The sequence below is a fragment of the Acomys russatus genome, chromosome 29 (assembly GCF_903995435.1).
Source record: "Acomys russatus chromosome 29, mAcoRus1.1, whole genome shotgun sequence".
Lineage (NCBI taxonomy): Eukaryota > Metazoa > Chordata > Mammalia > Rodentia > Muridae > Acomys > Acomys russatus.
Genome location: NC_067165.1, coordinates 31,799,407 through 31,941,637, shown reverse-complemented (window position 1 = coordinate 31,941,637; position 142,231 = coordinate 31,799,407). Strand labels below are relative to the sequence as shown.

General features: G+C 50.0%; 2 protein-coding genes and 1 pseudogene across 4 annotated transcripts; 2 read left to right on the top strand and 1 right to left on the bottom strand.

The window, feature by feature from the left end:
* Positions 1 to 48,695: 48,695 nt before the first annotated feature.
* On the bottom strand, positions 48,696 to 49,148 carry LOC127211551 (60S ribosomal protein L27-like). Its single transcript, XM_051171488.1, has one exon. It carries the CDS (start codon positions 49,146 to 49,148, stop codon positions 48,696 to 48,698), a length of 453 nt encoding a protein of 150 aa, XP_051027445.1.
* Positions 49,149 to 74,001: 24,853 nt separating this feature from the next.
* LOC127211550 (aquaporin-3-like) lies at positions 74,002 to 75,436 on the top strand (annotated as a pseudogene).
* A 6,868-nt stretch (positions 75,437 to 82,304) lies between these two features.
* Positions 82,305 to 135,403, top strand: Alpl (alkaline phosphatase, biomineralization associated). Of its 3 annotated transcripts, none has more exons than XM_051171484.1 (12): positions 82,305 to 82,439; positions 116,977 to 117,130; positions 121,802 to 121,921; positions 122,469 to 122,584; positions 123,610 to 123,784; positions 124,093 to 124,268; positions 127,393 to 127,536; positions 129,423 to 129,492; positions 130,728 to 130,862; positions 133,573 to 133,764; positions 133,876 to 133,995; positions 134,467 to 135,403. In XM_051171484.1, exons 2-12 carry the CDS (start codon positions 117,070 to 117,072, stop codon positions 134,730 to 134,732), a joined length of 1,575 nt encoding a protein of 524 aa, XP_051027441.1. In that variant the 5' UTR covers positions 82,305 to 82,439; positions 116,977 to 117,069; the 3' UTR covers positions 134,733 to 135,403. The 3 variants fall into 3 exon arrangements, with proteins under 3 accessions (XP_051027441.1, XP_051027440.1, XP_051027442.1); XM_051171483.1 differs by lacking the exon at positions 82,305 to 82,439 and adding an exon at positions 92,944 to 93,018 and having other exon boundaries at positions 134,467 to 135,402; XM_051171485.1 differs by lacking the exon at positions 82,305 to 82,439 and adding an exon at positions 107,803 to 107,825.
* Positions 135,404 to 142,231: the final 6,828 nt, after the last annotated feature.

Genomic DNA, 142,231 nt, shown 5'->3' with positions numbered 1-142,231 from the left:
AGCTCCATGGAACAATGCTATATAGGTCATATGCAAATAGTCCCTTGAGCAACTCTTTTTTTTTTTTTAATTTTTTATTAATTTATTCTTGTTACATCTCAATGGTTATCCCATCCCTTGTGTCCTCCCATTCTTCCCTCCCTCCCATTTTCCCATTATTCCCCTCCCCTATGACTGTGCCTGAGGGGGATTTCCTCCCCCTGTATATGCTCACAGGGTATCAAGTCTCTTCTTGGTAACCTGCTGTCCTTCCTCTGAGTGCCACCAGGTCTCCCCCTCCAGGGAACATGGTCAAATATGAGGCACCAGAGTACGTGTGGAAGTCAGACCCCACTCTCCACTCAACTCTTTTTTTTGTTTGTTTGTTTGTTTGTTTTTGTTTTTCGAGACAAGGTTTCTCTGTGTAGCCTGGGCCATCCTGGACTCACTTTGTAGACCAGGCTGGCCTCGAACTCACAGCGATCCGCCTGCCTCTGCCTCCCGAGTGCTGGGATTAAAGGCGTGCGCCACCACGCCCGGCCCACCATCAACTCTTATAAACATTTAACTCACCCTTCCAAGTTCTCCAAGCAGGTTTCTCCCCTCAGGGAACAACTTTTCTGCCTGGGGACAGGATGGCTCCTCAGACCCAGGGTTCTTAATTAGACTGCCTATGTCCAGCACATTCTTGGCACTCAATAAATGGTCACCATTTGTTTGTATATGTTTGTGTGCATGTATGAAGGTCCGAACACACCTTCAGGTCACATGGTCAGTTCTCTCCTTCCACCAGGTGTCTCCTGGGGATAGAACTCACACTGTCAGGTTTGGTGGCAAGTGCCTCTCCACCCCCTACCTCCTTCCACCCCACCCGCACCCCCTGCCCCCCCCTTCCACAGTGGTTAACAGAGTGGAGGCAACACAGTGCTGGAAAGAATGTAGCCTTGGCAGCTCAGGGACACAGGTTCTGATCTCAGCTCAGCCACTGAATTAGGTCCGTTTTCTGATGTCATCAACTGCAACTTGAGGGAGGTTTATAGTTTAAGACAGGGGTGAGATGGCTCGGTGGGTAGTGTACACGCTGCTCTTGTAAAAGATCTGAGCTCTGTCCCAGGACTCATGTCTGGCAGCAGATACAAAGATACAAACCACACACACACACACACACACACACACACACACACACACACACACACACACACACACACACACCAGGGAAGACAGGAGTCAGGGGAAATTGGAAGACTTCTTCACCACCTCGAGTTCTCTTTTGAATTCAGTCTGGGACCTGCAGACCACGGAATGTGCGGTCCACATTCAGGCTACGTCTTCTCACCTCAGGTAATCCGGAGTAGAAACTCTCTAATGGATGTGCCCAGAGCTTCGCCTGCTAGGTAAGTCTACATTTTGTCAAGCTGACAGGCAGTATGAAGTACCACAGCCACTTTAAGCTGGCTTTGGGCACCTTGCCCAAACTCTTGGAGGCACCATTCCCTCCCCCAAGGTGTTCAATGACTTTAGAAATCTCCCTCAGGACTTCCTTCATTGATTTCCCCAGTTGAGTGATATTCTGACGGTGGAAATGGCAAAACTGAAACTGCCATGGATAGTGCTGGCGTGTAACCAGCTGTAATTTCCCAAGTGAGCTCTGACACACACATACACAGACACACACACATGCATACATGCACGCGCTCAAGGTGAGACTCAGGGAGACAGTTGGAAATGCAGGTTTCTGAACCCCACGCAAGGCCTAATGAGTCAGGCTCTCTGGAAAGACAGTAAAGATGCCCTGGTAGCCAGGATCCCTCTTGGTGGTCCTCCCACACACCTGAGAACCTGGAAGGCCATGCACCACGGTCTGCTTCCATGGCCCTAGGATCCCAGGAAGGCCAGGCACAGGCTGACAACACTGTCCCTAGAAAGGGGTAGGGCTCGTCATATTCCAGGTTGTTCCTACCAGCTTAAAAGCATGGCACAGGGGGCTAGAGAGATGGCTCAGTGGTTAAAAGTGCCGCCTGCTCTTCTAGAGGTCCTGAGTTCAATTCCCAGCAACCACATGGTGGCTCACAACCATCTATAATGTAATCTGATACCCTCTTATGCAGATAAAGCACTCATATGCAATAAATAAAATAAATAAATCTTTTTTTTTTTTTTTTTGGTTTTTTTGAGACAGGGTTTCTCTGTGTAGCCTTGGCCATCCTGGACTCACTTTGTAGACCAGGCTGGCCTCGAACTCACAGCGATCTGCCTGCCTCTGCCTCCCAAGTGCTGGGAATAAAGGCGTGCACCACCACGCCCGGCAAAATAAATAAATCTTAAAAAAAAAAAAAAAAAGCATGGCACAAGCCTCAGAGTTGGACCTGTCCAGGCTCCAGTCCTTACACCTGCTTAGCCTGGACTCATCCAATGAGAGCAGCGTTCCCTGTGTCTAACAGCAGCTAACGGCCTCAGAGTTGTTGCTATGAACAGAGAAGGTGCCGGGTGTGGGGCAGAAGGTCCCTGCAAAGCAGATTGGAAATGCTTCGTTGCTGGTCTCCCTGCGCACCTCCTCTGTAGCCACAGGCACTCTAAGGAATGGAATCAGGGTGTCCTAAGGACACCCCAAGTCCTAGGCATCTACAAAGGCAGAGACTCCTGGTGGAGGGACAGATATTATGAAGAACAGAGGCAGAGGGTGAAAGAGAAAACAACTGGTGAGTTGTCATAGGCTCTGTGGAGAGACCAGGACGTAAGTCCCAGCTCCCAGAGCAGATGAGAAGGCAGCAGAGCTGACACCTCACATACGTGAGAGCGCACACTCTGGAGCCAGGCTGTCTGGGTTCAGTCCTGGTTCTGCCACTCCTGGCTCTGCCTGATTGGTAAACTGCAGGAGCCAGCTCAAACATCAACTCCTGGGCCCAATTAGCTGCCCCTTCAAAGGTCCGTGCCCACACACCACACAGTACCATGCTACAACTTCCCCGGCTGGCTTGCCTAGCTCTCCCATGGCCTCAGACTTGCTGGAGAGCACAGACACCCCGAGCCTGGCTCTCATTCAGCAGATGTGAGTCCTGTTAGAGTCCCACCATTTTCTGCCTACCAAGTCCCCTTCCTCCCTCTCTCCCTTCTAAAGGCATCTATCCTAATTCCCGATCCTCGCCCTGGATTTGCTAGGGTTCCAACTTTTGGGTTCTTTTTTTTTTTTTTTTGTCTGAGCGCCTGAATCTGCTCATCCCAGAGCTGTGCTGAAGAAAGACTTCAGAAGACTCACTGCAACTTTCTTCCCACGGCAGGTGAAGCCCAGAGTCCACACAGCTGCCTCGACAGAATGACCGTGGGGAGGAAAGTAAACTAAAGAGCAGCAATAATTAACACGGTGCTTAAGAACTTCCGATCTGGAGACCATGAGGTGGCTGAGCCCGTGAAAGGGCTACCAAGTCAAACAACCCCGCGTCCACATGCTGAAAGGAGAGAACACTGTCTGTTGATCTCCACAGTCAGACAAAGCACCTGGATTCTGTAGCCCAAACACCCAAGTTCAAATCCAGTTCTTGGAACTAGAAAGATTGCTTGGTGACTAATACAATGGTCCCTCTTGCAGAGAACCCAGGTTCAGCTCCCAGAACCCACGTGGCAGCTCATAACTAACTGTCTGCAACTCCAGTTCCAGGAGATCCAACACCCTCTTCTGGCCTCCTTGGACACTGCATATATTTGGTACACATACATGTATATGCTTGCATGCATACATATATACATACATACATCATGCAAAACATTCATACATATAAAATAAAAATAGTTTCAATCTTTCAATCTAGTTTGGCCACTTACTGGCTAAGAGAGACCAGTAGCTCTCTGTGCCTCAGTCTCCTCAACTATAAAATAGGAATGATGGTAAGTGAATCTTAGCCAGGCGTGGTGGCACACGCCTTTAATCCCAGCACTCAGGAGGCAGAGGTAGGCATATCTCTGTGAGTTCGAGGCTAGCCTGGTCTACAAACAGAGTCCAGACCAACCAAGGCTACACAGAGAAACCCTGTCTCGGAAAAACAAAAGAATCTTCTCACGTCCCATCTACCTGTGTCCCTCAGGACTGGAAAGCTGCACGGGAGACAACTGCAGCCACTTCCAGCTCTTCAAAAGACTTAAGCAGGGGCTTGGGAGTAGAGTTTCCCTTGCAAGCAAGAAGATCTGAGTTCTAGATTAGAACCCACAGAAGAAAAGCTGTGGGTTGGGTTGCTAGAGCCATGGCTTACTGCTTTTACAGAGGACTGGGGTTTGGTTTCTGGCATCCACATCAGGTGGCTCACAACCACTTGTAATTCCAGTTCTAGGGTACTCAATGTCCTCTTCTGGCCTCTGTGGACACCTACACCCACATGGTGTACATAAACTCATGTATGCACACATAAGATAGATAGATAGACAGACAGACAGGCAGGCAGGCAGGCAGATAGATAGATGATAGATCTTTAACTTAAAGAAAGAAAAACTTGACATAGTGGAACACACATGTAATCCCAAAACTGGGAAGGCAGAGACAGACAGATCCCTCAGACTGGATGACCAGACAGCCTAGCTGACTTGGCAAGTTCCAGGCGCAAAAAAACAAATGAAAAGGAGGGTAGAGGCCCAGGGGTCCCGCTCAAACTAAGGCACCAGCCAAGGACAATACAGGTGGTAAACTTTAAACCCCTACCCAGATCTAGCCAATGGTCAGAACATTCTCCACAATTGAGTGGAAAGTGGGATATGACTTTCTCACGTACTCTGGTGCCTCACATTTGACCATGTCCCCTGGAGGGGGAGACCTGGTGGCACTCAGAGGAAGGACAGCAGGTTGCCAAGAAGAGACTTGATACCCTATGAGCATATACAGGGGGAGGTAATCCCCCTCAGGAACAGTCATAGGGGAGGGGAATAATGGGAAAATGGGAGGGAGGGAAGAATGGGAGGATACAAGGGATGGGATAAACAATGAGATGTAACAAGAATAAATTAATTAAAAAATAAAAAAAAAAAATAAAGGAATATGAAAAAAAAAGAAAAAAGAAAAGGAGGGTAGGGTAGATATTGCTTGAGGAACAACACTCAAGGCTGTCCTCCAGCCTCAGTGTGTCCACAAGAGTGTGCAAGCACACACACACACACGCACGTCAGAACCATCCCAGAGACTTGCCCTGTGCACAATCTACAGGCCTGAGAACTTGGCGTTTGTCCTCAGCCATGCTTTACGGCGGAAGGTGTTAGCAACCATCCGATGTCAGAGAAAACCAGTGCTCAGAGATGCTCATTCACCAAGGGAACCCCGCTGGGACTCGGTGACACAGGTGAACCCTTGCCTGTTGCCTCCAGAAGCCACATTCTGAACAGAAAGGGCACGGCACAGGATCAGGACCGTGGATCCGGCTCTAAGTCGCTGTACTGAACTTGCTGTGCGGCCTGGGGCAGACTCTTGCCCCTTCTGAGCCCTTTTCTGCTTAAAAATTTTTGGTGTCTGCGAATATGATGTTGATGATGCACATGAGGGTGGGTGCATGTGCATGTATGTGTATGCCAGTACACGCCTCCATGTATGTGTGGAGGCCGGAGGAGGGCCTCAGGTATCCTGCTCTCTCATGATTCAATGTATTCCCTTGAGGCAGGATCCCTCCCTGTACCCTGGAGCCAGGCTGGCAGCCAGCAAGGCCCTGTGACCCTCTTACTTCTGACCCTCACAGCACTGGGGTTATGAGCGTTGGACCACGCCCATCTTTTTTACATCATGTTGAATTTGCACTCAGGTCCTCAGGCTTAAGCAGCACACACCCTTATCTACTGAGCTAGCTCCCCACTCCTCTTTCTACTCTTTGTCTCCCCAAGAGGAAGCAAGTCTACAGGACGCCTACATCCCGTTTCCAGAGACTTCCGTGAACTCTCTTGCTCTCTACATCTCTCCCACCCTGCCCATTGTTCCTGGAAAACACTGACCACTTAGATACTTGAGGAAGAAGTGGTGCCACCCCGGAACCACAAAGCCACAGGACTGCCCAGAGTAGGACTGTAGCCAAGGGCACAAAGCTGGTGTCCCTTGTAGCCATGACCCCTGTCCTCATTTCTCAGTAGGCAGGGTGTGTATCATCAAGCGAAGTAGCTTAGGCACTCTGGGTTCCTGGGAGCTGGGTGGTGAGAACTGGGTCACTTTGGGAGAATGACATGGCTGAGTTCAAGGGTGGGTTTAAGATGGTCTGACTCGAGCTGGTGACAACACACGAAGCCTTCCTACCAGGAATGGTAGTCTAGAAGCATTTTGCATGACCACCCCTCTACCCTTCTCCACCCTAAAGCAGCTAAAACCCGGCCTCTGGAGAGGCCAAGCACAGCCACACCCTTAGGCCGGGGCACATCTCTTACTGGACAGGGCTTCTCTGCCTCCTTCCTGCCCTCTTCAATCTATCTCTCACATAACAGCCAAGGCCTTTCTAAGACAAACAAACCTTCCAGGGACCTGACATCACTCTTAGAATGAAATGCCAGTTCTTCACTTCCCCTCTGGATAAGGCTCCCATGACTAACCCACTTCCCATCCACCTTTTCCTATTTCTGTCCGTCGATGCCACGGCTCAGCCACATCAGCCATCTTCCACCTTAACATGCACAGCCCTTTGGCCCCATCACAGAATCTTTGCACCTTCTGTTCTTCCTGGCCCCCCAAATCCCTCCTCCACATCTTTACCCTGCTGCCCTCCCCCACAGCCTTCCTGTTTTGGCTACCAACTAGAGCCTCCGGATCGCAGCCCCTCTCCAGTGTTGCCCCCACTGTGCCTTCTTCCCTCTCTCTGAAGTGATGTCCCTGGCAGGTGGGTTTTACACAAGGTGTCAGAATTTTTTCCCCCCCACTGGACCTGGGATCCTTGCAGGTTGGGATTTGGATGAGCTGGAATCTCACTTGGTTCTTTCAACCCTGTTAGGTGGAGATGGAGTAAACTGCCTAAGGGCAGAGCCGGGGAGTGGTCGAGCACACACCCAGGTTGGCCTGATGCCAAGGAGTGTCTCTTCTAAATCTGCTAGGGTGGGGGGCAGTCTCAGAAAGAGGGCTACCAGGAAGGAGACTGAGAGCGGAGGGGTTCCATCTTCTCTCCCAGGGCCTTCTGGGGCTGAGGTTACCTTGGCCCAACCCTGGAGGTAGGAATGAGGGAAGACAACCAGAAGCCAGTGATGGAGACCTTCAATCCACGTGATGCTTTGCAGAGGGTGGAAACGAACTCAGGGTGGGGAAGGGCAAGATATGAGCCTAAGCCATACAGCCAATGAGTGGCAGGACATGCTGGAGGGCAAGAAGTCCCTCCCTGGCCAGGACCCCTTTCCTAACCCGAAGGATGCCAAGTACAGAGGAATCTAAATCTGGTAGAATGCAACACTGGGTTTGCCAGGCTCCGGGGGCGGGGACAGGGCTAGCAAGAGGAGCCAGGGTCTGAGACAAGCAGGCCCTAGAAGCATATTATAAGCCAAGCACTGGGCTGGTGACAGGGAGGGAAACGCTATGCTCTGAAATGGAACACTACGTCACAGGATGGTGTGGCAGCTACGTAAGTCAGACACGTACGGACAGGAACAAGAATGTCACATTGGCCCCAAACTGAGAGCAACCCAGATGTCAGTCACAGGTATTTACAAGTTTATCTACCCAACACAACACAAGGCAGCTTTAATGAAGAGAAGATTCCAGAACAGGGGCCAGGAGAGAAGCTCCTCAGAGGCATTCCGAATTGACCAAAGCTGATTGGGGCCAGGCCCTGGGGAGCTTGTGTGGTAAGAGTTGACACTGATAAAAGTTCAAAAAGGACAGAAAGCACGTCTTGGGCAGCCTGCCTGTGGATGGGGGTGGGGTAGGGGGTGGGCACAAACTGATGGGCCCATGGGAGCTGTGAAAGTGGCACCTATCTGGGTCCAGATGTTGTGCAGAGGAACACACTGGCAAAACCAGGCTGGGGAGGATGCGTGTGCCCTGGGAAGTCATCTCATCACATCTGGGCTCTGAGGAACCCTTGGACTCCCCAACACTGTGCTGGGCTCCTGAACCAGGATCTGTTCTAACTCTTGCACAATTACTGTACAAAAAAAATTCCAACAGTTCCACATCAGAGAGGAAACCAAGCTCAGAGAGAAGAAAGCATAGAGCAAAAAGTGACAAAGCAAAAAGAGTTGGAGACATAGCCCAATGGGTAGAGTGCTTGCCTAGCATGCATGAGGTCCAGGGTTCAATCCCCATCACTGCATAAACCTGGTGTGATGGCATCTGTAATCACAGCACTGATGGGTAGTGCAGAAGTAGAGATCCAAGGCTCACACCAACTATATAAGAGTGACCAGGCTCTACAGAATGATCTAGGCCAGCCTGGGCTACATGAGACCATATCTCAATGAACTATTTAAGCAATTTTTTGGTTGTGAGCCTAGCTTTTAATGGCTGATCCATCACTCCAGCCCTATTTAAGCAATTAAAAAAAACAAAAAACTGATGAAACCAGGCCAGGCAAGGGTGGCGCACACCTTTAATCCCAGCACTCGGGAGGCAGAGGCAAGCAGATATCTGAGTTTGAGGCCAGCCTGATCTACAGAGTGAGTTCCAAGACAGCCAGGGCTACATAGAGAAACCCTGTCTTGAAAAGAGAAGAAGGAGGAGGAGGAGGAGGAAGAGGAGGAGGAGGAAGAAGAGAAGAAGAAGAAAAAAATAATCAGATCAGGTCCTAGGCTTGGTCTCTAAGACCCATGCCTGAGATTCTGGTCCCTAGAGCCCTGCTTTGCCCTGCCATGCCCTCACAAGTTGTTCGCCTTCAAGCCTGCCAGTGCCCCCCTGCAGTCTCCTCTACTTTAGGAAGAGGGGATTGGACCACTCATGTGCTCAGTGGAATCAATTCTACAAATTAACTGATTAGGAAATGAGGCCTCCCTCCCTCCCCATGAGTTGCCTCCACCCTCAGCACCCCTCTCCCAGCCACACTTTGCAGAGGTCATTTCAGTCCTGGACCTCAGCCCATTCAGCAGAAGCTCCAGTATCTGACTTGGGGGGGGGGGCGGGCAACGGTTCCTACTCAAGCCCTGGGCTCTCTTAAGCCCAGTGCTGGCCCCAGAGCAATAGGAGGCCTTGAGGTTAGATTCCCCACCCTTGGCTGCAGTTTCCAAGTGACGCAAGCCAGTGTCTGGATTCAGAGAATCATAAAACACTTCGTTGGAATAACAAGGGCTGCCACAGCCATTTCTCCGTCTTTTCCTGCACCAGCTCTGCTGAGCGTGTTCTAGCTGACCATCTGAAATAGGGGCCTCCTACAAAGGGCACAAGGCCAGAGGCCCAAGGATCATATGAAATATGCCCACCATCCCACCAGGCAAATGGGAAGGCGAGGTGCAAACCAGGCCCACACATGGTCAAGGCTGGGCTCAGTATGCTTGCATTACAGGAACTGCCTGAAAATGCCTGTTGACTGTTCCAGACATAGCATTTTGCAAATGGGGAAACTGAGGCCTGGGACGGGAGAGTGTCTTATTGGGAAGTCTCTGCACTTGGCCTTGGCTCTTCTCATCAGGCCTGTCTAGAGCACCTGCAGGGGCAGCACGTGGGAGGGGGAGGCTCTGGCTCCAGGCAGAAGTAAATATTGACACGATGTGTTTACACTGTAACTGGAGTCCTCCTGGCTGCCGCCCACGCCCCGTCCTTGCACCTCAGCCAAGAAGGCAAAAGAGCAGGCCAGGAGGTGGGCTTAGAGGTGGGCTCTTCTGGGCCAGGGGCTGTGCCACCTACACACAGAAGCGTGTGATCAGAAATCCAAGGGCGCCTCCAGTCAGGGGTCTAGGCAGTGCCAGACCGGAAGAGACTGTCCCTGAAGCCAGGGAGTTCCAGTCCTAGCTCAGCCACTCATAGGCAGTGAGACCCAAGAATAGGGAACAAAGGGGTTCCTGTCAAAAGAACTGGATCCCCAGCCTTTCATGGCCAGCACCCTGTCCCAATAGCCCCCAATACCTCTGCCTGTTGCCCAGGGGTCCCATCCCCATCTCCAGGGGCTTCCTTGGGAAAGCTAAATGGGGTGGCAGGTAGAGGCCAAAGCCTTGTGCTACCTAGTCAAGTCCTCAGTTCCCGAAGTGAACTCTGAACTTCTGCTTTCACACGCCAGATCTAAAATGTATCTCCGGGCTTCAAGAGAAGATGAAAGCCTGTCACCCAGAGTGGCTCCCCACAACCCTTAGAAACACGACCTAAATCTCCCTCATGGTCCTTCCTGAGAGCACCTGCTCTGGCCAGCTGACAGACATCTTCCTCCGCACCCCACATGAGCCAGTGTCCGGAGGCCAGCTACCTCATCTTGCACACGCAGCTCCCACTCCCTGAAGCTCCTCCTGGTCCCACTCATACTTCTGTGGTGGCGTCAAGACTGAGTTTTGAAAACAAAAAAACAAACAAACAAAAAAATCTTTAAAAAAAGCCGGGCGTGGTGGCGCATGCCTTTAATCCCAGCACTCGGGAGGCAGAGACAGGTGGATCGCTGTGAGTTCGAGGCCAGCCTGGTCTACAAAGTGAGTCCAGGATGGCCAAGGCTACACAGAGAAACCCTGTCTCAAAAAACAAAAAAACAAACAAACAAGACTGAGTTTTGAGTCTCCGCTATGTACTTCTGGCAATCCTCTTGCCTCTTGTCTCTTCAAGGTGGGAATAACAGGCTTTGGAGCCCAGCTCCGCAGATTCATTCCTCAGGCTGTAGCCAGGTTGCCCATCCCCACCCCACCCCCACGTCTCCATAGCAACAGGAACTGCGTTTGCCATTTCCTGCCCAGCGACTGTGGCAGAGACATGTCAGTCTCAGTCACACTGACCACAGCAGCCCCCGAGTCTCGTGCCATCCCGGGCTGAATCGGTGGCTGAGTGCACTGATGACGATGGCCAGGTGCATGGGGAAGTGGGCGGGACAGAGCAGACACAGGCACCAACTATGTAATCTCCTGATGGTTCCCCTCAGCAGATAAACAGGCACCTCCTATTCTCCAAGCCTTCCACTCCTGGCAAGGCGGATGTCTCCGCAGTTCTTAGAAACTGGGATCGTTTCTTCCTTCTTTAGCAAAACTGGGGCAATGCAAAGAAACATAAGTAACCATCGCTGCTTGGCTACCCAGCCAAGACCAAGTGTAGAAACATGAATAATCCAGTGTAACCCAGTTTCCAGGCCAGGCCTGCTGCTCAGGGCAAGGTGGCAGCTATGGTACTCTCCTATCTTCAAACAATGTCACTGTCACTTGTGTTTTTAATAACAGTCGGCGTGTTTCCATGTCGGTATCCTCAATAGCAGAGCGTGTCTGTGCCTCAGGGTAGGAAGGGAGCACAGGGAGGGAGGATGCCTGACATAAGGTCACACAGCAAACTGACAGGACATCAGGATTTAAAATGTGGGTCTCGTCTTCAATCCAACCTCTGTCCAGTGATGATATCGCTCCACTCAGCAGAGGGCGAAACTCAGTCACCCTCCCCAGCGTGGAACGTGAAGGACCGGTTCATAAAGATACTACCAGAACAGTGTTCTGGGAGTTTGGGGTGTCTCCTTGCCTTCAGCCCCTCTGCCTGGCTAGCCGTTCATCCTAGCATCTGGCAGGCTGATGCTACACACCGCCACACCGCCCAGCTCTGTGCCCCGGGACCACTTCCTTCCCATCTCAGGGCCTGCAGCTGGGTGGTTTAAGGACACCTGGAGGCAGATGATGCGAAAAGCCTCTTGGGAGCCCTCATTCCGCAGCTTGCTCTGAGGGCAGGGGCTGGGGAGTGGGGGGGGGGGAGGGGTTCCAACAGGAGGCCATTAAGATATTGCTGATTTTCTGCCAAGAGGTTAGGGACCTGGGTGGAGAGCTGGGAGTACCATGAAGGTCCAGCACCAACAACAGGAAACAGCCTGTACAGGGCAAAGGAATCCCATTAAGAATCTTGGCGGGGGGGGGGAGGGGAATTGGGGGGGGAGGCAGAGGAAAACCTGGGCTCTCTGCTGATGGGGTGGGAAGCTGGATTTAAGACTCAGAGTGGAAACAGCCTTGAATTCCAGCCCCTCGTGGGAATGATGGCACGGGAACCAGCGCTAAGGGGAACCCAAGGAGGCCTGATGTCAGCCCTCACCTCACCCACTCATGGTGCATCAACAGTGTGTGACAGCGACTACACTGAGCTCCCGCACCCCCTCCCTCTGGGGGCAGTCAAGCCCTCTGCTCTCTTTTCCTGCTATTTCCCATGCCTGCCTTGTCCCCTCTTACCTGCTCCCACATACTTGTGGTAAACCAGCCCTATTCTGTCCCTACACCTCTGGTCCAGTATCACCCAAGTTCCCCTGACTGGAACAAGTTTTCCTATTCACATTACATCTGGCTTAATGACTCTTGCCACATCACCAGCTAGAAGGGAACACCTGCCTGACATGACACAGCCACCTCCCCCGCTCCCCCCCCCCCCCCCCCCGCAAGGACAGGACACCTGGCTCTAGGGCATTCAGGGACAGGTGAAAGCCCCATCCACACACATGGTTTGTGTCACTTTTTCGTGCTTTGTACAAGGTCTGACCCAGAGCAAGCACCCTGTGGGTCTTGGTTAAACAAGAAATAAAACATTCTGTCTGAGTCACTGTCATTTTCTCCTAAAACTGACAAACGAGAATGGCTCCTTCAGACCAGCAAATAGGTCAGATGGTTAGCAGGACTTCCTGAGGTTATAAAAGACAGGAAAGTCTCCACACCAAACACTCACACCTGGGTTTATCTCAACCCCATCCCCACACCATCCTCGGAGACAGGGACCATTACCATCTCTTTATGGGGAGTGGGCACAATGGGGTTACGATGCAATGCGGTGGGATTAGAACCCACATCTGTCCTAGGCCAAAATCTAAGGTCTTTCAGCTGGGCTTAGAAGCTTTTAAAGTCAAGAGATGGCTCAGCCACTTAAGAGCAGTTGTTGCTCTTGCAGAGGAGCCATCATGTGGGTAACCGAGCACCTACACGGTGCCCCGTAACTATGTGTCACTCCAGTTCCAGGAGATCCGACACTCTCTTCTGGCGCCCGCAGGTACCAGGCGCACGTGCGGCACATTTACACAAATGCAAGCCACACACTCATACAACTAAAATCAAATGTTCCCAGGGCAGGGTGGGCTGTTAATTAATTAGTTGCTCTGTTTGAGGTCAGGCTGCCCTCGAACACATGATCTCCCTGCCACAACACAAACCGACCCCCCAACCCCCCCCCCCCCCCCCCCCCCGCTGGCCAAAGACTGGGGTCAGAGGCATGCACCACCACACCAGACCTTCTGGTGCTCTGTGAGGAGGGAAAACATCCTCTTTGTGAGCAGCTCGGGTCAGGGTGGGTACAGAGAAAGGATGCATGACCTCAAAGTCTCTCCTTTTTTTATTGCTCTCTCTCACATCCTCAGGCCTTAAAACAAGCGCCGGTCCACAGGTGACGCAACCCCCAGTCACGAAACTATTCAAGCAACACATTCCTGGGGGATTCTTAATGGGGGAGCTAAGTCTGGTGCAAGATGATCTCTCTGGGCACCTTGGGGGTAGAATTGAGTCATCAGTCTCTAGAGGGGCAAATGATGTCTCATGGGAAGGATGCCAGTGGGTAAGAGAGAAAAAGGTTGATCAGGCAGGGGGTGATCCTGCAGCCCTCACTTGAACCTCTTCAACTCTCTCCACGGCACCCCCTCCATTCCTCAGTGAACCCCCCCTTCAGGCTCGAAAGTGACATCACAGAGGTAGGCAAGTCTCTGGGACCAACAGCAGAGAGCCCAGGCAGATCTCCTCAGGCCAGAGAAAGTGTCTTGCATCCAAGGGCACAGGGCAAAGAGCCCAGCTCTATGGGAGGCAATCAGAGAGAGAAGCAAGTGGCCCTGGCGTGCGATGGAGGGGCAAAATGAGGCCTTGGCTCTCAGCCAAAGCCAACTCCCCGCCCCAAAGCTCTCAAAAGCAACACTGTCTGGATTAGATGTCTCTCCTGAGGCTTGAGTCCCCAAAGAAATCCCACTTCCTCAAGGACCCCTCCTTTACCTTGGAGCTTTTGCCCATAGGAGTCAGCACATCGGCCCTCCTCTGAGGATTGATTACTTGGAGGTGCTGGGAACACCAGATAACTCGCAGAACCTCAGATTGTCCCCTCCCCTCTGAGCTACCCCTTCCCTTCCATACGCCACAGCAGGATCAGCCACAGTAGAAAAGTGACCCCAGTCTCTCACGATGTCCAGAGCGTTCTCGAACCCCAAACCCACTTGAACTATGAGGGGTGTGAGCTCAAGTCCAGCTGTACCCTGACGTATCTGAATCGGCCCGGCCTAGCCTCCCCCAAGGTCTCCACGCCAAGCCAAGCTCAGGGACGTGCACACACCCCAAACCTATCTTATCAACTGTTCCCCAAAACCTAACGCGCCACCCAAAGTCAACCACGCCAGGCCAGGACACCAAGGTCCTCGCGGCCCGGACGGCCACGGGCTCCAAGCCTGCGAACAGCGCGGGACGTGGGCCGCAGCTGCAGGGGACGCCCAGCTAAGCGCGAACTAGCCAGGATGCCATCGCCGCGCCGCTGCCGGGACCGTCGGGGATGCATGCAGCCGCGGCGGGCTGTGGGCGTACTCACCATCGCTCGCGGGCTCCAAAAGGCCCGGCTCCGGCTGCACCTCCCGCTAAGGATCCGGCTCAGGCTACAGCACCGGCTCCGGCAGCGCTGTACGGTGCCCTCCGCTCGGACTGCGCGGCTTGGGGCCGGGGCGGCGCGCGCGGCTCAGGGGGCCAGGCCAGAGGGCGGGGCCCGCCGCCAACCAATACCGAAGCGCGGGGGCTGCGGGCCCAGAAAGCAACAGCCAATCAGACTCGTAGGTCAGACTCCCCCGCCTCTGCGGGCTCTTTAACCCGTGGCGTGCTGGAGCGCTAGATACACTAGCTGCCCCGGGTGCCAGTGGGTCCAGGGGTGCGTGCCCAAAAGCCTCCAGCTTAGCGCACCTAACCAGATCTCGCCGAGACCCGCTCTAGGGACAGATGGAGGCGGCGACAGGCCCATTTGTGCCCAGTTGGGGCTCCGGGTGTCTCGGTGACCTTTGTCTTCTGCCTGGCGCCGGCACTGTAGTATGACCCTGGGCACTGCAGCTGCGGGGTGTGTTTGTATGCAACAAGGAAGGAGAGCAGAGAGGAGGGGACAGAAAAGGGGGAAGGGATGGATTCCCGCATGCCTGTGTGTTTATATGGAAAGACAGCGGACTATATTTGAGGATTGTTACTGTGTGTGTGTGTGTGTGTGTGTGTGTGTGTGTGTGTGTGTGTGTGTGTACATACGCGCACACTTGCGCTTGTGAGAGGGGCAACAGAACGATGGACGAGAAGAGGATCGAAGGCCCTGGTAGGCGTGGGCACTTACACCTCCAGTAGAGAAACTTTCTTCTCATGCCTGCTGCGCAGGTGCAGAGGAGGAAAGAACAGGAAACTGTGTGCTGTGTGAGCTGCGCATTTGTGACCTGTTGAGCATGCATGGAGGTGTGGTAGAAAGGGGCTTTGTGCCTGCTGTGAAAGAGTCAATCCTGCTTGGTGCACGTGTAGGCCGGAACACGCGGTTGAGAAACGGGCAGAGATTTACCACAACTTTGTAGATGCCTCAGTTTGTGAGACAGAGGTTAGTGCATCCTGTGTGGTAAACATGAGCGTTTTGTTTGTGTGACTTTGCGACGTGGTTTTTTTTTTTTCCTAAAGACAGCTCTCAGAGCTGGAGAGACGGCCCAGTGGTTAAGACCATGTGCAGCTCTTGCTCGGGCAGGGGCGAGGGTTCCCAGCACCAGTGTCATGTGGTTCACAACAAGTAATCCAAAGCTCTATTCCGGGCAACTTCAGACACCTGTACTCACACGGGCATAATACGCCCCACAGACAAACATTATAAACATAACTAAAAATCAAACTAACTGCCAGGCAGTGGTGGTGGCGCTTGCCTTTAATCCCACCACTCAGGGAGCAAAAGTGGGTGCATCTCTGAGTTTGAGGCTAGCCTGGTCTACAGAGCAAGTTCTAAGGCAGCCAGGACCACACAGAGAAACCCTGTCTCAAAAAACAAAAACAAAATTAGAAACCAACCCCCTCTAAACAAAAACCCCAAACAAGGAAAAAAAATGAGCAACAAAACAAACCAGAGATGGGTCTAAGTACCTAGCCCAGGCTAGCTCAGATATCCCAATCCAGCCTCTACCTCTGCTTCCGGAGTGCTTGGGGTTACAGTTGTACACACCATGCCATATTTACTTGACTTTTGTCATCTACATTTGTATGGTGCCAAGAAAAGAAACTAATGCAAAAAAGGCTGTGTTGAGAGACAAAGCTGTCCTGGGGGAACTGAGATGGGGTTCTGAAAAATGACTAAGCATTGGTGAAGTAGGAAGGGAAGACCTACCTGAGTGGGACATCTTGCCTACCTACCATCCACAAAGAGGGAAGGAGGAGGAGGAGAGGGCTGGATGGCTGGAGACAGTCATTGATTTGGGAAGAGAAAGAACCAAATACTAAAGGGACGATGAGTAGAAAAAGCTGCCTGAAACCCTCTTCCGGAACACCCTCAAGGGCCCCTTAACACACCAGGGAAAGAAAAGTCAGGCACAGGCTTTGGATGCGAAGAGGGCTGTCTGTTCCTCTGCTGTGTGTCAGTGGGAGCTTGGAGGGGTGGGTGACGGGAGTGGATGCAGTGCTCCACAGCCCCCTTCACTTGGCAGCACTCTGAATTTCCCACTGTGGGGGGGTACATGTGTGGCGAGGAGGTCAGAGTTAGGACGTGCACAGCAGCAGGTAGGATGCATAGGCAAGAATGCGAGCTCTGCTAGGCCCCATGTGCGTGGGCCTCAAAGATGGCCAGGCCTGAGGTGTCAGAGGCCTCCTTCTGTGGGTCACCCCCTCACCTATTTCTCTCTCTCTCTCTCTCTCTCTCTCTCTCTCTCTCTCTCTCTCTCTCTCTCTCCAGGTCTCTTGTAACTCGGCTACACTCCTTGTGTGGAAGGTGTCCCAGAACTGATCCTCTCGCCCTCCACCCCCAAGTACAGAGAGTACATGTGGACACCACCATGGCCTGCTTACGTGGTGTTGACGTCATGCATGCTGGGAGCACTCTACCAACTATGCTATGGTCCCAGGTTGGCTTCAGCCTTTTTGGCTCCTCCTCAAGTGACCTCACAGGAGTCTCAGTGTGCCACCTGGGGAGATCTTGTTACCTCAGCTCTGCGCCTGCTAGTGCATGGCTGTAAAGATTCGCTCCTCTCCAAGCCTTGGTTTCTCCTCTGTAAAATGGGGTTTGCCATTCCTGCCTGTCCCATTCTACCGCTATGGAAGCTCTAGGAATTCACATACACCGTAGGTGCTTTGCAGACTGCTACAAAACCGGAAGCCCACTTGCTCTACTTACGAAAAAGTTCAGCGGCTGTTTGTGGTGACACACACCTTTAATCCCAGCGCTTGGAACAGAATTCAGAAAGAAGCAAAATGAATCTGTAGTATCAGAGTCAGCCTTAACTCCGCCTTAAAGAGGGAACGACTGCCAAGTGGCACAGAAGCTTCTGGTCTGCTTTGTGATGTCAGGGCTTGGGGGACACAGTGAGTGTGTTCAGTTAGTAAAAGGTCCTTTAGCAGTCCTGTAGCATCTGTGTGCCCTTTGTTCTTCTTTCCAGTCCAACAATAAATGACATAAAGGGTGTGGTGGCTGCAATCCCGCCACACAGGAGGTAGAGCACGAAGTACAGCAGCTTAGGCTGTAAGGCCAGCTCAGGCTAAGTCCAGGCCAGCCTGGGCTACATGAGACCCTATTTTAAAACCAAAATTTTTCCCCCCAAAGGTCAAGTCTCATGACCACATTTTGTTCGCATACACCATAGACATTCTGGAATGTTCTATCAGTGGAGCAAGACCTGAGTCAGCAAGAACAAGGTGTGGTCCTAGCTCTGTGTAGGGGGGATGGTGACAAAATGGCCCAGTGGGTAACGGTGCTTGTCACCAAGCCTAATGACTTGAGTTTATTCTTGAGAACTCACTGGTGAAAAGAGAAGACTGATCTCACAAATCATCCTCCAACCTCTCCATGTGCACTAGGATACAATGTACATACACATAGTACATACACACATGTACATACAAGTACACATACACGTACACACAAGCGCACAGTGTGCACATGTGTACACACACAGGCACACACATGTACACATACACAGAAAACACATAGGTACATAAGAAAGCAAAGAAGAGAGACTGTATGTCTCCTCGCTTCTTCAGGGCCACATGGATGGGGCAGGACCTACAGCCTGACAAAGCTACTGATTGGTCCAGCACTAAAACCAGGAGTAGAGTGAGGCATCCTGATGCCATGACCACGGCCTATCTGCGCTCCTCTAGGAGAGGCCACTCTGGGCCATATGGAGCTCAAGGAGGAGGAGGTGTCAATTTGAAGAGCCGTTGGCACCTCTAGCCCTACCCAGTGATCTAGAGTCACCTCCTCCAGAAGACTTTTTGAGAACCCAGGAATGCCAGACACACACCTGGTGGCTGGTGCTTTGTGGTGTTGGCTTGACAGTTGTGACAGTTCTGAAGTGGAGCGGCCACTAGTCAACCTGTTTCCACGTTGCCGGTGAGAGAATTAAAGAGCGTCCAGTGTGGCTCCACACCAGCTCATGCCTGCAGTCCAGCACTTGGGAAATGGAGGCGAGAGGAGCAGAAGGTCAAGCTTGGGGCTGAAGAGATGGCTCAGTGGGTGAGAACACCAGCTGCTCTTGTAAAGGACCAAAGTTCAATTCCTAGCACAACCGGCTCTAACTCCAGTTCAGGAGGTTCTGGCGCCCTCTTCTGGCCTTCCCTGGAACCAGGCCTGCTCGTGGTATTCAGACACTCCATCAAGGCAAAACACCAATAAACATAAAATAATAAAATTAAGCCGGGCGGTGGTGGCCCACACCTTTAATCCCAGCACTTGGGAGGCAGAGGCAAACTGATCTCTGTAAATTTGAGGCTAGCCTGGTCTACAAAGTGAGTTCCAGGACAGCCAAGGCTACACAGAGGAAACCCTGTTTTCAAAACAAAATAAAACAAAACAAATAAACAAAACAAAAAATAAAGTAAAAATTAAATTAAATCCGGGGGCGGGGAAAGAAGTTGAGGGCCATGTCCTGCTCCAAATTCAAGGACAGCCTGGACTATGTAAGATCCCACTGAGAAAGGGCGGGATAGACAACAGCAGAAAGGTGTCCACATTGCGTTCCTCAGCAGGACCTTCTGTAGCCAGAACACCTGGGGACCTCTCTGGGGGAGCCCCAGCAGGCAGCTGCAGTGGAATATCAGAGTTCACCAGGCCTGTGAGAGGAAGACCGTAAAGCCAGCTCCCTCCCTTCCTTTCTAGGAAGGAAACTGGGCAGCTGCCCTGGGCTTTACCCTGGGTAGAGCGGAAGGAAAGGAGAGAGATGAGCTGCAGAGAAAGGGTGGAGGCTGCACTCTGACCAGAGGGGCAAAGGGGCCAGGACATGGACTCAGGGCATTGGGGGGGCAAAGGGGGGGAGCAAGGGGGAGGAGGGGGAACGGACTGCTGTGTGAGGTGTTGAGAGAGTGCAGGCAGAAGGGAAGAAGGAAGGAGACAGGAAATATCAGGGGGCCTGCCCAGGCATGGAGGTTGAGGTGGGTGGGGGGCAGGGCGGGGTGTCACAATTTTGAGGCCAGCCTGGACTATAGAAACAGAGACAAAGCCAGGGGGTGGTGGCACACATCTTTAATCTCAGCACTTGGGAGGCAGAGGCAGGTGGATCGCTATGAGTTCGAGGCCAACCTGGTCTACAAAGCGAGTCCAGGGCAGCTAAGGCTACACAGAGAGACTCTGCCTTGAAAAACCATAAGAAAGAAAGAAAGACAAAAGAGAGAGCAAGGCAGGGAAATAAATTTGGAAACTTATTGGGGTGATGGGTGAAATTTGATCTCATAGACACAAGAAACTGAATAGATATGAAATAAGAACAGTAAATAAAAATACTATTTCTCAGGTGGCTTCGTGGTAAAGTAAAGGCTCTTGCCAAAAGAACTGACTGCTTGAGCTCCAGCCCCAGAGCCCACAGCTGGAGCGAGAGGATTGACATCCGCCATCCACCCTTGTCCTCTGACCTCCACACACTCATGGTGGCATGTGCATGCCCCCGTCCACACAGATCATGCACACACATAAATAATAATAAGTACTTTTTTCAAAAATGTAATTCTTCTTCAGCAGAGGGACTAATAACTCTAACACAATAAGGAATAAGACTGGCCTCAATGTGGCTCACCTTCAACAGACTTTTTTGTTGTTGTTGTTGTTGTTTTGTTTTTGTTGTTGTTGTTGTTTTTGTTTTTCGAGACAGAGTTTCTCTGTGTGGCCTTGGCTGTCCTGGACTCACTTTGTAGACCAGGCTGGCCTCGAACTCACATCGATCCACCTGCCTCTGCCTCCTGAGTGCTGGGATTAAAGGCATGCGTCACCACGCTCGACTGATTTTTTTTTTTTTTTTTTAAACAAAATCACCCTCTTCTGAAGCCTCCTTCTGACTTCCGCAAGCCCCAGGCACACATGTGGCACACAGACATACAGGAAGACAAAACTCTCATGCATGGAGTAAAAATCATAATTTAAAATTGTTGGAGCCAGCCGGGCAGTGGTGATGCATGCCTTTAATTCCAGCACTGGGGAGGCAGAGGAAAGTGGAGGCAGATCTCTGAGTTTGAGGCCAGCCTGGTCTACAGAGCAAGTTCCAGGATAGCCAGGGCTATCCAGAGAAACTCTGCCTTGAAAAGGGAAAAAAAAAAAAATTGGAGCCCAGTGTGGTAGCACACTCCTTCAATCCCCAGCACCCGGGAGGCAGAGGCCTTCCTTGTCTACGTAGCAAGTTCCTAGAGATCAGGGACTGTGTAATAGAGAGACCTTGTCTCACAAAAAAAAAAAAAATTTCCTTTAAGTAAACAAAGGGATTCCATCATGCTACCTGCTGAAATGCATGGCCTCTGTTCTGTGCACCAGGCATTGGACCAGGCATTCTTCCGTATGATTCCGTTTACACCTACAGTAGCTCAATGGAGATGGCATCCCCATTTCACAGATGAGGAAATCGAGGCTGGGAAGGAAAAACCACATGTCCAAGATCACACATGGGAGAACTAGCACAAAACAGCTTGTCTATTATTTAAATCTGATAAATGGATTTTCCTTTTTTTTTTTTTTTTTTTTTTTCAAGACAGGGTTTCTCTGTGTAGTTTTGGCTTTCCTGGACTTGCTTTGTAGACTAGGCTGGCCTTGAACTCACAGTGATCCGCCTGTCTCTGCCTCCCAAGTGCTAGGATTAAAGGCGTGTGTTACCATGCCTGGCTCCCCTTTTAATTTTTAATTGTTTTGATTTTATTATTTTGGAGGGGGTAGTTTGAGATAGGCACTTACTATACAGCCCAGGCTGGCACAGAGCTCATGATGTACACCAGGCTAGCCTTGAACTCAGTGAAATCTTCCTGCTCATGCCTCCCAAGTGCTGAGACTCAGAGGAACACTGCTACACCTGTGCTCAGTTTCATTGGGGGTTTGTAGGGGTAAGGTATTACTGTATAGCCCTGGATAACCTGGAACTCACTATGTAGACCAGGCTGGCCTGGAACTCAGAGTTTCTGTCTGCCTCTGCCTCCAGAACGCTGTGACTAACAGTGTGTGCCATCAAGCCCAGCTTGAACTTCATTTGTGTGTGTGTGTGTGTGTGTGTGTGTGTGTGTGTGTGTGTGTGTGTGAGAGAGAGAGAGAGAGAGAGAGAGAGAGAGAGAGAGAGAGAGAGATGGGGTCATGATTCCAGGTTGACCTTGAACTTCTGATCCTCCTGCATGCTAGAATCACAAGCATGTGCCAACACACTGAGTTTGTTCACTCAGTGCTGAATTCCTAGGGCTCTGTATAAACTAAGCAAACACTCGACTATGTCACTACATAGCAAGTTCAAGGCCCACCTGGGCTACAATGAAGATATTTATGGGCCATTCGGAGGGGAGCAGTGGGGGAGCTGAAAAAGAGTGAGAAAGACAGAGTTGGCTATGTCAAGAGAGCCTCACAGAGTCCAATAGGTAGTGGGGTCTCACCTGTCCAAAGCCCCAGTCATGGGAGGAAGTGCCAGGCCCTTGAAGCTAGGGCAAAGTGGGCAGCAGTTGAGCTGCAAAGAGGGATGGAGAAGTTCACCCTGGGCCATCAGGGACTGTTGTGGTTAGAGCTTTCGTGGAAGACTTGTCTCAGAGGCAAAGCAAAGCCCAGCAGTCCTGAGGCCAGGTGGGGGCTCCATGGGGTGGTCATCAGCTACTGCAGTTACGGCTGGCTGCAGCCTTTGGGCTGAGGTGAGGGTTGGAGAGAGACCCTGAGCAGGTGTCCTTGAGCCAGAACCAGCTTGCTCTGATTGTTGAGGCTAAGGCACAGGAAAGGTCAGGGGCCACCCTGCCAGTTCCAAGCCCAGGACTCAAGGCTTTCAGCAAGGCTGTTGGCTTTGTCGGGGTTCCTAGAGCTTGAGGCAGACAGGTTTGGCTTGTTTGTCTTTGAGCTTCCTATATCGAGGCCTCTGACTCTTGCTGCCTCTGTCTCCATTTTTTTTTCCTTCATCTCTGTCTACTGAGGCCTTGTCCTAAGCTGTTGGGCTCCAGGTCCCTCTCTTAATTTCTCCACCGCCCGCCTCCCGCCAGTTTTTTTCTTCTTTTCTTTTCGACAGGGTCTCACTTTGTAGCCTGGAATACTCTCGATCCTCTTGCCTCAGCCTCCTGGGTGCTAGGATTAGAGGTGTGCACCACTACACCCCAGTTACGTCAGACTCCTTGATTCCTTTTTGGCATTGCCAAGCTAACCCAGCTTTACTCTTTTTGGACTTGGTCTCTTAAGTTGAGAGTGGCACCTGTACTCTGAAGAGGTCTTTGGAAGATTAGGTTGAGCTTAAAAATGGAAACGTATGAAATAGTCAGTCAGGGTTCATCCCTCGTACCTCAGGTCCAGGGAAAGAGACCCCTGGATACAGCCGTTCCTCTGTGCTAGCTTAAGTCTGCAGCTCACACTGCAGAAGCAGTAGGGACCTGGCCAGATGTTCTTCAAGTTTGTGTCTAGCCTCAGAGCCTTTGCCGAAGCTGTCCCCTCCCCCTGCCCCCACCCCCTGAGTGTTCTTCTTGGGTCCAGATCATGAACCTTTCCTGACCTTAGATCTAACAGGAGGCAGGTAGGGCCCTTCCCCATTTCAGCTCAGCCCCGCCCTGCCCAGCCCCACCCTGCCCAATTGGCTTGCTCTGGTGGTCTCCTCACCCTGACCCCAATTCTGCAGCCCATTTACAGGCCCAGCACACAGTGCTCTACAACTGTCAATCAAACTCCTACAAGGACTATTGCTCCAGGCTTCCTAGGACACCCCCCCCACCCCATTTAACAGAAGAAACCCCGAGGGTCAGAGGAGTGAAGTGACTTGCCCTATGGTATGCAGCCTGCCTGTGGCAATGTGGGATTTAAAGATTGATTTATTGATTATGTACACAGTCTTCTGCCTGCATGTACACCTGCACACCAGAAGAGGGAAACAGATCTCACTATAGATGGTTGTGAGCCACCATGTGGTTGCTAGGAATTGAACTCAGGACCTTTGGAAGAGTAGCCAGGGCTCTTAACCTCTAAGCCAGCTCTCCAGCCCCAGTTTTATGACTCTTGCCCACCACCATGACTTACGCATCATCCTACAGCCTGATCCCGGGGAGGGGAGAGTGTAGATTCCCTCAGCCGCTGCATATGCTGTGGCCCTTCAGTATGGAGGAAGCTATGTAGCATCTCTAGGCCTCAGTCTCCTTGGATATAAAACGGAAGGTTGGATCTTCAGTTTTGTGACCCCACTGGTCCCTTTGCACCATCTGGGGGAGCTGTGAGAAGTGGATGATGGCTGATCCTTCCTGGTCAGTTGACTCCTAATCCCTAGGGAAGAGTGCCCAAAGCACCTAAGACATCAGGGGTTTTTGTGCTTATGGATAGAGAACACACAGCGAACGCTAGGCAGGAAGCCATTCTTCCCAGCAGGATGCAAAGAGCGGAACACGAGGCTGTGTAGAGGTGAATTCTGGTTCCAACTTACCTTCTCTTTCCTTAAGCCTGGCATGGACAACCTTATTCAGTGCAGTTGTAGGTCACACAGCTGGGAAATGGCCTTGTGGGATTTCATTCAGTTCTGTTGCTAAGAGTTGCAAGCCCTTGAGAGAAGCCCCTGGGTGGGTACAGGAGGAGAGTGGGCAGACTGGTCCCCTCCCAGCCTGTAGTTCTAACATCCAGATTGGCTGATGCCCTTGTGACCTGTCAGGTGTGCTGAGATCTCACACTCTCTAACTGCGTGACTCACACTGTTTAGGCTGCTGCTGTCTGTGGAGACACCATGAAGTCATTGTGCCTCCTAGCCAAACACGTGCCCAGGCACCTCCACTACCTACTGAGGCCCAAGCTCCACAAAAGACATGTAGTCAGCGAGTGTGAGATCGTAGGCTGAGGTGGGGTGGGGTAAAAAAAAACCCAACCCTGTTGGAGACCAACACTTTACTAATGTTGACACCAGACACGGATAGACCCATGTCCAGTACTTGCCTTCACTTGGGTGTGGTCTAGGACCAACCCTCAGCTTTCTGTGAGCCCTACAGATGGTGTGTGTGGAAGAGGGCTCACAGCCAAGTGTGTGTGGCTCATGCCTACATTTTAGAACCTAAAAGACAGAAGTGACGGGATCAGGAGTTTGGGGCTAGCCTAGGCTACCAAGTGAGTTCCAGTACAGCTTGAGCTACATAATGAAAGCCTGTAGGAGTTTTCACTATGGACAAAAAGTAGAACTCACAGCTCCAGAAATACTGGGCTCCCACCAGGCAGATAAGCATAGCCAGATCAGCCCTTACCCGACTTGCCTCACTTCTTATCCTGTTAGGTCTCAGTCCACAGGTTGTCACTTCCAAAACAAAGCCATTACATCATGGTTTCACTGCACTTGCACTTACAGAATTTACACTATGGTGGGTTTTTTTTTTTTGTTTGTTTGTTTTTTGTTTCTTTGTGTTTGGTTTTTCTTTTTGTTTTGTTTTTTGAGACAAGGTCTTACACAGTCCAGGCTGGTCTCAAACTTGCTATGTAACCTAGAATGACCTAGTGCTCCTGCCCCATCTCTCAAGTGCTGACATTATAGGTGTGTACCACTGTGTTTCCCCCACCCCAACCCCCAACCCCCACCTTAGACATAATCTCTCTATGTTGAGATTCTAGCCTCAGCTCATCATTCTCCGACCTCAGCTGCCACCCTAGAGCAATATATAGGCTGCCTTAGTCATGCATTTTAAGCATACAACTCAATGACTTTGAGTAAATTCCCAGAACTGTGTTGCTGTCTGAACAATCTGTTTGGGGAATGCTTACACCACCACCCCAAATATCTCCTGTTTATTTTCTGTTGTCCCAGGCTGTCACCAGAGTCTGGGACATGGACACACACACACACACACACACACACATGCACCAATCTGCTTTCTGTCTCCATGGTTTTCCCTTTTCTAGAAGCTTCTCAGAAATGGACTCTGACAGTATGCAGCCATCTGTACCCACGTTCCTCCTGAGGTGTGTAGGTTTCCTCTCCAGGCTATCCTGGGGGCCAACGGTCTCCCTGTGCAGACCACAGAGGTGGTCCTTTGCATTGACGGCCATTTTCTGTTCCTCCCTTGTACTGTGGATGTCAGCTGATTCCATTTATTTTTGTTTTTACATTGTTTTAGGCCAGGCGTGGTGGCGCATGCCTTTAATCCCAGCACTTGGGAGGCAGAGGCAGGCGGATTGCTGTGAGTTCGAGGCCAGCCTGGTCTACAAAGCTAGCCCAAGACAGCCAAGGCTAACACAGAGAGATTCTGTCTTGAGAAACAAAAACAAAACGAAACAAAACAAAAAAAACATTGTTTTGGCCACAGAGCATATGTGGGGGTCAGAGGACATCTTGCAGGAGATGGTCCTTTTCTTCTATCATGTGGGTCCTGAAAACTGAACTCAGATCATCACGCTTTGTAGCAAGTCCCTTCACCCTCTGAGTGTCTCCCTGGCTCCTGGCTTTTGCCTGCGGAGGAGTGCTATGTCACAGTTAAATTTGGTCCTCACAGGGACAGACATTTTCATTTTACTGGATACTAGGAGTGGAACTACTGGGTGGCACTCGATATGTGTATTGACATCTCAGGAAACTAAGCTAGCTGTCTTCCAAAGTGGCTGCGTCGCTGCAGTTCTTCCGAGCAGCATATGACGTAACACCTCATCTGTAATCTACCAAACGTTTCCAACCTTCCCAGGATTCAGCCTGTGGGGTGCTGACTGCAGCAGTGCGTAAAAAACTCCGCATTACACATGGGTACCCCTGTCCCCTGGGGCTGTGGCATTAACTTGCTTTTTTTCCAAGGCTCCGGTGCTAGACACTTCACCCCCAAGCTCTCCTTCTTTGGTGCTCTTGGTTAACAGCATAGGGTTTTCTCTGTGTAGCCTTAGCTGTCCTGGACTTGCTTTGTAGACTACGCTGGCCTTGAACTCCCAGAGATCTGCCTCCCTCTGCCTTCCTCAGTGTTGGGGTTAAAGATGTGTGTCACCACGCCCAGTGACACTTTTTATTTTAAAAGGAAAGAGGTGCCAAGGTGTGGCAGCACATATTTGTAACCTTAGTATTCGGTAAGGGCAGGAGGATCAGGAGTTCAAGGTCAGCTTTGGATACATTTGGGGGCAGCCTGGGATCTGAGACTCAAAAAGCTAGATTTTTAGGGGGAAAAAGGAGTTGAAGGAAATCTGCTAAAATGTGAGGCTGTACACGTGTACACTAATACTCTCTACGGGTCTTGTTTACATTTTGCCGATATAAATATATGTATGGAAGAATATATAACAGCAGCTAATAACTACTATACAATAGCTAATAACTAACTAATAAGGAACAATAACTAATCAGTTGATTATGATTGTTTCTGAATGACAAGATCACTTGTTACTTTATCTTTTAAAAATTAATATGCAGCCGGGTGGTGGCAGCACATGCCTTTAATCCCAGCACTCGGGAAGCAGAGGCAGGTGGATCGCTGTGAGTTCAAGGCCAGCCTGGTCTACAATGCAAGTTCAGGACAGCCAAGGCTACACAGAGAAACCCTGTCTCAAAAAACCAAAAAAATAAAAAATAAAAATAAAAACATTAGTATGTGTTACTTACATGTAACAGGTTCCATTGTGCCATCTGCATAAGCATATACTATGCATTTCCATGCTTTTCGGCTCCCTCCTGTGACTCTCTTTCATCCCACGCCCACTCCTGCTGATTCCCCTCTGTCTTGTGAAGAGACACAGTGACCAAGATGACTTCTGAAAGGAAGCCCTTAATAGGTGGATTGCTTAAAGTTGCAGAAGGTGACTTCGTGCCATTATGGCAGGGAGAACGGCGGCGGCCAGGCAGGCATGACGCTGGAGCAGCAGCTGAGGGCTCACCACCTGATCTGAAAGTTGCAGGTGGGGTGGGGGCTGGCATAGGCTTTTGAACCCTCAAAACCCACTCCCAGTGGCATATCTCCTTCAACATAGCCACATCTATTTTTCCCCCAAAACAGTTCCACCAACTGGAGACCAAGCATTCAAAGATATGAGCCTGTGGGAGCCGTTCTTTTATTTTCTTTTATTTTTTTAAGGATTTGTTTATTATGTATACACTGCACCTCAGATCACATTATAGATGGTTATGAGCCACCGTGTGGTTGCTGGGAATTGAACTCAGGACCCCTGGAAGGGCAGTCAGTGCTCTTAACCTCTGAGCCATCCCTCTAGCCGCAAGGGCCGTTCTTATTTAAACCACCACACCTACCTTTCCCCAAACAGCCTCCCTTCTACTTTCGTGCCAGTATTATAACCTAGTGCATTTCACTCGTTGCTTATCTCGCATGGTTGAGGGCTTGCTGATCCAAGCAAGGATAGATACCTTAACAGTGACTATAACACTAAGGAAAATGTCTCTCCCTCCTCTGAGATTACTCCTCTGGTCTGTCTATCTGTCTGTCTGTCTTAATTTTTCTTTTAATCACTTTGGTGTTTTGCCTGCATTTATGTCTGTGTGAAGATGCTGGATTCCAGGGTGACAGACAGTTGCGAGCTGCCATGTGGATGCTGGGAATTGAACCTGGGTCCTCTGGAAGAGCAGGCAGTGCTCTTAACCACAGAGCCATCTCTCCAGCCCCTCCTCTGTTCTTTCATTCACCATATAATCTTGTTTTCTTGTAGTGAACGTGTGTAACCTGTGCAATCTTTTAAGACATAAATATATCTGAAAAGAAAGAGAGGGTGGGAAGAAGGAAGGAGAGAGAGACAGACAGACAGACAGAGTGAGAGAGAGAGAGGGTAGTAGGCATACCCTGGGCAGACACACCAATAGTGGCAAAGGCCCGGCCATGTAGAAGCTGCCAGAATGTTGGTACAAGACGGGGAAGCAAGGGAAGAAAACCTACCACAAACAGAGCAACACTGGACTGTCAGGCCGTGATACCAGGCCAGAGAGCTGTCCTTGGCCTTGTGGCCACAGAGCCTCACACTAGTTCAGGTCTCTGGGGAGCCTCATGCATGTTCCTAGGAAGAGGCTTCCGCTGGGATTTTTGGAATGCAGGCCTTCCCTTTTACTTAGAACTAGCTCGAAGGCGCCCCAATGGCCCAGCCCACCGCCCAGAGCTGCCTGGCCTGAGCCAGTACCTCGGTCGGTCGGGTCAGTCTGTTTGATGGGGGGGAGGGGGACCTGGGGGGGGGCTTGGGAGGGTGAGGGGGCTGGGGGTTGGGGGGTGGGGGGCTGAGCTCAGCTCTGGGGCCTGGGAGAAGTCCATGTGCCTGGAGGGTGCTTCCAACTTGAACTAAGAATTTTAATGTCACTAAAGCAACCACAGACACCAAATAGTACACTCCCAGCCTGTGACCGGAGATCATTTCAATTGCAAATTATAAAAATAGATGATTCCTTCTTTCTTTCTTTTTCTTTCTTTCTTTCTTTCTTTCTTTCTTTCTTTCTTTCTTTCTCTCTTTTTTAAATATTTATTTAGTTTTTAATCTATGTGCATTGGTGTGAAAGTGTCAGATCTTGGAGTTGCTCTTCCAAAGGACCCAGGTTCAATTCCCAGCACCCACATGGCAGCTCACAACTGTCTGTAACTCTTTCTTTCTTTCTTTCAAGACAGGGTTTCTCTGTGTAGCCTTGGCTGTCCTGGACTCGCATTGTAGACCATGCTGGCCTCGAACTCACAGGGATCCACCTGCCTCTGCTTCCTGATTACTGGGATTAAAGGCGTGCGCCACCATGCCTGGCGAGATAGATGATTCTATAAAGCAAACCTCCCTCATTTTTGATACGAGGAGTGCATATGTTTGAACACATTCCTTTTTTTTTTTTTTTTTTTTTTTGAGACAGGGTCTCTCTGTGTTAGCCTTGGCTGTCCTGGACTTACTTTGTAGACCAGGCAGAGGCAGGCGTGTGAGTTTAAGGCCAGCCTGCTTTTTTTTTCTGTGACAGTGTTTCTCTATGGAGCTCTGGCTGCCCTGGAGTCACTTTGTAGACCAGGCTGGCCTCAAACTCAGGAAGATCTGCCTGCTTCTGCCTCCAGAGCGCTGGGATTAAAGGCGTGCGCCACCACACCCAGGCAGTCTGTTTTATATCGCAAGCTTCAGGTCAGGTCAGGCTACACGGTGAGGTCTTGTCTCAAAAAGCAAACTAACAAACAAATGTGATACCCAAGTTGGGGAGCCAGGGTCACTCTTTGGTCTCTTCTTGACTGCTTGCTATTCCTCTTCTCCCCTCCCCAGGTCTGAGAGGCCAGGCAGAAACCCACAGACTGGCAGGAGCCGAGGACAGGCTGCTGGCATGGAGCATGGCTGCCCTCTGGTGGTGACCTGAAGTGAGCAACAAGAGGGGAGGGGTGTGGCAAGGGCTAAAGAGCTAAGGAGTGAGTGGAAGAAACTTCTAGGTATCTGATGGAGAGTGACAGAGCCAGAAATAGAACATCAGACATATTCTTCTGGCCTCTCCACCTGAACACAGATACAACATGTGAGCATGTGAGTGCACACACACACACACACACACACACACACACACACACACACACACACACACTTTTATTCTGGTTGGCTTGGAACAAAGCTGGCCTCAAATTCACAGAGCTCTGCCTACCTCTGCCTCCCAAGCGCTAGGATTAAAACCATAGGCTACCACTGCAGTCCCCAAATGGTGGTGGTGGTTGTTGTTTGTTTCTTTGTTTGCTTGGTTTGGTTTTATCGAGACAGGGTTTCTCTGTGTAGCCTTGGCTGTCTTGGACTCACTTTGTAGACCAGGCTGGCCTCAAACCCACAGAGACCAGCTTGCCTCTGCCTCCTGAATGCTGGGATTAAAGGCACGCACTACCACGCCTGGCTTTGTGTTTTGTTTTGTTTTTTAAATATAGAAATAAGATTAAGCCGGGGGCATGGTGGCACACGCCTTTAATCTTAGCACGTGGGATGCAGAGGCAGGTGGAGCCCTGTGAGATTGAGGTAGCCTGGTCTACAAAGTGAGTTCAGGACAGTCAAAGCTACACAGAGAAACTCTGTCTCGAAAAAACAAACAAACAAACAAACAAAAACAACAACAACAACAACAAAAAACCAAGAGCCACTTCTGTGGCTCTCCTCTGTGACCAGCGTGATACACTTCTCAAAATCTCCATGAGAGTTAAAGCAGTAGTGGGCCCTACAACCCGCCCAACTCTTCCTAGCGAGGATGTCCTGCCCAGTGGACATCCAGCCCATTTGGTAGAGTGCCTGCCCAGTGTGCACAGAGCCCTGGGGTCCATGCCCCATCGTGTAAACCTGAAAGGTGGAGGCAGGAGGATCAGGATCAAGAAGATCAGAAGTTCCCACCTGTTTTCAGGTACATAGTGAGTTTGAGGCCACCCTGTACTACACACACACACACACACACACACACACACACACACACACAGTGGGGGGGTGCAGGAGAGAGAGAGAGACTGGAAAAATCATCTTTGGAGCTGGGGAGATATGTCAGTAAAGTACTTGCATTGTAAGCGTGAGGGACTGAATTTGATCCCAAAGGCCCACATAAAAATTAACAAAACAAAACAAATCAACAATGGAAAGATAGAGGTGCCTGCTCTCAAAAATTAAGGAAGGAAGGAAGAAAAAGCAGGGCATGGAGATCCGTTCTTGTAATCCTGACGAAGACCAGCTCCGCGAACGTCTTAAGAAACAGGTGGACTACTGCTCTGATGGCAAGTAGCCTTAAGAAATGGGCGGACTACTGCTCTGGTGGCAAATAGCAACGGTTTATTTTTTAAGCACAGCTTTTATACTATTCTAAAGTGGCATATTTCTGGCTTGGTGCATAACATTAGTTATTCATTAATATTACCAATAACTAACTTGGTTCCCATACCTATTAGACTAAACACATTTTGGGAATCAGTCAAGGGAGAAAATTTCACAAACAAGAAAGAAGATAATGCCGGGCGTGGTGGCGCACGCCTTTAATCCCAGCACTCGGGAGGCAGAGGCAGGCGGATCGCTGTGAGTTCGAGGCCAGCCTGGTCTACAAAGTGAGTCCAGGATGGCCAAGGCTACACAGAGAAACCCTGTCTCGAAAAACCAAAAAAAAAAAAAAAGAAAGAAGATAACTATAAGCCTTCCCTCTCCTTGAACCAATAACTGTTTAACTTTATCAAGAAGTTTTCAAGGAATTACTGCCAAGACTTTTGGGAGCAGAGCCAGAGCCGCCCAACCCTTCCAGGAGGGGCAGCCCTTGAGCTCTTCCCCAAAATCCTTAGTTAACCCTTTTAGGCCGATACTAAGTAGCAGTTCTCCTCATAATCCGAGTGCTGGGAGGCAGCAAGTGGCAGGTCCCTGGTGCTTTCTGGCCAGCCAGCCTAGCCTACTCGGGAGGCAGAGGCAGCCGGATTGCTGTGAGTTCAAGGCCAGCCTGGCCTACGAAGCGAGTCCAGGATAGCCAAGGCTACACAGAGAAACCCTGTCTCAGAAAAAAACAAAAACAAAAACAAAAAAAGGTATACTGTCCCTGAGAGGGTGTTCTTTGGCTTCATATGCATGCTCGTGTGCACACACACATACACATCTACGCACCTGCCTGCCATGGATACCACATACATATGCACACACAGAAAACAGCTGGGTATAAACAGCATGCTGTCATGCCTGAACTACAGAATCGTAGATGCTGACATGTGTGGGGTCCTGTACCCATGTACAGGGTACAAAGCAGTTTGGAAAACAGTGTGCACATAGGACCATATGTTCCTTCTCAAGCTTGTGTTGTCTTGTTTTTGTTTTGTTTTGTTTGTTTTGCTTTCTACGACAATCACCTATTGCTTCTATAATAAGAGACGAACGGTAGCTGGGCCTGTGGCTCAGGCCTGTAATCCTCACTAATTGGGAGGTCGAGGCATAAATTCAAGATCAGTCAGGGCTACAGAGTAAGAGAAGAGTTGCAATCCTGTGCAACTTAGTGAGACTCTGTTTCAAAATAAAAATTGAAGATGGAGGAGGGATGGGGAGGAGGAAGAGAGGAAGAGGAGAGGTGGCGAGGAGGAAGAAGAGGAGGCAGGCTGCAGAATGCTCTAGGTTCAGTCCTCGGTACTGGAAAAACGGAAAAGAAAAGTGAGCATGGTGGCATACACTTTTGGTGCCAGCTCTTAGAAGGCAGCCAGGCAGGCAGGCAGACCTCTGAGTTCTAGGCTAGCCTGGTCTACATAGAGAACTCCATGCCAATCAGAGCTACAGGTGTCTGTTACAGCAGACAGGATGAGACCCTGTCTCAAAAAAGAAAGAAAGGAAGAAAGCAGGAAGGAAGGAAAGAAGGAAGGAAGGCAGACAGACAAAGTTTTCTTCTAGGAAAAAAATGGATGACTTAGGTACTACATGTATGTGTGTGCATGTTTCTCTCTCTCTCTCTCTCTCTGTGTGTGTGTGTGTGTGTGTGTGCGCGCGCGCATGTATGCTTGCATGTGGATGCCAGAGGACCAAGAAGGACGTCAGGTGCCCTGCTCTGTCATTCTACCCCGTATTTCCTTAAGACAGTGTTTCTCACTGGACCTGGTGCTAGGCTGGTGGCCAGCAAGTCCCAGCCATCTTATTTTTGCACCCATCAAAGTATTGGAATTACAGGTACATGTGTGCCTGTGCCCAGTTCTTACATGGGTCCCAGGGGACTCGAACTCAGGTCGTGATGCTTGGGCAGCAGATCTCACACACTATCATTTCCCAGGTAGTGTCCATCTTCCTTTTGAGGCAAGGGCTCTCACTGGCTTGGGAGTCATCAAGTAGGCGGGGCTGTTTGGTCAGTGAGCCCCAGGGATCTGCCAGTGTCTGCCTGCACAGCACTGGGATTCCGAGCTTATGCCACCATGTCCAGATCTGTCTATTCGTGTTACTCAGGTCCCTGAGCTTGTGGGACAAGCGTGTCACAGAGACAGCCATCCTTTCGGCCCCTCGATACTATTTTTTTTTTTTTTTTGGATACTATTTATTTTTAACATTTATTTATTTGTGTGTGTGTGTGTGAGTTTGCGAGTTGTGTGACCTCATGCACATGTAGAGGTTAGGGACTAACCTGTGAGAGTTACTGGTTCTCTCCAACCATGTGGGTCCCTGGGATCCAGGTCTTTTGGCTGAGCCGTTCCACTGGACTGACATCACCTTAAAAAAAAAAAAAGATTTACTTTTATTTTATGCATATACTTATTTTGCCTGCGTGTATGTGCTAGAGGCTAGAATAGGTATTGGATTATGTGGAACTGGAGTTACGGTTGTAAGCCACCATGTGGGTGCTGGGACTCAAACCTGGGTCATCTGGAAGAGCCAACCAGGCCACTACTACTTACTGAAGTTACTCTCTGTGTGGTCAGGTGTAAAGTTGGGGTTCATGCACACACTCCATCCTTTTGCCATGTAGCTACCTGCATCTCCCCCCCCCCCAGGTCCTAAGAGTTTCTGAGCACAGATTTATGGGGACACGTTAGTCATCTGGATGAGTGAGGGGATTGCAAGGTGGGTTGTGTTGGAAGAAAGGACACAGCTCCTTGAGAAGGGTTGTCACACACTTGGCCTGTCCTCAAGATCATCATGCAGAGCCTCCCTGAGAAGAGACTCCTTGAGGTGATCTCTGACAGACAGGTGAAGGGGGCAGGAGGGCGGGGGGGAGGTCCAGGAGACGTGTATCAGCAGAAGTTCTGAGGTAGTAGGGATGCTGTGGATCTGGCCATGGTGCTGGAGTGCCGAGGAGGCGAGGAGTGCCCAGCAGGGGCCAGAGCAGGTGACCTTGTAGGCTGCACTAAGGATTTAGACCTTGTCTCTCTCCCCCAAATGGCCACCGGCTGTGTTTCAGATAGAATGACGTCACAATCCAATGCATCAGTCTGCTGCTGTGTGGTGAGCATACTGAATGGGGGACTGCTGGACCCAATGCCAGGAAGCCTGGAGCTGCTAGGGCGACTGTACAGTGGAGGTTTGGGAGAAATGCTGAGATGGGTGGGCAGGCCATGGTATGGATAGATAAGGGAAGGGGGGGTGGGCGGCTTTCCTGGAGAGTACTGGGTTTATGGGTGGAGTGTGCTAGAGGGTCAGACTGGGGAGATCGGAGTTGACAAGCTGAGAGTGAGATGTGTTTAAGGTGCCGACGTGGAGACAAGCGCAGGCAGCTGGATGCCCCACTTGGGATCAGACAAAAGGCTAAGCCAGAGTCAGGCCTCAACATCCCTGCAAGATTGACAGATGAGCTTGCCAATCACCTTGAGGACTGCGGTACTTGCTATAAGCTAATAGCACACCTATATGGTCACCCTAGGAGAGAACGGGATGAAAGGGAGGGTCTGAGACAGGGTGGGGGAGCACCAGCGATCATCAAAGGGGACGGAGAAGTAGAGATGGGAGGGAGCAAAGCCAAGCGAAGTCATGACCTATACAGGATGCATCCCAAGGTGTCAAGTGCTGCCAAGAAAGAGGTCAGATGTGCTGAGGCTGGACATCTGGTTAGGGACATCTGCCTCCATCAGCCTGACTTGGGGAACATGGGACAAAATCCAGAACAGCCCTCTCAGAAGGAGAAGGAAACAAATGGGTAACTTCTTTTATTTTCTGAGAACGGAGACTTGCTCAGTAGCCCCAAGCTGGCCTTGAACTCTTGTTTTATTTTGTTTGTTTTTGGTCTTTGGTTTTCCCAGACAGGATTTCTCTATTGTAGCCTTGGCTGTCCTGGATTCATTTTCTAGACCAGGCTGGCTTTGAACTCACAGAGATATGCCAGCTTCTGTCTCCCTAAGTATGGCCTTGAACACTTGATCCCTCCTTCCTCAGCTTACCAGTATTTGGGGTTACAGAAGCAGGGATTTTGCGGGGGGGTTGTCATTTGTTTGTTTTTGTGGCATCCAGCACCAAACTCAGGGTCAGCACTCTGCCATGGAGCTATATTCCTGGGCCCCCCTTCCTCCCCGCACCTAGTATAAGGCAGAGTTTCATGCACTCCAGGCTGACACTGAATTCCATATGTAGCTGAGGATGATCTTGAACTCTTGATCTTCCTGCCCCTGTTTCTGGAGTGCTGAGACCACAGTGTGCAGTGCATGGCCAGGTTATATAGCTCTGGGATTTGTGCACGCCAGGAAAGTGTGTACCAGCAAACCTGGTGCATGCACCTCCATTCTCTGGCCTGTTTCTCTTAAGGATTTTCTTTCTGAGAAAACAGGTGAACAGTTGGAGTTTGGGTCAGAGAAAGGGAGGTTCTTCTGCTTTGTTTTTTCCTTTCAAGATGAGACAGTTGGGAAGGCTTGGGGTGGGTGTGGGGTAGAGCATGTGCAGGGGAGGTTATGGGGGACGGATGGTTGGAGGGATGGGCTGTGGAGGCTGACCTTCAATTTGCTATGTAGTTAAAGACGACCTTAACTTCTGATCCTCCTGCCTCTACCTCCCAAGTGCTGGGATCATAGGTGGGTTGCCACCACACCTGTCTCATGAAGGGAAGTTGCGTCTTGTACGCTGTGTAGACAGTCTGAGGGCGCACCACTGAGAGTAGAAAAAGAACAGGCAAGCTGTGCTTGGGAACAGAGCTCGGGAGAATGAGAAACTTCAGTTTTTAAGGAGCTGGGGCTGTTCTGAAGCCTGAGCAAAGCTGGGTTAACTGTCTGTCTGTCTGTCTGTCTGTCTGTCTGTCTGTCTATAATCTATCATCTATCTACCTGCATATTTATATATCATTTATTTGCCTATTTTTTTTTTTTCCAGAGCTGAGGACCGAACCTGGGGCCTGCACTTGCTAGGCAAGCGCTCTACCACTGAACTAAGTCCCCACCCCTATTTACCTATTTCTATCATTGTCTGTCTGTCTGTCTATCTGTCTGTCTGTCTCCTTGTCATATTGCCAGATTGGTCTCTAACTCCTAGATCAAGTGATCTTTCTGCCTTGGATTCCTGAGTAGTTAGGTTTACAGGCTCTGGCCCTAAACGCTCTGGTTTTATTTTGTTTTGCCTATCTTTATCCCTTGGTGAAGTGACTTTATCTTAGTATCTTAGTTTCCAACTTACAAAAGCACTGGCCTTGGTGGCACACGCCTATAATTCCAGCATTTGGGGAGGCAGAGGCAGGTGGATTGCTGTGAGCTCAAGGCCAGCCTGGTTGACAAAGCAAGTACTGGGCAGCCAAGGCTACACAGAGCAACCCTGTCTTGAAAAACAAACACAAAGACAATCAACAACAGCAACAACAAACAGTTGCTGATTCCTGGATCTGGTTTGGTCTGGCTGTCAAGGTCTTCCCGGGCTGATTTTGTTTTTTGTTTTTTGTTTTTTGTTTGTTTGTTTGTTTGTTTTTCAAGACAGGGTTTCTCTGTGTAGCCTTGGCTGTCCTAGACTTGCTTTGTAAACCAGGCTGGCCTTAAACTCACAGCGATCCTCTTGCCTCTGCCTCTCAGAGTGCTGGGATTAAAGGCATGTGCCACCATGTCCGCCACCCCCAGACCCCCTGCCCCCCATGTTGATTGTTGGGAAGGGTGGCTTAGTGACCAGCTATGAACAGGAAAACTGTAGGTGGTTGGTTGGTTGGTTTTTTAACAAACTGACCAGCAGGGGGCAGCAGATAAACACCCAGGGAGGACCAAAGCTGCTTTGGGATGTGGTACCCAAGAGAGCAATGTCCAGGACACTTCTGAAGCCCCAGTTCATGGAACAGAGTAGGAATGGAGCCAAGCCAGATTGGATGGAGAGCAACCAGGTCCAGCTCAGCTACCGCACATGAGCCGGGAGGGGGACAAGCGTCAGACCTGGTGAGGGTTCAGGGGCTCTCTATAGTGGACGGGATGAAGAACACAGCTGTACTTAATAACTGCGTGGATGAGTGGGGCAGCAGGATAGGGGAGCAGACCTGTCCAGTGACTGAGAGGACTGAGTCCAGGCTGAGACAGGGGAGGGGCTAGGGAATGAATGGAACAGGCTGGCAGGACCACCTGGGCTGTGGGTTAGAGTTGGCATCAGGGAGAAGGGGTGTGGAAAGGAGGGAGCTCCAGGAGCAGTCAGGATCCAGCAAGGTCAGGCCTGCTGCCAGAGACCCAGAGACCCACCTGTAGTGGAGGGCCTGTGGAGGGCTGGGGAGACCCAGGTGTGGGGACAGTGGCCCATTACTCTTGACTCCCTTGGCCATGCATAGCCTCTTCTTCCCTTCCCTTTTCCCTTCTTGTCCCTTGCGGTCCCTCTCTGTCATCTCAGAAGACTTAGGCCCAGAGCCTTCTCTCTCAGAGATGCAAATCCATACCAGGCCACAAGTACCATCTCCCCGAGCTTACAGACCCACAGCAACGGTCATATGCAAGGTGGCCCGGAAGCATCCGGGACCCTCAACTGTCAGGGATGGATGAGCTCCCCGCATTGTCAGGCCCAGTGGCTTCCATTATGGAGGAGGAAACCAAGACACAAACTCCCTTGCAGCCTGGTGAGGCCTTACTGTGGATGCAGCTGTCCCTTCCTGGATTGCAGCATCAGGCACAGTTAGCTATGCTGCGGCCACAGCTCCCTCAGCCTGGCAAATCCAGACTTCTAACACCTCCAAGGGAGGTATTCTCAGGACAGAAAATGCTGCCACACCTCCTTGGGAACTTATAAAAAAACCCCACATCTCAGTTCTAAAGCAAGGGGTTCAGAATAAAGAGGGTACAGTTAACTGTTTTAATTCGACAGGATAATCTTGCTTTCAAAACTGAGAACAAACTGAAAGAATGCAATCATAGGCTCTTCTCACCTTGAACACAAAGGTGAGAAAATCTGGCAAAATATCAGTTAGCTCAATCCTATGTTTATTTTATTTTTTTAAAGTACCATCAAGTGGGGTTTATCCCAGATAAGAAAGGAGAATTAACCTTCAGAAAATGCAGCCATTAAGTTCTCCAGGTTAATTAAAGGACTAAAGGAGAAAAGCTGCAAGATTGTCTAGTTGAAGGCACGTGCCCCCCCCCAAAAAAAAAAGCTTTTCAGAAAGTCACGATCATTTGCATTCTCAAAAATCTTTAGTAAACCAAGAATAGAAAAAAAAGTAATAATATGTAGCCGGGTGGTGGCGCACGCCTTTAATCCCAGCACTTGGGAGGCAGAAGCAGGTGGATTGCTGTGAGTTCGAGGCCAGCTTGGTCTACAAAGCAAGTCCAGGACAGCCAAGGCTACACAGAGAAACCCTGTCTCTAAAAACCAAAAGAAAAAAAAAACTTACCAAAAGTTAGAAAGGGACTGGACACATGACTAGTACCCACATGGTGGCTCACAGTTATCTGTAAATCCAGTCCCAGAAGACCTCATGCCCTCTTCCAGTCATGAACATAGTACACAGAAATACGTGAAGTCATAAAATAATAAAATAAATACATCTAAAAAACTTTCTTTTAGGCCTGGGTGGTGGTGGCACACGCCTGTAATCCCATCATTCAGAGAGGCAGAGGCAGGCAGATCTCTGTGAGTTTGAGGTCAGCCTAGTCTACAGTGAAAGTTCAAGGACAGCTAGAGCTGTTACACAGAGAAACCCTGTCTCAAAAAACAAAAACAAACCCCCCTCCCAAAAAACAAAACCAAATCCAAAAAAGTAGAGTCAAACATACATATTTCTAAATTGTATTTCTTTTATATATATGTATATGAGTGTTTTGCCTCATGTAAGTATGTGAACCGTGTGTGTGTGTGTGTGTGTGTGTGTGTGTGTGTGTGTGTGTGCGCGCGCGCACGTGCGTGTGCATGCAGTAACCCAGGCAATCAGAAAGGGTGTTGGATGGCCTAGAAATGAAGATGCAGGTGATTGTGAGCTGACATGTGGTGCTGGGAATTGAACCCATGTCTTTTGCAAGAGCAGCCAGTGCTCTTAACTGCTGAGCCATCTTTCCAGCTTGTTAAAAGTACATATTTAGGGCTGGAGAGATGGCTCAGTGGTTAAGAGCACTGGCTATTCTTCCAAAGGTCCTGAGTTCAATTCCCAGCAGCCACATGGTGGTTCACAACCATCTATACTGCAATCTGGTGCCCTCTTCTGGCCTGTAAGTGTACATGCAGGCAGAACACTGTATACATAATAATAAGTAAATCTTTTTCTTTTTTTTTTAAGTACATAGTTATAGCCGGGTGTGGTGGCACAAGCCTTTAATCCCAGCACTCAGGAGGCAGAGGCAGGCGGATCGCTGTGAGTTCGAGGCCAGCCTGGTCTACAAAGTGAGTCCAAGACAGCCAAGACTACACAGAGAAACCCTGTCTCGAAAAACAAACAAACAAAAAAGTACATATTTATGAAGTATCTGTTATCAAATCCAGGGCTTTGTGCATGCTAGGGGGTACCTGGCTTTACTCACAGCCTAGTATCTTCTTTTGTTTGTTTGTTTTCTCTTTTGAGGGTCTCACTATGTAGCTCAGGTTGGCTTTGAATTTCTGTTTTGGTCTCCCAAATACCTTGTATTACAGACGTATAGCTTGTGAAACCCAAAAATATTATTGTTATGGTCGATATTATTAGTGTTATTATTACAGATAAGGTCTCACCATGAAGCCCTCGCTGCCCTAAAATTTTCTATGTAGACCAGGCTGTCCTTGAACTTTGCGATCCTCTTTCCTCTGTCTTCTCAAGGCTGGGACTGCAGGCATGAATTACCATGCCCAGCTCCCAAAATATATCTTTTTTTTTTTTTTTTTTGCTTGTTTTTTCAAGACAGGGTCTCTCTGTGTGGTCCTGGCTGTCCTGGAACTCATTCTGTAGATGAGGTTGTCCTCAAACTCACGAGATCCACTGCCTCTGTCTCCCAAGTGCTAGGACTAAAGGTATGTGTTACCATTGCCCAGCCAAAATATATATATATTTTTTTTAAGATTTATTTATTTATTATTATGTATACAGTGCTCTACCTGCATGTACACCTGCAGGCCAGAAGAGGGCATCAGATCACGTCATAGATGGCTGTGAGCCACCATGTGGTTGCTGGGAATTGAACTCAGGACCTCTGGAAGAGCAGACAGTGCTCTTAACCTCTGAGCCATCTCTCCAGCCCCATATATTCTTAAAGGAATCCAGGAACAGATGGAGTATCCCTGATGCTGTAGTTAATAGTTCATTTTATTCTCAGGTTCTTGTTGGCTATCGGGGGCTGGAGAGATGGCTCAGCGGTTAAGAGCGCAGACTGTTCTTCCAGAGGTCCTGAGTTCAATTCCCAGCAACCACACGGTGGCTCACAACCACCTGTAATGAGACCTGATGCCCTCTTGTGGCCTTCAGGGGTACAAACAGGCAGAACAATGTATGCATAATAAATAAATAAATCTAAAAAAAAAAAAAGAGGCAAAATAGCCATTACCTACAAATTATATAGTTACCCACACAGAAAAACCGATACAATAATTACCAGGTCAAAGACCCACCTTTGAAAACTGATAGCACATTTCAATGTCAGCACAATCAACACTAAGAAACAAAGGGAAATAAAAAAACCTGGAGTGCCCAGAGATTAGCTAGATAGCTTCTTCTTTCTCCTTTTTTCTTCCTTTCTAGAAAAATCTCGTTCTGAAGTTGTTAGGTGGGCATTTGTGAAGAGGGTTGGTGCTCCAGTACAGGAGTCTGGAAGCCTGGAGTAAAATGCTGGTGCCCAGGCAGGATGGGAGTGGAGACAGGGCTCCCTAGTTCCTGCCACTGACAAGGGCTGATGTTAAGCTTGTCTCCATGCCATGAGACATTGAGGAATTTTATACCAATTTTCTTTTTCTGTTTTTCTTTTTTCTTTCTTTCTTTCTTCTTTTTTTTTTTTTTTTTTTTTTTTTTTTTTTTTTTTTTTTTTTGAGACAGGGTTTCTCTGTGTATCCTTGGCTGTTCTGGACTCATTTTGTAGACCAGGCTGGCCTCGAACACACAGCGATCCGCCTGCCTCTGCCTCCTGAGTGCTGGGAGATTAAAGGCGTGCGCCACCACACCCGGCGTATACCAATTTCCTAACTGAGGAAACTGAGCCTTGAGCTTGGGCCTGTGACCCTTGGACAACCAGAAGAGACGACCATTTTAACAGATGGGAAAAGGAAGGCTCAGAGAGGCAAAGTGACTTACTTGACTTGGGTCACACAGCAAGTAAGTAGTGGGGTAAGATTGTGAGCCATCCTGCAGGCTCTCTTTGAAAGAGATGGTCCAGGAGCTGGTGAGACAGCTCTGTGTATAAAAAGGTACCTGCTGCCAAATCTGAGGACCTGAGTTCGAGTCTCAGGACCCACATAGTAGAAGGAAAGAATTGACTCCCGACAGTTGTCATTTTATCACCACTGTACAAGGTATATGAACACACACACACACACACACACACACACACACACACAGACCACATGTACAACAGAGGAACAAAGACACAATTAAAAAAAAAAACTTTAAAATAGAGCATAGCATGGTGGTTCATGCCTTTAATCCCAGTACTCAGGGAAGGAGGATCTCTGTGGGTTCAAGGCCAGCCTCATCTACAGAGTCCAGGGCAGCTACGGCTACATAAAGAAACCAGCCACCACGCCTGGCCCAAACGAAAAACTTTTTAAAAGGTAAGGTCCAGCCCAGCCCAGTGTCTCCTTTTCTAGTCTGAATCTGGGTCAGGAGAGGAGGCCAGTGAAGGTAGAAAAATGTCACATTGCTCCACAAATGAGCAGATAACACAGAGTCCCTGACCGGAGCCCTTCCACGGGCACAGGTCACACCTGTGCTGATGCTACAAACACAGATGCATGCCCTGAGGTCTCACCCTCTGGGTCCCGGCTGTGCGCTCAGCATGCTCGCTCTGGCCTTTCTGGTGGCTTTGGAGTTACTGCTGCCTGAGCTTAGGGTTTTATAAACCTTACAAGTCTGGGGAAAGGCACAGGGACTGATGTAGAACTGTCACTTGAGGCCTGAAGAGCCACTACTCCAATGGCTCCAAAGAGCATCCTAATGCCAGTGCAGGGGAGACGCCTGACTGTATTAAACAGTCACAGCATGGAGGCTGAGAGGACAAGGGCGCTCTGTAGGTGAAGCACTTACCGAGGTTGGCTGCCAGGACTAGCGTGAATACAGCGTGGGTGGGGTAGCTGCCTGTCATCCCAGCCCTCAGGATCCATGATGTAAGCTGGATTATACAGCCCCGGGTTCTAGTGAGAGACTCCACCTCCGTATATGAAGTGGACAGAAAAAGAAGACAGCTACAATCAACCCCTGCCCTCGCCATGAAACATCACATATGTATACATGTACCTGCACACACATGAACATGCACACACACACACACATACATAGTCATGACCTTTTTTTGTTGTTGTTGTGGTTGCTGACAAAGCAAGCCCTAGACTAGCCGCATGGTCATGGGGTCCCCAGCAGACGGATGACCTGTAGTTTAGCCGGGAGGTCTCCTCAAGGCAAGAAGCGAGAATAGCTCTCTCTACAGAACGTCCAGTCCATCTACCCACACCCTGGAGCTCCCTCACGCTCCGCCTCCTGTTATGAACACCTACTTGGTGGAGCCAGTGAGATGGCTCAGCACAGAACAGGACTCACCCACCCACACTGACAACCGGGATTCCATGCCTGGAATCCACATGGTGGAGGAAGAGAAAGGACACCCACAAGCTGTCCTCTGACTTCCACACATGCACGGGGGCCCCCACAAACAAACAAACAAACAAACAAACAAACAAACAAATGTAAAAAATAAGAGTCATTTGCTTTGTGCTTGGACCAGAGCTAAGAGCCTTCTTGAACCCCAGAGGAAAGATCTTCTCTTTTCAGCCGTTTTGATTTTTTTTAAACAGGTGCTCAGCTAAGGAAGTTTAAGTCACTAAACACAAAGTCACATTTTAACTGCACAATCCCTACCCAGTCATGTCTCTTCAGGGGCACAAAGAGCACCCCATATTCTACACATAACTCACCCAAGAGAGAAGGTACCAGGAACGGGATGGGTGAACAAGCACAAGCACTGTTGGACAGTGTTCTGGAACTTTCCAAAGCGCTTGGACAGTCGGGGCACATAGAGGAACTTCCTAAAGACCTGTCATTCACCACTTTCTTCACCACATTTGCTCTCCTTGTCTGCATGCCTCAGCACTGGCTGCTAGAACTTTCTGTATGAGAGAGGGCCCTACACTTACATGGCTCAGGACTTTGCCCACTGGCCCCAGGTGGCTACTGGGCACTTAAAATGTGGCTACTAATGGGGAAATGGGCTCTTTAGTGGCATTCATTTTTAATTAATGTAAATTTATACATAAATCACTACCTGTGGGTAGTGGCTGTGGTGTTGGACAGTACAGCTGTGTGACTTTTTTAAACCACATGAGAAGACGCTGCAGACAGATGTCCGACTCATCACCCCCAAATGCCTGGGCTTCTGTAGTTGGCACAGGGATGCTTAGTGTGCTACTGCCACCACACTTAAAAATGTTATCCCTAGGGGGCTGGAGAGATGGCTCAGAGGTCAAGAGTGCTGCCTGCTCTTCCAAAGGTCCTGAGTTCAATTCCCGGAAACCACATGGTGGCTCACAACCATCTGCAATGTGATCTGATGCCCTCTTCTGGCCTTCAGGTGTACATGCAGGCAGAACACTGTATATATAATAATAAATAAATCTTTTTAAAAAATGTGGGCTGGAGAGATGACTCAGTGGTTAAGGGTACTGACTGCTCTTCCAGAGGTCCTGAGTTCAATTCCCAGCACCCACATGACAACTCAAAATTGTAACTCCAAGATCTGACCCTTTTACATAGACAGGCAAAACACCAATGCACATAAAATAAAGGTTAAAAAAAGTTCTTAAAAAAAATGTTATCCCTAGCCGGGTGGTGGTGGCACATGCCTTTAATTGCAGCACTCAGGAGGCAGAGGTAGGTGGATCTCTGTGAGTTCAAGGCCAGCCTGGTCTACAAAGTAAGTTTAGGACAGCCAAGGCTACACAGAGAAACCTTGTCTCAAAAAACCAAAAAAAGAAAAAAAAAATTGTTACCCCTAAAGATCTTTGCAAAGCTTTTTAGAACACTGATATGTTTATTTGTTTTTGTTGCATAAATGTTTTGCCTTCATGTATGTCTGTTTGCCACATGTGTGACTGGTTCCTGTGGAGGTCAGAAGAAGGCATCAGATCCTCTGGATCAGGAGTTATGGGAGCTGGGAGCCACCATGTGGTTGCTGGGAATTGAACTCAGGACCTGTGGAGGGGCAGCCAGTGCTCTTAACCCCTGAGCCATCTCTCCAGCCCCTGATATCTGTGTAGTTTATGTTTACAATGTTGGGAGTAGTATGTTAATAAAGCCTTTCTTATGAAATGTCTATTAAGATAAGTTACAGCTCATGGAACCCTCCCATTTAAAAATATATATTATATTGGTTATGATATATGACACATATATAGGACATAAGGATATAGGATCAGTAATAATAATAAATAATAAGGAAACAAAAGAATATATATTTGATTCCCAGCACCTATGTTGGGTGGCTCACAACTGCCAGGAACTGTGCTTCCAGGGGATATGGTGCCCTCTTCTGGTTTCTTCAGGTAGTGTGAGCTACTACCCACACACAGATACACACACATACACATAATTAAAGATAACATAAATCTTTAAAAAAGAGCAGGGGCTGGGCGGTGTGGCGCACGCCTTTAATCCCAGCACTCGGGAGGCAGAGGCAGGCAGATCTCTGTGAGTTGGAGGCCAGCCTGGTCTATAAAGTGAGTCCAGGACAGTCAAGGCTACACAGAGAAACCCTGTCTTAAAAAAACCAATAAATAATAAATAAATAAATAAATAAATAAATAAAGTCTGTGCATTTTGTAGGATACAACAACAGTTAAAAAAAAAAAAAAAAGCAAACCTGGAGGTCATTAAGGGTCTCAGACGGCGGCTCCGTTGGTAGAGTACTTGCCTAGTGTGACAAAGGCCCGGGTTTCATCACCAGCACGGTACAAACCTGGAATTGTGGCACAGGAGATGGAGGATCAAAAATTTCAGGTCAGCGGAGCTGGGTGCCTGCCTTAGTTAGGATTTCTGTTGCTGCAGCAAAACACCATGACCAAAAAGCAAGCTGGGGAGGAAAGGGTTTATTCATTCGGCTTACACTTCCGGAAGACTGTTCATCACTGAAGGCAGGAACCTGAGGCAGGAGCTGATGCAGAGGCTGTGGAAGGGGATGCTGCTTACTGGTTTGCTCCCCATGCCTTGCTCAGCCTGCTTTCTTCTAGAACCCAGGACCACCAGCCCAGGAATGGTGCCACCCACAGTGGGCTGGTCCCTCCCCCATCAATCAGTAATTAAGAAAAAAGCCTTACAGCTGGATATTATGGAGGCATTTTCCTCAATTAAGGTTCTCTCGGTTCATGTTAACTCTGGTATGAGTGTGACGTTGACTAAGACCAGCCATCACAGTGCCACATACCAGCACTTGAGGCTGAGACAGGCAGATCTCCATATCCTCCTCCAGGCCAGCCAGGGCTGCACAGTGAGGAAAAGGTGACAGCCTGGGTCACCCTTGGCTACAAAGGAGTTGGTGCTCGTGGGAATGTGGCTCACTTGACATCGGTGAATTGCATCATGTTTGAGCTCTCTGGAAGCTGCGTGGCTCCTGCTCCCTTTCAGGCCTAAGCATGTTTGTCTCAGGGTTCCCCAAGCCCCTTTGTTTGGGACTGGGATCCCCAATTCTGTGATAGGGAAGGCAGAGCCGACCAACTGAGAGTGGAAAACACTGGGTGCTGAGAACAGCTGGAGGGTGAAGCTTTTCCAGCAGAGATGACTATTGATTACCCCTGGCATAAGAGTTCCAGCAGAGGGGCTGGAGAGATGGCTCAGCGGTAAGAGCACCGTCTGCTCTTCCAGAGGTCCTGAGTTCAATTCCCAGCAACCACATGGTGGCCCTCTTCCGGCATGCAGGTGTACATGCAGGCAGAGCATTATATATGTAATAAATAAATAAGTCTTTAAAAAAAAAAACTAATAAAAAAAAGAGTTCCAGCTGAGGGAAAGAGAATGCTGAATCTTCACCATGGACAGAAAACCCACTCAGGGGCTTCAGTTATCTGCCTCAATTTCCCTGTTAGTTTCTGTTGGACGCTTTGAGTTCCCAATTAGATCATCTTTTTTAAAAAATTGTTTATTTTATTTGCGTTGGTGTTTTCCTTGAATGTATGTCTGTGAGAGCATATCAGATCCTCTGGAACTGGAGTCACAGACAGTTGTGAGCTGCCATGTGGTTGCTGAGAATTGAACTCAGGACCTCTGAAAGAGCAGACCGTGTTCTTGACTGCTGAGCCATCTCTCCAGCCCCCTAGCTCATCTGTTGTTCTCTCTCTCCCTACCTCATTTCTTGTTTGCTATTTATTCTTTTACTTTGGTTCTTTGGCTTGTTGTATACTTAAAAACTCACTCATTCAAAGCTGAAAATATGGGGTTCATAGGTCATTATCCAGGCTGTTCAGAACACTGGGCTACATGAGATCCTGTCTAAAAAAAAAAAAAAACAACAGGAAAAAAAATCCATTCGGGGGTAAAATTTATCTAACAAAAGATTTGCCTTTTAAACTACTTTACAGTGTACATACAGTGCCTCCATGGCATTTACATTGGTGGGCAACTGTCCTAGGCAACCCCTGCTGCTATAACAAAATACCTTAGACCAGGTAATTTATAAACCAATGAAACTCTTGGACCAGACACAAAAATCACTTTTGGTGTCTGGCATGGGCTTGTTTCTTTTTTTCTTTGTTTATTTGTTTGTTTCTTTTTCTTTCTTTCTTTCTTTTTTTCAAGACTGGGTTTCTATATGTAGCCTTAGCTAGCCTGGACTCTATGTAGACCAGGCTGGCCTTGAACTCATAGAGATCACGTCCACCACACGCAGTAAGGGCTTGTTTTTTTCTTTTCTTTTCTTTTCTTTTCTTTTTTTTTTTTTTTAGGACTTGTTTCTTGCTGAAGATATTTTCTCTTAGTCTGAAATGGCAGAGGGGAGCCAATGCGTCCTTCAGGTAGAACTGTTCTTTTTTTTTCTAAAGATTTATTTATTTATACAGTATTCTGCCCACATGTGTGCCTGTCCACCACAAGAAGACACCAGCTCTCATTACAGGTGGTTGTGAGCCACCGTGTGGGTGCTGGGAATTGAACTCAGGACCTTCGGAAGAGCAGACGGTGCTCTTAACCTCTGAGCCATCTCTCCAGCCCAGGTAGAACTGTTCTAACGGTACTAATGCTTCTGTCCCAGAATGCCTTTGTCTCCCCATTCCTCCTCCCTGCTCCCCCTGCTCTGTGCTACCGCGAGCAGACTTTCTCTCTTTGGGCCTAACGTCCTTTCTCACATCACAAGCAAATAAGCATAGTGTGCCTTTTTTTTAATGCTTGGCTTCCTTCTTTCAGCACAGTTTTCAAGAACTTTCCAGCCAGAAGCTCTGGCGTACATCTGCAATCCCAACGTCTGGGAGGTAGAGGCAGGAAGACCAGAAGTTCAAGGCTCTCCTCAGGTACAGAGGAAGTCTGAGACCCTGACTCAGAACACACAAAAAGATCTCTCCCTGTTGTAGCACATGCTATGCTGCATTCTGAATATCACACTGTAGTTAGTGTGTGTGTGTGTGTGTGTGTGTGTGTGTGTGTGTGTGTGTATGTGAACCAGCGTTCACTATTTCACGAGTTGATGGACATTGAGGTGTTTTTACCACAGTGAGCAGCACTGCTCTGAACGCCAGAGCAAAACCTTTTAGTTTCTGCTTTTGTCTTGTGTTGTTGTTGTTGTTTTTTATGGTTTTTCGAGGTAGGGTTTCTCTGTGTAGTCCTGGCTGTCCTGGACTTGCTTTGTAGACCAGGCTGGCCTTGACTTCACAGTAATCCACCTGCCCCTGCCTCCCAAGTGCTGGGATTAAAGGCATGTGCCACCACCGCCCAGCTTGTGTTTATATTTTTGAGACAATCTCACTCAGGTAGCCCAGGTTGTCCTTGAACTTGTGATCTTCCTGCCTCAACCTCCAGAAGTTCTGGGAGCACAAGTATGCACTACCACCATGCCTGGTACTGTGACATTACTCTTTAAACCAATGGGTCCCTTTTTTTTTTTTTTTTTTTTTTTTTTTTTTTTTAATGATGGAAATGAAAATATACCTAAAAGCAAAGCTTCTGGAAAAACCATTTGTTCTTCCTTGTCTTGTATTGGTCCTCAAACTTGACCTTGGCCTCCTGCCTGACCTTATGTTTCAGGGCTGGGTTTCTAAAGACATCCTTGTTGATAACAGTTTTGTCCAAGGGGATTTCCACAGAGTGCTTGGTGGGCATGAGGTGACTGTTAGTAGAAACTTTCACAAAGGGCTTGATCTTTGACTTCTTGGTGATTTTCTTCTTGCCCGTGGCAGCTGTCACTTTTTGGGGATAGCGGTCAATTCCAGCCAGCAGGATATGGCGGTCAGGGCAGTCTGAGGTGCCATCAGCCACCAAGGCATGGCTGTCAGGGCGGTCTGAAGTGCCATCATCAATATTCTTCACAATGGCAGCTTTGCGTTCTGAGTAGCACCCAGCCAGGACCAGCACCACTTTCCCAGGTTTCATGAACTTGTCCATTTTGACAGCAAGCAGCCGGCACCCAGCAGAAAGGAAAAAAGGACCAAACCAACGGTTCTTAACCTTCCTAATGCTGCAACCCTTTAATACAGTTCCTCAAGCTGTAGTGACCCCCAACCATAAAATCATCCATGGCTACTTCATGACTGTAATTGTGCTACTGTTATGGGTGATAATGTGACTATCTTTTATGCAGGATATCTGATATGCGATCCCCAAAGGGGTTTCGACTCACAGGTTGAGAACTGCTGGTTTAAATGCTTGTGTGAACTCTTGATTGTCCATCAGGGGTTGTTGTGAAAGTTTTGGTTTCTTTAAAAACTCAGTTATGTTATGTAAACACATGTTTGTTTTAATCCTGGGAGTGGGATATGAGGGCTGCTCCAGTTTGTCCGCAGCTAGTTATAGCCTCGTGAGAAGGCACGTGATCTTTGTCAGCAGGAGACTACCTCATGTGGAGGCCTGGTCTTTGCCAGTTGGAAAACATCTTGGGTGGACTCTGAGAAAGTATAAATATGAGATCCCAGAAAAAGAGAGAGAGAGAAAGAGAAAGAGAGGCTAGAAAAATGGTTGGAGGAGGAAGAGAAGGCTGCTGCTGCATTTGCTGTTGCTGGCTGAATATCCTGACAATGGAGATTGGTGTTGCCCCAAAGAAACTGACAACCCTAAACAACAGTGTTGTTTTAATTGGAAATCCCTGATTGTTTATTTATTTATTTATTATGTATATGGTCCTTTGTCTGCATGTACACCTGCAGCACAGATGAGGGCATCAGATCATATTATAGATGGTTGTGAGCCACCATGTGATTGCTGGGAATTGAACTCATGACCTCTAAGAAGACCAATCAGTGCTCTTAACCACTGAGCCATCTCTCCAGGCCCCCTGATGGTTGTACTTTACCAATAAAGACTCAGGAACCAGATGCTGTGGTGAAAAACCTGCTAGCTCAGAGAAACAGGTAGAGCACCCAGCTGAACTTCTGGCTCAGCTCACGTCCCAATGGAGAAGGCCAAAAAGACTCACTAGCTCAGCTGGCAGCCCAGGAGAAAAAGGCCAAAAAACCCAAGGCCAAAGGCTTGCTAGCTCAAAGCCTGAAAAGCCAAAGGCCAAGAAGCTGAGGAGTTCAAGGGCTAGAGAGCTAAGAGCCGAGCTAAAATCTCAACCTAAAGAGGCTAAAGCATCCAAAACCAAAGACTCCATCTACTTCTACAGCTGTCTTAAATAAACCCCCGACCCAAAGTCCCTCTGTTGGACCCTAGAGTCCAATTCAGGAAGGGGGTCGCCGCGAGAGACCACTCAAGTCACACAGGCTGGATATATAGGTAAAATTTATTACTGACACATCAGAAGTCCCAATTGTTGATATGTCAGGGTCCCTCAGCACTCGGGAGGTGAAGGACCCCGAGTAGCTGTTACAGGCTAGTTTTTAAAGGCTAAAATCACAAAGCGGGGGGGGGGGGGGAGTTGCTTATCAAGTTAGACCATATGGACATTGGCGTTGGGAGACCTCTTGTGGGGACTTGGGTGTGGGTCCCTAGGGCGGTTACTGGAAACCGCCCTAGTTGATAGTTGGGAGCTCGCATGTAGCTATTCTGGGAACTAGGGTGGAACTCCTGAGGCTAGTAGTAACGAGAAATGGGAGAAGCCTCAGGTCTTACATTTTATAATTTTACAATTTTACAGTTTCTCACCTCCAGCTCTTTAATCCCTGTCAGCTGCTTTCTTGCCCTGCCTCTTGACCTAGGGTTAACTTTATTAAATGCTGTGTACAGATAGCTCTAGGATTAAAGGTGTGTGGAAGGCTGGCTGAGCCACACCTTAATCACCTGTTTACAATAAACAGAAAGTCCTTGGATTAAAGGTCTGTTAGGGCTCAACCACAAGAAATGGGGATTTACAGTTCAATCTCAGGGATCACAGTGGTACCAAATACAGATTTTTCTAGTTCACAATCTCAGGGATCACATTGGGACCAAAGACAAGTTTTTACCATTCACAATCTCAGGGATCCTAATGGAATCAAAGATCCTATAACACAGCCGGAAGTAGCCAAAGAGAGCTCCGCCCCGTCTCCCCACTAACCTTGTCTCCTACCTGGTGTTGGGATGTTGGAAGGGATTGGGGTGGAGAAAGGAGAAAGAGATATAAGAAACCAAGATAAAAATATATTTTATGGGCTGGAGAGATGGCTCAGAGGGTAAGAGCACTGACTGCTCTTCCAAAGGTCATGAGTTCAATTCCCAGCAACCACATGTTGGCTCACAACCATCTATAACGAAATCTGTACACATAATAAATAAATAAATCTTTAAAAAAATATATATATATATTTTATTTGGAGTGGCATCACTCAAAAGGAGTGACCACACTATAAAGGAGTGGCATCACTGGGTCACATGGCAATCAGATCTTTCATATTCTGAGGAACTACAGCCCAGCTGTCCCAGCTCTGAGTTACTCACCCACAAGCAGCAGGTGGCCTCCCATCACCTGTGACTTCAGTTATTGCTCTTCCACAGTAGGATATACTTTGTCCCACCTTGGTCTTTATTTGTATTTCCCAGGGGCGAATGGTATTGGTGTTTATCAGCCACTTGTGTGTCTTTGGAGCACTGTTGATTTAGTCATTTCTTTCTCCACTATTGTCATTATAATGTTGTTGTGTTGAGGCCTAGAGTCATGTAGCTCAGGTTGGCAGCAAACTTGACCCTCTGGCCCTTCTGCTTCTACTCCCCAAGCAGTAGGATTATAGGAAGTGTTACCTCACCCATCCTGGGATTTCTCCACACACTTTGGATGCTAGACTCTTATGAATGTCATATTTTTCACTTTTATCTTTCATGCTGCTGGGCCACATCCCCAGCCTTTAGACAGCATCAGACCTATGTTCTTCAATCTCTTACTCTGTGGGCATTTTTAATTTTTCGTGTCCTTTGATGGACGAGAATTTTTAACTCGTCTATTTCCTCTTTTGTAGTCTGTGCATCTGGAGTCATACTTAAGAACCCATTTCTAAACCAAAGTTCACAAACAGTGGGGCCGTTTGTTTCCTTCCTAGAACTGTATAGGCCTCTGATCTAATTCCGGTTCATTTTTGCATATTGTATTAGTTAGACTTTTGTTGTTGTTGTCACTGAGACAAATTTCTGAGTAAAATAATGTAAGGGAAGGATTTAGGTCAGTTTTTGAGGTTTCCTGCCACGGCCAGCTGGAGTCATGCTTTCAGTACGTGGCAAGGTAGGACTCCAGGGTGGAGGCTGGGGGCACAAAGAAGAGCTGCTCAGTTGATGGCTGCCAGGAAGCTGAAAGAGACAGAGACACCTGGGATAGGATTTAACTTCTAGGCCTGGCACATGCCTTTGATCCCAGCACTAGGGAGGCAGACGAAGATGGATCTCTGAGTTCAAGGCCAGCATGGTCTATAGAGTGAGTTCCAGGACAGCCAGGGCTACATAGAGAAACCCTGTCTCAAAAAACTAAAAAGAAGAAAGAAAGAAGATATTACTTTTTTTTTTTTTTTTTTTTTTTGAGACAGGGTTTCTCTGTGTAGCCCTGGCTGTCCTGGACTCGCTTTGTAGACCAGGCTGGCCTTCAACTCACAGTGATCCGCCTGCCTCTGCCTCCTGAGTGCTGGGATTAAAGCCATGCGCCACCATGCCCGGCAAAGATAACACTTCTAAGAACAGGCTCCTAATGACTTATTTCTTCCAACCAGGCCCCACCTCCAAAAAGTGCCCATTTCCTACACAGCCCTGGATGTTTTAGAATTCACTAGTAAACCAAGAAGAGACTTGATACCCTATGAGCATATAAAGGGGGAGGAAGTCCCCCTCAGGCACAGTCATAGGGGAGGGGAGTAAGGGGAAAATGGGAGGGAGGGAAAAATGGGAGGATACAAGGGATGGGATAACCATTGAGATGTAACAAAAATAAATTAATAAAAAAAAAAAAGAGAGAGAACAAAACAAAAACAAAAACAAAAGAAAAAAAAATCACTAGTAAACCAGGCTGGCCTTGACCTCATAAAGATCCACCCTTTTCTGTCTCCTGAGTGCTGTGATTAAAGGTTTGAGTCACCATGCCTAGCAAAGATTTATTTTATTTTATTATGTATATGGGTGTCTTGCCTGCATGCATGTTTGTGCACCGCGTGCTTGCCTGGTGCCCGTGAAGGCCAGAAGAGGGAGGCAGATCCCCTGGAACTAGAATGACAGACAGTTGTGAGTTTCCATATAGATGCTAGGAATTGAGTCCGGGGACCTTCTGCCATTCCTCTTAACTGCTGAGCCACTTCTCCAGCCCCAGATTCTGGTCCAAACACCTCCCAGTGACAAGATTCCCCAGCTGTGGATTAAGCTTTAACACAGCAGCCTCCGGTGTGTATGTGTGTTGAGGATGCGGGGAGAGTCATGTCTAAACAATAGCCCAAGACAAGGTACTTCATTCCTTCCCTGCTGAGCACCAGAAGGAAATCTTAACTGGACTTCATTATCTAACTAGGACAAAGGTTTGCCAGAATCAGTTGTTGCAAAGCCCTTCTCCAGGGAAGTCTCCAGGTAGGCACTGACCCTAGACACCGGGGCAACCCAGAAATAAAACTGCTACACCTTGCCTTTCATCTAGGGAAGCCTTCAAATGACCCTTCCCACACACCCTTGTCCATGGCAGCATGGGAGTTCAGTAGCATCTATGCAGTGGGTTATCACTGAGTGGCAACCCGGACACACGCAAACGAACTCGCTTTGCTCCCGTGAATTTGCCTGGGGGCAGTTAATTTGCAGACCCTGACTGCTGGATTCGAGTCAGCAGAACCATTTACGTCCATAAATACTTGTCCTCCCTTTGCTCCTCCCCCTGCTCCTCCCCCTGCTCCTCCTCCTCTTCCTTCCAGTCCTTCCTCAGGTCCTCCTGATTCTCCTGCCTCCACTTCCTGAGTGCTAAGATTATAGATCACGCAGCAGGGATGGAGCCCAGGGCTTTGTGAACAATGGGTAAGCACTTTACCATCTCTGCTACATCCGCAGGCCCTTCCAAACAAAACAAAACAAAAAAACCAAAATGTAAAAAAAAAAACAACAAAAAACCGTTTTTAGGGGTTGGAGATGTAGCATAGTGGCCGAGCCCTGGCCTGGTATGTGACAGTCTGGGATTCATCTCAGGGATTCAGGCTTCTAAGAACCAGACCCCATGCGTTGTCCTCCAACTCTGTGTGTGCCTGCATATGCACATGCATGCCCCAAATAAATAAAATGTAACAAAACAAACTAAAAAAAAAAATTTTTTTTTTTTTTAGAGTAGGTTTAGGCTCCCGGCAAGGATGACTGGATGAGACAATTTTCCCATACCCTTCCCACTCCACACACAGGACGCCTCCTCTTTTATTCCCACCATAGTCATATGTCACTTCCAAAGAACAAATCGCCTCCCAGTGTCCAAAATATGCAGAAGGGCTCACTCTTGCTGTGGGAGACACTATGGGTCTGGACTGGCCCCTGTCACTGTGGTGGTAGGTGAAGCAGTTTCTCTGCCCTAAAGCCCTCCATGCTTTGCTCCCTCTGCCTGTCCACCATCTCCACTTCTGCCCTGCCAACCACTGATCTTTCTTACCGTCTTCATAGCTTTGCTTTTCTTCTAAAACATCACAGTTGGAAATCACTAGAAGGTGACATTGACTCGTTGGCATCTTTCCTGGTACCATTCAGTAGAGGCTCTTTCTGTGGCCTAATGGCCAATTGCCTTTCCCCCACTGAATAATATCCCATTGTCTGTAGACGGTATGGCATGTCGACTCATTGCCTGCTGAAGGACAACGCTGCTCACAATTCAGACAGCCATGAACAAAGCTGCTATAGACACGTAGGCACAAGTTTTTGTGTGTGTGTGGACTTCTTTTCAGCTCCTTTGAGTCACTTGCCAAGAAGGAATCCTGCTGGGTCAGACTTCAAAGTACGTTTAGTTTTGTAGGAAATGCCAAGTTGCCTTTACTACACATTCTTGTCAGAATTTGGGTGTGTACTCATGTGTTTGTATGTGTATGTACATACTGACATGTATACACATGTGTGGAGGCCAGAGGTTGACTTCAGGTCTCTTCACTGCTATCTAGCCTAATTTTTGAGACAGGGTCTCATTGCTGGCCTGAGGCTCTCTGATTGACTAGAACGGCTGGCTAGCAAGCCCAGGGATCCTCCTAACTCCGGTTTACAAAGGGAGGTCTAGGGCTGGACGTGGTGGCTCACGCCTTTAATCTCAACACTCTGGAGGTAGAGGCAGGCGGATCGCTGTGAGTTTGAGGCCAGCCTGGTCTACAAAGCAAGTCCAGGACAGCCAAGGCTAACACAGAGAGACTCTGTCTCGAAAAAACCAAAAACCAAAACCAAAAGCAAAAAAATAAAGGGAGGTCTAGGCCAGCTAGGGTTGTTACTCAGAGAAACCCTATCTAAAACACCAAACCAAAAAAAAGATAAAATAGCCAAGGCCCCTGCCTGCAAGTTATAGTCAAGAGGCAAAGATGGGAGATAAGAGCCATTAGTGGTGGCGCACGCCTTTAATCCCAGCACTCGGCAGGCAGAGTGAAGAAGATCTCTGTGAGTTCGAGGCCAGCCTGGCCTACAAAGTGAGTGCAGGACAGCCAAGGCTGTTACACAGAGAAACCTTGTCTTGGAAAAAAAAAAGGTGAGAGATAAGTATCAGTTGGAGAACCACAGCAGAGTGAAGATTAGACGTCTCTGGTTCTGGGATGGAGAGATGCCTTAGTCATCCTTGACCTGAAATCACATCTTCAGCATAGGAGCAAATAGAAGCCAAAGACAGCCACATTAGTTGTGTCTCTGGTCCTGTGACAAAACACCTAAGGTCATCAACTTATACAAAAAAAGAAGGTTCTCCTTGGCTTGTTATTTAGGAGCTGTGTTAGTCAGGATCCTCTAGAGGAACAGAACTAATCGAATGAATCTATATATCTCTATATATATAGCTTACAGGCTGTGGTCCAACTTTTCCCAAAATGGCTGTCTCCCTATGGAAAGTCCAAGAATTCAGTAGTTTCTCAGCCCGCCTGCGAGGCTGGATGCCTCAGTGGGTCTTCAGTAGATGCTGGAATCCTGAAGAAGTGGGCTCTAATGCCAGTGAAATGAACTAGCCAGAGAGAGAGAGAGAGAGAGAGAGAGAGAGCGCAAACAGGCTAAGGACATAAGGACAAGTGTTTCCAGTTTTGTCCTTTATATAGGCTGCCACCAGGAAGGTGTGGCCCACATTCAAGTTGGACCGTCTCACCTCAAAACATCTGGATTTAGGCTGGTTCTTCCCACTTCAGATCATACAAAAAAAACAAAAACAAAAACAAAAACAAAAAACAAAACAAAAAAACACCTCACAGGGCATACCTAGCCACTGGGGTTCTAGTTAATTCCAACCAAGAACAACCACCACAAACCCACCCCTTGACAGCTTGACTCACGATCCTATCTCCTTAGGCCATGCTTAATTTCCAAATGAAAACAATACTAGGTCATAATTACGCATAACATGATATAACTATCGCACATACAACCACAAACACATCATGTATTTCACAATAGGTGGCCTTGTCCCTTGAGGGACATTCTTTTGGCCTCTCAAAATTTAAATATGATAACCACTGATACTCTCTCAACTGATGGTGCATTAGATGACAGACACTGACCAAAGAAGACACAAATATTTGCCCAAACACATTCTTGAGAAAATACGACAGAAGCATTCGCGTCAATGATAATCCTCGATTCTGCAGCTGGTCACATGACTTTAGCTGCTATTTATAACCACCCTCCTCTACTGCACATTCTCCGTTCTTCCACCCTCAGCGAGCACTGCACCTGGCCTTGGCTCTTTATGTGGAGGGGTGACCCATCCCTTTACTCCTGATGGGTCTGTGCCCTTTGTCACCCTGCCTGGATTAGGCTGTGGTAGTTTTCCATTGCCTTTAATCACAGGACATGGTAGCACCAGGAGACGCCCTAAAGGATCTCGTGCATCCAGACATGATTCTTCTTACCTCCTTTGTGGAGAAGCAACCCCAACTCCCCTTGGTCATCTGGGTCAATCTCCCTCCTAACACTGTTAATTCCTTTCTGGCCCTGTTGGCTTAAGGGCATCAGAAGCCCAAAGTGACAAGAGGGACGTGTGAGCTTCCGGTTCAATGGGTGTTTGTTGTGGCTGCTGGCAGGAGCACTCACTCCTCCCTCTGGTACCAGCAGAACTTAAGGTCAGAGAAACAGGAAGCAAAAAATTTCCTTGTGGGTCACCATGGGTGACAGTGAGTGGAACTGTTCCTTTTCCACCCCTTCTGGAATACCTTACCCCAGCCCTCCAGGCTGCTGCCATCTAATTGGATCTGTAACTGTGTCATCAAAAGACCATTCCACCACTCTCTCTGGGCAGGAGCTTCAGGATGGTGAGGACATGGTAAGGCCATCAGATTCCATGATCGTGGGTCCACTGTAGCTCTTCTCTGGCTGTGAAGTGAGCTTCTTGATCAGAAGCAATACTGTGTGGAATAAATATCATGTCATGGATAAGGCATTCTGTAGGTCCATGGGTGGTGGCTTTTAGCAGAAGCATTACACACAGGAAAGGCAAATCCATAACCAGAATAAGTATCTACTCCAGTAAGGACAAAGCATTGTCCTTTCTATGGAGGAAGTGGCCCAATGTAGTCAGCTTCTGGTCACCCCAGAGAATGATGTCACACTGGAAGTGTTGGTCTCTACTGTTGGCAGAACTGCTGCTCGGTAGCAGCTGTCGCCAGGTCAGCTATGGTGAGTGGAAGTCTGTGCTGTCAAGCCCACGCATAACCTCCATCTCTGTTATCCTGGTCATTTTGTTCATGGGCCTATTTGTTGTAGCACCCTGGGTTTGGTTGTAACACCCTGGGTGGCCCTTCAGCCATAAAAATAAAGACACCAAGACGTTATAAAATTTCAAAGCTTAGGCCTTTAGCTGGGCAGACTCTCAACTAGTCATCTAATAACCTGACTGCCTAGCCCCATCAAGCCACGTGGCCTATGGTCACATGCATCTCCTCTCGTGTCTCCTGGTGAAAGGACTTTCCTCTCTTCTTCCCAGAGTTCCTTTCTCCCAGGAAGTCCTGCTTTCCCTTCTCGCTCTGACCAACTATAGGCTGTCAGGAACTTTTATTATCCAATCAGGGGTAATTTGGGAGGCAAGGCTTACCCAATATTACTTTGGATACAGTGTTACCTTGGATACAAGAGACTTTGCTCATAGGACAATAAGGATCTTGGTGGGGGGCAAGCAATTAACATTGAATACATAGTAGCCCCTGATCAACTCCAACATTTCCCCCTTTTTGCCTAATAAAGGGTTATTTTTCTGTTAATAATAACTAGTACAACAGTAAATATGAAACAATTATGAAAACTATAAGGTATATTATACATTCCCAATGTCCAGTCTATGTGTATTTGGCAACTTAGGGAAAATATTCTATTATTTATCTTATTTTGATGAGTTTAAGGTTCTGTACCTAACTCAATTTCTATCCTAATTTGTATTACCAACTTAGTATCTTCTTTAACTTAAAACATCTTTTAAAGCCGGGCGTGGTGGCGCACGCCTATAATCCCAGCACTCGGGAGGCAGAGGCAGGTGGATGGCTGTGAGTTCGAGGCCAGCCTGGTCTACAAAGTGGGTCCAGGACAGCCAAAGCTACACAGAGAGACCCTGTCTGGAAAAACCAAAAAACCAAAAAAACAAAAAAAACTTTTAAAAAACCTAAGCAATTTAAGTCTAACTGTGAGACTGTAACTATTGTCTTCAACCCCATCGGATACTTGAGAAGGAGTAAAATTATTAGCTGAGTAAACAGGAAGTGCAGGCAGGCAGCTTCCAAAGCTATACATGACAGAGGCAGTTTGATGTCTGGTCAGTCACCCAGTATTTTCCTGTAACACTGGAGCACCATGTTCAGCCTTCTGGACCAGTATGCCTGACAGCTATTTTTGTGAGGCAGGAAATATGAAGGACATCTTACCTTGTCTTGGCAGAGCTGGCCAGTCAACTTTGCCTGCATCTAAGTCTTGTCCATTTTGGACAGAATTGCATCTAAGTCTTGTCCATTTCGGACAGAATTCTGTCTGCAGAGGAAATAGGACATTTTCTTTGCTCAGTAGAAACCATCTCCTAATGGAGATTTTTTTGATGCTCACCATCTTTTTCCAAGTTGAATGGGGTACTGCTAGGAGCTGAAATGTCTCAAGTCAAAAAAGCATTAAATTAATTAAAAAAAAAAAACCTTTCACTGTCATATTCCATAGGTCTTTGAGATTTTTAAAGACCGTCTGTCTATTTATCTGTCTATCTATAGCACATCTGAATAGGCAAACATTGTTTGTTTCTAACTATTTACTATCTGTCTAAACTAGGATGTATATTTTTGTGACAATCTAGTATCTGACATGACAATGAGTTTGATTGACTATTATCTTGAATTACTTAATTATCTAAATAGATTATCGTAGCAGCTATTTAAAGGACTAGAAGTAAGCATTGCATTTTTAAATGAGTTGCATAGGTATAATATCTCATACAGGAGTTGAAATATACATTATGGAGCAGGGCATGGTGGCACACACTTTTAATCCCAGCACTTGGGAGGCAGAGGCAGGTGATCTCTGAGTTTGGGGCCAGCCTGGTCTACTAAGCGAATTCAGGAGACAGCCAAGGCTACACAGAGGAACCCTGTTTCAAAAAAACAAAACAAAAAAAAGCGTGTATATATAATATATATATGCATTATGTTGTAGCAACCTTAATTTTTGTATCAATATACAAAGATGTAAACCAATGAAAACCTTAGACCTGTAGTAATATACAATAATCTACATTAATGTAAGCAAAATTAATCTTATTTGATAATGACAGCAGCTTTAAGTTGAAGAGTAGATTCAATAATATATCATTATCTTTTTATCCTATGTGATTCCTATATGGTACTCCTATACCCCCCTTTTCTTCTCAACCCCTTTCCCTTTCCCAAGAGAGAAAGTAGAAAGAAGGATAGAGAAAAGGAAAGACAGAAATCTAAGTTCCTAAACCTTGTTTTGTTTTGTTTCTGATCACGACTGTTTAATAACCTGTAACTAACTCTGTTAAGTGGTGACAGACACATCCATTGCCCAACAGAATAACCAAAACCAACCTACCTCAACCTAAGGGACTGGGATGTCATTCTTCTTAAGATTGCTCCCTGCGAGCTGGGCGTGGTGGCGCACGCCTTTAATCCCAGCACTCGGGAGGCAGAGGCAGGCGGATCGCTGTGAGTTCGAGGCCAGCCTGGTCTACAAAGTGAGTCCAGGATAGCCAAGGCTACACAGAGAAACCCTGTCTCGGAAAAAAAAAAAAAAAAAAAAGATTGTTCCCTGCGAGCTGGATGTGGTGGCGCACGCCTTTAATCCCAGCACTCGGGAGGCAGAGGCAGATGGATCACTGTGAGTTCAAGGCCAGCCTGGTCTACAAAGTGAGTCTAGGACAGCTAAGGCTACACAGAGAAACCCTGTCTCGAACCCCCTCCCCAAAAAGATTGCTCCCTGCTGATTTGGGACATAGGATACCTTTTGGGGGGCCCAAATAAAATAGGGAAAATGGTTAAGTAACTAGCAGTGGCATTTGTTATTCAGTCTCTAAGGGTTGGGAAAATGCAGGTTTAAATGAAGTCCTGTTTGGAACAGTCTGTGATGCTGGACGATTTGAGCTAGCTGCTTTGAAGCTGTTCTGGAAGCAAGTTTTCATGAGTCAGCAATGGAAGCAGTCTGATGCTGGACTGCACAGGATGCTGAAATGACGTACTTTAGTGTTTCAGCATCCTGGTTGATGAGTCTCGTCAAAGTCTCTCGTACTGCATTGATGTTCAGTCCTTTTGTTCTGTAAACATATAAACTCTCATGAGTAATATATAATTCTATAATGACATAAGTATGGAATGCAAAGCACACACAGATCAATTAAAGATGACTCTGTTCTTTGTTTGAGTGGGAGAAAGACATCTGTCTCTCTCTGTAAGCTAGTTTGGTCAGGGACCAAACTGTAATATAAATTTTTACTTATCTCATATAAAGGAATGCCATAATAAGTCTTGAGGATTTGGTGGCTGACAAGAATTATTGGATATGTACAGACATTTATGGGTTTTCTTTTTTGTTTTGTTTTGTTTTTTTGAGACAGGGTTTCTCTGTGTAGCCCTGGCTGTCCTGGACTAACTTTGTACACCCACCGGGCTGGTCTCGAACTCACATCGATCTGCCTGCCTCTGCCCTCCTGAGTGCTGGGATTAAAGGCGTGTGCCACCACTCCTGGCTAGACATTTATGTATTTAGCATTTTAAAGAGCTATTGTCAATAGAGGGACCAGCATATACATCACCTGTTTTGGTATTGATTTGTTTCTTCTTGTGTGTGTCCAAGATCTTCAGGGGGTCGGCATCTGTCAATATCTGATTTTTATCAGTTTGAATGGAAGACATAGCTTTTCCTTTCCTGTTGGAACAAATGTAAAATCTCCCCAAAGCAGTATATCTCCTTTCTTCCATTCTGAGGTTAATGTATGCGTGCGCATAATCAGTATCTATATCTATCTGTCTATAATTGTTTGACCTGTAGGATTAAGTTGTATCTGGGACACTTTCTACACTATAATGTTCAATATTGTATTCCTCTATCCCTATTGAGACAGGATTACTCTGTGTAGCCTGGCAGCCTTGAATTTACTCTGTAGGGCAGGCTGGCCTCGAACTCACAAGGAACCTATGTGTCTCTGTCTTTGTCTCCCAAGTATTGGGATCAAAGGCATGTTTTAATTATTGGATATATTTATCCGTCCATTTTTCTCTTTTATTTTAATATCCTTCCCTGTATTCCTATTTAAACTCCTTTCCATCCTAATGCCCAAACACATTTTTAAGTACCTGTTTAGAAGTTTGGGTCTCAGGCCGGGTGTGGTAGTGCATGCCTGTAATCCCAGTACTTGGGAGGCAGTGGCAGGCGGATCTTTGTGAGTTCGAGGCCAGCCTGGTCTACAAAGCTAGTCTAAGACAGCCAAGGCTACACAGAGAAACCCTGTCTTGAAAAACCAAAAACCAAAACAAAACAAAAACCCAAAAAACCAAAAACCCCAAAACCTTTAAAAAATCTCCTATGGGTCTAGGGAAACAGCTCTGTGGTTAAGAGCATCAGCAGCTCTTCCAGAGGAGCCAGGTTCAATTCCCAGGACCCACATGGCAGCTAACAACTGTCTGTAACTCAAATTCCAGTGGATCTGACTCCCTCACACAGACACATATGTAGGCCAAACACCAAATGTACATACAAATAAATACATTTTTAAAAATCTCCTATGTTGGGCTGGAGAGATGGCTCAGAGATTAAGAGCACTGGCTGTTTTTCCAAAGGTCATGAGTTCAGTTCCCAGCAACCACATGGTGGCTCACAACCATCTATAATGAGATCTGGTGCCCTCCTCTGGCCTGATGGCTCACATGCAGGCAGAATACTGTGTAAATAATAATAAATAAATAAATCTTAAAAAAAAACACTCTTATGTTTTAGTAATGTCAAACAATAAAAGATTCTTTCCTCACTATTAGGGAAAAACAAACAAACAAAATCAAACTAAAAACAAGCAAAGAAACAAGAAAATGTTCAGTTTGGGGCCTAGTTGTTTTAGCCCATGCTGTAGCAGAAAAGCCCTGCCTATTAGTCCTCGGAATTTAGGTGTTGCTGCACTGCGTTGGTAGTACCCTGTGGTAGCAATTCCAATCATGGGGTGACAGAGACAGGCAGGTTCCTGGAGCTCATTGGTCAATGCGCCTAGCCTGGGAAGAGTTCCAGGTCAATGAAAGACACTGTCTTAAAAAAAAAAAAATAAATAAAATAAAAAATAAATTTAAAAAAAGGAAGTGGCACCTGAAGACACCTTAGGTTGTTTTCTGGCATCTGCTTGCATGTGCACACATATGCTCGCTTGCGTGCACACACATTTTGCTTAAGGACACACCCCTGACTCCAATGTGAGGCTCCACCTGAGCCTGACCCCAGCGCTCCAATTCCTTGGGGGGTAAGACAGGAAGTAGAAACCCAGAGAAGGAAGTGGAACCTGAAGCTCCCCAGGGGTTGGGGGAGGGGGAGAGATTCCAGAGAGGGTCTCGTCAAAGCTGCATTTCAGTGCCCTAAGCGGTGTCCCACCCCACACCCCTGGGGGTAAAACTCCCCAGCTAGTGAGACAGCTGCACCCTCCTGCCTCCGCTTGGCAGCCTGCTGGGTAATTGGTCCTGAGTGTCCCAGAAGTCCAAAGAAAGCCTAGGGAGAAGTGGCCTGCCAAGAAATGTTATTTAGAATTGTCAGTATCAATGCTGTGGGGATCGCAGTGGAGCTTTGCTCGGCTAGAGTAGAGATGGATCACCCCTCCCCGCGCCCCCCAGGGCTCAGAGTCAGGGTCGGGTGAGGTAAGGAGACCCTTCCCCCCACATCCCTGATTATGAGACCCTAAAAGCCAGCAGCAGGTGCTGCCCCCAGCACACAAGACCACAGAATATACCCCCATTCCATTAGAGGTTACTTGGTCTCAAAGCTGGTCTGTCACAACCCTCATAGCTTGCTCTCATGTTCACGCCCAGCCCGACCCCACCCCACCCGGCCTAGCACTCTGAATTCAAAGGGTTCTGGGAGACATTTTGCAGCGCGTTCACAGCCTCGCTGCCCAGCACAAGACCTAGATACGCTCTTAATGACCCCAATTCACAGGCTGAGGAGGCTTTTTCAGTTTTCAATTTTCTCTCCTTCTTCCTTCCTGAGTCAATACACCGCCAGCACTCCCTGCAATTTGCTAAAAGCCTGAGGCAGGCAACAGATTGGAGCTAGAATTTACTGATGCATTTTGTATTCATGGAAACCAAGGTTCACGATTGCCTTCTATTTATAGCAAGCAAGATTGGCTTTCCAGTTCTTATTTAATTCTATTTTTTTTTTCTTATTTAATTCTTAAAAAAAAAAAAATCTACCGGTGTTTAAAAACAAAACAAAACAAAACAAAACAAAAAAGCTACCAGAAGCAATATAGCAAGCCAGCCTCACTTCAGGCGGCGCAGCGAAGGCACGCCACCCAAAGGGCCAGGGAGTAACAGCTGTCTGGAATTTGAGAGAATTTTCTAGAAGAAGCACATTGCCTCCTGCTCAGTGTCGGCGTGAAATTCATCTTGCTTCTTTTCCAAAATACCCCAAAGACCAGAGAACTTTCCTGTTGGCCCAGGATCAACTGGCAGAGACCCGCTGGGATAAGGGAGCAATTAACAACGTGGGCATTGTTTTCAGGATCATTTCCTGCCTGCCGCTTCAATCCCAGGGAAGAAAAGACAAAACACATAAACAAAATCACCAGGACCCAGTCAGCGCTGGTGGGTGGAACAGTTTCCACAGTTCAGGTCTCAAGATGCTTCAAGGAACAGTGATAAAGCGGGCAAGGTCTGGAGGAAGGGGGTGGGCGTGGGCGTGGGCACGATAGAACACCAAGCTAGGAGCAGCCATGTTAGGGACCAGACTCCTGGCTCCAAGCCCCGTTCTGGACCTTGGGTGGCCTCATGTCAGCCATGCCTCTGGCCAACTCTTCCTAGGTAACTCAAAATGTAAATAGCATGAAGCCACAACACATACCTAAGGAGTACACCAAGACTAAGTGCCTTTTATGCCTCAGGTAAGTTTACTGATTGCAAAATACTAGATAAGAGCTGTGCAAGTTGGGGCTGGAGAGATGGCCCAATAATTGGGGACACTGACTGTTCTTCCAGAGGACCTGGGCTCAAATCCCAGCACCCACACGACAGCTCACAACTGTGTGTAACTCCAAGATATGACACTCTCACATAGACATATATGCAGGCAAAAACAACCAACAAACCAAACAAACCCCAAAACAAAACAAGAGAATCCAAAACCACCAGTTCATATAAAATAAAGGTGAATTTTAAAAAAAGACTGTGCGAGTCAACTTTTGCTTTCACCAATTGTGTTTGGTCTTTTTTGGACCTTAGTCCTTTTCCTAGCACAACTGAAGACTTTAAAACTTCAAAATTGTAGGCGGGCGTGGTGGCGCACGCCTTTAATCCCAGCACTCAGGAGGCAGAGGCAGGCGGATCGCTGTGAGTTCGAGGCCAGCCTGGTCTACAAAGTGAGTCCAGGACGGCAAAAGCTACACAGAGAAACCCTGTCTCGAAAAACCAAAAAAAAAAAAAAAACAACAACAACAAAAAAAAAACCCCAAAAAACTTCAAAATTGTATGTGTGTATGTGTGAGTGTGTGTGCAAGTATTCATGTATATGCGTATATTTGTGTATATTTGTGTATGTTTGTGTATATGTAATACATGCTTGTGTGTGTGTTTTGTATGAATGCATGCATGTGCATGCATGCATGTGTGTACACACATGTGTGTATCTGTGTGTGTATTATGTGTATGTTCATGTATGTATATGTATGTGTGTTTGTTTGTATGCATGCGTGTATGTGCATATATTTATGTGTGTATGCCTCAGTGTGAGTGCGGCGGTCAGAGGACAACTTGTGGGAATCTGTTTCTCCTTCCATCATGTGGGTTCTGAGGATTGAATGCAAGTCCTCAAGTTCGGCAGCAAATGCTACTTGCGCCATCTTGCTCACTCTGGACGCATTTTGTTTTTGAGAGTGACCACTAGTAGCTAGCTAAGGGTGCGTAAGGTGAAGGCAGGATAAGGCGTGGGTTCGCCCAGTCCAAGGGCTGCTCTTGTGCCTAAGCAAGATCAGCATTCAGAAATGTCTGTCACCTGTCAGGGTCTCTGTGCTGTCAGACTTCTGGCAAGTGAGTCAGAGACCTCTCCTGCTCCCACCTCCAGCTGGAGTGTCAGGTTAGCAATTCAAGTTTACTCCCCAGAATCCCCTGCAGTACTTACTGTCTGGAGGTATGGGGAGATCCGGGTACAGAATATGTTCCTTCCCAGGTGGAGAAAATGGCTAAAGAATAAAGAATATTATGAGGGAGCTGGAGAGATGGCTGGGCAGTTAGGAGCACTTGCTGTCCTTGCAGAGGACCTGGGTTCTATTCCCAGTTCCCACATAGCAGCGCACAAATGACTGTAACAGAACATCTGCTGCCCCCTTCTGACCACATCAGGCATTGCACCTACATGTTGCACTTAACCTGAGGGCAAAGCATTCATAGACTTACATTTAAGACAAATAAAATATTTGTAAATGAATAATGAACAAGGCTAAGGGAGGTATCTTGGCTGGTATCCAAGTGTAGCTTGGTTAGCTAGCATGTAGAAAACCTTGGCCTCCATCTCCAGACGGAGTGGTGCATGCCTGGAATCCCAGCACTCAAGAGGCAGAAACAGGAGGATCAGAAGTTCAAATCCATCCTTGGCTACATAGTGAGTTTGAGAACACACTGGGATACCTAAGACCTTATTAAAAGGGTCTGGGGACCAGGGTGATCAGTCATTCAGTGTCTTAACACACATGCCTGGCAGTGGGAAACGCTTTAGACCAGCAGCAGGCAGGGCAAGGCCCCATACCTGTTCAACCTTGTATTGAGAAATCAGGAAATACAAGTTTACTGTTACCTGTGTCTCCTTTAAAGGACTGAGCAAATGTGTGATTTAATTATGAACTTGACCTCATACACAGCAGGTGACCAAGAAAATTGTCATCGATTCAGAAGGAATCTTTGTTGACTGTAAAAGGAGAGGTAGCAAGGTCTTAGGGGACCTGCCTGGGCACAGCAGGGCACACAGCAAAAATGGTAAAAGGGACGAGAGACTCAGGTTTTCAGGTGCATAATCCTTAAGGCCTGTCATGCACCCAGTTCCTCTCCTTCCTTGTTAACACTGAATGGACTGAGTCTATCACTCGTCCCCTGCCCATATCACAAAGAAAGAGCCACCAGGTATAGGAAAATGCTAGTTGGCCTCTGGGGACAAGTGGCCATCCACCTGGACCTTATATGGGAAATCCTCTCAAGCCACGAGAAGAAAGATTCTAAACAAAAGAGAACTGTATCAAATGTCTAATGGCTTTCCTGTACATGGCAGCCCACATCTCCCATCCATGTCGTCGCCATTTATTTATTTATTTATTTATTTCTCCTTCTCCTTCTCCTTCTCCTTCTCCTTCTCCTTCTCCTTCTCCTCCTCCTCCTCCTCCTCTTCCTCCTCCTCCTCCTTCTTCTTCAAGACAGGGTTTCTCTGTATTATCTTGGTTGTACTGGACTTGCTTTGTGGATCATGCTGGCTGTGAACTCACAGTGATCCACCTGCCTCTGCATCCCAAGTGCTGGGATTAAAGGTATGAGTCACCACACCTAGCTAGCTCACTTTCTCTCTCTCTCTCTCTCTCTCTCTCTCTCTCTCTCTCTCTCTCTCTCTCTCTCTCTGATTTTCCAGACAGGATTTCTCTGTGGAGCCCTGGCTGTCCTGGACTTGCTTTGTAAACCAGGCTGGCCTTGAACTCACAGCGATCTGCCTGCCTCTGCTTCCCAAGTGCTGGGATTAAAGGTGTGTTGCCACCATGCCTGGCTGCCATTTTCTTTCCAGATAAAACTTCAGCTTTTATAAAGAGCTTTCAGGATTAAAAAAAAAAAATTATTATTATGTATACAGTGCTCCGCCTGTATGTACACCTGCGGGCACCAGATCTCATTATAGATGGTTGTGAGCCACCATGTGGTTGCTGGGAATTGAACTCAGGACCTCTGGAAGTCAATGCTCTTAACCTCTGAGCCATCTCTCCAGGTACCAAGTGTCAGCTCTTTTCTCCTCTTCACCTTCTCCAGTGAGTCAGATGGTTCTGTAATTCAAGTAGGCCTGGAATTTACTATGTACTTGAGAATGACCAGGCTGACCTTGAACTCCTGACATTCCCGCCTCCTCTTCCTCCCAAAGACTGAGGTGGCAGGCGTGCAGCGTCACACCTGGGCCCAATCTTTACAATTGTCACTTAGACAAGTTCTAGTCTGGTATCAGCGATATGAGAAGGCAGAAGCGCTGGGCAGGGGTCATTTTAGCGGAGGCTGACCCGCTGTCTCAGTGAAGGAATGACTGCCTGGCCAGCAAGCAGCTTTCTGTATCCAACCACATGTTGGTGTTTGGGGATAGTGTTTTTCAGAAAGCCCCACTCAGGCTCTACTTTGACATGTTTTGACCAGCCCGGCTCTGAGGCCTGAACAATCCTCCCTCCGCCCTTGGAATACAGTGTCCACGCTCTGATGTTGGCGGCCACACTATCGTTTTCACTAATCTTTTAGGGCAGGTTACCATCTGCCTGCTCTCTCCTGGCAGAGGTCAGGCAGTGCTGAGACAAGGATAGTATTATGGTATGGAGCAGCAACCAGAGTGTCCTTAAATGGCTTTGAGCAGGGCCTCAGGCCCAGGTACATGTTTGTGTTTGTGTTTTGTTGGTTTTTTCCTGAGACAGGGTTTCTCTGTGTAGCCTTGGCTATCCTGGACTTGCTTTGTAGACCAGGCTGGCCTCGAACTCAAAGCGATCTACCTGCCTCTGCCTCCCGAGTGCTGGGATTAAAGGCGTGTGCCACCACACTGGCTCCAGGTACATGTTAAGGCTATTTTTTTTTTTTTTAAATTTGGGTTTTTCTCTAACATCAATGAGACTTCTTGTTTCTTTCTTTTTTTTTTTTTTAATTTCTTTATTTATTAATTATACAGTGTTTTGCCTGCCTGTCAGAAGAGGGCACCAGATCTCATTGTAGATGGTTGTGAGCCACCATGTGGTTGCCGGGAACTGAACTCAGGACCTTTGGAAGAGCAGGCAGTAATCTTAACCACTGAGCCATCTCTCCAGTCCCAAGGCTATTTTAAAAAAAGATTTATTTGTTTATTTTTATGTATATGAGTGCTCTATCTGGATGTATGCCAAAAGAGGGCATCAGATCCAATTTTACAGATGGTTGTGAACCACCATGTGGTTGCTCCAGCCCTGTTCTCTCCCCTGCTCATCGAATGGCTGTAAGCTGCTTTATTGACACAAAGGGGACAATTGGGGAGCAGAGTTTACACAACATTTAGACAGGAAATTCTCAGAACAAAGCTTGCTGTGTACAGAAACCAGCATTTAAACTACACAATAACCTTATGCCTACAGGTACCAACTCCTGAATCTGTGTCCATGGGGTCTCCCTCCGAAGAAGCACAGGGGTAAGTGGGATGAGGCTGCTCCTCCAGCCTCCAAAAAGAAAGAAACTGGATTGCTTGTGGGTCATTTTAAGAAGAAACAAGATAATGACTTTTAAAATTAGCACACAAAGTAACTGGTTTTCTTTTGGTGTTTTCACACCTGCTTAGTTTTGGCTCCCATCTCTCCCTATTCCTGACTACCCCAAGTAGTCTCCCTTATACTCCCATATGACATATGTTTTATTACCCTCCCCACCCCTCTCTCTGAAAGCTGATTTTCCCCCTATGGACTCTTTTCTAACTACACATACTCACTCACACATAAATGCACACACACACACACACACACACACACACACATAAAATTAGCGGCTGGCAGCCAAGTGTGGTGGCACATGCCTTTAATCTCAGCAATCAGGAGACCGAGGCAGGAGGATCTCTGTTAGTTTGAGACCAGTCTGGTTTATATAGTGAGTTCCAGGACATCTAGACCTATCCGGAGAGCCCTTGTCTGAAACAAACAGACAAACAAACAAACCCCAAAACAGCAACAAAATCAGCTGCTGAGCTCCACCTATGAGAACAGGCAGCATTTGTCTTTTTAAACCTGAGTGACGCATCGCACTGAATTTCAAGTCCCATCCATTTTCCTGAAAATGTCATAACTTCATTTTCTTTTGTACAGCGGAATAAGATCCCACTGTGCATCTGTACCATATTTCCATTATTTGTTCCTTCACTGCTGACTCCATCTCCTAGTTATTGTGAACAGAGCAACTATGAACATGGATGTGCAAGTGTCTCTGGGGAAGGATGTAGTTCTTTGAACATATTCTCAGGAGTGAAACAGATGGGTCATAGGACAGTTTTATATGTACTTCTTTTCTTTTCTTTCTTTTTCTCTTTTAAATACAGAAAATTCCACTTTAAGCCATATGTGGTGGCACATGCCTTTAATCTCAGCACTCAGTAGGTAGAGGCACGCAGATCTCTGTGAGTTCCAGCTTAACCTGGTCCACAAAGCAAGTTCCAGGACAGCCAGGGCTACACAAAGAAACCCTGTCTCAAAAAGAAAAGAAAAGAAATAAAGCCGGGCGTGGTGGCGCACGCCTTTAATCCCAGCACTCGGGAGGCAGAGGCAGGTGGATCCCTGTGAGTTCGAGGCCAGCCTGGTCTACAAAGCGAGTCCAGCACAGCGAAGGCTACACAGTGACACCCTGTCTCAAAAAAAACCAAAACAAAACAAAAAGAAAAGAAAAGAAATGAAAAGAGAAAAGAGAAAGAAGAAAGAAGAAAGAAAAGAAAACTCCACTCTGGTTCCCATAATGTCTATAGTAGTTTACACGTTGGCAGCAGTGAATAAAGATTCCTCTTTCTCATGTCCACGTCAACATTTGTTATCATTTGTTTTTCTGGTGACAGCTATTATGTCTGGGGAGAGCCCCAACCTAGTCTTTTGTTTTGCATTTAAGCTTCCTTGCCTGGACAGAGATGATTCACAAATTGTCTTAGTTGGAATTTCTATTGCTGTGGTAGAGAAAACGCCACGAGCAAAAGCAGCTTGAGGAAGGAAGGGTTTATTTCAGACCATGTCTCAGTCTCAGGCTGTCATGAAGGGAAGTCGGGGCAGGAACTCAATGCAGGAACCAGGAAGTAGGAACTGAAGGAGAGGCCGTGGAGGGGTGCTGCTTACTAGCTTGCTCATCATGACTTGTTCACCCTGCTTTGTCATGGCCCTCGGGATCACCTGCCCAGGGCTGGCACTACTCACAATGAGCTGGGCCCTCCCCCATCAAGGACCAATCAAGAAAATGCTCCCACAGGCTTGCTGGCAGGCCAATCTTTTTGTTTGTTTGTTTTGTTTTGTTTTTTTTTCGAGACAGGGTTTCTCTATGTTATTTTGGTCATCCTGGACACTTGTTTTGTAGACAAGGCTGGCCTTGAATTCACAGCGATTCGCCTGCCTCTGCTTCCCGAGTGCTGGGATTAAAGGCGTGCGCCACCACGCCGGCTGAAAGGCCAATCTTATAGAGGCATTTTCTCAATTAAGATACCAGCTTCACGGGTATGTCTCTACCTTGTGTCAAATTAAAAGCCAGGAAGCACATATGTTTTAAAAAATGTTGAGGCTGGGTGGTGGTGACACGCCTTCATTCCTGCACCTGGGAGGGAGAGGCTGGCGGATCTCTGAGTTCAAGTTCAGCCTGGTCTACAGAGTGAGTTCTAGCACAGCCAGAGCTACACAGAGAAACCTTGTCTCGAAAAACAAACATACAAAACAAAACAAAAACATTGAGATTTACACATATAAAATATGGCTATTATTACTTTGGGTATGTTAAGGCAGGGTCTCATGTATCTCGGTGTACCCTCGAACTCACTATGCAGCAGAGGATAGCTTTTAACTCTGTATTCTCCTGCCTCTAGCCCAAGTACTGGGATTATAGGTGTGCACTGCCACAGCTGGTTTATGCGGTGCTGGGGTTTGAACCCAGGGCTTTGTGTAAGCTGAGTAAGCTCTCTACCAACTGAGCCACATGCCAGCTCTCTGTTTTGGATTTGTTTTATTTACTTTTGATACAAGATCTCACACTGTGGCCTGGAAGTCACTGTGTACAGCAGTCTTGCTTTGGAATTTGTGGCAACCCTTCTGCATCAGCCTCTTGAGTGCTGGGATTATGGGCCTGAGCCACCACACACGGTTTTAATATTATTTACCTTAAGGTAATTTGCCTTGGCAAATATAGAACCTCATAGAAACAAGAGAGTGGAGGGCTCTCTAAATGCTAAAGCCGCTGTGTGTGGGCGTCGGTGAGCTGCCTCCCCAGCACCCACTTTTCTCTTCCCTTTTTGGGGAAGATGTGTGGTAGGATCCACCCGTCTCCATGGGTGGGCCTGCACTGGCTGACATCAGTCGCTGTGGTGACTGGTTTAGGAAGCCATGATGGAGGTCAGCCCACAAGACTCCCTGAGTCCAAACTTGTAATTTTTTTTATGGCAATAGGTTTCCTTTCTTTTCTCCTTCCATCCTTCCTTCCTGTCTGTCTTAAATTCATTTATTTATTTTTATTGTGTATGGATGATATGCATGCTTACAAGGGCGTAGCTTGCCATGGCACTCTGGAATGGTCAGAGGACAATATCATGAAGTCGCTTTTCTCCTTTTATTTTTTTATAGGCTGCAGTAGAATTAGCATCAGGCTTGCTCTTGTGCTGCAAATGCTTTGCCTGGTGAACCTCATTCCATTCCTCCTTTCCTCTCCTCTCCCCTCCCCTTCCCCTCCCCTCCCCTCTCCTTCCCTCCCCTCCCCTTCCCTCCCCTCCCCTCCCCTTCCCTTCCCCTCCCCTTGTTTTCCCTTCCCTTCCCCTCCCTTCTTTCTTCCTTTCTCTTATTTATTTATTTATTTATTTATTTATTCCTTTCTCTTATTTAATTACTTATTTTTGAGACAGGCTTTTTTAGTGTAGCCCTGGCTGTCTTGGAACTCTATCTGTAGACCAGGCTGGCCTTGAACTCACAGAGATCTGCCTGCTTCTTCCTCCCAGGTAGTGAAATTAAAGGCATAAGCCACTTGCCTGCCTCTTTCTCCTCATCATCCTCCTCTTCCTCCTCCTCCTCCCTCTTCTCCTCTTCCTTCTCCTCCTCCTCCCCACTCCGGCTCCCCTTCCTCCTCCTCCTTTGAATGTGTGGTGTTCAAGTCTATATGTATGCATGGCTATTTTGTGAGTGGGCACACATGTGTACAGGTATGTGAGTATGTGTTATGTGTGAGTGCATGGGGGAGGCCAGAGGTTGACTTTGGGTGACTTCTCCCTCCACTCTGCACTTTGTTTACTGCAGCTGAAGTTAGCCCCCACTGCTTTATCCCCTGAGCCATCACCCCAGCCTCACCCCTCTTTTTGATATATTGAGGGTTGACTTCCATATATCCTGGGGGCCTCATCTGCTTGGAAACAGAGGGAGAAATAGGAAAAGAGAAAAACTGGGTCTTGCTACCATCAAGTGACTCCATTTACTGAGCAGAGAAATTCTTCAGTTGTTTTTGTTGTTGTTGTTTTTTTCTAGACAGGGTTTCTCTGTGTAGCCTTGGCTGTCCTGGACCCGCTTTGTAGACCAGACTGGCCTCAAACTCACAGCGATCCACCTGCCTCTGCCTCCCTCCCGAGTGCTGGGATTATAGGCGTGCGCCACCACGCCCGGCTGAGATTCTTCAGTTTTTAAACCAGCTTGAGGAGTTGGATCTTTGTTACTTAGGACAACTCCCTGCTACAGAAACTGGGAACAGAAACAGGGTGCTGCACACCGCAGGCTCTGCCATGTGGACCTTTTAGAGCTGGGGGGGGGGGTGCGAGAAGGTGAGCCAGAGTTGGGAAGTCAGCGTTCCCACCCAGCTGGCAGTGAATGCATTGGCTACCCCTACAGCCTGGTGACTGTGGGAGTCAAAGTTGCACCTACAAAGATGCCCTCCCCACCCCCCACCCCACCCCACCCCCGCAGGCTTGTGACAACTTCAGAATTTTAGAGTGGTCAGCCACGCCCCCCCCCTCACTGGTAACTGCCTGCAAAAAAAAAAAAAAAAAAAAGAGAGAGAGAGAGAGAGAGAGAGAGACATGCTGTCTTTGATCTGGGCCTGTGTGGATGGGAAGGGAAGTGGGCTTTGCTAAGGAGGAAGGCGAGGGCAGCAGGCCAGCCCCAAAGCTGAATTCACTACCTCATACTATATTTAGAAGCAAAAGCTGGGAGGTAGGAGACTTAGCACATCAAACTGCAAATCTAGATTCCTCCCAACCACATCCAGTTAAGCCTTTGTCTAACTGGGTGTGGAGAACCAAGTGCTTCTCTTGTTCCCACTGAGATGTGGACCATGGGCCAGAGGCCAATTAGCGGTACCCTGCCATGGCTTTGACCTGCCGTGCTAGAGGCCGCTGGTGATCATCTACTAATGAGCCTAAGTCATTTCCTTTGCAAATAATTTCTTTTTTTTTTAATTTTTTATTATTAATTTATTCTTGTTACATCTCAGTGGTTATCCCATCCTTTGTATCCTCCCATTCTTCCTTCCCTCCCCTTTTCCCCTTATTCCCCTCCCCTATGACTGTTCCTGAGGGGGATTACCTCCCCCTGTATATGCTCATAGGGTATCAAGTCTCTTCTCGGTAATGGAAATAATTTCTTAAAGATTTATTCTCTATGGCGCTCTCCACTAGCCACTTCACGCATGTGTGCCAGACGGTGCCAGAAGGAGTCAATGAACCATCGCGGGAAGATGCTCTGTATCCGCTACCGGCTGCTTCACTAGGCTCTGGTGGAGTGCCTGGGGACCCTCATCCTTGTGATGTTTGGCTGTGGCTCTGTGGCTCAAGTGGTGCTCAGCCAGGGCACCCATGGTGGCTTCTTCAGCATCAACTTGGCTTTTGGCTTCGCTGTCGCCCTTGCTGTCTTGGTGGCTGGCCAAGTGTCTGGAGCCCACTTGACCCCTGATGTGACCTTTGTCATCTGTTTCCTGGCACGTAAGCCCAGGATCATGCTGCCCATCTACACACTGGTGCAAACACTGGGGTCCTTCTTGGGTGCTGGGATTGTTTTGGGGCTGTACTCTGGTACAACCCGGGGCTTTGCCAACAATGAGCTTGTCGTCTCCTGTCCCAATGGCACAGCTGGCATCTTTGCCACTTTCCCCCTCTGGACACTTGGACATAGTCAATGGCTTCTTTGATCAGTTGATAGGTGCAGCCTCCCTCATTGTGTGTGTGTCCCCATGGCCTGGAGGCCTTCACCATGGGCCTTGTGAGCCTGGTCATTGGAACCTCCATGGACTTCAGCTCTGGCTATGCTGTCAACCCTGGCCGACTTTAGCCCTTGCCTTTTCACTGCCCTGGCTGGCTAGGGCTCAGAAGTCTTCATGACTGGCCATCACTGGTGATGGGTACCCATCTTCTCTTCACCTCTGGACTCCATCGCTGGCGTCTCCGTATGGCAGCTCATGATTGGCTGCCACCTGGAGCAGGCCCCGCCCTCCACTGAGGCAGAGAGTGTGAAGATAGCCCCCACAAAGCACAAGGAGCAGATCTGAGTGGGTAGCAGCCATCCCCCACTGATTGTGAGGGGGCCACGCTCTAAAAGTCCCCTTGTGATGCCTCTCACAGGGAAGCTAAGAAGCTCCCTGTATCCTCCCCTGCTGCATGGCGCCTCCAGAATTTCTACTGACCTCTGCCCAATAGGGCATTAGGTTCCCACCCTTAAGCCAAGGTATGATAGCAAGTAGGACCTACCATCCTTTTGTCTCTCAAAAGGAAGAGAATGTGCAGAGAGAGGGAGCAAGAATGTATGCATGTGTGTGTGTGTGTGTGTGTGTGTGTGCGCACGTGCGTGCATGTGTGCATGTGTGCATGTGGTGCTGTTTCCCAGGCATTCAGGGCAAGGAACCAAGTTTTCAAAACAGACGGAAGCAGTTCAAGGGAGCTCAGGGGAAGGGAGGTGAGTGAGGAAAGTGCCAGAATGTGTTTGCGTCAGGGATTCCACATGGAGGTGGACCCCGAAGCACGTTTCTGAGCATGTGTATGTCTGTTCTTATTAGAAGTGGATTTCTAGGCCTGGGGAGGGAGAGGGATAAGAGGGGTGTAGCTCACATCTGGAGCTATGATCCTTGAGCAGGGCTGTCTAGTATGTTTCTGTTATAAGATAGACACCAGGAGGGGGGAAGAAGTCCAGGTCATAAGTTTCATATTTAAAAATAATACACACATATGTTACAGTCTTAGGAATAGGGAAACCTTTTAAAAAATTTTTTGATGTTTCGAGACAGGGTTTCTCTGTGTAGCCTTGGCTATCCTGGACTCACTATGTAGACCAGGCTGATCTTGAACTCACACGGATCCACCTGCCTCTGCCTCCCGAGTGCTGAGATTAAAGGCGTGCGCCACCACCACCTGGTTTGGGAAACCCCGCTTCTGAAAAGTGGTTTCCTTTCTTTAATCCTCCAATAAACAATCTGCTGTTGCCTTTTATATATAAAAGAGTAAAATGTATGCATAAAACAAAAAGTAAATACTTATTCTCTCTCTCTCTCTCTCTCTCTCTCTGTGTGTGTGTGTGTGTGTATCTGTGTGTGTGTGCATGCGAGCCTAGTGGAATGAGTGTGCACATAGGTGCAGATGCCTGCAGAGGACAGAAGAGGGTGTCAGATCCCCTGGAGCTGGAGTTACAGGTCACTGTAGGCTACCTTAGGTCCTCTGCAAGACCAGTGCATACGCTCTTGAACACCTTTTTTAAAATCTGGCACAAAGATCTGGCAGGGTCCTCAGGTTGTGTTACTAGTTTATGTGGCCAAATGGAAGCAAAATAGGCAAGAAACTGGACACCTTAGGAAACCTTTAAAACTCTCACTGCTAGTGCCAGAGAGGTGGCATGGCAGGTGAAAGCACAAAAGACCAGATGCAGTGGTGTACATGTGCAATCCCAGCACTCCTGTGGCAAAATAGGAAGAGAAATGGCAGAATTACCTGGAAACTTATGGGCTGGAAAGCTTGGAGTGCATAGTGCTGTGGACAGTAAGTGCACTTCTACCTCAACAAGATAAAAGGAGAGCCCTGACTCCCAAAAGTTGTCCTCTAACCTCCACAGGTGTGTCATGGCGTACATGCACGCACACACACACGCACACACTCTCCACACATCATTTTAAAAATACATATTGGGCCTGGAGAGATGGCTCAGAGGTTAAGAGCACTAGTTGCTCTTCTAGAGGTCCTGAGTTCAATTCCCAGCAACCACATGGTGGCTCACAACCATCTATAATGAGATCTGGTGCCCTCTTCTGGCGGGCAGGTGTACATGCAGACAGAGCACTGTATACATAATAAATAGATCTTTAAAAATAAAAAATAAAAATACATATTGCTGCCTCTGGAACCTGGTTCTGTGCTCATGCTCAGCACGTGAGGCCCCGCCCAATTCCTAGCACCAGCTCTATGGATGTAAATCTACCCACAATCTGGACAATATCAAGCTGTCATACCTAGCAGGACGTGGGATCTTATAGTGATGCCGTACTCGACAGAGTCTCTGTGAGGCTCCATGGAAGACAGAGCCGGACCAGCAGACAGACAGGAGGATGGATGGTATCTAGGGAGACGACAAAAATCCCTGTGGGGCAGAGATCTTTCTCCTGCTCTCTTGCACGTGGCCAAGTTCTCCCATTACTGATAGGAGAGGAATCTTTCCTGACCCCATTGTGGCAAAGGCTGGTGGGGCCGGGGCGGGGGGGGGGGTGGCACGGGGAGGGGCAGTGCCTGCCTGAGCCTGCCTTGGCTTCTGGACTCCAGCTCCTGGAAGGCTGCTTGACCGTTGCTCTTGGCCTGAGAGTAGGAAGTAGCATATTCCCTCTCCCAGCCTGGACCCCCCCCCCATACACACACAAGTCCCTTGAGAAATCAGGACAAAATAGGGATACTGTTTGGTGGACAATGAGGTTTTTCTTACAGGGCAGACTCCTCTGGGCCTTTGTCAGAAGGACTTCCTTGCAGGGCAGTTGGGGCTGGAGGACACCCTGTGGGCCAGGGGCTGGGAGGAGGGCTGACATGCTGGGGCCACGGGCTGGGGAGTAGAGGTATGTGTGAGAAAGGACCCCGGTGTTGGTAGAGAAACAGGAGGTGAGCAAGGGCATCTGGGGCAGGATCAAGTTAAGTTGAGGATGGGGTGAAGTTTGGGGTTGGCCCCAGGAGGGTATGTTATACCACACAACGCACAGGAGCCTAGACAGTTGACACAGGGTCCCTGGGTTTGAATTCTCTTTATCTGAGTGGCCACGGACAGCCTTCTCTTCTCTCTCTTGGACAACTGCTACTGTCTGCCCCTCTTCAGCACACCTGGATCTGCTCCGGCTTTGTAGCCTCATCATCTTCATCACTGTGTAATCTATTTGTTTATAATATGTATTGTCTTCTGTAAGCAGGCTCCCAATGATGTCTGTCACCCTTGCGATGTTCACTTGTGTCTGCACTTCCTGGAGTGGTGTTGACCACATACTAGGCATCCAATAAGCCTTTGTGGGATGCATAAAGTTGCTAGTCTCCTGCCCTACTGGAGCTGAGTGCTTCCTTGTTAGAGATAAGAATGGAGCTAGGTGTGTAGCTCAGGAGAGTGTACATCAAACAAGCACAAAGCCCTGAGTTCTACACCGAGCGCTTCCTAAACTGAGCAAGATGGTCCATGCCTGTAATCCCAGCACTCGGGTGATAGAGGCTGTAGGTTCAGGAGTTTAAGGTCATCCTCAGAGGGGCTGGGGATATGAGGATACAGCTCACATAGCATGTATGAAGCCCTGGGTTCAATCACCACATACACCAGATGTGGCACACATCTGCAATCCCAGCATGCAGGAAGTAGAGGCAGAAGGATCATCCTTAACTACATATCAGTTTGAGGCCATCTTGGATAACATGAGACTCTCTGTCTCTGTTTCTGCCTCCCATCCCAATCTGTTTCTCATTTTTTTTTGTGTGTCTCTGTAGACAAGGCTGGCCTCAAACTCAGATAATTGCCTGCCTCTGCCTTCTAAGTGCTGGTATCAAAGGTCTGTGTCACCACCACACAGTGAGACCTCCTTTTTTGGGGGGTGGTTTTGAGATAGGGCTTCTCTGTGTAGCCTTGGCTGTTCTGGACTTGCATTGTAGACCAGCCCGGCCTCGAACTCACAGGGATCTACCTGCCTCTGCCTCCTGAGTGCTGGGAGACCTCCTCTTAAAGAGAGGGTTGGGGGAGAAAGGCAATAGAAAGGTTGCCTCCATGCTTACGAAGTGAGTCTTTCCAGGAAGAGAGCTTTGCATCTGGTTCACAGGCATAAAGGAAGTGTCCCTCAACGGACAGTTCACAATGGACTTTGCTTTCCCTTCTTCCCTTCTGTGAATTCCCCATTCTGTTAGGGCTGCTCTGGGGAACCAGTGAATCACGTCACTATGTGGAGTCAGGAACCCAGAAAGCAAGTTCTTCATTTTAAATCTCCAAGTTCATTTTCATACTAAGTTGGAGGCAGGGCCAGAGGGGACCCTGGGAGTCAAAAAGCTGGAGCTTAAGTTAGGCCTGGGCCTGAAGCGAAACAATTGCACCTTTAAATATTTATTTATTATGTATACAGTGCTCTGCCTGCATGTACCCCTGCAGGCCTGAAGAGGGCATCAGATCACATTACAGACGGTTGTAAGCCACTGTATGGTTGCTGGGAATTGAACTCAGGACCTCTGGAAGAGCAGACAGTGCTCTTAACCTCTGAGCCATCTCTCCAGCCCAACAATCACACCTTTAGACGTTTACCAGATTTTGGACAATCTTTTCTACCCGCAGGAGCCACACTGCCACCTCTACCTTTGTCCCTGTCCACTGAGGTCCCTCATCTATTCTTCTGGACTCCCGGCCCTCACGTGATTTTTTTTGTTTTTGTTTTTATTTTTCAAGACAGGTTCTCTCTGTGGACTCACTTTGTAGACCAGGCTGGCTTCCAACTCACAGCGATCCAGATTTTTTTTTTAAAGACATGGTCTCGTTCTCTCTCTCTCTCTCTCTCTCTCTCTCTCTCTCTCTCTCTCTGTAGCTGTTTGACACTGGACTTGTGATCCTCCTGTCTCAGTCTTCTGAGTACAAGGATTACAGATGTGTAGGTCAAACCCAGCTGTGGCTCTGTGAACCTTGGGCCTTCTTTCAGGCAGGGAGCTCATGGCCCGGAGATAATAAGGACAGGGTGAGTGACTAGCTTTCAGGCAAGGGAGCCTGGAGGTCAAGTGGCACAGTCTGCACATTTCCTTCAGGTAGAAATTGTACCCTGGAGACCACGTATGCAAAGATGGCGAGGGATCTCTGTAAGGAGCTGCTTGTACCAGCTGAGCAGACAGACCTGGCATCCCGGAATCTGGGCTGCATTTACAAATTTTCTGGACCAAACAGCTAGAGAGAATTTGAATCCTAATAGAGATACCTTCTCAGCCCACTAGCCAGCCAGGGCAGAGCCACGGGCTCAGGCTCCTGCTGTGAAAGCCCAGCCTGCTCCTGGTTTTCAAACAGCATCAAAAGTGGTACCCAGAAAGCAGGGGGAGCAAGGGATGCTGGGAGAAACATCTCAGTTGATTGCTTTGTTCTGTGTTGAATCTGGGACTCAGGGTCTCATGCTTATAGGCAACTGCGACACCACTGATCTCTATTCTTCAACTGAATTCTTGAGAGACAGAGACCAGCGTGGAGGAAGGTGGCAGGCGTGGACAAGCACCCACTCCAATCCCTTGGAGAATGTTTGAGATTCTCCAACAAGAAGACATAATGGTCTCGGGCTAGCCATGAGCCAAATCAGAAGTGCTCACTCCCCTTGGGCGGTGCTGGGGGCCCATGGTAGTGAGACAGAACACCTCCAGCTCCCACGGCAGCTCTGCCTTTGTTGGGAAGGAAGACCTTCTGTGCCTGGGATGTCCCTTGGCACACAGACGCTGATACTATCTCTAGCCTTTTGGAACCTTGAGCATTCTTTGGCATTAGTGAACAATTGCCAAGCAGTGTGCTCTGGTCTCAGCGCCGGCTTAACTCTTGGCTTCTTACAGATGAAGATGTTAACTGTCCAAAGCTTCATTTATTCATCGCCCCCCCCCCCATGGCTTTTGCCATCACGACCTCCTCACTACGAAATACATAAATAAGGAATATTTACCCAATACTCTTAAAAACATAAACTTATTTCTTAACGGAAATTTCATAGCAGTGCTGTAAATAAACAGCAGTAATAATTAAAAGACGAGAAGAAATGAAAACAAATCCAGACATTCTTGGATTTTGGCATCAGGCTCCAGTTCTGACCCTGAGCTTACCGATGAGTCACATGCTTTCTCTAGAGGGCCTTGGTTTTCCTCCTGTACAATGGACCCAATGGCAGCGCTCATATAGTCGGTGCCTGGAACTTCAAGCAAGACTTGGTTAGTGCTGGGGTGTAGGTGCTGAGGAAGGTGGGGTGCAGGAAAACTTGTGGTCCTTGCTTTCAGATCTCTGGATGTTGGGGATTGGAGGTACAAATTGTTTCTGGCAGCCTCCGCAGCCGGAAAGAAGACGCCCCTCTTAGGAGGAAGTGGGGAGGCATTCATACTGACCTCAAGGAGCTCTCAGCAGGAAACGGATCAGAGACTTCCAACTCAGTCTGGCTCTCACGGGGAAGGGAGGTGGTGGTCCCCTGGGGAACCGGGTGAGGCCTGTGAGCACCCAGCGGCTGCCTTTCCTCTCCCATTGATCTAGAATTTGTTTCCTGTGCATTTTCCAAACACACACAGGAGGCAAGGGAAGCCAAGGGAGAGTGCCTACCTATTATAGGGCACTGTCCCCTAGGGTCACCAGAGTAGGCTTATGGGCCTGGACAGTCTGGCTCCACTGCCTGGGAAGTGATCTGCCCCAGGCAGGGCCTAGGGCCTCTGGCTGGGACTGAGCCCCTGAGTCAGAAGACAATAGGGAGGGAGGGCCTTGCCTGAGGGGGGGGGGGGGTTCTCCTTTTGCTTTCTTTTGCTTTAGGTTAAGGGCAAAAAAGAAACGGGGTAAGAAAGGGGTAGGAGTGTGAGGCTCATAATGCGAGGTTACACACAAGGATATATAGGCAGAGTGACACACAGAGATTTAAGTAAAGCCAAGAGGGCACAAAGACTCCTAGACAGACGCGCAGGGACTGGCACAGGAAGACAAGTCACCGGGAGACAAAGACTCCCACAGAGAAATCAAAGATAAAGAAGGCAGCGAGCTGCACCCAGAGGCCAGGATCTGCCGCAGGGAAAGAGAATCAAGGCCGGCCACCCTGCTTGCCTGCTGCAACCCCGCGAGCAGGGTCGAACGCCGCGCTCCCGGTAGGGGGCGCCCTGGCAACGCAGAGGCACCGGCGTGGGGCTCGGGGCGCGGGCCGGGGGCGGGGCGGGCGGGGGCGGGGAGGCCGGCGGGTGCTCGGACCGGGCCGCCTTCATAAGCTGGCGGGGGAGGTGGCATCCAGAGTACGCTCCCGCCACTGCGCTCCCTAGGGCAGCCGCTCTCGCGTCGGGAAAGACCCTCCCCACGGGTGCCTGCAGGTAAGGAAAGCATGTTGCGCTCGCGGCTGGCCAAACTCCCACGCTCGCGCTTCGCCAGCTTCTCAGTGACTGCCCTAGCCACGATGGGGGACACGTGGAAGGTCAGGCGCCCTGGGGCCCCCGCGGCCACTCTTCCTGCTCCGGCCCTAGTCGCGCATCTCTCGGGGCCTGCCTGGATGCTGGACGTAGCGCCCGCAGAGCGGCTACCCAGGACCTCACCCTCGAGCTAAGCACCTGCTCCCGGTGCCCACGCGGCTCATAGCCCATAGCTGCGTCCTTCGTGGTTCCAAGCCACGCTGTCCCTTTGGTGTCTAAAGTAGTTGGGGAGCAGCCAGGAGGCACGTGCTGGGATCCTTGGCGGGAGAAATCGGAAACCAAGAGCTTAGAATATGTCTGGGAGCGGGGAAGCCCAAAAAACGGAAGGAGCCTGCGACCGACTCGGGGCTGCATGCGGGTGAGAGTGGGGCTGCTGCCTTGTCCAGCCTGGGTAAGAAAGGGTTAAAGACACAGTCACAGCGGCAGGACCCTAGGCGAGGCAAGGCGGAGGAAAACCCTGTCCAGGGTAATGGGCCTGGGGGGAGGGGGCCTTGCAAAGGATTTGGGTATGCCTGTGAATCTTTGCTTAAAAGAGAAGCTTGGCGTGCTGGTGCTGGTAATCTGGAGGCTGTGAGTTCGAGGCCACTCTGGCTACCTAGAGAAATTGTGTCTCAAAATGGTATATACATACATACATATATGTCCGTGACGGTACCATCTATATGTTAGGACTACAATGAACCAAAAGACCCAACCAGCCAGAAAGGTGGGTGTCTTCAATCCACATATACTTACCAGGCGTCGGCTTTGTGGTAAACTGTTCTAGGTGCGGAGAATGGTACAGTAAATAATTGAAGTCCCCAGACTGGGCGTGGTGGCGCACGCCTTTAATCCCAGCACTCCGGAGGCAGAGGCAGGCGGATCGCTGTGAGTTCGAGGCCAGCCTGGTCTACAAAGGGAGTCCAGGACAGCTAAGGCTCCTCAGAGAGAAACCCTGTCTCGAAAAACCAAAGAAAACAACAAAACAAAACAAAAAAGCCCCCTGTTGAGGCGAACGTTGACATAACACTTTGCCCCCAGCCTTTGAAAATTCGAGTGTCACATGGTAGAATCAAAATGAAATAATTCCCAAAGAAAGGAGTAAAGATGTGTCACCCTGTGTGTCACAACGAGCAGCCAGCATGGAGCGCGAATGAAGACAGGGCATCTAGCTGTGTGATCAGGGCGCAGCTCTGGTCTCTCACTGTGGCTCGAAATCTCTGTGAGGTTGTACAGGAGCTGGAGGTCATAGGTCCATAGAACCTACTGGAAGCGAGGGGGATGGGCAACCCTCTGAGTACAGCTTGCAAAGGGGTTAGCAGGTTCCTGTGCTTTAGGAAGCAGGGGCTGTGCCCAGCTGCAGCCTCAGCAGACGTTGCTTCCGAGCCCGTGTGCGGAGTTATGCCATTGCTCCTGAACCCTGCCATCCTGTCAACCACCTTTGCCCAGGCTCTGTCCAGGCTGTGCTGTGAGGGAGTGCACTGCACTCCTAAATTGTTACTCAGATGCTGCCTCCTCCCTGCTGGACACATCCGGGGAAAGGAGACTGGAGCTTCAGGCTGGGACCAACCCAGGGATCCCCTGCCATCCACCTCCACCTCACTACCCAGCACCGGGTCCTATCCTGTTCTATCCTGCAAAGACAGGAGATGCCATCCTTTCCTGCGTGTGAAGGAACTCCTTGAAAGGACAGTAACTTGCCCTGGGACATTTAGAAGCCACTTGAGCACCCAGGGCTGAGTTCAAAGACCTACAAGTTCAGGTCTTGTGCTCTCTTTCTCTGCTGTACCATCTGTGGGCTTCAGGCTTCTGGGGAAGGGAAGATAGGAACGGGGTGGGCAGAATCCAGGAGTGGGGTTTGAAACTCTCAGAGTGAAGTCTATCTGAGTGGGCTTATTAACACAAAACCCTGGAGCTTGAGGAGAGCCTTGTGGGAGGCGGAGCTAGCGGGGCTGAGAACTGGTGCTCAGAGTTTTCTGCACGTGGCCACAGGAATGCTGACTGAGCTCCCTAGCACAACAGTCTCCTCATCATTGGCACACCAGAGCTGGGTTGTGTGGTATCTTTGCTATTTTGGCTTTCTCTCTCCCCTTCTTTTTCTGGAGCTGTGGGAGGCAGTAGAGTGAAAATGCCTTATCGGCACTGCTGCGTGACCCTGGACAAGCTTCTATCCTCTCAGACCCTCTGTCTCCTCGTCTGTGATGTGAGGTAATCATGGGCATCAGTTACTGAGGGCTAGCAGTCTACCAACTTTTAGGCTTCACCTATATGGATTGTAAAAAGAATCGGTACTTTAAGCCAGGCTGTGGTGGCGCACACCTTTAATCTCAGCACTGGGGAGGCAGAGGCAGGTGGATCTCTGAGTTCCAAGCCAGCCTAGTCTACAAAGTGAGTTCCAGGGCAGACAAGGTTATACAGAGAAACCCTGTCTCAAAAACAAAACAAAACAAAACAACAACAACAAAAAACCACACACAACAACAACAACAACAAAGTCTGTACCTTGGTTCCAGACTTCAGCTGTGACATGGGTGAGTGTCAGCTTATGGTGGCCCCAGCATCACTATTGATGCTCCATGTCCAAAGAACACTCCAAAGTGCACTCTATATTTATCTGCCGTCTCATGCCGCCCCCAACCTCAACACTTTGTAATTGCTCCCAGAAAAAAAAAAAAAAAGGCCCATGCTTAAAGTTTTCCATGCTTAAAAAAAAAAAAAAAAAAAAAAAAAATCCCAGCCTCGTTGTGGCACGAAATCAATTGTTTGTATTTGATTTAACTTCTCAAATGAAGGGGTAAAATTTGAGACGAGGGTAGGGGCTGTGGTGGGGGGTGGTGGGAGGGGGAGTGAGATGAAGTTAAAGCAGATGTGTTTTTGTTTAACTGTAGGATGGTGGTTAAACTGCCCCCCCCCCATGTCATTACCATCGTCCTTTTTGAATTCCAGTAACCAGGAGTCGGGTTTCTCTGAAAACTGTGGTGTTCTTTCCTGGCTGGTGTGGACTTGCCCTCCCAGTATTATTATTATTACCACTTTATAGTCATTGGAGGCCACAAAGTACTGGCTGTAGAGAAGGCCTCAGAGATGCCTAGAATTGTAGGCTGGCCAGGCCTTTAGACACTGGCTGTATCCATTGGCATTTCTGAGGCCCCGAGAGGGAAGGAGGCTTGTCCAGGGGCACATAGCTGCTTAGGCTCAGCCTTATGACTCTGGATTTTTCCAAATTGACCATCGCCCCCTCCTCCAATACCATGCCGCCTCTCTTGGGCTTGGTGTGCCACTCCCACGGTATGTCCTTAATTTACTTTTTTCATTTATTTGAAGCAGGGTCTCCTGTAGCCCAGGCTGGCTTTAAAACTTGCTATGTGGGCTGGAGAGATGGCTCAGTGGTTAAGAGCACTGTTTGCTCTTCCAGGGGCCCTGAGTTCAGTTCCCAACAACCACATTGTGGCTCACAACCGTCTATAATGTGATCTAATGGCCTCTTGTGGTAGGCAGGCAGAACACTGCATACATAATAAATAAATAAATCTTAAAAAACAACAACAACAAAACTTGCTATGTAGCAGAGGATGGCCTTGAATTTTTCTGATCCTCCTGCCTCCACCTCCTGAGTTCTGAGATTACAGGTGTGTAACTCGAGGCGTGGTTCCTATACTGGAACTGGAACCAAGGGCTTCAGGCATGCTGGACAAGCGCTCTACCAATGGAGCCACCTCCTCAGCCCTGGTTTACCTGTTTGAAAAGCTGTAACCACTCAAGTGAGGATGAAGATGGTGTGTATGATGGGAGAGATCTGTGTTGATAAACCACCTGTGTGACCTTGGGCTAAGTCACCTCCCTTCTCTAGCCTCAGTTTCCCCCATCTGTAAATCAAGAGGTCTGAAGAGGAGGGAGGGTGAGATTTCCTTAAACTTGAAATGGGTCTAACTGAGGTCCCTCACAACTGGCCTACTGTGTGTGGAAAGCCCAAATTCTTGGGGGTTAGAGAGTTGGGGCACAGGAGCTGGAGTCTTGGCTTCTACATTGAGCTAAAAGCTTCAATTTAGTTGTTGCTGCAGTTAAACCCGGGTGGTTTCATTTTACATAAAAATACTGGTTTCTGGCTTCTCTTGGAAGATCAGAAGCTGTAGACTCTACAGGGCCACGCCCCAGCCTGGCCACAGTGAGCTGAGCGGCAGCTGTACCATCCATTTAACTGCAGTTCCTGGGGCACTCCAATCCTTTGCACAGCCCACTGACCTCACCAACACAGCCAGCTTGCCTCTGAGTTTGTAGTTTAGGGGCACAGTTAGAGAGGCATATATCTGAATGGCTGTGGTGCCTGGGGCCAGCCTGCAAGGGAGCTAGGGTGGGGGCCATAGGTACATTGAGATTGGTCTGTTTCTATGGCCTAGAAGCATTTCTGAGAGACACTGGCTAGATTGGGAGCCTTTGCCTGCTTCAGTGGAACCTAGGGGCTCCACAGTTTGTGGGATGGGACCTCATTGCTTACTTGTAGACATTTTGCCAGCTGGGCCTGCCCAAGGCAGATCTACACTCTTGGGCATAAAACAACAAAGGAAGAAGGGACTCTTGTGGTATTTGTCACTCCACCTCATCTCATGACCTTGGCCACAGCTCTTTTTATCCCTTTGCTATCACCAAAAAGTCCTTGATGACAGGTGGGTGGGGAAGTGGCCTCAGTTGGAGTCTCAGAAGGAGCTGGAGGGCAGCATGTAGGCTGTGTGGGGAGGGGCCCAGTGGATAAATATGGGGTTCTTGGCTTATAGCCAGGCCTGAGATTCAAGGTGTACACGAATAAGCTGGTTGGGGGGGGGGGGGGTCACACAAAGTGAACCGGGAGGACTTCAGTTCCTAAGAGTGATGTCAGCTCCTTGCTCCTTGTGCTTGGAGAGGTTGACACACGCTGTGTGTGTAATGTCATCCTTCACGCTTCCAGCCACCCAGAGCTCACACTTAGGTACAGCCGCCCTATCCTCCACTCTTGCTGCTGAACAGCCTCAGGTGTTCTGAGCTCTGGGTAGAGGCCCTTCCAGGTGTGGAAGGGTATGGAAAGTAGTTTCTGTGTATTAAGACCCTGCCATGGGACCCCAGCCACACACACCCCCACACCCCGACACACAATCCCAGGCTTTTGCTATTTTTCTGGTTTGGTTTTTTGACACAGGGTCTCACTATATTGCTCAGGCTGGCCACACTTGCCAGCTTGCCAAATAACTGTAATTATATCAGCCTCACCTGGGCTTATGTCTGAATCTTGGCCTGATCCTCTGGGATATTTGGGTGGAGGTTCTGTCCTTCACCTAGTGGTCAGTAGAATACTGGGCAGACCACTGCCAGCGTTTTCATGTACCTTTGGAAGTCTTCAAGTGCCAGAGAGAGTTGCTTTCATTTGGAAAATCCTAAGTGTGACCTTTATAAAGATCTATCCAGTAGATTTATCATCATCATCATCGTCGCAAGACAGGGAATAGGACCCAGAACCTCATTTTTGCTAGGTCAGTCCCCAGCTGCTGAGTTCCACCCTAGCAGCCTTTGTCAGTGACACAGCAGGTGTCCTAGGCGAGACTCTTTCCCCTGGAATCTCCTTATCCAGCTGGCTGCATAGGCCAAGCCCATCTCCTCCTGCCCTACCCCAGAGGGACTTACGTGACTTCTGCCTGAGATTGAACCACACCTTTGGTGCTAAGTCAAGGCTCTCTTGAGTCCAGCTCCCTCTCCCCAACTCCTTCCTTCTAGGTATGCCCATTGGGGCATTGCCTGTTTCCTCCACTCACTAAGCCTCCATCAGGCTGGGGGTATGTTTCAGGTGATAGAATGCTTGACTACAATGCTTGAAGGCCATCCCCAATTCTACGTAATCACGGCAGGGCAGCAGGGCGAGCCCAGCGCACAGAAGTTCAGAGCCATCCTTAGTTATGGATTAAGTTTGAGGCCAACCTGTAGTACATGAATCTGTTAGAAAGAAAAAAAAAAAAAAAAGAATAGAAAAGAAAAGAAAGGAGGCCTGACGCAGTCCTATTTTTAACTTAGGAGCTGAGGCAGGGGGATAAGTTCAAGACTTGCCCAGGCGATAGGTGAGTACCTGTCTCAAAGTGCTGGAACTTAGCATAGTGATAGAGGCTTCCTTAGCATATGTGAGTCCCTGGGTTCAGTCTCCAGTGACCCACACTCCCTCTTTTCCCAAGTCTCTAACTGCTAATGAGTCATTCATTTGGTCCTATGACAGCCCTGGATAGTGAGACACAAATTTCCCCTCACTGGGAAATGGAAACTAGACATCTCTCCTTGTCATTGCTTCCTTTCGTGACCCACAAGTGGCACGAGCCACCTTGCTTGAAGAGTCTGTCCCTATTTTATGCTGAAATAATAAAGTTTAGTAACTCAGTTTCTGGTGAGCATGGCTATCACGTGCTCCGTTTTGCAGCTTGTTCAAGCCCTTATCTTCCAGACTGCATCTTTTGGAGATAATATCATCTTGTGCTTTGATCCATCCTTAAGCCTAATTGTAAGGGCTTATTCTGGGCCAGAAGCTGGGCTAGTTACTTGAATGTCTTTATTGTATTTAATTTACTATTTGGTCTCAGAGTTAGTACCTTTCTAAAAGTCACACAGTTACAGCCAAGGCTACAAAGAGAAACCTTGTCTCACAAAACAAAAACAAAAAACAAAAAAACCTCACAAAGTTTCTGTACCACCCCCGGTTAGTTCTGCGGGACACTTGTCTGTTCACACTATTTTCAGTTGAACCATCTGTCTCTGTGGTTTGTAACACAGGCTTGGGGTCCCCAAAGGGAGGAGACCCAGCCCCACCTGGACTTAGTTTTGCAGCAGCATCTGCTCTCCCAGACAAAAGAATTTCAGTCTGGCTACACCCCTTTCTGGTCCAGAAGGCCAATGTAGTCCTAAGAGGAGTCATCCTTAGCATCAGAGGGCACGGATTTGAATCCCGCTGAGTCGCTGTGTTTTTGTCCGCTTGTTTCCAGTTTCTAGTATGTTTCCTGAAAGCCATCATTCATGCAAATGAGACAGGGCCGTAGGGCTTTCCTAGTCCCTTGGTGACACGAAGCTGGCATGCATGCTGCCACTGCCCTATCCTGCACCTGTGCCAGACATCATTAATCAACCATGATCTTTTTCCTGCTGAAGTTCTTTCTTTTACAGCAAGGTACTCCAGACAGCCATGAGTCACTAATGAGAACTGGTACACAGGTGGAAAAGACAGCCCAGAACCAGATTAATTTAGCAATGCCGTGGACCAGGAGTGGGAAGCAGGGCAGGTCCAGGTGGCATGAGTTCAGTGTCATGGTGTTCTTCTGTCAGAGCACCGGAAGGATTCCCAGGTAGACTGCCCGAATTGGCTTCTGGTGTTATATAAGACCTTTCATGGGGGCCACAGCAGGTCCTCACCTTTAGCCTGAAGAGGAATTCCGGTTTGTGGGCCTAGCAACTGCCCTGGCTTAAGTCAGAGGGGTAACGAAGGGGCTGTTTCGAGCCTTCCTGGAAAGAGCTGACGGCTCCCCTCCCTTCCCAGATAGCAGGAACAGAAGTAACAATAATAGTGACAGAGGAACACCCAGTCAGTGCGTGTCTCATCCACCCGCTGCTCTGCTAGCCTTTTTCTATTTTATTTTTTTGGTTTTTCGAGACAGGGTTTCTCTGTGTAGTCTTAGCTGTCCTGCACGCGCTTTGTAGACCAGGCTGGCCTCGAACTCACAGAGATCCACCTGCCTCTGCCTCCCGAGTGCTGGGATTAAAGGCGTGCGCCACCACTGCCCGGCTTCTGCTAGCCTTATTTATATACATCCATGCGATTGATTATTAGAGTAGCCTAGAACCCTAGCCCAAACTGACTCAAGGCAAGTGTGTAGCTTGAGTCTCTTGCTTGTTTCCCAGTCAGTCCTGGGACAGCCAGGCTCCATGTTAGAGCTTCCTGGGTCACCAATGTCACTAAGGAAGTGACATTCTTTGGCAAGGGGGAGTGGAGAGCGTGCTACCATTGGCAGAGCTGGCAGTGGAACCCAAGGGCTCACATGTTCTAAGCATGTGCTCCGTCGCAAAGGTACAGTACAGTCCAGGCCCCTCCCTGGACCCACAAGGGGACCCCTGCAAATGGGAAATTGAGGCTTAAGAGAGGGAGTGTGAGCTGGGCGCGGTGGCACACACATGCAATTCCAGGACAGCCAGGGCTACACAGAGACACCCTGCCTCAAAAAAAAAAAAAAAAAGAAAAAGAAAAAAAAAGATAAAGATAAAGAAAAAAAAAGAGGGAGTATGGGGGACCAGAGGTCACAGAGGGAGTGTTCTGATTGTTCTTCAAACCTGGAGTTGGGTAGGGTTCAGGAGTATTGATTTAAGAGGAGTGGGGTCAGGCCTGCCCTGTTGCCTGTATAGACGAATCCCAGGTTTATTTCAATCCACCACATGACATGGATTTGTCATTCAAACCTTAGCCTCAGTTTCCAGGCTCTTCAAGTGTTAAAAAACACACACACTCTCTCTCTCTCTCTCTCTCTCTCTCTCTCTCTCTCTCTCTCCAGGGTCTCACTATGTATCTCTGGCTGACCTGGAACTCTCTATGTAGACCAGGCTAGCCTTGAACTCACAGATCTGCCCGCCTCTGCCTCCTGAGTACTGGCATTAAAGGAGTGCCACTATGCTGGGCATTAAAGCCATTTCTTATTTATGAGCTCAGACAACCTTACAGGCATGTCCAATCTGCAAGAAGCTCACAAACTTCTTGGGGCATATGGCTTAGGACAGCTAAGAAAGTGGCCCAAAATTATAGATTTTTTTTTTTCAATTAAAAAAAAAATGGCAGCACTTGGGAGGCAGAGGCAGGAGGATTGCTGTGCATTTGAGGCTAGCCTGGTCTACATAGTTAATCCAGGACAGACAAAAGTACACAGAGAAACCCTGTCTCAAAAAAAAAAAAGAAAGAAAGAAAGAAAAAGAAAAAAGAAAAAAAGAAAAAAGTGGCACAGGCCTGTAATCCCAGTAGTTGGAGAGGCAGAGGTAGGTGGATCTCTGTGACTTTGAGGCCAGCCTGGTCTACAAAGCGAGTCTAGGACAGCCAAGGCTACACAGAGAAACCCTATCTCAAAAAAAAAAAAAAAAAAACAAAACTAATAATTTTCAAAATTGTGTGGCTTTTGAGTGTGAACTTTTTAGATAGCAATGTCTTGTCACACTGTCAAAAGGTTGGTCACGCCTGAAAGTAATGTCTTTATTTAGCAAGAGGGGGAAACTGAGGCTCAGAGAGGTAACGCAGCTTGCTGGGGATTGGATGGATGACAAAAGCCACCCTCAATTTTAAGTCAGGAGCCCAGCTAAAAGCCTTATCAAGTGAGTCCCCAGCTCTTTCAGCTCTGTCCTTTCCTGCCCAGCCTCCCTGCTGGGTGCTCTCCAGGCCTGTGGTCCCTTTACTATAGGCTTGGTCAGAGATTTTGAGCCTGATGACTAAGATCTGATCTCACACAGGTGCCTGGCTGAGCACGTGAACCCCAGGAAGGGCAGGGCCTCACAGAAAACACTGAGATCCAGGCCACCCCCACCCCCACCCCGCACTTCCAGGCAGCACACCTGCCAGGCTTCCCATAGCCCGCCAGGTCTGTGGCCTGAGGACCACCTGAGCCACTCCTGGCCACTTTTCCCCCTCACTCCGCTGTGGTCTCCCTTGCTCCATCCATGACATAGGCTCTCCACAGCCTCCACCTGTTCACTGCAATGTAGAGCCAGGAAGATGGAGGAGAGTTCAGACAGGCCTGGGAGATGGAGCAAGACCCTGGTTTGTCAAACTGAAAATAAATAAAAATAAATAGTAGTTGCTGAATTCACGTGTACCTGCTCCCTGTGCCTGGCAGGGATGTCATACGTACTTGTTAGATGAATAAATATTTGAAGAATGAAACTCCACAGAGATTAATTTTTTTTTTTTAAAGTGACCTTGCATGACATCTGGCCTCGGCTTCTATATCGATTAACTCCACCGTAGGTCTGGAGAGGAGTAATTGATGCATACGTCCGTGTAAGTTCATTTAAAATAGGGTATTATCTCCAGCCCAGCTTTGTTCTAAGCCCGTCGTGGATTCATTTACTTCTTGCGACCCAGGCTCAGAGAGGTTGAGCACATATTCTCCAGGTCACACTGGTGCTGTGGAGGAGAACAAAGGTTACTCTCCCTAAGGCTAAGCCCCTCCCCCATGCAGTCCCCCCGCCCCCCAGTCCCCACTCCAGATTCAAGAGTTCGAGCATAAGAGCATGAAGGTGCAAGGTGAGCACTCTTGCTGCCCCGGACTGTGAAACTTTTCCAAGAAAACACTCACCCAGCCCGGGGCAGGGCACATGGTGGATCTTGTGACCATCGCCCAGGAACAGGCAGCACGGGTGCCCTGGGTAGAAGCTGGCAGACGGGAGGGGGGGGGGGGGGGGGGACGGGCTGCAAACTGGGAACGCTTTCAGAAGAGGACTGTCCTGACTCACTGTCCCGCTGTGGCGTGTGGTAGGTGCAGTAACTTAGTGCTGGGCTGGGGGGGTGGGGGCGGGGGTGGTTCCTGCTGCTGTCACTATTTCTGCTCACACATGGGGACTTGGCCAGTAGATGGTGAGTGACTGGTAGTAGGTCTGAGTGTGCCCTCCAGCTGTTAGGCTGTGGCAGCTGTCTGGAGGATTCTGGAAGCTTCCAGCTGGCTTCCTGGCACCTCACTGGGCTGGCCCGGGGCAGGCAGGACCATGTAAGAGCATAAGCAGGGCTCTGTGTAATGCATGGGGGGGAAAAACAGTATCTTTGCTTCCTTGAGGCTTCTTGTCTATTTTCCTGGAGGCTGGGTCCAGAGACATTGTTAGGGAAGGCAATTGACCTGTCACCTCAGCCCATCTGAGGCCGACTCAATGCTTCAGTTCCTGAGTTCCCTGACACCACCCAGTTCTGACACCGCCCAGAACTGACAGTGCACAGACTGCCATCTCTCTTAATCTGGAGAAGGAAGGTCTCACAGTTTCAAGATGGGAGGGAAGCCATGCTGTGTGTGTCACACAGAAACAGGAACCCTGACACCAGGGTTACAGAGCTGCCCGATGATGGTGTGGGATTCGAACCCAGAGCCTGGATTCTTTCTGCTTGTTTCCTGGGTTAGTTTGTATCAGTCTGGGCTTGACATTGGGGAAGAGACGCTATGTTTCCCTTGAGGAATATTTGGTGCTGAGCTCTCAACCTGGCTATCCTTAATCTGCTTATTAGGGTGACTGCCGAGAGCTGTCATTCACACAGCCCCACACGGGCTGCTAAGAGGGCTTGTTACTTATCCTTTCTCTATTAGCTTCAAAAGTCTCCAAGAGGTAGCTTCTGGAACCCCATTCCTCAAAGGTGACGGTGCACAGAGGAAGGGGAGGGATACATGCAAGGTCAGGCCGCTCCTGAAACGTTAATCCAAAGTTGACCAGCAGCCTGGCTCCGGATTCTGGGCTGGCCTCTCTTAGAGCCATTGGAGAAATCTCTGTGGGCTGAGTGCCTGAACCTATTGGTTGGACCTATTGCTTCTTCTGGAGCCAGACTTGGGCGATGGCGGGGGTGGGGTGGGGTGGGGGAGAGGGCTGGGGGGGGGGGACGACGAGGGGACAGGAGTTGAGCAAGCAGAAAGATAAGACTACATAACACCACAGGGAGTCGTGTAGCCACCTCCTGCCCCAGAGCTGACTTGCTGAGTTTATCTGTCCCCTGTGGATCCTGGTAAAAAGGGTGGAGACCCATAGAGCAACCCTGGTGTCTCCAGGTCAGGGGGAGTCCGCAGCAAGCTCAGGAGTCTGGGTGGCAGTACTGGCCAAGCCTCCAGCCTGGGCTCTGGCTTTGGGCCGGATTCTGCAGAGTTTCTGTCTCTCCCTTCTAGAGTCTTCTTGGGCTGAGGGAATCTCCCTGCAGTGACTTATGCAAGAGTTTTGCTCTCCAATTTCCTCCTCCCAGGCTGTGCCGGGCTGGCTGCCCTGTTTCCCTGTGGTGGGGGAAGTGCGCCCTTTCCCTACATGGGCAGCTACCCCATCTGAATAACCAAGTGCTTCCCCGCGGCGGCTCTAGGCCAAGCAGGGCTCACAGTGCAGACCTCTGCCAGCCTCTGCTGTCCTGTAGCAGATTCCAGCTACCCGGGGTAGACTCCAGGGAAAATGCCAGTTCCAGTGGCTGTAGCAGCTTAGGGCCAGATGCTGCCTGGGACAGAGGCAGTCCTGCTAGGTAGGGCTTTGCCCCACTCTGCTTGGAGTGGCTCCGGGTGGAGGAAGCAAGGCACCCTTGTCCCAAGAGATTCCTGCTGGAGTGGCATTTCAACGGCCCCTCAGTGGGTGCCAATATTCTGGTACCCTTGAATGCAGAGAAGGGAGAGAGAGTCAGGAGGCAGGGAAGATAGAAGGATGCTACAGGACCTTCACTTAGCAGCCATTCAACAAGCATTTTTATATAGTATTTTACTTCTCTTTAAATCCTATTGTATTATTTTTTTACATATGGGTGTTTTGCCTGCATCTGTGTCTGTGTACCGCTTGTATGTCTGGTACCCGCAGAGGCCAGAATAGGATGCTGGATTCTCCTGGAACTGGAATTACAGATGGTTGTGGGCAACCATGTGGTCCTGGGAATTGAACCTGGGCCCTTTGGAAGAGCAGACAGAGCTCTTAACCACTGAGCCATCTCTCCAGCTCCCCTAGTGTTGTTGTTGTTGTTTTTGAGTTTGTTTGTTTGTTTGTTTGTTTGTGACAGGATCTCTGACATAGACTGGCCTCAAACTCATGATACAGCTGACTGGAATTCCTGATCCTTCTGCCTCCTCTTCATCATCACGCCTGGCTTATGCAGATGGGCCTTGTGTGCTCTAGGTAAGCACTCTGCCAGGCGAGCAGATTTTCCTTTAGCTCGCTGCCAGCAAGGCCTTGGGGCAGTATATTTGTTCCCAGCAAATGTGGCCGTTCCCATGTTGGAGAGGTTGACCAGGCTCCACAACCCACACAAAACCAGTGCTTCTGGTGGAGGAAGCACAAGGCAGGCCAGGTTACCAGTCTGTGGCAGGATGAACAGAAAGGGCCCCAGGGAAGGTGCCTCTTAGCCTATAGCCAGGACCGGTTCAGGAGCCAGAGTAGTGTCTGGCTCTGCCTGAGCTCCATTGCCTGGGGAAAGACAGCAGAAGTTTTGTTTTGTTTCCAAGACAGGGTTTCTCTGTGTAGCCTTGGCTGGCCTGGACTCGCTTTGTAGACCAGGCTGGCCTCGAACTCACAGAGATCCGCCTGCCTCTGCCTCCTGAGTGCTGGGATTAAAGGCGTGTGCCACCACTGCCCAACTAAGAGAGCAGAAGTTAATAGTTTCTTTCCAGTAGGAGCGGGGAAGACAAGGAACAGGCTTATGAAGGATTCAAGGACTCCCTGGGCAAGGGGACTGGGACTCTGGAGGTGGTAGTCTCTGAGCTGGAGGGCGAGAGAGAAGAAGCTACACAAAGGTGAGTACAAAGAAGGGCAAACCCTAAACCATAAGAAGAGAACAAACCAAGCATAGTGACACAGGCCCGGAATCCCAGCATTGGAAGGTGGAGGCCAGAAGGTCCGATGTTCAAGGGCATCCTCAGCTGTGTTGTACGTGCCAGGCCAATTTAGGTTATATGCGACCCTATCTCGAAAACAACTCAGAAATAAAACGAAGCAAAAGGAAGGGGGATGAAAAATAAAACTGAAGAGAAATTGGCACCGAGGTCAGAGGGTTGTTGGAGCTTAGGAGTGCTGTCAGAAAGTGGGGTAGGTAGGACCTGGGACATCCGGCCTTTGGTCCAGATGAATGTCGAATGGACAGGACCTGCCAGGCCACTGCAGAAGTGAGTGGCCTCCTCTTAAAACAGAACAGCTTTGGTGGCTCAGTGCTCCTGCTCCCTTCAGGTACAGATGGGACAGCAAAGCCCAGGGAGAGAAATGGTCCTCGAGCAAGGAGAGACAGGACTAAATCTAAGCCTCTTCCCACCTAACAGTCTTTTCCCACACTGCCTTTCCGGCTGAAACAGGAAGTATTTTTTTTTTAAGATTCATTTATTAAAAAAAAAAAAAAAAGATTCATTTATCATGTATACAGTGCTCTGCCTGCTTGTACCCCTGCCAGGCCAAAAGAGGGCATCAGATCACATTATAGATGGCTGTGAGCCACCATGTTGTTGCTGGGAATTGAACTCAGGACCTCTGCAAGAGCAGTCAGTGCTCTTAACCACTGACCCATCTCTCCAGCCCCGAAACGGGCGGGGCGGGGGGGGGGGTGCTGTCTTATAGCCTTGCCTTGTTCGATAGGTGGAGCATGCGCCTATAGGCATAGGGAATGTAGTGATCTAGCCTGGGATCTGCGTGGTGGCTCCACTGAGCCCCAGAAACAGTGAGAACAACATGGTTCGTAATTCCTAAGATTGCTTAGGCCTCTCTGAGCCAGGGTGAGCAGCATTTTTTATGTGCGCCTGGTATGGTGCAGATGTTTGCTGAGGGTCTTGTCACTGTTTTTTTATGGACTAGGATCTACCTGTGGGTGAGTGGCCAACCTGTCTCCGAGCACTCTTATCATTGCTCCGTAACTGAGTTGCCTATGTAGATAAATCCATGCCTTAATTAAGGTAGCTAGTGCTGTGATAAAACACCGGGACCAAGGCAGCCCCGGGAGGACAGGGTTTATTCGGCTTGCACTTCGTATCACTGTTCATCATCGAAGGAAGTCAGAGCAGGAATGCAAACAGGGCAGGAACCTGGAGGCAGGAGTTGATGCAGAAGCCATGGAGGGATGCTGCTTACCGGCTTGCTCCTAAGGCTTGCGCAGCCTTTCTTTCTTTTTTCTCTTTCCTTTTCTTTCTTTCCTTCCATCCTCCCTCCCTCCCTTCCTTTCTTTTTGATTTTTTTTTTTTCAAGACAGGGTTTCTCTGTAACCTTGGCTGTCCTGGAACCCACTTTGTAGACTGGGCTGGCCTCGAACTCACAGAGATCTGCCTGCCTCTGCCTCTCACATGCTGGGGTTAAAATTGTGTGCTACCTTTTCCTGGCCTACTTTCTTATAGAACCCAAGACCATCAGCCCAGGGTTGGCATCACCCACAATGGGCTGGGCCCTCCTCCGTCAATCACTAATTAAGAAAATGGCCTGTCAGGGAGGCAGAGGCAGGCAGATCTCTGTGAGTTCGAGGCCAGCCTGGTCTACAGAGAAACCCTGTCTGGGAAAACCAAAAAAGAAAAAAAACAAGAAAGCTCTAATACCCTATAGGTTTGCCCATAGAGGCATTTTCTCAACTGAGACTCCTCCCTTTTTGATGACTCTAGCTTATGTCAAGTTGACATAAAACTTGTCAGGACAACTGATTTCTTGTCAACTTGACACATAGACACATGATTGTTAAGCCACAGCCTTTCCTTTCTTCTTCATCCCAAAGATTACAAATCAATAAAGACATCACAGTATAAAACTTTTTTTTTTTTTTTTTTTTGGTTTTTCGAGACAGGGTCTCTCTGTGTTAGCCTTGGCTGTTCTGGACTCCCTTTGTAGACCAGGCTGGCCTCGAACTCACAGCAATTCACCTGCCTCTGCCTCCCGAGTGAAGTCTCACAGTCTTACAAATTCAAACACTTTAAAATCCCATCCCCCTCCCCCAACAGGGTTTCTCTAGACTTCACTGTCCTGGACATGCTTTGTGGACCAAGTTGGTCTTGAACTCATAGAGATCCACCTGCCTCTGTCTCCTGAGAGCTGGGATTAAAGGTGTATACCACTGCTAGAAGTTACCTCTTTAAAAATATCCAGTCTCTTTAAAAATCCAAATTCTCTATTGACTCCAAACTCCTTTGGGAAAAAAGAAGTCTCTCACCTGTGGGCTGCTGAACCAGCCCTAGGTTTTGAGACAGTGTCTCATAGCCCAGGTTAGCCTCAAACTCACTATGTAGCTGAGGCTAACCTTGATGTCCTGATCCTCCTGGCTCTACCTTTTCCAGTGCTGGGACTGTAGGTGTGTGCTGTGGCATTTATTTAGACAGTCTCAATGTCTTCACACACTGGGATTAAAGGCATGCACCACCACGGCGGACCACTGATCTTTGTTGTTATTAGTATCAATATTATACATTTATAGGCAGACACTATGCATATGGCTTCTTATTCCTCACACATCTGTCTGTCTGTCTGCATGCATGTATGTGTACTTAGTGTGGGTGTATGCATATATGTGGGCATGCACACCTGTGTGTGCACACATGTGGAGGTCAGCCTCCACATGTATAATACCTCCTGTGGATGACTATTTCACAATATTTAATGATATTTAATGAATGTTTTTTAATCTAGTGCTAGGGATGGAATCCAAAGTCTCAAGCTAGCAAGCACTCCTCCCTGGAGCTGTGCTCCCAGCCCCTATTCACGCTTGTTGCCTTTGGTTCTCAGACTTCTGCTGATGCGGAAAGAAAGCGTGATGAGCACGGGGCTGGGGAGACATTGTCGGGTGGTAAAGTGCTCGCTGCTCAAGTGTACGGTCCTGACTTCAACCCCAGGGCCTGGACAGAAAGAGGGGCTTGGTGATAGAGTCGTGTAATCCCAGTGTTGCGAAGCTAGGGCCAGGGTGATTCTGGAGCTTGCCGGCCAGCCTAACCAGTGTGATCCCAGGCTCCAGCGAGAGACCCTGTCTCGAAAGAGAAAGGTTGAGGAGTGTGAGAAGGCTCACTAGGTCAAGGCGTTTGGCCTCAAGCCTGAATGAAGACACGTGCTCAGTCCTTGGGACCCACATGGTGGAAGGCGGGGATCAACTCCTGAGAATTGTCCTCTGACCTTCACATACTCATTATGGGATGCCTGTGCCTCTCCACACTCACATGTGCATGGGCACACGCACGTCCACACACATGTGCGGGCACACGTACACAAATGTGTACATAGAGTGGTTGTACTAGGTGTCTTGAACTGCATAGGTGACCTTGAAGCTCTGGTTTTCCTGCCCTCCCCTTCCTGTCCTCCCATCCCACGTGCGGGGACCACAGTGAGCACCTGTCTGATGTGTTGGCATGGAACCCAGGGCCCTGTACTAGCAACTGAGTTACACCCCCAGCCCCTACTGGGAGCTTTTAAAAAGAATCTTAATTTGTGTTTGGAGTGCATTAAATGCTTTTACAATTATTTTGAGATGCTTGAGATAATTATATGGCTTTTCCTGTTTAATCTGTTAATGTCATTCATCATATAAAAGACTTTCCCATGAAAAGCCTCTGAGCTTGTGCTCCTAGGACCTCCCTGGCTGCGGACCCGGCTGGATTGCTGAGTGTGTATTCTTTGCACAGGTGACCATGGCCATCATACTAGCTGGTGCTGTTTTACTCTCTCTCTCTGCCAAAGTTCGAATTAAGTCATGACATTTGGTGGCATTTACTGAGGGGGTCATTTTCGTTTTCTTTGTGGAAAGTTTTTTTCACTGTGGTTTCCGTTTCTTTATTTAGGTTCTTTATGTCTGCTTATGTGAGCGTTGGTAGGTTCTAGGTTTAGCAATGTGGGCATTTAATCTACATTTAACATTTATTTACATAAAGGTTTAACATTTCCTGTTGTTGTGATTCTCTTGTCTGTGGTAGGAATCTCTCTCCCTCCCTCCCTCCCTCCCTCCCCTCTGCCTTGTACAGGCTAAGTGTGAACTCTCCCACCCTTTTATGTTCCTGAGCTGCATTCCCACCTGCTGGGTCAGAAGCCTCTTTATCTACTGTGAGTTTGGTCCAGGTGGTAATAACCCATCATTGTGAACGCATTCGTTTGCTATCAGGTGTTTCAACCTTCCAGCTGGGCTGTTACAAATAAGCCTCCTTGGAACGCTCTTGTAGGAATCTTTATGCAGAAAGACTTTCATTGCTTCCAGGAAGTACTTCGGGTGGAATTGCTGGCCATGTGAGACGCGTATGTCAGCCTCATAAGGAAGTGCAAACCTCCCCGGAACCCATGTAGAGCTGGAGGCAGTAGATTTCATCTGTGACTCCAGCACTCCTACAGGGACATAAGAGGCCGGAACAGGAGAGTCCTTGGAAGGCTCACACGCCAGCTCGCCTTTTGTACACGGTGGCAATGAGACCCTGTCCCAGACACCCAAAGCTATCACTGGCCTCACCTACTTTAGGAGTACTGTGTTTTGGGGTGAAGGAGTAGGCTTCTCTCCTGTCTTCAGCACCAAGAAGAGGACAGACCGCAATAGTGACCTGGACCACGGTTTCCTCTCCAGGCTTGATAGCCGAGGCCTGAGCCTCATTCTCTCATTCCAGGGAGGAGCCTGGAGGCAGGAAGATATCCACCCAGGTCACAATCCTCCCTTGTTCCATAGGGCACATGTGGGGTGACTGTGTGGGTCCCCCTCCCTCCCTCCTGTGACCTCTTGTATCTTTGATGTTGTCTAGGCTGCCTATTCCCAGCTAAGGGCATCCATTGTGATGGTCCAGGGACAATGGGTACATGTCTGGGTGTATGGGCATCTTGGTGCAAAAGGAGAGGCAAGAATTCAGTCTGGCTTTCACGTGGCCTTCCCCCCCGACTCTCACACACACGAAGGCCCAGCTCCACGTGGTGCAAGCTTCTGTTTCCTCTCAGTTGCCTGCTCCACAGTTATCTGGGCTTCAGAGTCGGGGAGCCCTCTGCCAACCGAGCCACATCCTCCGTGCCCTTCCGTTCACTGTTGATCAAAGTGTGCAGGTCCTGGCCTGCCCAGCTACACCCAGAGCACAGTGTAGGCTTGACCTCCAAAACAGAGTCACAAGCTGGTCACAGACACCCTGGAGCCCACCAGCCCTCGACTCTGTCGGTCTAGAAGAGACGGACCTGCACCTTTATTTATTTAATTGGTTTTTGTAGTGCCCGGGATGGAACCCGGGGCCAGCGCTCCACCACTGAGCTGTGCCTCGAATTTGAAACATTAGAAACATTACAAACAAAGCAACAGCCGGGTGTGGTGGCACACACCTTTAATCCCAGCACTCGGGAGGCAGAGGCAGGTGGATCGCTGTGAGTTCGAGGCCAGCCTGGTCTACAAAGTGAGTCCAAGATGGCCAAGGCTACACAGAGAAACCCTGTCTCGAAAAACAAAACAAAACAAAACAAAAAAACAAAGCAACAACAGCAGAAAAGAACAGGAGCAAATGAAGGCAGAACTGAGGACACATCTGTCATCCCAGCACTGAGAGGCCAAGGCAGGAGAGCTAGGAGTTCAAGACAACAGTGGCAATCTCTGTGAGTTTAAGGCCAGCCTTTTTGCATAGTGAGTTCCAGGATAGCCAGGGCTATATAGGGCAAGTATAAGAAGAATAAGAATAAGAGGAGGGGGCTGGAGAGGTGGCTCAGAGGTTAAGAGCACTGGCTGTTCTTCCAGAGGTCCTGAGTTCAATTCCCAGCAACCACATGGTGGCTCACAACCATCTACAATGAGTCCTGGTGTCCTCTTCTGGAATGCAGGCACACATGAATCATTGTATACATAATAAATAATAAAATACATAATAAATACATCTTTAAAAAAAAAGAGTAAGAGGAGGAGAGGGAAAAAGGAGTTCAAGGTCAGCTCATCTCAGAAAAACAAAACCAAACATACAACCCTCAAATCCCAGATAGATCCAAACACACACACACACACACACACAAAATCAGCTTCCTTACTCATTCCTCCCCAGCCGCGACTCACCCTGGATCACTCACAATTTCTTCATAGCCCCTGGCTGGGCCTTTTCAGGGTCTGCCTCCTGTTCACTCAGTCTTTCCTTAGGACTCCTTCATCCCCGCCCCGCCCCCCACCCCAGATACTTGTCCTCATTCTTCAACGTGTTGGCTGTGTGACTTTGTGAGGGTCACATAACCTCTTTGGACTTTAGACTCCTTCTGGAGAAAAACCTGAAAACCTCGGGCTGTCCGTTAGTTGGCCCTTGTTGAGTGACCCTTGAAGCCTCAGCTGGTTCACACCAACGTAAGAGCAAACTGCTTGGCCTTGGACTTGACCAGTGTAGACCTAGCTCCGCTGCTCCTATGCTGTGTGACCTTAGATAGGTCTCTTCACGTCTCTGTGTACCCTAAAGTGAGGATGACCATACGAGGACCTACCTCAAAGCACACGTGGTATAGCTCAGTGATAAGAGTGTTTACCTGTCACCGGCTAGGCCCTCAGCTTCATTCCAACACTGCAAAAGTAAGTAAATAATAACACCGGGCAAGCACTTTCCACATATATCCTAGGACTGAGCCGTAGAGTGGGCACGCCCTGTGGCAGGATGGGGTGGGTATAGCATGGCGCCCCAGGTCAACCGCCTCCAGGACCAAGATCCCCCTTCACCCACACCCAGTGCTGGGAAGACTACCAGACGAGCCAAGATGGAGAAGCTTATTGGAAGCCCCTCACCCCACCCCACATGTGGGCTCCAGCTGTGCGCCCTGCGCGTGTGCTCACGCTTTAGTAGGCTTCATGTAAATGTGATTTCAGTGATGGGCCAGAAGTTAATGGAAGAGACAGGGCAAGAGTGAGCTGGCAGTTTAGGGCTCACGTTTTTCTGGGATAGAGCCCAAGGGGCTTTGAGGTCTTGGAGTGAGACAGAAGGAGGCCCCAGCCTGGCCTGGAAAGATGGGCCTGGCCCAGAGGCAGTTCCGTACTCTGCAATGCCCAGGCTTGCGCCTTTGCCTCTTAGCAGAAGGTGTGAGTGCAGGCAGCCCTAGTGAGTGTCGTGGTGTGTGCTGTACAGCCCTGGGAGATGGATTCTGGTCAACTCTTCTTTGACCTACCCTCCCTCCCTCCCTTCCTTCCTTCTTCCTTTCTTCCTTCCCTCCTTTCCTTCCTCCTTCTCTCTCTTCTGTCTCTCTGTGTATCACCTTGACCCGGCTTCCCCTTAGCAAGGTTCCCTTCCTTGCCAGTTGCCTTACTACTGACAGAGGATTTGAACCCATTCTGTCGGCCCCTGGTGGGCAGTAGGTGCCTGATAAACAGCAGCCCAGGGCCCGTTGTCTGATGCCACAGAGGAGGCCCTGAGACACGGGGGTATGAAGTCCACATGAGCTGGGTCTCAGGAGTGCAGGGCCGACTTCATCTGAGGTAATAGAGCTCCCAGGCAGTCATTTGAGGCTCAGGTGCCAGGGCTGCTGGGCAACAAAACCGTGAGCTGTCTATGGGAGAGTATTGCTAATGTCCCTGGGCACTGGAGCAAACAAGGATCTCAGGACACTGCGCGTGTCTGTTCCTTTTAACCTTTTTAGCTGCTTTGAAGGCTGTCAGGTGGAACAAACAGCCTCGGACGGAGGGACGATGGCCTAGCCCCACCCCTGCTACCCAGTGACCAGGGGCAAAGGGCACATCTGGGATGTGGCTCTTCCCACCTCTTTTCAGCTCAGAGACCTTCGACAAGTCATGTCACCCCTCCGTGTCTCTGTTTTCTCCTCTAAGATGGGCGTTATATGGCTCTGTGGACCCAGCTGACGGTGCACAGAGCCTGGTGTACAGTGGTAAATGGAGCTCATGAGAGTCTGTGGGAAGGTGTGTGTTTCTAGCTATGCTGGGCATTGCTGGCTAGAAATCCCCCTTTTTTGGGCTGAGGCTTGGAGACATTGTAGCATTGGCTGTCCTGGACGCTGTTTCTTTGGTTTTGGTTTTAGTTTTTCAAGACAGGGTTTCTCTGTGTAGCCTTGGCTGTCCTGGACTCGCTTTGTAAACCAGGCTGGCCTCGAACTCACAGAGATCCACCTGCCTCTGCCTCCTGAGTGCTGGGATTACTGGACTCACTTTGTAAACCAGGCTGGCCTCGAATTCACAGCAGTCCACCTACCTCTTCCTCCCTGAGTGCTGGGATTAAAGGTGTGTGCCACCACTCCCTGCTTCCCTCTAATTCTTTTTTCCCCTTCCCTCCTTCCTTTCCTCCCTCTCTTCCTTCCTCTCTCTTTCCCTCATCCTCCTCATCCCCCTCCCTCCCTCCTTGCCTCCTTCCCATCCCCCCTCTCATGACAGGGTCTCACCCTAGCTGGCCCGGAACTTGCTTTGTAGCCCAGACTAACCTTGAACCTGAGCAATCCTCCTGCCTCTGCCTCCAGAGTACTGGGATTACAGCCATGCACCACCACGCAGGGCCATGGATTCACATGTGTAGGTCCCACTCCTATCTACCCACTGTTAGCTTGCTTGTACCGTTTCTTCCCCTTGGTGGAAACAAGCAGCTGAGCGTGAATGACCCAATGTGATTGTTTACAGTGTGAGGGGCTGAGGGAAGCCCTCTGGACTGGAGTTCTGAGGGCAGCGTCTGGGCTCCAAGCAACAGAAAAGCCAAAGTCAACAATAGGAGAATGAACTGGCTCCCGTTCAGAGGTGAGCTTCAGGCATGCTGTGTCTGGGTCTAGACACCATCATCCGACTCACGTGCTTTTTTGTAGGTGATTTCTAGTTCACTGTACAGGCTGTTGTTACCCATTTGATGCTCACGGTGCCTTGGCATCCAGATGGAGAAGGTTTCCAGCATCTGCTAGTCACCCCACCTGCAGCAGCTGAACAGAGGGAGGCTTCTTCCCCTGTAGGGAAGGTGTATGGACTCAGAGTAGCCAGATGCAACAGCAGGTGTCACCGCATCGCCACGTGGTCCTGATGTTGGAAGCTTTATAGAGCAGCAATCACCCCATGTGTTAGGGGTGGGAGGCATGCCTGAGGTAGCCTATGGCTTCCTCTTTCTGCAGAATAGTAAGCACAGCGGAGCAGACTAGGGAGGGAGGCATGGTTGGGGGTACTACCTCCCCCTTGACAGGTCACATTCAAGGCAGTAGGAGCTGAGTAAGTGGCCTGAGATGCGCGTGTCTTTCTGCCAGACGCCCAGTCCAGGCTGAACTTGGGGAACTCTGTTGTCATAGGGATCCCATGTCACAATCCCAGTCCATGTGGAGTGGCCCTGTTATCTAGGACCCTCCCTCCGCTAGGGTGGCATTTCATGAGCGCTCCACCAAGCTTGGCAGTTCCCATCTCACCCTCAGCTTGCTGTGTGAGCCATGAGCTTCCTCTACACTTGGTCCTGAGGGTTTTGCCCACACTAGGTCCTAGGGTGATGGCAGAGAAAGCTTTAAGAACATAGTAAGTGCCCTGTGGAGACTTTCTCTTCATTGTATTAATTGCTGTGTGACCTTGGTGAGCTTACTTCACTTCTCTGTGCCCTGGGAGCAAAGACAGCCTCCACCAATCAGAACTGTGCTGGCTGACTTGCTGTCACTTATCCCAACGGGTGGCTTTCCCTCGCCATCCCTTGTCCTGTTGAATTCCAATTCCTACAGCAACGGCAAGAGCAGTCAGTGTCCCACCACACCACCGTGGGTCAGGGGCTCATGTAGTCCAGGATGGCTCTGAACTGACTATATAGCAAGACCTGGTTTTCCTGCTTCCAGCGCCCAAGTGTTAGGACACAGGCCTGAGAGACCACGCCTGGCTTGATTAGCTGCCACAAGCCTATCTTCCTGCCCCCCCTTCCCCCCCAACACACACACTGCTAAGAGCTTTAAACACCCTAGTTGCTGGGAGCCTGACAGCTGGTCACAGGCTCAACAGGAATGTGGAAAGAGGATGCTATGGGTCCAGGCTGCCAACCACCAGTGGCTTCGTGCTCCCTGCGTGTGCCACCAGCAACTGTGCTTATGTCAGGCCCGCCCAACGTGGCTTCCGCAGGCAGCGCCTCCTCAGCCTGGCCGGCCTCCCTGCAAGGTTGTCTTGTGGGACTAACCAGGTCCTCCCAGGGGGAACACAGCCAGAACAAGGCTGGGGGTGGGGAGGCTGCCTGAGAGCTCTAGGGGGATGGACTGACTGACGCCGGGGATTGTGGGAGAGGTAGAGTGTATCCAGGGTCAACATCCTGCCCAAGTCCCAGGGGATTTCTACAGCCCAGCTGGTCACAGGTGCTGGGTCAGGGACCACTAGGAGCCCAAGACAAGCATGGCAAATGAGATTCGGGAAGAGTGAGTCACCTGGTGTCATCCAGTCCCTATTGCATATGTATTGCGCAGAGCAAATGGAGGATCATTTCCAGTCAGGCAGGGTGCCCCTTTAGGAGTTGACCCTTGGATCCCAAGAGGACTCCCCAAAATAGAAAAACACCCACATAGAAGGCTGGGGTCTGATGTGCTTACTCGCTGTTTGACTCTGGGCAAGCCACTTAAACGCTCTGTGCGCTCTTGTTTTCCCATCTGTAGAATGGGGGAACTTTACTGTTTGTCTTGCAGGTTACTGTAGGATTAAATGAGTTAGTAGAAGTAAAAGTAAGCCTGGCCAGCCTGAGACTTGTTATGTAGATCAGGATAGCCTCTGCCTCCAAGTTCCTACATGAAAGACATGCACCATCACGCTCTGTCTACACAGCGCTCTCGGGGCTAGCCAGGGCAGGGCGCGGAAGCTGTGTTTGATGTGTTCGCCTCAGTTGATGTGCTTAATGATTAATGTGCCATTTCAAAACATTGGCATCTACGTCGAGCCTGGCAGACCGCCCTCACCTCTAATCATCACCTCCAGTGGGAAGAAGACCCACCAATGTGCCGTGTGACTCTGGAAGGTCATGGACCGCCTTCTGTGCCTTTCGGCTTTTGATGTTAAGATGGGACTGCCATGTCTGCCACTTGGGGTGGGTGCTCTGGGTATGGTACGGGAAGAAGCAGGGGCCCGAGGCACACCTCAGGAATGCATGGCTGGTGTGTCACCTTCAATCTGTTCCCCTCTCAGTTTCCAGGCCCACAGGGCAGGATGTGTATCCATAAAGTGGTGCCCTGGGCCTTCCATCTCCCTCGTGGTCTGCCTGTCCCTCCTCACACTGTGACCCTTTGCCTTAGGCTGCAGCCCATGGGTTGTCCCGGTTATCTGGTGTCCTGGTGAGTGAGCCCTGCACCTTCTGATTCCAGCTCTAGGCAGCCCACCCCTCACTTATGAAATAGGGCTGGTGACAATGGTGAGTGAAGGCACAGCCAGGTCCTGCTTTGACTCCTTTGGGGCCACTCCAGACCTCTTTGTCATCAGACACCTGCTGTCGGCTTGGCCACTGTCCCTGACTGAAATTCTGCGCATCCTGCCTCTTAGCTTCTGAACTTCCTGGCTGCTTCCCTGGCCTAGCTACACTTGCCAGGCTTCCCGGTGACCTTCCCTCTGAGGTTACCCATAATAGTCTGTCCTCTTAGACGGGAAAGCGCCTCATGCTGCCTGGAAGTTGTGTCTTCCCAGTGTGAATGAGACAGACAGGCCAGGGGACAGGGCCTGTGACTTTCTCGATCTAGATGCTGAATTTTGCTTTGAGCATTGTGCAGGAGGAAAGGCCATTTCAACCTCAGGTGAGCAGGCAAGTGGGCAGGCTGTGTGTGTGTGTGTGTGTGTGTGTGTGTGTGTGTGTGTGTGTGACACGTGTGTGCGACACGTGTGTGCGAGGTATATTTGAGCATGTGTCACCCAGCTCTTCTCTGTCTATCCATTCTCTCTGCCCAATGCCCTGCATTAGCTGCTACTGCCCCACAACCCTTCACAACTGCCTGTTCCAAGTTCAAGTTGAGCCTTTGCCGCTGGTTAAATGGACAAAATCTTTATAGGGCAGCTCCAAGTCTCTCTTAACTCCACAAGGGAGTTGCAGGGCACAGGAGGGGTGAGATTTCTCACCCAAGGTTATCCAACTTGAGGCGCAGAGACAAGGTTCACCCCTGCAGCCTCGCCCAGTGTTGCCCTTGGGCTGCCAGGCTGCCTCTTCCAACACCCACAGTTGGCCTGGCAGGCCTTCTCGGCCTCCTGGCTGCTGCACTGACTTCTCCAGCCGCAGACTGCCCAAGGGCAGAGAAACTCGTGCCATGTTAGGAGGTGATGCCTGGCTGGGCCTGGGATGAGGGGGTGCTGGCAGGCAGAGCTGAGGGGAAAGTGGAAAGGGGACAAATAGAGTCCTTGGGTGGACTTCAGAGAACTTTCCAGAACAGGGAAGGCAGTGTACAGCTGTGCTAAGGATGAGGTGTCCCAGATGGCTAGTGTTCCCTACGAGGCCTACAGACTCAATATTGTCCCTCGACTTTGTCCTCCTGTGTCTGTTTCCTGCTGAGAAGGGATGTCAGCAGCTAAAGACCCGGAGCTTGCTCTGTCCCTCCAGTGTCTGGCTGTCACCCCCACCACCCACCCAACCCCCGCTGTGGAAGTTCCTTTTGGATCTACCCACAGCCCACTCTTACTAGTGCGTGTCCCTTCCTAAACTCCTTTAAGGCGGCCCTAAATTACTCCCATCTGTGAATGAATAATGCCCTGGCCAGAAGGGACTATCAGAGACATCGGGCTTGGGAGAGAGACAGGTCCCAGGTCTCCGCCTAGGCGCTGCAGCTAAAGCTGGCCTTCAGCAGGGCCTCATGGCACAGTGGCTGCTGTGAGCCCCTGTCCCTGCCACACCTTCCCCAGCCTCATCAGGGAGAGCTGACAGGGACCTGACTCCAGCTGCATCTCTATTCTTCCTGGAAGGTGGCTAGCTGGGGGGTGGGGAGGAGGACATCGAGTCACTAGCCTTCCGAATGATGGGGCTACAGATGTGTGTCACCGTATCTATCCTTTTTCAACTTGGGCACAGCATCCCTCCAGAAACCCCATCTTCCCCAGTGTCTCTTCAACTCTGTCCATTGAATGCTCAGAATCCCCAACAGTACAGGCAGGCAGTTGCGGCCTGAGGGCCACTGTGAGTCTTCTCAATTTTCATCCCATTTTAATTTGTGCATTTTGTGTGCGCGCGCGTGCACCCGTGCATGTGGGGACCGAGAGACTCAGAGCCTCCATTTCTCAGTCTGTGAAGTGGGACCATCAGCGCCATGTTGCTAGTAAGGATGCAGGAGAGGCTAGGTGGGGGATAGGCAGTCAGTCCCTCCAGTAAACATTAGCTCCTACCTCCTCCAGCCTTCGTGGATTCTCAGGTGACTGCCAGCCTGTTGCTGATCAAGTTCTGAGGCTGGTGGCTTTGGGTTCAAACCCCATCCCTACCACTGACCCTGTTTCCTCATCTGCAAATGGAGATGCCGGTATTTGGTTCTCGTGGTGTTGGGCACACAGTAGGTACTTTATTCTGGACTTGTAGACATCTCTCTGGCTTGTGAACGGGGGAAACGTGGGCAATGGCTGCTGTCAGGCCCCCATCAGGGCTGCCTTTCTTTCTGAGCTTTATTGATTATTAATTTTCTAATTTTTGGTTTTCTGAGACAGGGTCTTATGTAGCCCAGGCTGCTTCACTGTGTAGCTGACTTAGCTTCTTTTGCCATTGCTTCAATAAAATATCCTGACAAAAGCAATTTAATAAAGGAAGTGTTGCCCAGTGGTGGGGATGAGGGGCGGCGGCCGGGGCAGCGGCTGTGGTGCACGCCTTTAATCCTAGCACTCTGGAGGCAGAGACAGGCAGATCTCTGGGTTTGAGGCCAGCCAGGGCTACACAGAGAAACACAGTTCCAGGCACACAGCCTGTCGTGTTGGGAAAGTGATGGCACCAGGAGCCTGAAGCAGCCAGCTGCATCGAACCTACAGGCAGGAGACACCGAGAAGAATGCACACCGCTGCTCCATTCTTTTGCCATCTTACCCAGTCCAGAATCCTAGCCTGGGAATGGTGTCCCCAGATCCTTCAAGTTCAGTTTAATCATGATAATCCCCCATGGGTGCATTCAAAAGGCACTGCAGTCTCCTAGGTGACTCTAGAGTCTCTTGACAATTAACAGTAGCCAAAGATGACTTTGAACTCCTGACCTTTCTGCCGACACCCCAAGTACTGGAACGACAATCAAACTTTTTCCTTTTCCTTTTGTTTTGTTTGTTTTGAGACAGAGTTTCTCTGTGTAGCCTTGGCTGTCCTGGACTCACTTTTTAGACCAGGCTGACCTCGAACTTACAGAGATCTGCCTGCCTCTGCCTCCCTGAGTCCTGGGCTTAAAGGTGTGTGCCACCAGGCCTGGCTGACATTGGAACCCTATCATGCCTGTGATGTGGATGGGGATTTCTGCATTCTAGATAGGCACTCCACCGAGTGAGCCACACCCCTGGCCCTTCTTAGCTTTTATCTCACAAAGTGCCTGCCGCATGGTAGGTGCGTTGTCAAGACTGGCTGGTCCGTAATTTCTGTAGAACCTATAAGAGAGTTAGGTATACAGCAGGTGCTCAGCAAGTGTTCTGGGGTGAGGAGTGAATGGCCGAAACTGAATAAACAGCGGCAGGTAGCCCTCCCCACAACGTCTCCTAGGACTGGAGTGGGGGAGGGGAACTTTGTGGGTTTCATTTCATCCTGCCTAATCCCAGGGGATTAAACTCAGGGGTATGGCCAGGGCACAGCCGCTGACCCCAGGCTTTAGAGCCAGCAAGTGTGTGTGACAGCCGCATCTAAAGGCTCTCTGCGCTCCCAACATGGCTCTCTTGTCGCCCACTCTGGACATGGTGGTCACGGCAGTTGGTAGCCTCCTCCTGTTCATGCTGACCCTCGGCCTGCTGTGTTTCTTCACCTGTCGTCTGGCCAGGCCGCTCAGGTAGGAGACCCCAACCCCTGCTAAATGCCCTATCCCAAATGACTGTTCATGTGGGACAGAAAAAGGATGGGCACTACTCTCTCTCCTCTCCCTGGTGGGGAAACTGAGGCCAGGAGAGACTGATCCCCTCTCTGGAGAAGGAGATGAATGAGTCAGCCTGGGTGTGTGTATGTGGTTGCCAGCTAGCTGGACCCCCCAGCTCAGCTCTCTGAACTGTGATGTGAGGGCAGGAGTAACTGTGGCTGGGAGGCCGTGCGAGTTCACAGGTGGGCATGGCAGAGTACCTGGTAATGGGGCGTCTTCAGCCCCCCCTGTCTTTCAGACTGTCCTGGCTCTATTGACACCAGAGAGACTGGCGTTCTGTCAGACTCGATCCACTGCCTCAGAATGCCCTTGTCAGGGTCCGGGCCCAGCCTCTCAGCCTCTCCTCCATTCTGCCAAGTAGCTCCTCACTCACTCAGAGCCAGAGCGGCCAGAAAACCATTGCGTTCTTGTCCTAAATAATCAGATCACGTAGCTGGAAGCCTGGCAAAGGAGCTAGGCTAGGCTGTGGGAGGGGACTATGGGCCAGTATCCTCTCCAACTAATGGGTGGTAGGAAGCCAGGGCTCCCCCAGACTGGGCCCAGCAGATTGCCTCACCCTGAACTGCCTAAAGCCTCTGGGGTGAGAAAAGGGAGGAGTCTGAGCGGAGGCAGGAGGCTGAAGGATTTCCCGGGTCCCCACTACCACCACCACCACCTCCTAGTGCCACACAGATCTGTTTCCCAGCCAGGTAATAAGCCCGTGTTAGGGAACTCACCGTGTTTCTCCCTAATGGTGTCGGTAAGGTTTTGGCATAAGGCTTTCATCATTTTACCAAGTGAAAGAAATTCTTTGGGGGGCCACTTAGAGTGCATTTTAGGGACCAGAGCAGTTGCCTAGCCCCATGTGAGGCCTTGGGGTTCTATGTAGAAGCAAGGAAGAAAGGAAGGAGGGAGGGAAAGAGTGAAGGAGGACAGGAAGAAAAAAATGAAGGAAGGAAGGAGAGAGGGAGGGAAGAAAAAAGGAAGGAGAAAAGAAAGAAAACCCCCAGTTCTCCTCAGCCTGCGGGATGTCATCACGACGCTTCTGCGTCCCATTCCCTCTCCTAGATGATCTCATCAAGGTTGTAAGAGTCGCTAACACCCCTTTGATCCCCAAATTTATGCCTCTAGCCAAGGCCTGCCAGTCTCACATCTGACTGTCTGTTCATCCCAATGACACTTCAAACCCACCATGTCAAATCCAAATCCCTGACTTGTCCCCACAAAATCTACTCCACCTCACACTTGCAAATGCCACCTTGGTGTTGAAAGATGAATTCCCTAAGGTGACTTGAAAGGTGAAAACCCTAAGATCAGAAACAGAGAAGAAACCTTTAATTTTCTTCCTTCTGTTCCACCTCACACTACAACTACCGACCAGTGTGATAAAGCAAAGGTGGGGGGGAGGCAGTGGAAGAAGTCACATGACTAGAAAGGGAAAAGTAAAACTTTTTTACTTTAAAAAATACATTTCTCCCTCTCTCCCTCTCTCTCTCTCTCTCTCTCTCTCTCTCTCTCTCTCTCTCTCTCTCTCTCTGTCTCTCTCTCTGTGTGTCTGTCTATCTGTATGTGTGTGTATCTGTCTGTGTGTGTGTGTCTGTCTGTCTGTATGTGTGTGTGTGTGTCTGTCTGTCTCTGTGTGTGTGTGTCAGAGGAACCTTTCAGGTATCAGTTCTCTCCTTCCATCCTATGGTTCCCCTGGATCAAACTCAGGTTGTCAGGCTTGGTGGCAAGTACCCTTACCCACAGAACCAGCTTGCTAGCCTTTAAGCTCTTGGTAAATTACATGCCTGTCTACATAGAAAATGCCAAGGAATCCCCACACGTACACACAAAATTCTTAAAATGTGAGTTCAGCATATAAGGTCAAAACATTAAAAACAAACAAACAAACAAACAAACAAACCCCCCAGGTATTTTATAATAGCATTAAAGAAACAGAGGCACGTACAGTAACTCCCCTGCCATGAGAGGTGTTCGTGTCACAAAACCTAAATTCTATCTGCGGAGCAGTCAAAGCACTGGAAGAACGGAGAGAGGCCCTGAGTTCCTGATGGGGACTGCACTGTGAGGATGGCTACTCTCCCCACACTGATCAATGGCTGGCTGGCTGTTTTTATTTCCTTCCTCCTTTCTTTCTTTCTTTTTCCTTTTTGTTTTTTCAAGACAGGGTTTCTCTATGTAGCCCTGGCTGTCCTGGAACTTATTCTGTAGACCAGGCTGGCCTCAAACTCAGAGATCCGCCTGCCTCTGCCTTCCAAGTGCCGGGATTAAAGGCGTGTGCCACAACTGCCCTGTTAGTTTTCTTGATAAATATTGAGCTCTTATTTTATGTGTAAGAGTGCTTTGTCTGATGTATGTCTGTGCGTCACACGTGTGTCTGGTTCCCTCAGAGCCCAGAAGAGGGCATCAACGCCCCTGGAGCTAGAGTCACAGATGGCTGTGTGCTGCCATGTGGGTGCTGGGAATGGAACCTCAGGTCCTCTGCAACAGCAGCCAGTGCTCCTGGCCGGTGAGCCATATCTCCAGACCCTATACTAACTTAAACCTATTTATATTGACTTTGTGTGCAGGACAGCGTGTCGTACGCATGTGCCACAGTGCCTATGTGAGGTCGGAGGACAGCTTGCAGGAGTCCCTCTCCCAGCATGTGGGTTCCAGGTCTCTAACTCAGGTCATCAGGTGTGGCTGCAAGTGTCTCCATCTGCTCAGCCACCTCACCAGCTGAATCAATTGGTTTCATACAGTGCTGGCCACGTGGTGCTAGGGGACAGATCAGGGACAACCGGGCTTAGCGGTGCGGACTGCCTGATTACAAAGAGGCCATGCAAGCTTGGGTGGTGAGGCCGGTCTCTACAATCATGGCAGCCTAAGAGGACTCTATTCTTTACACTTGAGGAAATAGAGGGGTTGGGCTTACCACAGTAATCTTGCCGCTATTTCTGGAATCCCAGAAGCCCCGTGGGCAAGGTTCAGCTCTGCCATCTGCTTGTTCACGAGCACAGGCTAATCATGTCTCCTTTCAAAGCTGTGCCCTTCTCCTCTGTCACAGGAGACAATGACCTTAGAGATGGTGACACACATGCACTGAAGTTCCATACCGTAAAGTAAGAGATGGTTTGATTTTCAAGCCCAGCCCTCAGGCAGACCTAATACCTTATCAGTACTAGGTGCCTGTGCCTCAGAAGTTCCCAAGGGTCCCCTTCAGGCTCCCCTCCCACACAGTTGTGCCGTCTTATTCCACTGTCTCTGTACCTAGTACCAAAAACAGAGGAATGGGGGAGGGGGCCGCCTAAGGGGTGCTGCAGCCTGCATGGTTGTGCCATTGGTGTCAATGTGTGCCCATGGTTCTGGTTTTCCTGCTTTGGCCTCACATTGGGAGAGGCACGTGAGGCGCTGCTAATCATGAGTTCTCAACAGCGCATGCTGGAGTGGACACAGGTAACAAGCCTGGCATGGAGTAAAAAGGAGCCCCCATGGCAGCCATGTGGTGCTCAGCTGTGGTGGGTGATGCCTGGAGCCCAAAGTTGCACCCAGTGACATTCCCAGCAAATGGCCATCTCAGTCCCTCCTAAGTGAGGTGAAACTTTAGACCATTGGTTCTCAACCTGTGGGTCTCAACCTCTTTGGGGATCGATCACATATCAGAAATCCTGCAGATCAGATGTTTACATTAAGAGTCATAACAGTAGCAAAATTAAAGTTATGAAATAGCAACAAAAAGAATTTTATGGTTGGGGTTCATCACAAAATGAGGAAATGTATTAAAGGGTCGCAAACTCAGGGAGGTTGAGAACCAGTGGAGTAGAGAGTGCCAGTGTAGTGTTACCCGATGGACCAGAAAAGAGGGGGAGGGTTGTTTGTTTTGGGTTTTTTGGTTTTTTTCCCCAAGACTGGATTTTTCTGTATGACAGAGCCCTGGCTGTCCTGAACTCACTTTGTAAACCAGGCTGGCCTTGAACTCACAGAGATCTGCCTGCCTCTGCTAAGAGCCAAGATCAAAGGTGTGCTGCGCTACCACACCCAGCCTAGGGAAGAGTTATTTTGAAAACAGCATGCCAAGTAGATGAGGTGATAGGAAGTTGGAGACAAGAGGTTGTTTAGCTATCACCTGAAATTGACCTCGGGGTTAAATGCAGTTAGGCACTAGATGGAGGGTGTTTCCTCTCCCCTCTCCCCTCCTCTCCCCTCCCGTCCTACAGCAGAGCCTTACCTTTAAGTTCCTTATTCGGGTGGTAGATTGGTAGCTTATCTGTCCTTTCTCACTGTAGAATTTCTGCCATTTCTGTTTCCCACAACAAATGGGGTAATCGCATCCTGGCTTGTGCTGACATGGTAACATGTCTAACAAAACTCTTGAGAGTTAAAAAAAAAAAAAAAAAAAAAAAAAAAATCACACCTCTCCCCATAATATCCAGATCCAGACAGTTGGACATCCTGGAGCTAGCAGCCAGTGAAGCTGTCTCGTGGGATCGCAACAACATGACCACAGTTAAAAAACATGCTCAGGTCACTCATGCACACTCCATTTTAGGCAACTTGGAAAATAATTTTTAAGAGGAAATAATCATACCTAGTCTTGCCACCCAGAGCAAACCACCAATTAATGTTTGCTGTGTTTCCTTCAGTCCTTAAAAATAAAAATAAAAAATTCGTCCTTTAAAAAAAAAATGTTTTCTTTTAAAATTTTAGGGAGGGCTCAGCTGTAGGAGGCTTGCCTGAAACCCTGGGTTTCATCCTTGGGGGGTGGGGTGGGCTTGTGGGGCAGATGCAGGGTATGCCTCGAATTTACTATTGTTGTTGTTGTTTCTATCCCTAATCAAGGGCCAGTTCTTTCCTTCCACCTTGTAGGTTATGTTCTTGATGTCATCAGGCTTGAGGCAAGTGCCTTTACCCTCTGAGCCACCTCCATAGTTCCAGGGGACAACTTTTGTTACCGTTTGTTCCGGGCATCAAACTCATGACCTGAGGCTTGTTTGGCAAATGCTTTTACTTGCTAAGCTGTCTCCCCAGCTCCAAGGCAGACTATCTCAATAACTATGCCAGCGCAGAAGGTGTACACATGGGCCGAGGAGCCTGTGGGGAGATGCTCAGTGCATTAGTCATTAGGGAAACAAATGCAAACTCAGACCGGAGAATCTGAGTTCTAACTCAGCAACTAGCCCCAGCAACTTGGCTGGGGCTCTGAGTTTTGTCCCAGCACTGACAAAAAAGGGAGGGGGGGAGTAATATGGGAAAAATGCAGATTTTTAAAAATCAAAGCAAGTCAGCTGCTGAGGCACACCCCTGTAACCCCAGCACTTGGAGGACATAGACAGGAGGATCAGGAGTTCGAGGTCATCCTCAGCCAGTCTGGGCTACACAGATGCTTTTTTTTGCTTATATATTGATTACCAAAAACCAAGGACTTGGTAAGTTCTCCAATAGAATGGAGCAAATGTCGGTGTATAAATATCCTTGTGAAGAAACTCGGGCTGTTTTATCCTTGCCGTGTAAGGCACATGGGGAGGCAGAAGGCTGTGGGCTTTTACTTCCTGAGGTGTGGCCCAGGAGCCAGCTGTAGCCAGAGCATCGCCTGAGAGCTTGCAGATTGACAGGCAGAGACTCTGGCCTGGGCCGTCCGGGAGACCCCAGCTCCGACCCCTGTGGGAAGTGCAGCGTGAGAAACCTGCCATCAGGGCAGGTTGGGCACCCAGGAGGTGGGGGTGATTTCTTTTAGCATTGCAGACTCATTTATACTTACACAACTGTCCGTGTGGTTTTGTTCTCAGAGTGGTGGCCCAACGATGGCTTTTTGGTATTCAACAAGCTCTTGCTGAGTGATTCAATGAACAAAGGCAGGAATGAAGAAACCGTTCTGGGGCTGCACCCGCATACCTTTTCCCTTCTTTTCTAATTTCTAGGATCGGCACGTCAATTAACGGCTGACACTGCCAGCCCACCTCTTCCCACCCACCCATCTGGGCTCCAGAGAGGAACAGATTTCGTGGTACGCCATGATCTCACCATTCTTAGTACTGGCCATCGGCACATGCCTTACCAACTCTTTTGTGCCAGGTAAGAGGACTTCCAGACTCAGGTGGAAGGAAGGGGTAGGCAGGGTTGGATGAGAGTGTGGTCTGGGGTCCAGGTCATGGACTCATCCAAAGTATTTAAGAGCTGGGAGCCAAATGCTTAAAGCAAGACCCCTTAGCTTGCTTCCAAACTCGTCTTCAGTCGGAAAAGATAAGTGCGTGCCAGTGTGCGTGCGTGCGTGCGTGCGTGCGTGCCTGCAGGTGCCTGTGGAGGCTATAGAGTATACCAGATCTCCTGGAGCTGGAGTTAAAAAGGGTCCTGGGAGCCCAGCTCTGGTCTTCGACAAGAGCAGTGCACACTCCTAACTACTTATCCAGGTTTTTCTGGGAATTCCTTTGTTTTGCCCATGGAAGCGTTTCTATGATGTGTTATTGTGTTTAACCCTTTCCATGTCTCAGGTGATCCACTATTCTAGATGAGTTCTTGTATTAGTGTTTTATGGTCTAAATTCAGATCTCTGGCTCAAATGCACACTGTCTCTCCCCGCCCCCCTCTTCCGTCTCTTGCTCCAAAACCACATTGGTCACATCAGCTTCCACTGGATCTGTGTCTGCCCTGGCACCCCCGGAGTTCTTCTGCAGTTACCCCTGTTTATCCTTCTGCCTTGACTTCTCTTTCGAGTGCTTCTGGGAATGTTCACTCTTCTCTTCCTTGTTGACATTAGGGGCTGCTTTAAGTTATTTATCTTTTGTTTTGTTTTGTTTTTGTTTTTCAAGACAAGGTTTCTCTGTGTAACAAGCCCTGGCTCTCCTGGACTCCCTTTGTAAACCAGGCTGGCCTTGAACTCACAGAGATCTGCCTGCCTCTGTCTCCCAAGTACTGGGATTACAGGCATGCATCACCATGCTGGGCCTTAGTTGTTTCTCTTTTGTGGCATGTCCTTTCTCTCCTGCATGCATGGCTGTGTGCCACGTGCATGCAGTGACCATGGTGGTCTGAAAAGAGAAGGCATTGGATCCCCTGGGGCTGGAGATCCAGACAGGTGTGAGCCACTTAGGTGAGTGGCTCCTCCGAGAACTGAGGTCCTCCAGAAGAGCAGCCAGTGCTGCTAACCCCTGAGTCACTTCTCCACCAGCTAGCTCTCTACCTTATTTCTGAGGTGAGGTCTCTCACTGACTCTGGAGGTCACATTTTAAAACTACACTGACTGGTCAGCGAGGCCCATGATCCACCTGTCTTGATTCCCCAACACTGGGCTACAGGGGCCATATCGAGGACTTGAACTCAGGTCTTCTTGCTTGCACAGCAAACACTTTAGCCCTGAGCCATCTCCTCAGCTCATCTTTCCTGCAGCTGGAGTCAGCGAGGGGAGCCCTCCTTAGCCCCATCCATCATATGGCTGAAAGCCCTGCCTTTCCCTCCGTGAGCCTCAGTTTCCCCACCTGTCCGATGAAGGTAATGCACCTCCTCTTTGGAGCCATTGAGGGGTTGCAGGGACTGACTCAGTATCTGACAGAAGTAGGGGGCACCGAGAATGTTGCTTCCCCCTCTCTTAGGGATTCTCTCATTTTAGCCGAGGAGATATGGGGGCACAGAGTGTTTGCTCCAACGGTAGTGGGGTTCCCAAGCCAACATCTTCTCTGGGGTCCAGTGAGGCCCATCCATGGGAGTTCAGGTTCACCTGGACAGGGTCCCTGATTCTCAGCACTCACCATCAACCTGGATGTGAGAGATGAGCTAGCGACAGAAAAGGAAGAGAGAAACAAAACCAAGCGACCAGAGGACCGGATGGGGCAGGGGGGTGGCTCAGTGCTTAAGAGTACCAGCTGTTCTTCCAGAGGACCCAAGCTTGGCTCCCAGCAGCTACATGGGACCTACACAACAGCTCATAATCTCAGGGGATCCAACAGCCCCTTCTGGCCTCTGTGGGCATTAGACACACACATGGTGCCCAGACACACGTCCATACAAAAAACAAAAACAAAACACAAACAAAAAAATGTATACTTTTTAAAAAGGCAACACATTTTAAAAAATCTACAAATATTCAACATCTCAATTTTTATTTCTCTTTCTAGACATTTAAAATAAAGTTTAACTACAGTGTGTGTGTGTGTATGTGTGTGTGTGTATGCACATGCGCATGCATACGCATGCGTGCATTTGTGTGTTCTCATGGGGAGATCAGCGAACAGCCTGTATGAGTCAGTTCTCTCCTTCTTCTTAATGGGTCCCAGACATCAAACTCTGATCAGCTGGCTTGTCAGCAAGAGCCTCTGCCCACTGAGCCATCTCACCTGCCCCGTGCCAGCCATTCTCTAAGGAGAGCGATGTGTTGTTACACTGTCTGCTTTTTACAATTAATTATAACTCACAGTAAAGAACACAATCTTAGATGTCTTCAATGATGGGTTTTCATACACACACACACACACACATACATATTTGTGTTTGTGAAGCTACCACCTAGATTGGGGTGGGGGTGGGGGGAGCATTCCCAGGCACCACTCAGTGTGTTCTGGACCCCATAGGAGTGGCCTCATGCAGTAAGTACTAATTAGCACCTTAGGACATGACATCACATCCTAAGCATGGGTCCCTGCCCGTTGTCCCCAGAAACAATGGTCTCTAGGTATTCAGTCATTCAAACCGTTATTGCTTAATACTCACTCCTCCACCTCTAGTAAGGAGGTGGGTTTGATACTGACTCAGGCCTTCTTAGAAACAGGCCCCAGAATCTTCATCAGATTCCCAATCAAACAAAGACCAGTTAAGAATGGTGGCAGAGCTGGTATTGAGAAAGATCATGACATGGGACAGACTGGCGTCAGTCAGGCCCCGTGTCTGTCTGACTGCTGGGGGGTAATGGGCATGTGGTCAGATTGGGATGAAGTTCTTCAACCCCCAAGTGGCGCTCAAGTGACTGCAGAGGCTCTGTGACCCAGGGTGTTCTGCTGTGTGCGTGGTGGTGGTGGTGATGGGGGCAGGGTAGAAGACTGGCATCAGCCAGGTTTGCAGAACCAGTGATTTAAGCCACTGACCTGAGGGCTGGGGACATGGGGTAAGCATCTGGGTTTGTGAGCAAGCTAGTTGCAGAGGCATATTCTTGTAATCTCGGGGCTGTGGGAGTTGAGAGAATTCCTGGGGTTTGCTGGCTAGCACAGCGAAATCAAGTGAGCTCCAGGTCCCAGTGACTCTGTCTAAAAATATACTAAGCGTATCTGTCAAAATCTTACTACCTCCATCACCAGCTTTGTTTTCCATTCACTCAGGCCAGAAATGAGAGCAAAGCACTCATCCGATAGCCAGGCCTGGACAGCAAGGCCCAGACCTCCAGCTTCCCCTGGTGGGGAGGGGCACTCTCCTGCGAGGTCTGAAACTGGGGGGTCCCAGCAGACACTTCTAGAAGAAGAGGGCTGGAGGCCTGGAGGTGGGCCCAAGGCTTCAGATGGAGTATGGTCACCCCCCCCCCCCACACACACACCTCTAAGTTGTCTGTTGTGGCCACTGCTTGGTGATTTGAATATCCCCAGCTCTTCCTCGGCTCCTCATTTTTGCGCTCTTCCCTTCCTGCTGGGAGGAAGTGATGACCCTTCCTTGAGGTGGCTGAGAAGCCACAGAAGATGCTTGTGTTTGTGGAACTCTTGGCACGAGGCTGGGACCCATGCATGTGCCAGGACAGAGAGGCGTCTCAGTGTGTTATCCTGAGAGGCAAGTGTAGACCTGAAGAGGCTGGAACATGTGACCGTATCTCCAAACCACAGACATCCTCTGTGCCACTGGACCCTTCACTTCCGGCTTCTGCCTCTGCCTCATGTGATCTCCTTGGAAAACAGGCATAGGAAAAGGTGAAAGGGCATCTTTGGGCCCTCTCTATGAACCTGGTCACTTCCACATTTAGTGTAGTCCTCAAAAAGATCCCGAGTCAGAAGTACAGCTAATCCATTTGACAGGTGAGGAAACTGAGGCTCGGGGACGTAATTTGCCCAGGGTACCAAGGCTATGGATTAGTTACTACAGGAGATGGAGACAGAGAAGGGAAGACGGAGGAAGGAAAAGGAGGGATTCCAGTTCTTATCTTATCCCCAAACTCTTAAGATGCTGGCCTGAGGGCAGTAGTGAGTGCTAGAGAGTGAGGGGTGTGGATGGAGCCTCAGCCCTGCCTTTCCAGGTACCCCAACAGGAGTGCCTTGTGTGATGCATTCAACCAAGGGCGAGGCTTGCTTCCCAGCTCCCGGCCTTCAGGCTCTCACCGGAAGTGGCCCACACACCCATCCTGTAATGAACAAGCCAGGCAGAGTTTATCATTGATGGCTGGTACTTCTAGGGATTTCTGGAAGAGGTTAAATATTTCCCTACTGCCTGCTGGCATGGCTGCTCCTGCTCACTGCTGGTGAAAGGCAAGTGTGGGCTTGGCAGGGAAATCTAACTCTGCCAAAGTCTGTTCATGCTTTGTGTCTTTGGGACAGTCACTTGGTGTCTCTGGTCTTTGGGTTTTTGTTTGTTTGCTTGTTTGTTTTGTTTTTTCATTTTGTGAAGATGCCATTGTCCTCAGGAGTGTTTACAGGGGTTTCCTGGAACCTGATCACAACCCTTCACTCTCTTTTCCATGTTGAGATCATCTCAGCACCCCTGCACGAGCGACTGGGGTGTCTGTAATTCTGGGGTAGGAGGCTATTCCCCACTTTGCTAAATAACTGCCTCTCTCTACAGAGAAAGAGAAAGACCCGAATTATTGGCGTCAACAAGCCCAAGAGACCTTGAAAAATGCCCTGAAACTCCAAAAGCTCAATACCAACGTGGCCAAGAATGTCATCATGTTCCTAGGAGATGGTAACACTAGGAATGGAGGGGGTGGGGACAGTGGCCCTGGGAATGGAGGGGCTGGGGACAGTGGCCCTGGGAATGGAGAGGCTGGGGACAGTGGCTCTGGGAATGGAGGGGCTGGGACCAGTGGTCCTGGGAATGGAGGGGCTGGGACCAGTGGCCCTGGGAATGGAGGGGCTGGGGACAGTGGCTCTGGGAATGGAGGGGCTGGGGACAGTGGCCCTGGGAATGGAGGGGCTGGGAACAATGGCTCTGAATGGCATTGAATTTGGGGACATCGGAGTTGAGGCATTGGATAGCTTGAAAGTATGATTCCTGGTAACCAGTGAAAGGACTGTGTGGAAGAGGGCTCTAAGGGATAGATTAGGAGAAGGGAACCTACCTGTCACCTCTGCGAGTGTGAAAAGGATAGGGGAACCATCCCATGAAAATGCATGCCCTTCTGTCTGCTACCTACTGCCCTTGCCTGTCTTGGACTGAACTAGAGAGTTCTAGGTGCCTGGGAAAGCTCATTAAAAGATGTGAGAGAGTCTGAGCTCTTTGTCCCCCACAGGGATGGGGGTCTCCACAGTGACTGCTGCCCGCATCCTTAAGGGTCAGCTACACCACAACACAGGGGAAGAAACGCGGCTGGAGATGGACAAGTTCCCCTTTGTGGCCCTCTCCAAGGTAAGCCCCATCCTACGTCTGCTCTCTACCCGCTGGACTGTGAGGCCATCAGACCTCCTGGGTCCCAGGGTCCCACTGTGAAACCAAGAGAAAGGCAGTGGTTCCCAAGGCTTTTGAGGCTTTTAGTTCATTCATCTAGAACCTCTTGTGTGTGTAGCATACCCAGAAAAAAAGTGTATGTGGTACAGCGTACATCTTCCCAAAGCGGTTGGTGTCTGTGTGACTGCGCCTAGATGTTACAACTGAACATGGACCTGCTGTCCCCTGAGCTGTGTCTTGTCCCTTCCTTCCCTGACAGCAGCCACTGTCTTGACCCCCGCGCCATTGATAGATTGTGCCTGCTCTTGTGTTTTCTGTAGAGTCAGGCTAGTTCACACCTCTCCGGTTAGATTAGGGCTGTGAATTATCCAACAGCCTGCACGCTGTGAGTAGCTGTGGTTACTGGGGTGGCGGAGGGTTTGGGGGGGCTGGTTTGGGGGCAGCTTATATAGCAAGCACTTCATCAGCCCCCTCTCCATCCCCAGCTTCTTCTAGGGGAAGAGTGGGGGTGTAGTTTCTAGACCTCTAGCAAGCTCTCAGGCTCATGGGGGCCAGGGAAGTAGGCCTGCCTATAGGATCTACCTGGGCAGTATGGACATAGTGGTGACCATTTGCGGAGGCAGCAGAGAAGCCAGGTTGGACTCTCAGACCCACCCTCCCCTCCCAGGATCTCTTCCCCTCAGGGACATACGTTCTTCCTCTGCCAGCTCCCCACCCCTTGCTGGCTCCAGAGTCCGTCCCGTCCGTCCCGTCCCCCTCCCCCCCCACCCCCCCTGCTCAGAGAGACCTTGAATTCTGCCAGGGCATGGAAAGCAGGCAGCTCAGTCAGGTGACCTTGTGGTTCTGGGGGGACCTCAGTGGGCAGCGGTGTCCCTCACATCCTGTTCCCCTGATGGAAATGGAGACGGGGTGGCCATGGTGGGTTCCCAATCCCCCTGGCTGACTCTCGCTCTCTCCCCCTCTCCTCCCCCCCCCTCCCCCCGCAGACATACAACACCAACGCTCAGGTCCCAGACAGCGCAGGCACCGCCACTGCCTACTTGTGTGGTGTGAAGGCCAATGAGGGCACTGTGGGAGTGAGCGCAGCCACAGAGCGCACGCAGTGCAACACCACTCAGGGGAATGAGGTCACCTCCATCCTGCGCTGGGCCAAGGATGCCGGTGAGCCCCGTCACAGGCAGAGTTCTGTGACTGTCTGGGTCTTAGCCCTTCTGTCCATACACGGCTGGGCAGAAGCCGGCTCTGCAGAGTCAGGGATGGAGGAGCGGATGCCAGCCCACCCACCTCGGGTACAGGAAAAGTGTTCAGCTGTACCTGCCTTCATGCAAACGAGAGGAACTGAGGCCTGGGCAACTAGAGAAACTGATTGATGGGAGAGAGAGACAGTCTATGGCAGGGAGCGGGAGGTAGAAGTCCACAGAGACTCCCTTATCTACAAGGGTGCTAACCTCTCCTGTTCCACACTTCAGGGAAGTCGGTGGGCATCGTGACCACTACACGGGTAAACCACGCCACACCCAGTGCAGCCTATGCACACTCGGCTGATCGGGACTGGTACTCAGATAACGAGATGCCCCCAGAGGCTCTGAACCAAGGCTGCAAGGACATCGCCTATCAGCTAATGCATAACATCAGGGATATTGATGTGAGTGGGATGGTCAGGCATGGATGCGACAGGGTGGAGGGATAGCGAGGTGCTGGGGTGGGTGCCTCAGACCCAAGATGGCCTGGGAAAGGCCTGGGTTTCCCTCATTCCTGGGAGAGCTCCCAACTCATTAGGGGATTTGTGGTTGGGACAGGTATCCACTGTAAGGTTTCTCTGTGGCGGGGCTTTAAGGTGAACCCTCATGTGGCTGCCACACCCGAAGAACTGAGTGCCTGGGAATTATCCAATAAGCTGGAGCCTGATGCTACACCCCACCACTACCAGAGTATGCACTGACACCTTACACACACACACACACACACACACACACACACTATGCAATGACACACTCACAATGTGGTCTTTTTGTTTTGTTTTGTTGTGTTGTGCTTTTTGTTTTGTTTGTTTTGTTTTGGGGGGGTTGGGTTTTGTTTGTTTGTTTGTTTGTTTGTTTTTGAGACAAGGTTTTTCTGTGTAGTCTTGTCTTGGCTGTCCTGACTCACCTTGTAGACCAGACTGGTCTCGAACTTACAGAGATCCTCCTGCCTCTGCCACCCGAGTGCTGGGATTAAAGGCTTGTGCCACCACGCCTTCACAGTGTGGTCTCAAGAGATGACCTGCCCTACATAGTGACATAGTCACACTTGCACAGAGTGGCACATGCCTGCACACAGAGCTGACCATGCCTTTTCCCACCCTTGATTTGCTTGTTGCTAGCTGTGTGGCTTTGGGCTGTTAACCTCTCTTAGCCTCCCCTTGTACAACCCTTCTGCCAACTGGACCTGTTCCAACAGCTCACTGCGAGACCTAAGTAAGAAAATCCCAGGTGCGTTTGGCACCGAGCCTGGTCCCTGTGAGTGTTGTTCAAGTGGCAGCCCCTACATACAAGCCACTCACCCTTGACACACATGTTTCCACAACCAAGCAGGTTCTAACATGCAGGCCTCAGCTCTTGGAGAGAATTTCTGGGGGTTGGCCATGGCTTAGATCCTCTGAGCCTGAAATATGGGCCGAGTAAGGCTCAGAGAAGCCCTGGAATTCGGGTCCCAACTCTCTCTGCCCTCCTGCAGTATCTCATGCCCCCTGGCAGGTGAAGGCTGCCTTCAGGACCAGTGGTCCTGTTGACTCCTCTTAGGAAAAGAGCCACCTGGGACACAGCCAGCTGCCTGGCTTTATTTCCACCTGCCTTCTCCTCCCATTTCCCACCAGGGTGCCCCACATGCCCGCTCCCAGGCTGCGGGGAGGCCAGGATGAGATCATGTGTGAGAACACTGGTCCCACTGCACAGGGGTAATTACTGTAACTCTTTAGCCAACTTGGGCAAGAGTGGCTGAGGCAGGGAGAGGCACTTTGGGGAAAGATGCTTTGGGGGACAGTGAAGAAAGCTGGGGCCTCCTGGAGCCGTGAGGGTGTGAGCCAAGGAGTGAAAGAGAAAGTCCTAAAACCCTCTGCGTCCCCACTCTCCTCTTCCAGTTCCATTTGCCCTCTGTCACTACCACCCCAAAAGCCCCCCAGACATCCGTGAAATAAAAATCCTGGTGTCCACTCTGAAAATAAATATGGAGAGGAGAGAGAGAGAGAGAGAGGAGAGAGAGAGAGAGAGAGAGAGAGAGAGAGAGAGAGAGAGAGAGAGAGAGGAGAGAGAGAGAGAGAAACCCCAAACCCCAAAGGCAAACATCAAGTCTGTTATTTGGCACTTTAATGAGCCCGTGTGAAGTCGCCGCTGGGCTGGGAACCACGCGCTCCCAGAAGGAAGATTGGGGGCTTCAGTTCCACCCCAAAAATGCCGAGGGGTCAGGTTCTGTGGGAAACAGGAGAAGGAGCCAGCAACCTGGAGTCCTTTTCTCCCAGGCCCGGTCTGAACTACCCAAGCGTCTCTCCACACGGTGGGGGTTAAGACCGTAGCTTCCTTGGGAGCGAATCTGTCCACCTCCACTGCTCTCTTCTGTAGGGGCGTCTTCGATTATAGGATACACCAGCAACACTAGATGACCTGCCATCCTTTTCCGGACAGTCACTCCCATTTCATAGACTAGGACACTGAGGCCCTGCAAGATCAAAGAAATAGGCCCTTGATTAACAAGCAGTAGAGTCGGGTCTTTACTTAAGTGTCCTTGGTCTTCCTGGGTGCTCATGGCTGTCCCTAGGTCCCTTCCCCACGCCCACTGCCAGCCCAGACACCCAGCTCTCTCTGCACGCCATAGAACCCTAGTTTTGCCATGGGTAATAGACTAGACCAGAGTAGAACTTGGCCCCATCTGCAGACAGTAGATCTCAGGTGTCAGCCAGGGGCAGCAGCTTGGGCTGGTGCCCATGGTGACAGGAGGACACGGTATGGTGGTCACCATGGGCTGTGGCTGTTATGTTCTTGGCTCCTGCTTTAAAAATAGTTAGGACTTCAAACATGGATTCCCTAGGAAAACAAACAACCCCGCGTCCGTCCGCCCGCCCGCGCATGCCAGCCACAGTGGATAAAATTAGCCTGGCGGTGACTCCATGGACGTGAGGCGGCCTGTGTTTGCCCAGGCAGCGGGCTGGTTCCCAGCTGGGCTGCCCCGAGACCTCCCTGGCTAAGGCCACTCAATGTGGACGAAGCAACTCCCGGAGGATGGGGCTTCCGTGTAATATAGCAGAGCCCTTGGGGGCTTCTGGTAGAGAAACGGTGGGTTCTGGGTTGGAATCTATCTGTGCCACACACCACTGTGTACTTGAGGGCCAAGATACCACATCTCTGTGCTCCAGTCTACAGTAAGAAAATGCTGGCTGCTTCCCTTGCAGCTAGGGTAGGAGGTTGAGTGACTTACTCTGCCTTACTGCCTCAGGGTCTGTTGTACAGTTAAAAAGGGGGGGGGGGGGGAAGGGGTGTGTGTTAAGCTATGGATGGTAAGCATTTGGGAGCACTAATGTTCCACCCAGAAACCCCAAAACCACGGTTCTGCTAGGCCAGCGATTTCATCTCTCCAATGTGAGCAAATAGAGGCTGAAAGAACCCTGGCCCACTCTTTACCTGGCTGGGCAAGAGTTCACACCTACACCGAAGCTGGCATCTGCTTTCCAAGCCGGGACCCCTGTGGCTTCTGGACAACTTAGAGCTCTGGGTGTCACCGGCTCCTGTGTCCCTCAGGTGATCATGGGTGGTGGCCGGAAGTACATGTACCCGAAGAACAGAACTGACGTGGAATACGAGCTGGATGAAAAAGCCAGGGGCACAAGGCTGGACGGCCTAGATCTCATCAGCATTTGGAAGAGCTTCAAACCCAGGCACAAGGTAGCCGATGGCTGCAGGTGGGATGAGCTGTGGGACCTTGGGCCATGGGACTCCCAAGCATGTATCGACCGTCCTCTCCAAGTGAGGGTTTTGTTTGCTCTACCTTTTACAGACCAGGGGCTGACATGCATGCTCCCTGTAGGGAGGGCACCAAGGGGGATGGTGCCAGGGTCAGGGAGTCACTTGGATGGACCCCCAGGCAGGCTGGGCACCTAACACAGGGAATGGCGTGCACTTGGATGGCAGGAGGTCAGGGCCTGGAGGCATCTAGAGGGGGTACGGAGGAAGCCTGCAAAGTAGGAGGGCACGGCCAGGCAACACTGGGCAGACGACAAGAGAACACAGCCGAGCAGAAGTGTGCTGGCTGAGGGGGAGGTGTAAAGCCCTCAAAGGACATCCCCTGGGCCAGGGCATGGGTGGGCTGAGAGGGAGGCTAGAGCAAGGTTAGGCCAGGCTCTGGTTCCTCTGAGAGGCCTCTGGCCCTTTAAATCTGCCACTGCAGGCCAGCTGGGCAGCTGGGTCTGGAAATGACTGTGGTCAGGGCTGAAGACAGTGGGGAGCATCCTGGCAGCCACTTTGATGTCACTCTTGGGTTGGGTTTCTCAGGGTTCCATGGCGGTCGGTCCCTGGGGAGGCTTGGTGAGATGTGGCTGAGTCAAGAGTGAGGTTGGAGCAAGGCTAGGGACAGCCCCATGGCTGGGTAGGGGGTGTGGGAGTGAGCCACACTGTTCTCTTTCGCCTCTTGGGCCAGCTTGGACAGACAAACCAGAGACACCCGCCTCCTTGCCCCAGCTTCCATGGTCAGAGCCAGCAGGCCATCCTTCTTGCCCTGGGACTCTGTATAGACTCCTGGCGTAGAGAGGGGGGCCTCTGCTATGGCCGTGAGCCCTGCCTGGTAGGGTCGCTCTTGGGGCCCAGATTCTGGGCATACATAGAAGGGCCTAAAAGTGGTTCTCAATAACCATGCTGTGTGTGTGTGCTCCGGCGTCCTCATCTGTAAAGTGATGCAAACGTTGGATGAGAGAAAACAGATGCACCTGACACAGCAGGGCTCTGGGGACCCGAGCTCCATTCCTGCGTCCCTCTTCTTCCTACCCCAGAGCAACCTAGAGGATTGAAAAAACCACTCCTGAGCCTGGCATGGTGGCACACGCCTTTAATCCCAGACTCGGGAGGCAGAGGCAGGCGGATCGCTGTGAGTTCGAGGCCAGCCTGGTCTACAGAAGAGTCTAGGACAGCCAAGGCTACACAGAGAAACCCTGTCTCAAAAAACAAAAACAAAACAAACAAACAAACAAAAAAAGCTATTCCTAAGGCCACTGCCCAGAGAAGGCAAGCAAGCTTTCTTAAAGACACACAGCAAAATCCTTGCAGTGCTGGGCCCAGCCTCGGATAACCCAGGCAGAAGCTCATTCTGTGTTTTTGTCCTCCTGGAGAGGCAGTGCCTCCTTTATCTCCCCTCCTGGATGGGACTTCCAAGGTACAGCCAGTGGACTTCACCCCACCTGGCTGTCCAGAGGCCCCCAAACACCACTCATTCCCTTCAGTGGGTATTCAGGTCGCTGTGACCTACACTCCTCTCAAGTTTGCCCTGTGACCCTGTCGTGGGAAACCATCCTGATTCTGGTTGGATCAGTTCCTGTTTTACCTTCAGGACCCCGCCAAAGGTGTCCTCTCCATCAGGAAGCCCTCCTTGATCCAGTCAGTCCCCAGTACATGATAATCTCTATATAGCTGTCATTTCTTGAGCACAGAGATGGTAGGTGCTCAGGGCAGGGGAATGTAACCACCCTGACTCTGAGGCCACCCAAGGCCATCCCCAGATTTCCCAGCCTATGCTGACACAGCCCTTCTCATCTCCCCCCCCCCCCCCCCGCATTCCCCAGCACTCCCATTATGTCTGGAACCGCACTGATCTGCTGGCCCTTGACCCTTCCAAGGTGGACTACCTCTTAGGTAAGTAGGGAACCCATGGCTGGGCCTATAGGAGGCAGCCCCAAGTTGCAGGGCCTTCCAGGGTGCAGAGGAGGAAAGAAGGTTTGGTTTGTGGAGTTAAGCTGTGCAGGAAGATGAACCCCAGTTGGCATGAAAAAAAAAAGTCTTAACGATGAGAGAGGGGAGGGTACATGTCACAGCCAGGGCAAAACCAGCCAGGCAGCCTCTGCCAGTCCTTGGGGGTAACCCCTGTTCCCTAGAGAGTAGGGCCCAGCAGAGGAAGCAGGGAACAGAGGCTGATGGGCACAGAGGCCAGCTTACCAGCAGGAGGCTGGTGGCTTACCACAGGGGCTGAGCAACAGGAGGCTGGTGGCTCGCACCATCTTGGAGATCAGCTCCTGCTTGCTAGGTGGCGTGGCATAGAGAGTATACTGGGCTCCCTGGAGCCGATGTTTGGCCACGGCATGGTGACAGGGTGAGGGATGGCTCTCGTATGGGAGTGAGCCGAGGACATTGACCCCTAAGTTTCTGCTGCGTCACCGCACAGGCCACTGTGCCCTCGGACTCACCTGTAAATATACACGTGCTTATGTTGCCCATACTGAGCCCAGTCCAGAGTCCACTGCCTCGGGGACGTGGTGCTGCCTCCTCTTAGGTTTGAGTCGCACAAGCTGTCCTTTCACCTGCTGAAAACAGCAAGTTTGTTGGGCCCCTCGGAACCTCTGCTCCTCTGAGAGTTGTGCTGTCACCTCCGCGCCCCCCCCCGCCCCTGGTGAGGTGGGCTGTAGCCCCGTGCCCCTGGTGAGGTGGGCTGTAGCCCCCGTGCCCCTGGTGAGGTGAGCTGTAGCCCCCGTGCCCCTGGTGAGGTGAGCTGTAGCCCCCGTGCCCCTGGTGAGGTGAGCTGTAGCCCCCGTGCCCCTGGTGAGGTGAGCTGTAGCCCCCGTGCCCCTGGTGAGGTGGGCTGTAGCCCCCGTGCCCCTGGTGAGGTGGGCTGTAGGCCCCGTGCCCCTGGTGAGGTGGGCTGTAGCCCCCGTGCCCCTGGTGAGGTGAGCTCTAGACCCTGTGCCCTTGGTGAAGTGGTCTCTGAGAATAATGAAAACTATAAGCCTAGTTCTGGATCCATGGAGCCTCCCCATATTTACTCCAAGTTGAATGTAGGGAGTTTTGTATCCCCTGTGACACTCTGACCGAGTTCCTGGGGGCCCTCCCAGTAGGCTCAGGGCTCTCGGCACCCACGTCCCTGCTTGCGTCCACAGGTCTCTTTGAGCCGGGGGACATGCAGTATGAGTTGAATAGGAACAACCTAACTGACCCTTCGCTCTCCGAGATGGTGGAAGTGGCCCTCAGGATCCTGATGAAGAACCCCAAAGGCTTCTTCCTGCTGGTGGAAGGTAGGGCCTGATGAAGGTGGACCTTCTGGAAATGTGACATGGGTTAGGCAGTGGGATGGATGGTACAACTTTCAAAGAGAATTGCCAGTTTGGAGGTGAAGAGAGGGTGTGGTGGAAAGTTCCAGCAAAGACAATGGGAGTTCAGAAGAGACGGAGACTGCCTGTCTACCAGCCCGGTCTGAGTGGGCTTCCTGGCAGAGGAGAAGTCGTCTTCCTTGGAGGAGCCTTTCTCCAAGCTCTGCCTGTGGAGGGCCATCCAGTCTCTAAGCGTCACCTATGCAGAAACAGTTCCACCTGCTCTGTGGCAGTCTGAGGAGGCCAGGGAGGTGACACTTGGGTTCTTGTCCTCACCGTGGGGCCTTTGCTAAGCATTTTTTTGTAAAACGGGGCCAAAAATTGTCCCCTGTCCTAGACTGGTGGCTTAGCTCCATCGCACATAGAAGCATGGAAGCAAAGCAAGGACATAGGACTGCGGGGGATGATGACTCAGCTAGTAAGATGCCTGCCACACAAGCGCGAGGGCCTGAGTTCAGATCCCAGGACCCTTGTGAAAAGTCGGGCGTGGTGACGCTTGCCTGTGGTCCAGCACTGAAGGGAGTGGACACAGCTGGGTCCCTGAGGCTCAACAGTGAGCCTGCCTAGCTGAATCCATAACCTTCAGGTTCAGTGAGAGACTCTGTCTCAAAAAAAAAAAAAAAAAAAAAAAAAAAAAAAAGAAGATGGAGGGGCTGGTAAGACGGCTCAGCAGTTCAAACCCAGCTCTTGTAGAAAACCCAAGTTCAGTTCCCAGCACCCACATCAGAGAGCTTGCGACCTGTGATTCCAGCTCCAGGGGGTGCAGCACAGACACAGGAGTCTGCAATAAACGTCATGAGAATAATTTGGGCACAGAAGGCTGATTACAAATTGGGAAAACGCTGGGCATAAATTTCTGGCCAAAAATCCAATTTAGAGGATCCAATACCCTTTTCTGGCCTTCACAGGCACCCTCTGTGTACACACACACACACACACACACACACACACACACACACACAGGGGGGGGGAGGGGGGGAAAGGGAATAAAATTAAGCCAGGCTGTGGTGGTTGTTCACACCTTTAGTTCAAGCAGTAGTGCAGGCGTGTATCTGAGTTCGAGGCCAGCCTACATAGTGAGTCTCAGGACAGCGAAGGCTACAACAGAGAAATCTTGTCTCAAAATAAATAAATAAAATAAAATGCTTTAAAACTAAATAACTAGAGGTGGGAAGTGATTGAGAAAAGACACATAGTATCATCAGTCTTCACACACACCCCCATGGGAAGCCATGCCCACACCCATAACTAGCAAGGACATAGCTCTGGGGGAGCAGAGGGGGAGCGTTATCCCTCAGTGTTTCCATTGCTATCATTGTAATTACATAGTAGCCAAAGCAACAATGGGAAGCAACAGAGTTCCAAGAATCTTCTAGAATTTCTACAGCCCTTGCCTCTGTGGTCCCTTGCATGGCCCTGCTGAGACATACATACATTCATTCCATGCAGAGACACACACACACACACACACACACACACACACACACACACACACACACATGTCCCCGATAGACACATGCTCACTCAGGTCCCTCCACCCTCCAGAGGCCGGTGGCCACCAGCCCAGCTAAGGCTGCCTTCTTGCCAAGCCCTGGGGTTCCCACCAGCACAGCGGTCTCGGCCTGGCCCCAAGCAGGCCTCTGATCTGAGGAAGCGCCAGGAACCAGTGGTGGTGAACATGGGTCCCCCGGGGAGTGGTCGTCTTTGTGAACAGGGCCAGGCCAGCCTGCCAGGCCAGCTGCTCCCAGAACCACAACAAAGAGATGGCCAGCCTGCCCACCCTGCCAACCCACCAGCCAGGCCAGCAGCGAGGGGGAAGTTTGTGGAGAGGGAGCACTGCCTGGCACCACAGCTCACAGCCCTCAGAACTGGGAGTGACCACTAGGTGGCGTCCTGCAGGCAGCTAAAGGAAAGTGGTTGCTAAAACCCTACTCTGAGGGTCCACCATTATGGGATCGAACCTTCCACTGACCTTTCTGGAAGGCCACCATAACACTGCCCAGGCACTGGGGGATTATCCTGTGGTGAAAATCCAGAAGTCCCCATGATTTCTGTTCATGGAGGAAACAAAACTGGGGGCTTTGAAATGAGTCAGACCTGAACCCCTATCCAGTACCCCTCCGTGAGAACACCATTCTCCCACGATTCCTTGATTGTTCTATCTGTACACAGGGCTGAGACACCCCCTCTGCCCGGGGTTGCTGTGAAATCAAACGAGATGCCTCTTGGTCGTGCCTAGCACACAGTAGGGACTCAAGCATGCTCCCCCTCCCTTTCTTGTCTTTCCCTCTCCTGAAGCCTCTTCAGTTACCCCTTAAAACAGCTGAGAATGCTGATCTAGGAACAGAGGGGTCAGGGAGCAAGCCAGGCTCTCTGGTCCCATGGTTCTCCCTTTACCCAGTAGCTCTGCTTTCTCCACATGGGCTTGTGGCCACATCCCCCTTCCTCACCCTCTGAAGGCCACTGGACTGTGTGAGATGCCTGAGGGTGGACCTGGCACGAGGAGTCCCTGGTGAAGGTCAATGTCATTCCCTATCAAGGAGATGTTAATCTGATGACAGTGTCCTGGGGCCTGTGAGGGCATGACTCCCTCTCCTGTCACCTCATGGGAGGCCTTTGTTCTTGATGTCCCTAGGAGGCAGGATTGACCACGGACACCATGAGGGCAAGGCCAAGCAAGCGCTGCATGAGGCAGTAGAGATGGACCAGGCCATCGGGAGAGCCGGGGCCATGACTTCTCAGAAAGACACCTTGACGGTGGTCACGGCAGATCATTCCCACGTTTTCACTTTCGGTGGATACACCCCCCGCGGCAACTCTATCTTTGGTGAGTAGGCCACAGAGGACACCCCTGCCCCCTGAGGAGCTTGGCTATTAGGGGCCTGTTGGCCAGGCTGTCAGTTCTTCATTGTGACCTTGGGCCCCCTTTCCTGTGTAGGTCTGGCCCCCATGGTGAGCGACACGGACAAGAAGCCCTTCACATCCATCCTATATGGCAACGGGCCTGGCTACAAGGTGGTGGATGGTGAACGAGAAAATGTCTCCATGGTGGATTATGGTGAGGCCACCAAGGCCAGGACCGGGAGGAGAAAGGGTCTCCATCCCTCAAGGATGGGCTGATGTGGGCTTGAAGTAGCCTAGATTGGGTCAGAACCTCAGTTTGGGTTCGCTCCTGTACCTTAGTGACTTTCACCTTTCTCAGCGTTTATTTCTCCCATGAAAAGGCTTTCTGCCTTCTGGGGACTTTACCCATGGAGGATGCCATGGGTCTGATGAACCTAGCTTGGTGCCTGGCCTGAGTGGGTACCACATGCATGTTACTAGATGGATGGATACTCCATAGTGGGCTGAGAGTGTGGTCTTCTGCATCAGGCAGGCTTGGTTTGAATCCAGTTGCCTCTGGGGAAATACCTTCCCTGGGTGCTGAGCCCCGGCTTCCTCTCCAGTCTCGGGGTGATGGAAAAGGGGGCGCTTCTCTCACAGCATTGAGGTCCAGGGCAGGCACTCAGAAGATGTTTCTATCCTACAGCTCACAACAACTACCAGGCCCAGTCTGCCGTCCCCCTGCGCCACGAGACCCACGGTGGGGAAGATGTGGCAGTCTTTGCCAAGGGCCCCATGGCACACCTGCTTCACGGCGTCCATGAGCAAAACTACATCCCCCACGTGATGGCGTATGCCTCCTGTATCGGGGCCAACCTTGACCACTGTGCCTGGTCCAGCTCAGCGAGCAGCCCCACCCTAGGGCCCCTGTTGCTCCCACTGGCTCTGTTCCCACTAAGCATCCTGTTCTGAGGACCCAGGTCCCACAAGCCCACAATGGACAGCCAGCTCCCCTCCCTATGTGGCCCATCACCTGGTAGCCCACACTCAAGGGAGAGGCCCAGGCAACCTCCAGCAGGAACAGAAGGGTACTACCTGCCTCGCTTCCGTCCGGAACCCTCCATCGGCCAGATGATTCCTGGCCCTGCCTTTACTTCCTACTCATAGCCCTTGGCCAGCAGGGTAGGATTCTCTCTTTGGGCAGGCAGGACACACACTGCACAAATTCCCAAAGCACCTTATTTTTCTACCAAATATATTCTCCGGACCCTGCAACCTCCATGGAACATTCCAGATCTGACCTTTTCTCTCCCCCATCCCTTCCCTCTGGAACACTGGGCCCCATAGTCACGGCCAGTCCCCAAGTCCAGCCCTCCCTGAAGGGGAGACCAGGTCTGCTCAGGATGAGACTCTCCCAGGAAGCCACCTCCGGGGTTGGCTGTCCACCCAGGGTGGCCAGGCTGGGAAGAGCAGCCCAGCCGGACAGGACGCACACTCCCCACCCAGCTCCAGAGACGCTCGCCAACCCTTGACTGAAGTGGCTCTCCTGTTTGGAACAGGAGAAAAAAAAAAAAAGAAAAAAAATTTTTTTAATTTCTCTTTTTGGTGTTGGTTAAAAGAGAACACAAGACATTTAAATAAAACGTCCCAAATATTTCTGAGGCCAGCACTGAGTCTTTGTGGTCAGTGGGAAAGAGACCAAAATAGGCTCATTGCTCAGCAAAGAACTGGACTCCGGATCCCAGGGTGAGGGTATGGGGAGCAGAGATGTCAGGGCTCCTGCTAGCCAAGCGGGGAGGGGGTGGGAGAGGGGGTGAGGGGCAGGGAGAGGGAGTGAGGGGCAGGGGGAGGGAGAGGGGTGAGGGGCAGGGGTGGCACTTCACCATCATCGCTTGCCATGGTGTGGATCCATTATGTTTCAGTGCCCCCGTGTACGGCAATGGGAAACAAGCTACCATGAGGATTAGAAAAAGAGAGTCTTAGCCGGGCATGGTGGTGCACACCTTTAATCCCAGCACTCAGGAGGCAGAGGCAGGCGGATCACTGAGTTCAAGGCCCCAGCCTGGTCTACAGAGTGAGTCCAGGACAGCCAAGGCTACACAGAGAAACCCTGTCTCAAAAAACCAAAAAAAAAAAAAAAAAAAAAAAAAAAAAAAGAAAGAAAGAAAGAAAGAAAGAAAGTCTTAGCTGGGCGGTGGTGGCACACATCTTTAATCCCAGCACTTGGTGGGCAGAGGCTGGCGGATCGCTCTGAGTTCAAGGCCAGCCTGGTCTACAAAGCAAGCCCAGGACAGTCAAGGCTACACAGAGAAACCCTGTCTCAGGAGAGAGACAGAGACAGAGACAGAGACAGAGACAGAGACAGAGAGAGACAGAGGAGAGAGAGAGAGAGCGGAGAGAGGGATGAGAGAGAGAGAGAGAGGAGAGAGGACGGAGAAGAGAGAGAGGGAGGAGCGCGAGAGAGAGGCGAGAGTGAAGAGGGGAGAGAGAGAGAACAGAGGAGAGAGAGAGAGAGGAGAGAGAGAGAGAGAGAGAGAGAGAGAGAGAGAGAGAGAGAGAGAGAGAGAAAGTGTCTTTTGTCTCTAAACCCGCAGCAGGGAGGGCTTCAGTGCCCTGCCGCACCGCACCCTCACAACACGTCGTCCGCAAGACGCACTGCATAGCCTAGTGCAAGGTATCAGCTTCCTGGTGCCTTCATCAGCAAATCCTGAGCACATGCCAGGCACTGCATAAAGGCTCAGTAACTGCTTGGCAGTGCTCACTGAGGCCTCACAAGCATAATAGCCCGAGTTTGATCCCCAGAACCCAAGGAAGGTAGGAGGAGCAGGCTTAGTCCACGATGCTGTCCTCCAACCTCCCACCCTCATGCTGTGGCAATGCGCGTGCGCACGCGCATGCGCACACGCGCACACGATTCTACTGAAGGTTCTTGGTGAATGGGTACACACGTGCCTTCCCTTGCAGTGCGTCTAGCAACCTAGCAAACGATCTTTCCATGCTCACTTCTCATGGGAACGCTACAGACATTTGGGGTGCAGAGTCCCCCCCAAGTTTGCCCCTCTGCTTGTGAGCATGAACACTGGCGCCTGCCTATAGCCAGTGAAGCTAGCCTGGTGCTTTGTGTCTAGTCAGTCAGCTTTTATGAATGAGGACACCCACAGCGCGGGAGGCCATATGACTGTCAAGGTCCCCCACATTGCGGGACAGGGACTTGAATCCAGATTTGCCCGATGCCAATGTTCCTGTGCTTAATGACATCTTTTATTTGCTTCTAATACATTTCCAAATTCCTGCCCACCCAGTCACACAGCCAATGGCGGTGACTCACAATTCACACCAGTTAAACAGGAACCAAAGACTGACTTTCTGCAGTGGACGTCCTCCAGGTCTGAAAGGACACTGAGAAAAGTTTTCTCTGAGCTTCCTAGCAGTCAGTGCAAAGAGGAGAGCACAGCTAAGCTGGTGCAGGGATGGGAAAGACAGCTGTATTAGTCTCTCCAGGACAGAGATTTGTGCCTCAGCTTGAACTGTGCATCACAGTGCCTTGAGGTGTTAGCATAAATGCCTTTGCAGTCCTCTCTCTGGAGCAGCATTTAAGCAGTTCCGTATAGTCACATGGGAGCTGTTTGCTGTTAAACATTCCCCAGTACGCCCTGCAGTCCACCAGTGCTAATGCTAAGAACAGGATTGCCAACAAGGACTGGAGACCAGGATGGGGGCGGGGGCTGGGGGGCGGGGCAGAGGGGGTGGGAACCGTGCCTTTGTGTCTCAGGCTGCGTTGGACATGAGTTACTGAGCTGTGAGGAAGCAGAGACAGAGAAAGAAAGAGAACAAGGGAGTTGTGTGGCTAGGCAGGAGGGTGCGAGAGGCACACTTCAGAGTCACCCCCCACCCCCGGGGTGTGGAGGAAGTGGGGTGTTTATTCTCCATCTCCCCTCCCTCCCTGCCTAAGGCCTGTGCCACCTACAGGTCACACCGAGCTTCCAGCTTGCTTTGTGAAGGGCTGGAACCCCAGACCAGGTATTGGAATCAGGATCCTCGAGGGCACAGACACATCAGCTGAACAACCTTGCGATGTGCTGCAGGAGGGGAGCATGGCTGAATGAGAACCATGGGGCCCACACCGCCGTTCTCAGCCCAGTGGATACAGCCTCGCACGCTGTGGGCACTCAAGACCCCACTGTGAACATGCAACTCTTCCTCTTTGGGTTGCTGTGCTCGCACTCCAGAGGGCTGGCGCCCGGCTCACACACATTGTAGGACCACTGTCACCTTGGCAGCTGATCACGTGGGATATGAGTCCCAGTCTGAGACAGGGGTCTAGGCAGTGGGCCCCTGCTCTGCCTCCAGCAACCACGGCCATTGTAATCGGCATCCAGTGGCTCAGGAGTCTCAGGCAGGAAGGACAAAGCTGGGCTGGCAGGTCCTCTTCATAACACAGTGTGAACCTATTTCATGTCAGCAGATGGACACCGTGGCTGAGAGGCATAGATCCTGGCTCTTCCCAGTGGCAGCAGCCACCTCTATGTGCCTGGTGTCCTATCTATCTGGCTAGTACCTCAAAGGAGAGCCAGCACCGTGCTTTGCAACCTGAGCATTCAAACCTTCCACTCGAAATTCATTGGTAGGAACTAGTCCCGTACCCGCAAAGTGCAAAGGATGCTGGGAAATGTAGTTTTGGTTGGGCAGCCACCTCTTACCAACAAACCAGGTTCTCACCCTTAGCATACTGACACTGAGGACCCGGTGATTGCAGTGGGGGCTGGGAGTGCATCCCTGGCTTCTAGTCACTAAAGTTTTGCAGGACAAAAATTGTTCCCTGTACCAGCTGAGGGAGGTGGGTGGGAAGTCTGAGGGACAGCTCCATTAATGCTCAGAACACCCTCCATTTCAGTGCTCTGGAAGACCTGAGTCTCTGGCTTCTTTGGAAAGCTGGAGGGCCCAGCAGGCTTAACCATGAGCTTAACCATGAGCTAAGAGCTGCGAGGCTGCTCACCCTGTTAGCTGCGTTCTAACTGCCTGTTTGCAGGCCCTGACATCCCCCGTATCTTGCCGCTCAGCTCCTTCAGGAGTCGCCATGGAAGCTGAGCTTCTGACCCTTTCTTCATGGATACCATGGCCTGTGCTGCACCCAGGCAACTGAACAGATAACAAACCCACTGTCCCCAAGGCCCTGCCTGGTGACACCATCCTAGAGTAGGGAAGACAAGGAGCCTGAGTGCCAGGAAGGTGACACTTAACTAGTTGAGGGACCCAGAGGGTAGGCAGAGGGCAAGGGGGACAGAGAAGGCAGCTCATGAGCTGAGACTTGACATGGGGAGGGCTTGGGGCCTATGGACTAAGAGAGTTCAGAAGCAGCATCATGGGAAGAGATGAGCTGGGACAGCTGGGCAGCAGGGCTTCAGGTGCCATTCTGAGAAGCCTGCTGGTTGCCCAAGAAGACCCTGGGAAGCCACAGAAAGTACTAGATAACGAGTACCATTGCTGAAGCATCCTCCCAGCAGGCAGTTTTGGAGGACATTTCTATGATGCTGGAGGCTGGGCAGCCACACTAAGACTGCCTCGTCACACTAGTCAGGGAAGTCTGGGGCTGTGGGGAGGAGGTGGCGGGGGGGGGGGGGGGGGGGGGAAACCTCAGACTCGGCCCTCGGCAATCTGGCTCCTGGCTGTTGAGAAGTTTAGGCCTGTACCTGAGTGGTGAGTGGTGTCAGCACACCAAACGCCCTGAGATCAAGAGCGAGAGGCAGCAAGGCACCTACTGGTGTGCTACTCACCAAACTAAGTGGCCCAGACACGGAAGTGAGTTGCTGCCTAGAAGATACGCTTTACACACGTGACCCACCATTGTCCTATGTGGTAGATGGCATCATCCTCACTTACAGACGAGAAAGCTGAGGGTCAAAGGGTGTGATAGCCTGCTCCAGGCCCCATCACTTGTAAATGGTGGTACAAGTGGTACCAAGGTCCCACCCCCTCCCTTGCTTCTAAGGTGTTAATCTATCCAAGGACAAGTGCCCCAGCCCCACAAGCCACAGGACTGTGGGTTCCTTGGGGAGAGACCCAGACAGCAAAGTTTGTAATTACCCCTTGGGCTAAACTAAAGACCTCCCACTGCGATGCTCCCCGGGATGCAGGGGGTGATGATTAAGCATTTGCAGGCGGAAGGATTTAGGCTCCCAGTCCCTGCATGGCTTCCTCTGGCCCCATCTTGGTGCCGTTTCCGGGCTCCTCAGGGTCGTCTGAGTGACCACCTCCATTCCACCCGTGGGAGCACATGCACAGGCCCCAGCACATAGTAGGCTTCCCGCACAGTAGGCGCATAAGTGCCCTCACGAGTATTCTCAACTCCAATCAGCTATGTCCATGACGCCCCCTCCATCTCAGACACTGCTCGCAAGAGCTCCTTGAATTGCTTGGGCTCGTTTATTTATTTGTTTGTTTGTTTGTTTTACCAACCACCCTTGGAGCGCCAGGGCTATTAGCCCCCACTTTACAGATGAACCAACAGGATCAGACAAGAAAGGTCGTAAGCTACGGGAAACCTCAGGATCTGCGAAGGTTAGAGCCAGGGCTCGAGGCCAAGCCCAGAAACTCAGGCACGGGCTTAAAAAAAATGTTTTTAAATGTAATTTATTATTATTGTATGTTTTATGACGCCAAGGTGACGGGTTCCATCCCCGTGCGGGCCATCAATTTTACGAAATATAATATGTGCCACACACAACAGATCTGATGTGGAGGAGTTTATTAGGTGAGCATGGGGAGAGAAGGAAAGGAGGGAGGGATACCCCCAGAGAGAAACAGAGAAACAGAGAGATGGGGAGAGAGAAGAAGAAAGAGAGGTAAGAGGGAGATGGGTCGGAAGAAGAGAAGGTGAGAGAGAGCAGTAGGTGAGTTTATCCTTTTATAATCTTGGGTAGGGCCACGCCCAGTGGGAGGTAGGCAATGACATCACAGGTAGCAGAATCCTAACTGTATGTGTGCATGATAGGTTTGAACATGAATATAAGTCACAGTGCATGTGTGGAGGTCAAAAGGCAACTTTCAGGAGTTGTGTTTCTTCCACCAAAGGTTCCAGGTAGCGAACTCAGATCATAGGGCGGGTGGAACTCTGGGACAGGCCCCACTCTACGGAAAAGAAACAAGTTCTGAGGGTGCTGCCATGTAGCTGGTAGTCAGAGAAGATCTGTCTGGGGAAGTGACATGAACAGGGACACAGCCAGGAAGGTGCTGGCCCTGCAAAAAAAAACCTAAAAAGCAGAGCAGTGGCAGCAAGAACAAAGCCAGGCGAGGAGGAACTGACATGTCTGAGGGGTAGAGAGAAGGTGACAGGCTGGAAGGGCAGTGGGTATAGGAGGATTGGGGCAGGCCCTACGCTGTGGCCACACAGCCGCCTGTGTACTTCTGGGAGCAGAGGGAAAGCCACCACGGAGCCCAAAGAGTGGAGGGCCTTGACTTGCTCCTCTGCTTTGTGAATGGTGCCTGGACAGCAGTGGGGGCTGCTGTGTGGCCTGTAGGTCCTTGTGTCCTCAGGGTTGGAGGTGGTGGTGGCATAGGGAATGGTGGCTAGTGGCTGGATCACAGACATGGTGGCGGAGCTGAAGCCAGTAGGGCTGTCTGGCGGATGGCATGTGGAGAGTGGAGGGAATAGCAGAATTGGGGGCTCTCTAAGTTTTGGCCCAGGACCTAGGTGGATGAAGGTGCCATTTATGGATATGAAAGACCAGATTTGGGGAGAATAAGTACAGTCAGATGGTGGCACACATTGGACTTTGGGGTGGAGAGGCAGTCAGGGGAGTCTGGGGCACAGGGAGAACTCTAGTTGCCCACAGACAGGGTCACGGTGGTGTTCTAAGCACACAGTGATTTACCCAGCATTACAGAGTGCCAATGGCCAGGGCGTTCCTTCTATTCTGGGCCATCCACCTCTGGGAGGGTGAGGAGAGACCAGCATGAAGTATGGGATATCTGTGTGAACAGATTCACGTGGGTCAAGGAGAAGCCCTCCAGCCTGGGCCACTTACCCACCCACCCTCAAGCTGCCCAGTTGGAGGAGCCTTTTCTGAGCTGTCCTCTCCTTGTGGCATGGATGGAAAAGCCCAGGTCCAGAAAAGGTGGGCCTGGAATCAGGTTGTGGACAAACCCCACTTGACTTTGCCATCAACTCTATGGTGGGCTTCTGCCTTGGCCAACTCAGGAGCTGGGTGGAAACGATCCAACTGTGACCTTCCTGGTGCCTTCCTGGACTTAGGACTTGGGGCCCGAAGTCTCTCCTGGACACTTGCCTGATGCCTGCCTCAGCCCACCCCACCCCCAAGATCTCCTCAGGACCCCTCCAGATCCCCTTCAGCTTGGCTCTGGTCATGGGCCCTGCCCTGAGGCCAGGACTGAGGCCTCCCTGGCTGCTGCCCAGACCACCCAGCGCCAGGCCCTGGCGGAGCCCGTCAGGGCTGGCCAGCCGTGGTCTGGCT

Bases quoted from the DNA above. Each gene is read 5' to 3' on its own strand.
- Alpl (XM_051171484.1), top strand. From the start codon at position 117,070: ATGATCTCACCATTCTTAGTACTGGCCATCGGCACATGCCTTACCAAC. The intron at 122,585-123,609 runs GTAAGCCCCATC...CTCCCCCCGCAG, and splicing joins CCTTTGTGGCCCTCTCCAAG to ACATACAACACCAACGCTCA. The intron at 123,785-124,092 runs GTGAGCCCCGTC...TCCACACTTCAG, and splicing joins GCGCTGGGCCAAGGATGCCG to GGAAGTCGGTGGGCATCGTG.
- LOC127211551 (XM_051171488.1), bottom strand. From the start codon at position 49,148: ATGGACAAGTTCATGAAACCTGGGAAAGTGGTGCTGGTCCTGGCTGGG.